Below are 143,249 nucleotides of genomic sequence, written 5' to 3'. Positions count from 1 at the left end.
AGTGCATTCTTTGTCTTCTTTATTACTGTTTGTGGTATTCTTTCACTGAGAAATGTATAATTACTGGTTCAACGGGCCACAGGTGTGATGATGTTTCTCTAAAACTACCACAAGGTGCCAGTAGTTAGCTGTTCTTGGTGAAGTGTATCAATCCAACTCTGGAGTTTTAATAATGTTTATTGTGAGTTTATTGGATTTAATCTGATGTTTAATGTTCTTGTAAAATAAGAATTAAGGTCTGCATTTCTGGTGTTTTCCTGATTAATCACAATTAGAATCTTCTTTGTGTAAATAGATGTATTTGGGTGGACAATAAATATATTTCTAATAAACTAACCTCTGTCGACAGGAATTGACAAAACAAATAAAAATATATATATATTTTAATATTTCTATAAATGTATTTAGATACAGATTATTTGATAAACTAAGAATTTGATAAATTAAAGAAAATGAAAATTAGTTACATATGTAATATGTTAACATGGATGACTTTTTTTTTTTTGCTTTTACGAGGAAGCAGGGATGTTTAAAACAATTAAACAATGAGCAACCAGAATCTTAAATTCCTGGTATTATTTTTAAATTATTTGTAAACTGCTGCTATAGCTGCTGCTGTAGAAATATTAAATTAAATCATATTTGTCTTGTGACAACATCTTTCTTGTTGTTGATATATGAATATAAGTATATATATATATATATACATCTTTTTATTTGGTTTCATCCAAAGTCCAGACAATATCCTTTCAGAATGGAAATTGAATTATTGCTTATGGTGTGCTATACTTATTCAGCATCTGTATAAACCCAGTCTTGATGCCTTGATACTTTCATCTTTTAATTATTATTTTCAAATGGAACACTGCAGCCTATTTAGTTTAGCATGTGCTCATTATTATTATTATTTTTTTTGCCAGCTTGAACTAATTCTCATATTTGTTCATGGTTGAAAGCGAAATTTGAATATGCATGCCAATATTAATAGAAACATAAAAACGAGGCTGAAATAAAGAGTGAAAGACGATCTTATTAAAGACTTCCTGTTAGACTAACTGTGATTACCAGCTGTGATTCCCTTGTTCAATTTATTTTAACCTTTTCAGACGTACAGAGGCTAATTTCATTTTGATCAAAATTGATGAGATGCCATGGAATCAATTAAATTGCCTTTTGTCGCCAGCTACAACAGTTTGGATTCTTCCCCACCCACAGTGCCCGATCTCCTCTCTTTCTCCGACGCCACTCCATCCTGCCTCTTTTACAATGGTTGTATATTGCTGTATCCATTTCAGCCCTGCCCGGAGGGTGATCCTGTCGGAGTAGATTGTGGGAGATATGTGTTGGTAATTTGATTTGGTCTCCTCAGGATCTGAGTGAATGAGCAGCTTGTGTTTGTGAACACAAACACACAACTATATGGGGACACAAGTCCCCATTTGGTTGGGGGAATCACTGTGTCAACCTGTAAGAAGAAAAGGTCAGAAACAACGGCCCTGATCATTAAACTGATCTGCCACAATTTGGTGCATCAATTTCAACCAAAGCTCTCTGCCTTTTTCTGCAAAATACGTACAAGAAATGACAGTTTTATATATGACATTTAACTAAAAAGTCTGTTCAAGGCAAATTACCTAAAGGCTAGATGTATGATTGTAACTTTCTAGAAAATGTAATGCTTTACATTATTGCATAGATAAAATAAAAAGCCCTTAAACTCTTTAACATTTTGTCATGTTACTAACAGTGAGCAGACCGAGCTGATGTATTCATTTCTACTCATACTTATACAAATTTTAAAGTGCTTTATCACTAGAAACACAACATTTTAGCTAGGTATTTCTTCCCAAATAGGAATTGAACAAATAAAAGTCAACATTCATATTCAACTATGCCTCAGAAAAATAACAAAATAAACTCATGAAACAGGCCTGAACAAAAATTATGGTACCCTTTAATTGATTTTTTTTTCTTTCATAACCTTTGGAGGCTACCACTGCAATTAATTGATTCCTGTTACTGTCAATGAGACAACCTCTCAGCAGGTATTTTGTCACCCAATCTTGTCCCATTGTCTGGGGTTTGAAGGTTGCCTTTCCTGATGGAATGATTCAGCTCTTTTCAAAGATGCACAATAGGCTTTAGGCCATGGCTCAGAGATGGCCACTTCAGAATTGTCCAGTGTTTTACTCTTAGCCATTCCCTTTTAGCTGTGCATTTAGGGTCATTATCCTGTTGCAAGACCAATGACTGTGACTGAGACCAAGCTTTCTGACTGGGCAACACTGGATGGTTCGACTGTGAACAGAGAGCTGTCGTGCCTTTAAAAAACATTAAATTGTTGTCTCATCTGTCCATGGGACAATCTCGAAGATGCAGGGCAGCATAAACCCACTTCTCTCATTAAGCCCTAATAAAAGAAAGAGAAACAAACAAAACAAACGGTCAGTTTAGCTGTTTTATAAAGAATGTGAATCAGGAAATTGTCTTTAAACTAAACTCAACAATTATTGTTCTCTACATCAAAAAACACTCCAGATTTTAAATGGAAAAATGTTCAAATTTTTTTTTGAATATATCTTTATTTAAAAATTCAATGTATAACATGGATGCATACAAATCTCATTTTATGTCAGTGTTAAATTCTGTTTAAAGTAACGGATTATGATTACAAATTTTCTCCGGACCTTTACTGGCTGTTGATTTTCTTTATTCTGACCCCTCTGATTTTCAATTGGTTACCCCTGATGTAATCTAATAGGAATGAGTTGAGTTGAAGGTCATCTTTAATCTCTTTAGAAGTTTATCTGGGCTCCTCTGTTACCATTCATATAATCTATCTCTTCGATTTGTCATCTATTTTTCTTCTGCAGAGGGAAGTTGGCCATAGTCCTATCACTCTAAGATTTTTTAATACACGCAACTGCAGTCACAGGAACATCAAACTTTGTTGAGATAGTTTTATACTCTATCTTTAACATCCTTGTCTATCTTCTTTTTTTCTTTTACCCTGAGACAACTTGTTCCTTTGCTTCCTCTGGTCCATGTTGAGTGTGGTACACACCATGTTATAAAACAGAACAGTGACTACTTGCAGCCATATATATATATATATATATATATATATATATATATATATATATATATATATATATATATATATATATATATATATATATATATATATATATATATATATATATATATACACGCTGACTGACTGTATATAAGATTGTAAACAGTGATGCTGGGATTCTGATTAGTGGAAGGGGATTCCTTCATTTAAAATCCCTTTGGTCACATTATTTTCAGTCTTCTGGACATATGCCCAGGCCTTTTTCATCAGTGTATTTTTTAAATACATTCTATTCAAGCATGCTTGAAAAGCCATGTACATGTATCCATATCATTTGTTTATTTTCACAGACTTATTTGTTATTGCTTTTGTCAGATTCAAGTTATTTCTCTGTCGATTGTTAGATTCTCTTTCATCAAACGGGGGGTACCAACAATTTTGTGCATGCATGTATTCTATTCCCAAAGTCAGAACTTGGCAGGACAACCCTTTAATGGAGTTACATAGCATTTTTTTTAATCTAGAATAAAAATTTGAATCCCTTACTTTATATATTACAACACAGTGTAATATTTAGCCACAAGGAGCAATATACCTGTCATTTCCAGGTTTTAATAAAGTGCCTGATGGCAATGAAGCTGATTCAAAGCACTGCCAACCGAACCGAACCCAGCCACCACAGAACCACTCCGAATCCCGTGATTTCCTCCTTAAACAAAAGGTTAGACTCTGGTTTAGACTAATTAAAACACAGACCCATATGGAAAATGCTCTGAAACATAATGAACTTCAACTGGCTTTGAATAAGATCAAAGAAGATTTAGCTGTGGTGATTCAACCAATGAGCATTAATAAAACCACTAAGACTCTGAATGCTTCGTATTTATACTCTTTAAAGGATAAAAAATCTATCATAAAGGTAAATAAATATGGACTCGCTATGTAAAATGACTACTTCCTGACTAAACTGACGTCACGTCATCCCTCAGTGGGTCATGTGACCAAATGAGGAATTTTGTGATGATAAGGCCACATTCCCCTTTATACAATAAATCGTACATCAGTAAACCAAAAATATGCCTGCTCAGGCAATGGATCATATAATAATAGATCATGTCTTTTTTGTTTCCAAACAACAACGTCGTAGAGCGGCATTCTAGGTCAGATAACACATTGAGTGACAGATCTGAACCAGAGTTTTTCAGAGGGGTTGCCCTCATGCAACATCTGTGCCAAGTGCTGTGTATTGACCTGAAAAGCCATTCCCTATATATCTTAAAATAAGGAACTATTTAGGTCTGAATTTACAGAAATAAAGTACCTTTTTTCAAGGCCAATCTATTGAAGCAGTAACTGTATGTTTAGGGTTTTTGACAGTCTCAGATGAAACTCAGCCTCAGTCTTTTGTCTCCTGCCACAGGCTTTATTCTAAGGTTATCCGGTATTTAATTCCATCTATTGTTTTTCTATCGAGTTAACCAGTATCCCTGTTTTTGCTGGCAGGATATCCAGACAAACATCCAGAAAAAATGATGCTGCCACCATGTTATTGCATAGTGTTAATGGTGTGTTTTGTGTATTGTAGTATGCTGTGTTATTGATTTGTTTTTTTTGTTTGTTTTTTTTTGTTTTTACCTCTAATAGCTATATATAAAGTTTTTCATCTTGGTATCTTGGTATCACCTAAGCAGAGCAACTTCTTTCAAATATTTAATTTATTCCCTTCATGGATTGTAAGAAAGTTAAAATTTGACTTTTTTTTTCTTTTTAATGATGGCTTACCACTAACCTTACTTCAGAGTAGAGTTATTTTAACTCATAATTTCTATGACAAAGGCTTCTCCTTGTCATACAAAGATAAAGTTAATTCATATTACATTTGAAAAACATTAAAAAGCTATTTTTTTTCTATTCACAATTATGTTCTGAATATTTATTAGAACCACACTTACAATACATTCAAGTTTGTACCATAACAAAAGTTTTTAATATTTCATGTTTACAAGACACTGCATTTCCAGTGTGTGAAGAATTACCTAATATAACCTAACTGACAGCTTGAACAGACTATTGTAGTGGCCAAGTATCATGCTGTACCTTATGCAATATTCCAAGAATATTGCATAAGAGAACAAAATCAAAGTTACTTGAGCCCCGTGCTCCTATAGAATGGACTTTCCAGTCTATAACAACAGGATACCTGGGTGTGTATACACACTCCTTTGACCTTGCCTTCATCCTGCTTGACGAACATGGATGCAGGGATTCGAAAGGTCAGCACACTGTACACAAACACTGACCTACAGGTTAGAGAGGACCAAAAATATTCCTGGCTGCAGATTCAGCACACTACAAGTTATAGTACTTACTGGAAATTATATGCCAAATAATTAAAAACAGCAAAATTGTGCACCCTTACATAAACCATATAAACTCTAATAATAATAGGATGGTCAAACCCTCATAATATTTGTTTGCACATTTTCATTTTAACCAGAGGTGCTTTTACCTGTTCTATCAACCTTGCCAGGGATATACTGTAACTTTACACAGCTGTAAAAGATTTAAGCATTTGGATCCTTAACAGCATCCTTGGCCTGATATCTGCTGTTACAATCGATTGTCCAGCTGCTCTGTTAGAACTACACGTGTACTTATGATTGATGTTTATTTTGCAGGCTTTTGTGCTGACCTAATATGCATTCAACTCCACACCCCGCATCTTGCACCACCCTTGACTCCTGGAGGCCTGAGCCTGGCAGCTGTTCTGCTTCAGCTCCTCAGGGAGTTCCTCAAAACCTCATTGTTAGGTTTCCTCACCATACCAGATGACACCTTGTTGATTTTCTCTCTCCTATTATTGTCTCAGGAAAGTGATTGTTCCTAATTTCCCATGTGATGGTTTATAGGAACTGTGAAGGTCCTAAAGGGGGCAAAGTTTGAGATACTGTTTGAAATATGGGTTGTCTGACAGGAATATCAGCACTACTATCTGCAGCGTTTTTTTTTTTCTTGCTCACTGTTTGGGGTGTTTAACTTCTCTGCATTTAATTCTTTTCCAGAAGGTCTCTCTGGGGCATGGGCAAAGACACTACCTACGTAATAGCTGAGGATGGGCCGGCCTAAGATTTAAAAAAAAATATTTTTTTCTTTTACTTGCCAAATTAGGTGTGGAAGGGTTTATAATTTTTTTTTAAACAAACTGAAGTTCACCTCTTTGCACTTTGTGGTGCAAGGAAAAAACATGTCCAGGGAATGTGCCTAGTGTTTGTCCAAGTACTTCTTAAAATAAAGCACGGAATCCTAGGTTTTTAAAGACTAAAGTTACAAGAAATTATGGAACACTAAAGAAAAAAACTGTACAAATTTGAGGTTTAGGGGATAAGATTTTTTTTATCAAAGTAGTGACTGTGCTTTGTGTGAATCTTACTCTTTTGTGCCAATCTTATATGTATCCCATATTGTATAAAACATTATAATATATCATCACCTCTTTACACTGATAAAAGGCTAACATTACAGTTACCCTGCTTTGATATCTTATTACTCAAATGTTCCAATAAAAAAATTTGAAATAAATTTTGCTCTTCCTATTAAATGTATACAATACTCAGGGTAAAGAACTCTGCAATTCTGGAATGCTGGTTGCAGGTTACCTCTTATAAAACTTTTTACACTCTAAGGAGAGAAAAACAAGATTGTGATCAAATTTCCCAAGAAATAGAGATATATGAATCTTTGAAATTTGTAAAAAAACAAGGTCAAAGTAGGGCTGCACAGTGCGAAGCACTGCTGTCTTGCAGCTAGAAGGTTCTGGGTTCGATTCCTGGCCCGGAGTCTTTCTGCATGTAGTTTGCATTTTCTCCCTGTGCATGCGTGGGTTCTCTCCGGGTACTCCAGCTTTTTCCCACACTCTGAAAACATGACAGGTTAAATGGGTTAAATGGCTTCTCTAAATTCTCCTTTGGTGTGAGTGTGTGCTCGAATGGTTGTTTGTCCTCTTCTTCTCTGTGTTGCCCTGTGATGGACTTGAGACCTGTCCAGAGTGTACCTCACCTCTCGCCCATTGGCTGCTGGAGATAGGCACCAGCATCCCTTGCGACCCCAGCCGGGAAAAGCCTGACAGAAAATGGATGGAACAAAGTCCAAAGTTCTATTTTGTCTGTTACAGCAGCTCAAAAACTGTTGTAATGTTCGAAGTTTAGCAGTGTGGGGTGTGATTAAAATGACCAGTGCAAATGCATTTGTCTGATGTGTCTGTAGACTGGCAACAACAGATGGGATGGCATCACATTGAGTGTCAGCAGGTTTTTGTAAATTAAGCAAAAAAAAACAAACTGTATTAATGTTGAAGAATATTTCAATTATTATCAATTTAAAATTAAGTAGTTGCTAAAACAAAACTGGTGTACTCTCTAAATTATATGGATAAATCTATCAATTATAACAATATCTGGACTGCATGCATACATACATTTGTGTCAGGTGTCTAACCAGGTAGACAGCAGCCCCAGAACATATTTTTACAATAGACAAGGGGCTGAAAGGACAAGGGAGCTGATAGACTGTTTGTTGTATGATTTAGAATAAGATATGATTCTATTTTCTGTGAAAATAATGAGGAAGATGAAGGTATATATATATTAGAAGAAACAGCAACACATCAAAGACTATCATTATCATGGGAGAAGAAGTGTCCTGGGTGCTTAAGTACCACAATTTTTACCTGGACAACAGACTCAACTGGAGATATAAGTAAAGTTGTCAACAAGAAGGGAAAGAGCTCACTTTACATTTTGAGGAAGCTTAGGTCTGTATGTGTTTGAATCAAGATGTTGCCTTTACTCTATAAATTCTGTTTGCTGGGAGTGTGGACTCCCCTACCATCATTTGTTGGTGTAGCAACATCAGAGCAAATATCTTTGAAGATAGTTTTACAAAAAGGATTTTTTCATAAAATCAAGTGTATTATGGATAACCCAGAGGATCCTCAAATAAAAGCTGTGTTTTCACTCAAAGGCTTCTCTTGATTCATTGCAAGGCAGACTGCTACGGGTCCATCCTGCTTACACGTAGGCATTTATATTAACATCTGTCAGATAATGGTCAGGTGACCACGGGGTTTGGAATGCCAACCATCCAAATTGTCTACATCTAGTGCCAGGGTAGCCATGGTAAAATCTTTAATAACTGGCTGTGCCCAGGAACCACCCTGTATGATTCCAAATCACCAGCCTGCAATGGCTACCAGCAAATTTTAGAGCAGTGAAAGAAAACCATTGTTCCTTCCAGTACTGAAGTAGATGTACAAACTCAGCTAATCCATTTATGTTGGGTAATCAACCTGTTTGCCATTTTGCTTCTAAATTCCGTTCCATAGCTGCCAAATTAAATTCGTGGGATGCGGCTCTCCTCTCTTTTTTCATGGAGGGACTAGGAGACTACACCAGGGATGAGTTGACTTGTAGTGAAGCTCCTAAGAATTTGGACGAGACTACTGACAATCAAGTGGGCCCTAGAGGAATAGTGGCACTTAGTCCTTTGTACAGCCGAACTGTTCCTCTTTTGGACCGATCATCCAAACCTCATCCACATCGAGATGTCCAAACAATTAAGCAATAGGCAGACACGTTGGGCTCTTTTTTTGATAACTTCGACATGTCTTATCATCCCAGTTCTAAAAATGTCAATGCCCTCTCCAGGCACTTTTCTCATTCTGCTCCCACCAAGGACCCTGATCCCATTCTTCAACCTCATTGTATCATACCCCTCTTCCCTTGCCTTTGAAGGACTCTATCCACACTGCTCTACCCACAATGGTGTAACGACACAACAATTGGCTATTTTAGTCTATTCTGCTATAAAATGAGTCTTAAGCAGCCACTTTGAGTTTGACAGCCCCCCTCCTCACCCACGCTCTGTCCATTCATCTCGTGGTCTCAATCTTTACTTACTGCAGCAGCGACATCCTCCTCTGTCTCTTCGGTTCTTTCAAAGAACATGTTTATTTTAGGACATTTCTTTCGTTCTTCCAGCAGCTCTTCTTTGCTTTTTCTACTTCTTTTTGGTATCCATCGTCGCCATTACGTACATTGTACTAATGGTTATGTTTTTAATCGACCCTCTGGATTATCCATATTTCCAAGTCGTAATTAAAAAAATAAAATACTGAAATACATTATTCTTTTAAGATCTTTATCTCGGTTTGAAACATATTATAGGAGTGTATTTTTTACCAACCGTCTAATGAACTACAGTATACACAGTTATTAACATTGTAATTAAAAGTACCATTGTCTGCTTTGCTATTGGTGTCATGTTTAAATGGCTCACCATCATCACTGCATGAAAAGTGAGATTTTCGTCCCCGTAAACCCCCGTAAACTCCCGCAGATCTGCCTGATTTTCGTCAGTTTCCGACAATTTGCAACCCGTGCTTGTCCGCGTTTGTCGTGCCACAAATTGTCGGAAACGTACCGTGACGTATGTGGAGAGCGATCAGCTGTACTAATGGCCCTAATTAGCATATGAATACAGCAAACCCGCGCGGCTGGCCAAGTCTGGCTTGAATAACCTTCTCAGTATTGGCTGAAACCACTATTCTCAAACACGTAAAATCGCTCGTGATTGGCAGCAAAACCACACGTGGCCACGCCAGGCTTTAATTTTCTTACTGAGTATTGGACGGAACCACTTCTTTTTAAACAAGTAAAGTCGCTCGTGATTGGTTGGCATATATATATATTTACATATAAATTTACATATATATATATTTATTCATATATATATATATATATTTATTCATTCATATATTTATTCATTCATATGGTGTGTATTTATGTTATCCTACACTACTACACAATTATTATGCTACCATCAAGGACATGAATGAATTTATACAGGAAATGAAGATTTGCCAGGAAGCTGTTTATGCAAAGAAAGAGCTTTATTGAAACACAACTATATACAACGCGTATCCAAACACATGCGTTTCTAAAAATTAAAACTCCGTGAACGGTCCGTTTGCTTCCTCGGGGTTGGAGGTAACTGGCAGCATTCCCTCCGAGGCAGGTCCGATGTGCAGACGCCTAGTGTGCGTGGCCCTGTACTTCGGCATCGCTTCTAACCGGGACTGCAGCTTAACACAGAGTTCAGTGAGATCCGGCCTACGAAATGGCGGCGACCGTACAATCCATCCAGAGACACCGCCGAGGAAGGCGGACTTCCAGAGTTCCACTTCCTCATCTGCTAGCACACTCTGCCTCGCTTTCAGCAGCTGAAAAAAAAAACAATGAATCAGCGCACTGCGTATGGACACAACACATCTATTAATGCACCTGAAAAATAGTCACCAAATAAAGTCTTACCCTCTTTCTTCTGGCCCGACTCCGAGCAGATAGCCTCCGCACGCAGCGTGTGGCTGGCTGCGTATATCTGAAGCTCCTGCGTACCGTCTGAAAATACGTCTTACAGGCAGCTGGAAAACAATTAAATGAGAGTGGTATAAATAAAAAATGAAACGCAAGTCACAGTAACAAGGAAGGAGAAAACATTAAAACAAGTCACTTACACACAATGTCGTCTTTATCAACATCGTGCAAATCTGGACTTGCCGAGATGGGAGGTCTGTGAAAACAAAATGTAAAAGCTATGATCGGTATCCATCCGTATCCATTGCCTTTTACCGCAGAATGAAAGCATATTCTTTAAATCTTACCCTTGCTCCGGTTCATAGCGCCTGCAATTAGTCTCCGAGTTGTGAAGACGGCGTACTGCTTCCTGTAAATCACAAAAAATACACTTTAATAAAGCTTGTTCTAGCAAGGCTACTATTAGCCGCTATTAGCCGGTAGCTTAGGCTAGGCTGCTTTTAGCTTAGCAGGCAGTAATCGAACATATATTTACCGCTAGCATCTCTTCTTTGAGTTCGTCTTGTTCGATGCAGAGTCGCCATCCTGTCCAAGAGGAGTTTTACCCCGAAATCCAGAAGCTCCAGACCGCTGCACAAAGCAAAGCATACATCCTCCACTGTGGCTGCACACCGCCGTTCTGAGTTTCTTGGAGATCGTAGGGAGCATGCGCGAGATGAACCAGGGTGTCCGCGGATCAATAAAAATAATAAAAAAATCATTCTTTTTTTTTTTTTTAATCAAGGCCTTAATTGGCACTAAAATTATTTAAATATGTTTATCGAAGTATTTATAATTCTTTAATAAAAAATGCTTATAAAAACAATTTCGTCAGATATATTATATCGCTCCAGGCGGAGAAAAAGCTAGAGGATATATATATACGTATATATGTGTGTGTGTGTGTTTACATACATACAGGAGTCATGGAACTCTGCTTGCAGCTCCTTCATATTTCATGTACACTAATAACTTGTGTACATGGTTCTTGATGATGGCATTAAAATCATCTCAAATAGCATTAAAATAGCATTAAATTAGAGTCACTCATTCCTGTATGAACCCTGTGAGTGCTTAATTTAATATGACATATTAAAAAAATCCCACCATCATCCAGCATATGTTCAGTTTCTGCCCAAATATATATGTAGATTTTTGTAACGGGGATAAGGATAATTCAAAACTGCTTTTTTTTTAATGAACTTGTTCACTACTTCCAAACTCAGCATCTCTTTTCATTCCTGTAATAAGAAGTTTCTTTTGAATGGATTTGATTAAAGTTTAAGTCCCTCGGTATAAAATAAATATTTTGATGGAGATGAGAAATCTGCTTCCTCGTTGGTGAATAACCAATAGTTTGGATCCAATCATTTAAATAAACGGTGTTAGTTTTTATATATATATATATATATATATATATATATATATATATATATATATATAAGAATTGTGCTATAATTTCTAGTCACCGATCTGTTGCTGCTATATTTTAATTTGACGAACTGGAATTTGTCGATGTTCTTTTTCCTGTTTGGTGCGATTGCAATTGCGGATCTTGACCTGGCCGGACCTTATGACCACAGTGTACCAATCTTCTCATGGCTACTTCCAACAGGATAATGCGCCATGTTATAAAGTAAATCGTCTCAGACTCATTTCTTGAAACTTTTCCACTTAAGTAATTGTGAATTGAGCATATTGACAGACAACATTTTATTTTTTATCTTAAATGCAATTTTTTTTTTATAATTACTGCTCTAAATGTATTGCTCTGTCAGCTAAAGATCTGTTTTGGTCTCTATACTTTAATTAAATAAATCAATTCAAGCTAAAATGTAAGAGGCTATACTAAGCCTGATCTCTTTGTATCAGAGAATTTCTTACCCAGAAAGATGTCACTTGGGGTAAAACCCCCCCTGCAACCCTGGTTTGCATTTGTATAGCTCACAGCATGTTCATTTACATGTTAAAGCCTCCCCTAGAATTCCATGGGGGGGAGGCATGGGGGGAACACTGCCTAAGAGAGTCCACGTCAATTTCTGAAAATTTACGGGAGTTTTCGGCGAAGCCTGCAAATTGTCGTAAACTGCCGCTAACCTGAAGTTCCACGACAATCTACAGTGCCGCATATTGACGAAAATCCCACTTTTCATGCAGTGCATGGTGAAATCTGCCATGTGTTGGGGTATACAGTAAATAAGGTCCGGTCAGTCAATCTAAACCCTCAGGTGGGTTTAAGACGATTTTTTCACACCATCACATTTGCAAAGAGACGTCCTAGCCCACAATTGCGTGGGGGCCTACCAGATGTCAGTGATGGGGCCCCTAAGAGGTTGAGGGCCCCTAAGCAACTGCATACTCTGCTTACTGAGTTACATAATTGTCTACTCACAGAACACGCTCCTTCTGAGACCTTGGTCAAGTGCCTCTATGTACCTTCCCAGAAACAATGGTCCCGCAACCGGCTCAGCTTTGTCTCAGCTTTGTCATCTGTGGCCAGTCTAGATGACTTCTTGGCATTTGTGGATTGTTTCTCCAGGGAGGTACATTTGGTGGCACTTCAGGGTCTTCCCGCACATAAACGCTACATCTCCTTGAGCATGTCTTTCACCTACATGGATTCCAAAGGGAGATTGTCTCAGATAGAGGCTCGCACATTGACTCCAAAACTCTCGACGGCTTTCTGTTGGCTGACTGGAGCCTCCTCCAGCCTTTCTGTGGGCCAGTCTTGCTCTGAGTTTAAAGTGTTACAAGATCAATTGCCGTCCCTGGTTCATTGCCTGCTCCTGCCATGGCCGGTCATTACATTGCATTAAATTTTTTTAGGCTAGTTAGAACTTTAGCTGGTCAAGCTGTTTTTTTTTTTGTTTTTTTTTTAGCAGGGTCACTTATTAAATAAATCAATATTAGATCAACCACTAAGTCAATGCTGCAGGTTATTTTATGTTAACTGTTAAAATTTTAAAAGAATATGGCAAAGTGGACTGTTACTAAGGCAGCACATTGCCCCAGGCTCAGTTTCACAGAACCTGCAGCTTGTTTGGCTTTCTTACCTTGCCTTTTTACATGTCATAGATCAGAACTAACATAGTACTTGGAGAAAGTAGAGTCTTCTAGGTCGCACCCATTTGTGCTGCTGCTTGCAAATAGATTTCTTTGCTCTCAAGCCTTTGTTGTGATCCTGTACAAGGCTTTTGAAGCTGAGATAGCAATTGCTGGACTTAATATGTGCTTCAAAAGGTTTTTATTTTTGACTTTCAATATCCAAAGGAGTTGAAACCTACATAGCAATTTTATGGAAATTTTGTATTTTTTAGTGTGTTCTGTAACTTTCGTTTTTTAATATTTATTCTGACATTAATGTTGTGAGAATATATCAATCAAGAAAGTAATAAACATATATAATAGTAATAATAAAAATAAGTCATAGTTCTAATATAATCAAATAATCATATTATATGATATAATAATTATAATATGTTAAATGATAAAGATATAAATATATAAAAACCTATCGCTGTATTAAGGGAACCAAGCCAAATTAACGCAATGTGTGTTTTGTCCAATATTTAAGCAGCTCTGGGTTGGGAAACTGTCCAAATAGCGTTGTGTTGGTTTTATTCAAACAAAGGGCATGAAAGGTGATATAATTCTAATGAAGATGGGATCTTTGATGGATATTTTGACATGAGCCGGAGAATACAGGTATGTACAGTAAATCCTTGTCGTTTCACAAACCTTTAGCGGCTATCTTAATCTTTAGGTAGCTATACAGATTCTTTTTCAGAGTCAAGTTGAGCCTAAAGCAAAGCGTCTGCAAACAAACCCCTAACAAAACATTATTAATATCAGAACAAAAATTAGTAATATTAACACTTTCATTCAACCCAAAACTACTGGGGATGTATATCCTCTTGGGCTTACGGTACATCTTAACCAAATGACCCCTATTACCTATTCCATTTTCGTCAAATGTCTGACATATACGAGATCACTCTTTTTGATATATCTCAACTTCTTTTCCCCATCCTTTTGCCATCTTTGATAGCTTCCCGACATTGCTAGAACCACATCAGCAAGATCTTCTTTCTTCGTCTATCTGAAAAGTTGGCCGTTTTTTCACTAGCACAGAACCCACAGAAAGTAGATTTTCTGTAGCTGACAATTGCTTCCACAAAAAAATCAGTGTGGTGAACTATCCATATTACCTTTTAAGTATTTTGTACCATTTCAAATACCTTGAAACAACACCAAAATGTAATATTACATACTGAAGCACAACAATAAAGGGAGAGAGAATCTTTAAAAGTGACCCCAAGAAAATGCTCAGGTTAGATTCTTGGAGGAACGTCATGTGGCTGTGTCATCTTTCATTAAAGTCTCATTTTAAGGTCAATATTGTAAAGTTCAAACCTTAACAGAGAAGCAAAAACATCATCCTGAGAAGTGCTCAGCAGATCAAGGGATAAAACATTATCAAGGCAAAAGGTGAGTTATGCCATGATTTTCTTTTGTGCAGCACTCCCTTTGGATATAGTGAGGCAAAGGTAAAGAGTCATCTGTCCTTTTTCTGTCTGCTGGGGTTAGCTCTGTGTGTACCATTTGTAGTATGAATGTTGGTAGTTTAATATCTGTGAAGATGTAACTAAAGCGTCCAGAGTACAGACTGTTTATCAAAAAACAAAAAAATTAACACAAGTAGCTGGGAGCCTAAAATATCACTTTGAGTTTATAAAACAAAAACAAAATTAAGAGAAAACACTTTCAATACCAAATTTTTCTGTCTTGACACCTGGTGTTGTGCTTGCACAGTGTTCAAGCTGTGGCCGTAAGTCTCCACAAACATAACACCAAAAAACCCTCGCCCTATTAGGGCTTTATAAAACAAGCACTGGAAAGCAAAGAGGACATTCATTGACTTTAAAGGGATCTACTGATCAACCATATCTAATAGAAATCATTGCCCCTGGCCAAAGCTGCTGTGGGATTAAATTACACGTGGAACACAAAGCTTTTACGGCTTCTTAGAAAACAGTAATTCAATCTCTTTAGAGAAGAGAAGAAACAGATGAAAACATTAAAAAGTTTTCTTTTATGTTAAATTCAACTACTCATTTCTAACATAAACATACACTATATTGCCAAAAGTATTTGCTCACCCATCCAAATTATTGGAATCAGGTGTTCCAATCACTTCCATGGCCACAGGTGTATAAATTCAAGCACCTAGGCATGCAGACTGTTTTTACAAACATTTGTGAAAGAATGGGTCGCTCTCAGGAGCTCAGTGAATTCCAGCGTGGAACTGTGATAGGATGCCACCTGTGCAACAAATCCAGTCGTGAAATTTCCTCGCTCCTAAATATTCCACAGTCAACTGTCAGCTGTATTATAAGAAAATGGAAGTGTTTGGGAACGACAGCAACTCAGCCACGAAGTGGTAGGCCACGTAAACTGACGGAGCGGGGTCAGCGGATGCTGAAGCGCATAGTGCGAAGAGGTCGCCAACTTTCTGCAGAGTCAATCACTACAGACCTCCAAACTTCATGTGGCCTTCAGATTAGCTCAAGAACAGTGCGCAGAGAGCTTCATGGAATGGGTTTCCATGGTCGAGCAGCTGCATCCAAGCCATACATCACCAAGTGCAATGCAAAGCGTCGGATGCGGTGGTGTAAAGCACGCCGCCACTGGACTCTAGAGCAGTGGAGACGCGTTCTCTGGAGTGACGAATCGCGCTTCTCCATCTGGCAATCTGATGGACGGGTCTGGGTTTGGCGGTTGCCAGGAGAACGGTACTTGTCTGACTGCATTGTGCCAAGTGTAAAGTTTGGTGAAGGGGGGATTATGGTGTGGGGTTGTTTTTCAGGAGCTGGGCTTGGCCCCTTAGTTCCAAGGAAAGGAACTCTGAATGCTTCAGCATACCAAGACATTTTGGACAATTCCATGCTCCCAACTTTGTGGGAACAGTTTGGAGCTGGCCCCTTCCTCTTCCAACATGACTGTGCACCAGTGCACAAAGCAAGGTCCATAAAGACATGGATGACAGAGTCTGGTGTGGATGAACTTGACTGGCCTGCACAGAGTCCTGACCTCAACCCGATAGAACACCTTTGGGATGAATTAGAGCGGAGACTGAGAGCCAGGCCTTCTCGTCCAACATCAGTGTGCGACCTCACAAATGCGCTTCTGGAAGAATGGTCAAAAATTCCCATAAACACACTCCTAAACCTTGTGGACAGCCTTCCCAGAAGAGTTGAAGCTGTTCTAGCTGCAAAGGGTGGACCGACGTCATATTGAACCCTATGGATTAGGAACGGGATGTCACTTAAGCTCATATGTGAGTCAAGGCAGGTGAGCAAATACTTTTGGCAATATAGTGTATATATATATATATATATACACTCACCGGCCACTTTATTAGGTACCCCATGCTAGTAACGGGTTGGACCCCCTTTTGCCTTCAGAACTGCCTCAATTCTTCGTGGCATAGATTCAACAAGGTGCTGGAAGCATTCCTCAGGGAGTTTGGTCCATATTGACATGATGGCATCACACAGTTGCCGCAGATTTGTCGGCTGCACATCCATGATGCGAATCTCCCGTTCCACCACATCCCAAAGATGCTCTATTGGATTGAGATCTGGTGACTGTGGAGGCCATTTGAGTACAGTGAACTCATTGTGATGTTCAAGAAACCAGTCTGAGATGATTCCAGCTTTATGACATGGCGCATTATCCTGCTGAAAGTAGCCATCAGAAGTTGGGTACATTGTGGTCATAAAGGGATGGACATGGTCAGCAACAATACTCAGGTAGGCTGTGACGTTGCAGCGATGCTCAATTGGTACCAAGGGGCCCAAAGAGTGCCAAGAAAATATTCCCCACACCATGACACCACCACCACCAGCCTGAACCGTTGATACAAGGCAGGATGGATCCATGCTTTCATGTTGTAGATGCCAAATTCTGTCCCTACCATCCGAATGTTGCAGCAGAAATCGAGACTCATCAGACCATGCAACGTTTTTCCAATCTTCTATTGTCCAATTTCGATGAGCTTGTGCAAATTGTAGCCTCAGTTTCCTGTTCTTAGCTGAAAGGAGTGGCACCCGGTGTGGTCTTCTGCTGCTGTAGCCCATCTTCCTCAAAGTTCGATGTACTGTGCGTTCAGAGATGCTCTTCTGCCCACCTTGGTTGTAACGGGTGGTTATTTGAGTCACTGTTGCCCTTCTATCAGCTCGAACCAGTCTGGCCATTCTCCTCTGACCTCTGGCATCAGCAAGGCATTTCCGCCCACAGAACTACCGCTCACTGGATGTTTTTTCTTTTTCGGACCATTCTCTGTGAACCCTAGAGATGGTTGTGCGTGAAAATCCCAGTAGATCAGCAGTTTCTGAAATACTCAGACCAGCCCTTCTGGCACCAACAATCATGCCACGTTAAAAGTCACTCAAATCACCTTTCTTCCCCATACTGATGCTCGGTTTGAACTGCAGGAGATTGTCTTGACCATGTCTACATGCCTAAATGCACTGAGTTGCTGCCATGTGATTGGCTGCTTAGAAATTAAGTGTTAACGAGCAGTTGGACAGGTGTACCTAATAAAGTGGCCGGTGAGTGTGTGTGTGTGTATATATATATATATATATATATTTCTCTCTTCCTCTCTGTATACACACACGTATATATATATATATATATATATATATATACGTGTGTGTATACAGAGAGGAAGAGAGAAAGAGAGGGAAAGAAAGAAAAAACAAACAAACAAGCAAAATAAAATCCAACTCAGTATCAAAACCGCAAACAGCTGAATAACATACAGAACTGATTTGATATATATTTATATTTGATCATATTGGATACTGGATTATCATACATTTTCAGAAGCTGAAAGTTTAGAACTTGCCGATCATGCCAAAATGACATTAAACATAGGAAACGAAAATGTTCAATTATAAAATACCACGTGGAAGAGAGAGAGGAAACGGATTTCAAAGCTAGGACTTTTTTTATCGTCTCTGCTTGAGAAGGCAAGTCTCAAAGTTCCTTCAGAAAGGGCTGTCTTCCTTCAGATGCATCCACAGCGCAACAGCATCGGGTCATGGAGACGCGTCAGTAGCTTTCTGAAGTACGGGAGAGCAGCCTTAAACTAAAGAGCTTTCTACTGCTTTAGTAACTCACTCATATTCTATTCATACCTTTTTATCTTTAACTGCTTCCAGTTAATATGTCCTGAATCTTGGTTCTTTGCTCGGCACTTTTGGTGACGCACTGGATTAGATTTCTTTTGGCACTTTCTGTTGCTGTAAATTAGAGATCATGTTCCGTTTTAATACTGTTCTTGTAGCAGAAGCACATGGGCATCAGGTCGGTCTCCTATAGACAAAGTTCTGTCGCTTATTACCCAGTTGAGGCTAAACAGTGATTTCCTTAGTGCGTAAACTTTACGCGCGAACACCAAACCTTTCCCAACAATTTTTTTTTCATCTTCTCTTGTCTAGCTGATGTACAAAGAGCTGTCACCTGTAGTTAAGCTGGAGAACAATCTTTTGTCACTGTTTTTGTCAGCGAGACTTTTATCCCCAGTCCAGCGCATTAACTTAGATAGACAGCCCTACCAGAACCCGCAGGGGGCTGTGAGAGCATCGCGCCGGTGCGTGCGCTACTCCTTGCAGAGAAGATGAACATCCAGATTCTACCAGAACACAAACTTTCATCGGTCGCACCGCTGAAACAGTGCGATGTGGAGAAGAAAGAGGTAGAATTGATACTGGTCAAGGACCAGAACGGAGTCCAGTACACCAGCTCCTGCATTATTTCCAATCCTGTGAACCACGCAGGTTTGCCCGGAGCGCCTCCAGAGAGCGACCGAGAAACTTGGGGCAAGAAAATAGACTTTCTCTTGTCCGTTATTGGTTTTGCAGTGGATTTGGCTAATGTTTGGAGATTTCCATACTTATGCTACAAAAACGGAGGAGGTGAGTGAGTTTTGTGTTTCATTACTAATGCGCGTAAATTATTAATAAAAATACTAATAATAACAACAATATGGTCTTCTAATAACAACAAGAATTTATTTATTTATTTTACAACAAGTAAAACTAAATGTATTATTTACTTTTTACCTAAGGCTGAGAATTTGTGAAATTTAAATGGTGAAATTGAGTTTAAATAGTGAAGCGTGAATTTTCATTCATGATTGAGTAAATAACCCATTTTATATTTCTTTTGTCTTATTGTCAACTGTAGATTATGATTTGACTTTTACCTTATTTATATGAACTTTCCAGATCTATAAGCAAACGCTTTTCCAGTTTGGATCTCATTAAGATTTTTTTGGTCATTTTATTTTTGTAAACATTTATAATATTTATGGATAAATTTTCAATAAATTTTCAGACAACAGTGTTAAGCTGAATATTTTTGTGTTTTCTGAAATTGAAGAAATGCCTTAGTAAGTTATGCCCTGACATTTCAACCTCTTATAATATTTTTTTCTGTTTGAGTGCTGTTTGGGTTTATGTTTATGTCTGACAGCTGATTCAAGAACAATTGAATGCTGAACCCACATTGTGGTGAAAGGGAAAATAATACGTTTGTGTAGCTAAACCGACAAAGATAGCTTAAAATAGGGTTGTTTTTTTAACCTCCCACATCAATGACAACTGAGTGCTGACTGGAAGCTGTGCCCTGTCCTCTGTTTGTTTTTGTATCCCATTCAAATGTAAATAATAAAAAAAAGATCTACATGTTTTTCTCTGCAACTTCTGTGCTTCTTATCAGTGCTGAACTTGCCTTTAAATAAGCCTTTAGTGAATACGTATTCATTACTGAAGATAATGCTAAACCTGTGATGGACAGTGTCAATAGCAATTCCATTATCTGAGCTTCCACTGGTGTGGATGTGCCTCTGAAGCACAGCATGAAAATAGCTTTGAGCCTTCCCACCATTTTTCTAAGAATATCGAACCCCCTTAACCCTTCTGGTTCCCTTTTTTTATCCTCAGCGCTGACAATCTTGTTAGCAGCAAGAAGAAGTGTAACAGTTTTTTTTAACCTATAATCTAAACTGAAAGTAAATATGCTAAAGAAAAAAAAAGAAAACTTGACTCCCATTATTTCTGTTTTTCAGGTGCCTTTTTGATCCCATATACTCTTTTCCTGTTCATTGCTGGGATGCCACTGTTCTACATGGAACTTGCCTTGGGCCAGTACAACCGGGAGGGGGCAGCTACAGTTTGGAAAATATGCCCTATCTTTAAAGGTAGATTTTTTTCACAAATACAGATTTGCAAGACTCAGATTAAGAGTTAGTTACAATAAAAAGAAAACGTTATATCTATTGACTTCAGTCTCTTTGTTACATTTTAATCTTGTAGATCAGCATGTTCTTTCTTCATTGGCTTCTCAAGTGTCTTTGCCCTTTGCTTTCATCCCTTTGTTCTTCTCCTGTACCCCCCTCAGAGGTCCAAAAGAGCCCCTTGTAACTAAAACCTGCCACAGCGGGTCACCCATTCTTTCTAATTGTACTTGCAACATTCTGTTCCCCTTGCAACATTTTGTTTCACTTTAGTGAGGGAAATTGATGTTGTCATACATGCCAGCATTAAAGACACGAGGGAAAAAATACAGAAAAACAGCCACTTTTTATAATTTCTCTGGTTGAGATCATCTGTACAGTCTAAATCATGCATGAAATCCAACGGTGTTAAAATTAATTTAGTATTTTATGCACTTAGTAGATTTGCAATAAACATATTTCAATTTTTTCGTAAACTTTATAAGATCTAAGAAGATGTTGAGTTGCTATCAGATGAGTATCTTTTAAAACAGCCCCAGTCTGTGCTTTTGTTGGCTTCAGCACCAAGGCAGGCGGGTTTGTTATTTTCCTGCGCAGAACGAGAAGGTGAAGGGTTTATGAGGCTTCTCTGTTTCATGTAAAGAAATCACATTCCAGTAGAGATGGAATAACACAACACAGGCTACATGTTCTACCCTAAAAGAGATCAGAATGATGAACGGTTAGAGCTTATGCTTTGTAGATAGCAATACTTCAGGTTTTGAGATGTTTACAGATAACAGTGGTATTACATGCACCTGCTTCTATAACTTTGATGAAAACTGAGAATACGTCATGAACCAAGTCAAGAAAAACCCCAATTAAAAACAACACAATAAATGGTTGTATCTAATAACAAGATTAATTGGAGGAATTAGCATATTTTCACAAGAATCAACATAGGTCCTATACACATCTCTGCTTTCTGACAATGAAAAACAAAACAAAAACAGACTTATGATTTTAAGAGTATTCATTATTTCATATAATATTTTTCACTTTTCATAATCAGTTATTTTCTATCATTCATGTTTTTTCCCCTTAGGTGTGGGCTACACAGTGATTGTCATAGCCCTCTATGTTGGCTTTTACTACAATGTCATCATTGCCTGGTCGCTCCACTACCTGTTCTCCTCCATGAGACGTGAGCTTCCATGGCTGAAATGCGGCAACATCTGGAACAGCATAAACTGCACTGACCCTGAACACATCAATGGGTCTGTCCTTGGCAATGGTACTTATGCCAAGTACAAGATCACCCCAGCAGCAGAATACTATGAGTAAGTAAAATCTGATGACTTTATAGTAACTTTCTGTGCTTATTCGCATTGCTTCTCAAGATGTTTAACAAATTCTAAATTAATTTCCTTTTTTATCACAGCAGTAAAAAGACACAGGAGGCAGTAGAGAATGTTTGTTACTCCACATTCTGAATTACTAAAAAGGCATCATTAATCCTGATTAGCAGCTATGCGGCAATGACATCAAAATCCCAGTCGTCTCTTTTACTGACTTGCTTATCTTTACAGTCTGGGGCATTTGCTCCTGCTTAAGTCTAGCAGTCAGCATGCAGGAGAAGAAGTAGATAGGTTACCAAAAGGACAGACAGCCATGCACATACATAATTACATCTAAGGGCAATTTAAAGAACCCAGTTAAGGTAAGCTGGATTTGTTTTTAATGTGAGTAAAAAACATTGGTATTAGACAAGAAAGAGAGCCCACACATGCAGGACCAGGACTTTCAGATGCAAGGTAACACTGCTAACAACTGTACAGACCATAGAGCCCATCCTAATGATTCAAATGAATTAACTTAAGAAGTGATTGTGGTCTGAAACTGCTCGTTAGTAGTCTAGTAGTCATCATCTACCACCTGTAAGAGAATGATATGACAATGGGACCTATTTCTAACAATTCTTTAAAATGTTATAGAAGAAAGAGCATGTAACATAAGTTTGGTACATGTGTTTCAGTTATTATAGGTCATGAAATGCCTACAATAAAATGCTCATCTAACACTGGGCTTGTCTACTACTAAAGCATATAAATAAAAATAAAAATAATGGAACTGAACCAAACAAGGTTGGGTGAGGAACTCTGCATATTTTGTCATGATGTGTAGAAGAGAGGATGGTAAAAGCTGTATAAAAGAAAACAAAAAACTCCCCAAAATGTCTAAGCTCACTGCTGCTAAGTAATCAATTATGCACAACAGATGATTTGTGGATAATTGGGCAAAATATATTTTTAATGCAATAAATACCAGTTTATTTAAATGTAACCCTGGTAAAATACATTTCATCTCCATCTTTCTAACAGGAGTAAAGAGTGAGTTGTTGATTTAATAAATTATAAACATTTTGTCCAAAGTTGGTATTTTCAGCTTATCTTGGAAATATGATGGGGTTTTTTATTGGTGTAATCTTTGAAATTATCCCGTCATCTACTATCATTAATTCCTTGCATATAATGATTTTCATGAAAATGTAGCTGAGTTAGTATTTAATTAGTTATCAGAGCATAGGGGTTCCTTTTTTATAAATGTGTTCATTAATTCAACTTTTATTTTGGTTAGCTCCTCTCTGTAGAAATAGGGCAACCAGCGACTGAAATTCAAGTATAGAAACCTAAAATTGTCCAACTATAAGTGTTTGCACTACAAAAAGTGTATACATAAAAAGTTCAAATGCACTCTTTGAAGTACTTGAAAAGAGTTCCATCTGTTTATACTTCAAAGACAGCCAGCTCTTCCTCAGCTTCTGTGAAGACTGTGTAGCCCAGAGGAAGTCTGTGGGATGACTTAGACAATACAATGGACACATGTAAGGCTTGAAGTGCAGAATACGTTGAACACCATCAGCACCAATAACTGATATTAATAAAGACCTGATCCCATTCTTTTAAGCAACACTACAGCTTTCAGTGTTTATTTAAACAGTATCCCTGGGTTATATTCAATTTTCCATGAAATACCAAACCTGATATGTTGAAGGTATGTAAACACTTTTATTAACCAAGTAGCTACAGCACTCACATAAAAGCTTCAATGCTGAATTACGACACACATTATAGACAAAGACTAATAAAAGCAGGAGGGAAAATATAACTTTTCATCCTGTTTTCAAATATTATTTACATAAAAGAATAGGAACATATGCAGCCCGAAAACAATAAGACACTTTGAGACAAATCTTCCATTTGGTTTGCCACTGTAGGGGATAATAAATCCTCCTGCTTACAGCTTTAGGAACAGGAGCAAAGCCAAGGCACAGCATGAGGGAGGACAACTGAGTCAACAATTCAGTTGCTTCACATCTCACACTCCTCTGCATCCACCAACATTCATGAGTTTTGTTTGTAGGAAAGCGGTCATTTGGAGAAATTTTTAACGCTAAAGCAAACTCTCAAATGGAACATTCCTTCATGCTGACGTCAGGACTGACCTGAGCACTTTTTCTAACGGGGAGTTTAAGCTTTCAAACTGGGTTGCTTAAAGCTACAGTGTGTAATAATTACAGGCATATAAAGTCAGAAATTTAATATATTATACATAACTATGTTATTTATCATCACCTATGAGCTCAGCCTTTTAACCATAATATTTGCGTTGCCTTAGAATTCGTTATTTATAATTACATAGGAGCGGGTCTCGCAGCCATGGAGGCAGACATCTTTGCGCTACGGCAGCGCAGAGGCAACAAACTAGCGATTGCGAGATCTCCCATGACGCTCGAAAATAACTACGGCAAGTTGAGAGAGATGAACTGAGACGGTACTGAACAGTAGATGGCAGTATTATGCCTGAGAAGCGTTTAGTCTGCCTGAAACCAAAGAAGAAGAAGAAGCAGGTATACTGCGCCTCGGTAACAAGAAAGGTAAACAAGGCGGCAGGCGTGAGTGACTTTGCAAACTGTTTGGCACTGTGTGGCCAAACATCAGACGAATGGAGGATCATGCCTACTCTGTATCACAACGAAAAGCGGCGGACACCGAACCCCCGTCATCTAAGAAACGGAAACACGACGAGAATAAACGCAAGAGTGACAAGAAACGACAAAAAACACGGATCAACATTGGCACGGCATTTACACGATGGAAGTCACTGATGGAGGAAAAAGGTTTTCAAAGTGACGCTCAAGTTGCCAGTTTTCTCTTGGACAGGTAATTAATCCTACACACACAATTGTCTAATATCACTGCAGTTTTTGGAGTACAGGATGCTCAGACCTGTCTAAAACAATAACATGCTGCGTGATGATGCTGTTACTCTCCAGTATACTTATTCAGCAACGTCCCTGACGTTTCACAGGTAATGATTCAGTAATTTTCTGTAAAATAATTTTCTGGATATATACCTCGGTTACTTCTCTCCAGCTCCTTTGGAGATCTTCAAGCCTTTCCTCCTCTGCTCTCACCCCGCTGGCTCCCCTCTCTCGCCTGGCCCCAGCTGCACGCTCACCCCGGCCTCTCTGCCCTCTTCCTTTCCCTCTTCCTTGCCTTGTAACCCCCGTGCCACAAACAAGACTTGGACTCTGTAAACGGGGAATATATATTCTTCCAGCGAACACAATCTCGCTGTTAAACTAATGACTACAATTACTTCGTCTGTTTATATCACCATGCAAAGCAGCTCACCAAAACGTCACAACGACGTAGAAAAAATAACGGGTATATTTATTATCTTAAGTCTACATGAAATCTATACCCTAAACAGACTAATGAAATACTATCTGTAAAATTATCTATGTAAACAAACCTCATCACTTGAGAAGGTAGGTGATGCGGACGTCGTGGAAGACATTTTGTCCTGTAACGCTCGCCGTACTGTTGGGAGGGAGAAGCGGTGGGGGGGAGACGTTCATGTTGCTGCAGTCTGCAGTCTGACCGCTAGATGTCGCTGAAAATTACACACTGTAGCTTTAATACATCAAAAACACCTAAAATGTTAATGGTTTAGCTGACTTATTACTTAAGACGAAAGCACATAAATAGGATATAAACATCAACCCCCTCAAACAGAAAAAAGAAGAACCATTGGAAACTATAAATGTATTTTAACCTTTTAACCACTGATTGCTCTCCGGTAGGCCCTACAGGCTTAATGTGCCAATAGGTTTTAGCTAAGACAGACTCTCAGGGATTAATTTCTATATGGTCTAAGTACAGGTGGAGGAGCAAGGGATGTTTAAAACTTGAAATATAAAAAAATAAGAACATTTAGGTTGCTCTGTACCCCAAGCATATATTTCACTGACAAACGAAGCAAACGGTTTTTCAATTAAAAATAATTCTATGTACACAACACATCATGCATACAGCTTTGACAATGCTCTGAACTGAATATATACCATTTTAGAAACCTCTGAAACCTAAACAGAACTCTGAAGTCCCTCATTACTGTTGCTTGTGCAATGTCAGGAAAAGAGTCAAGTCCAGGATTAGGTTGCATGCACAAACCTGGCAGTTTGTAGGTGCTAATATGCATATGGGTTCCCCACAATGCCAAAATGGGACAGCTTTGAATTTTCCCTCTCTAGAAGCATGTTTCAGACATTGACACCCTGGACAGGGCGCCAGTCCATCCCAGTGCAACCCAGAGACAAACAGGACTAATATTAATACTCACATTATGTAATTTATTTATCTTACTTTATTATTGTTTTAGGTGAAAAATAAATAGCTATGAGATTTATAGGAAAAAAAAAGCTTTGGAAACATTTATCTTTCTTCAGTAGCCAAATGTCATATTAATACAATTCAGAAAATCCAACATAAAAAAAAAATACTGCATTAATTGTCTTATGTAAAAAAATATAGATGGCAGAATTACTTGACCGCAAGTTACAATTAATTTCAATGCATCTATTCCTGAATCATTTGTCTCCCTATCCTGGTGTCAGGTTTTACAGAGATGCAATAACATGACTATCTCATACAGGTGTTTTGAGACAGAAACTCATCTAAAAGTTGCAGGTCACAGGCACTCTAGGATTAAAGTGTGAGACCTTTTGTCTGAGAACGGTCCAAGACAGAGCCTTTCTTTGTCCTACCCTCTCAAACGTAATCTTGTGGAATTTGACAAGCACCACTAGGACTTTTCACATGGCACTAACATTGAGCTTCTTGGCACCAAACACTGCAAGTGGATTTTAAGTAAAACAGTGGATAAATATTTGGACAAGTACTTTTTATTCCCTGTTAAATATTTGGGAAGATCTGTGACAGGCTTACCAATAAACTGGCACAGGTTCTTCAGGAAGCAGTGCCTTGGATGTTTTAATTGTTCCCTGCCTCCACACACCTGACTTATATACATTGATGTTTACCAGGCCTATGTAGCCCTTAATGATGGGTGACTGCAATCATTTGAATCAAGTCTTTTGGAGCTGAGAAAGAACTAAATCATTCAGGACAGTAGGCCTTGTGGAGCAGGATTAAACAACCCTGCTTAAGGTTTTTCTTTGAAATGTCTTCCAATAGAAATCTCTGGACAGCTGCAAAATTGTTGGTTCAAAATGATGAAGCATGGGCTCCACAGACTGAAAAAAGGCAGCTAAAATAAACAACCTCCTCTCGTTCATCAAGCAGAAGTGGGAAAACAGCAGTACTAATTTCACATTCACCACATTAAAATCTATATATTAAAGAAGGATAACAGTATCGGATCAGTGTCTGTAAATACTCCTGTTATTTCAACTGTTAAAAGAATTCTCAGCTGCACATCCACCCAATTTAGGCAACAGATAAACATAACAAATGTTACATACCTTTAGGCTTGAGAAGTGCCACGTGTCAGGGAGGTTTTTTTCTTCTTGTAAAAGCAATTGAAAAGCAATTTCCCTTGAAAACCATGCTCCAAGAACTTCTTATCAGGGACAGATGAGTGCTCATAATGGTTTCTAAAGTACTTTTACCTTGTCTAAATTCTCATCGTCACTAAGAGAAATATACCAGATAGCTAAGTGTATTCTTATTAGCATAGACACTTTGCAGCAGGCATTCCATTAAGAGCTTGCAGAAGGAAGCAATATTTAGACAGGAAAGGAGCTGCCATTTGTCTTCCCTTGTTTATTTGCATTATGAAGTAGTTCAGACCATGTAGACCTGCTTTAGCATTGGCTAAACAAAATGTTTGATATTACCAATGGAATATTGATGATTTTACTTCAAAAATCAGGTAAAACCATCAATATTCCACAGCTAATATAAAACATTTTACTTAATTTATGAATCTGTTTGGTCACGTAAATCAGGGAACATATATGTGACTTCCTGTACAGTCTCAGCAAACTTTACCTGAATTTTAGCATTGAAATATATTTTTTTAAAGCCCTCCCCTTCAGCTCTGATATCTATCTAAAGAATACTGCTTTAAAGTAAAATCCCAGTGTTTTACCTATATGGCTCTGTTTGATACAAAATATACATATGCATTAAAGCATGTGGATAAGTCTTGTTCCAAAGCTGTTTAAATCAAATACAATTATCAGTCTAATTAGTAGATCAGTAACACTCATGGCATAAACCTTATCTTTTATATTTGTTTCTCTCAATTATTTATTAAATGCTGTCAAATGGTTTATGCCCTGTACTTGTGTAGCCAAGGCAATTTTATTTATGTAGCACATTTTAGTGGCAAGACAATTCAAAGTGCTACACGAAAAAGCACTTTCATTAATTCGGAGGACTTAAAAGTTACTCTACAATTAATCATCCACACCCACATTCTCACTAAAGGTTGTAAAGTACACTTTAGCCACAGCTGCCCTGGGACAGACTGACAGAAGCGGAGCTGCTTTACACGTGCCACCAGGCCTTCTAACTAACAATAACATTTAAGAAAGACGGAGCGACGGAAAACCACAGGTTATAGGCAAACCCCTTTTTGAGCTGAGCCACTGTCAACCCACAGTTAGACTGCTTTTTAATTTTACTTATCGGTTGCTCTAAGAACTATGTTCAGAAAATGTAAAACCCATGAGTCAAACAGAAAATAGAAAATTAAAAAGTTCCTTTTTTGTTTTGTTTTTTCGGCACTTTAATTTAGTAAAATATTTTCTATCCCTCTGACTGAATACCATTGTAGGCCAGTAAAACATTTATAGTATTTCAAATATTTTATTTGATATACATAATTTTTCTGTTCAGCTTATACTCTAAAACATGACATTTCAGAGCAGAGTTCTATGATAATAAAGCATAAGGAAATGTACATTTTTAGTCCTGTCTACATCATTAAAAAAAAGAAAAAAACAAACAAACAATAGGCTGAAGAGGATTTTTCTCTCCAATGCAGACGGGGTGTGTTGCATCTCCATGAAAGTAGAGGTATCCAGGACCTGGGATTGCCTCGCTGGGATTTAACTCTGTGCTTAGTTGTGGTTGTCTTCATCCTCTACTTCAGCTTATGGAAAGGTGTCAAGTCTTCAGGCAAGGTATGGGCCGTTTGCATCATCTGGAATTGTTTTAATAACTCTTAGAAGCATTTGTATCTAGTTGTATTAAGCATAACTTTCATTGTAGTTTAGAGGAAGTGTTAAACAGTGATTGCTATGGCTAAACAGGACTTTGAAACCAAATTAAATTGTTACTATCTATTATCCTGTAGGATTTGTCGACAAAGTATTTTATTACAAAGTCTTCGGGCTCTGACTGTTGGGAGTAATTGTTTCTGGTATGATCATTAGTATTTATAGTTTGTCTTCATTAACACAGGAATAAAAACCACAAAAAGCAAGATGATTAGTAAAATGTACATCATTAACACCAAAGCAGCAGAGTGACCTGCTGAACCACATAGCGTGACATCTAGGCCAGATCTGTCCACCAATAACTATGTGTTACATTGGCCTATAGGTAAAAGTGGTCTTCACAGCCTTTATTATTACACTAAGTCTCAAGTCAGATCCAGTATTCACTGCAGCATTAGACCCACTGCTTCATCTGAATAGAAGACTGCTGGTATTGCTGTAATTATTCCATTACAATAATTAATATAATCTCAAGTGTTGTCCTCTATACATTTTTAAAGGGCATTTTTTTGTGTGCAATTTAAAAACTTAAATAAAACTTCCTATTGATGTAGAAAGTGACATATAAAAAGTTTTCTTAGGGCAAGAGAGCCTATATAGTTATTGGGGGTAAAATGTATTTAACAGACGCTTAGTTAAGAATATACAAACAGTGTTATCACTATAATGTATGTTATATAGCAATGTGCTTATGTAATTTTCAATGTTTAGAGGTTGAGCACAGGAAAGAGACTATTCATGGGTTTTTTGATCATGTAGGCTGACCCGTATTGTTTATTTGTCATGTGAATATTTTAGGTTGTCTACATCACAGCGACTATGCCGTATATCGTACTGTTTGTGTTGCTCATCAGAGGCATAACTCTACCAGGGTCCACAGAAGGGATCAAGGCATACCTTAATATTGATTTCAACCGACTCAACAACCTAGAGGTCAGAAAGAGTGGTTTAAAAACTTCCCCACAGTTTTTGAAAACTAATATTTCAAACTGTATATCTATTTCATATTTTCTCGATGGAAAAACAAACAAAAAAATGTGTTATTTAACCTGTAGGTATGGATCGATGCTGCTACCCAAATATTCTACTCTCTGGGAGCAGGTTTTGGTGTCCTTATTGCGTTTTCCAGCTATAACAAGTTTAACAACAACTGCTACAGGTAAGGCAGTTCACAGTAAATTGTTGATAATCAAGCCCAGAGGAATATCCTACATCTAAGCAGTGTGTCCAAAACATTTTCACAACACATTGGTGATGCTAATCTGTCTAGTTTACGTTATTGTCCTAGCATTTAAGGACAGATAAAGTACAGACCAGGAAGGGTTTCAACCCTTATCTGGTATACCTGTTATCTTTATTCTGTGTGTGTGTGTGTGTTTTTGTTTTGTTTTTGTCTCACAGAGCCACTGTTTTTCTAAACACAGCAGACACAAGGTTGTGAGCTTATCTTTTCCAAAAATTGATTTGCTGTAGGGGTGCTGCTTAGGACAAATGCTGTTACCTGAGGAAGTCTAGCTTGAGGTTGAAAACAATTAAACTAAATTTAATTAACAAGGTTAAACAAGTTGAAAAGAAACAGACAAAACAAAAACAACAAACAGTGTAGATAGGTAGTTCATTTATGGCAAAAAAAAAAAAAGTGATCAATTTACTCTGGATTTTAGAGGTAGAGCAATTTCAGTTGAAATACACATGAATTGTATAATACAACAAGACTATGATATAAACAGCGGACAATGCAGTAAAATATGTTTTGATAATTTTTGACTTAGCCAGACATTTTTTTTTATCTGTCATTACGGCTACTGTAACTCATAATGGCAATGTAGTAGGGATTTTCAGCCGTGGAAATAATGCAGTTTATGCCAATGCTAACAATAAGAACCTATGTAAATGAGGGAAATTTGGCAAGGCTCTAACTGAGGTGACAGTGTGTGAATAGATATAAAAATGTTTTATGTTGTGCTGCATCAATGTCTGTGCCAAGAATTCAAGCTGTTCTAATAAGTTTAAATATATTATATTTGAGATTACAATCATAGTTTTGGCTCTTATTGCAAAATTAGCAGGGAATTGTGCTTCAGTAAATCAGCTGTTTACTCTGTAAAACATATGCTTGTTGAAATGACCTATGAACTTTGGTTATTTTCTCTACACCTGATTTACAGTGAAAATTAATCCAGGTTGTGCAAGACATCTGAAAAACTGCCACAACGTGAGACTCAAACATGAGTTCATAGATTAGGTTTAAGGTTAGGAAACTAATTTTGAGTTGCTGTTATTGGCATGACTGGCTATTGACATTAGTATAAAATGTCAAAATATGTCAGTGTGTTGCCCTTGCTGTTTAAAATACTATTTATTAATATGGCTACCAAACACTAAACTACTAATGCTTCCAAATAGAAAAACTTGGTTTAGAAAGCTAAATTAGAAGACATGATTAAAACAATGCATCTTTATAGAAGCATAGAACTGCAAGAAACAATATAAACAACAGATGATAACTGGGGATTCAGGATATATCAGCATTCACATCGTCAATGTCGGTAATTTTTAAACATGTTGATATTGTTCTTTCTAGTAAAACTGGGCTGATATTAACAAATTGTGGGTGCTTATTTGAAGTAGAGAAGTAATGGTGGCTTTTTCATAATGTCAAAAGGGTAGAGATGTGTATAATTTAAAAAATTGGTGAATATTGGGTATCGGCCGTAATGACAATATTATCATCGGCTATCAATATATGCCTAAAATTCCATATTGGAGCATCCCTAATGATAATACACTTTGGCTGATCACCAACATGCTTAAATGTTTTTTTTCAGACATTTTGTAACATATTGTTGAGAATCTAATGAACTACTTAGTTGTCATTTTTTTTTTCTTTCTCTGCTAAAGATTTGTCTTAATTCATTTTATATACCTGACTTATGATCAGAATAAGTGGACAGGACAGCGGGGTTCAGTAAAAACATCTATAAATTGTTCACAGCCCATACAACTAGGAAGACAAGGAAAGTGGAAGGGAAGTCAAATGGAAGGAAATTGCTCATTCAGAGGCTTTTGCTCCTTAAACCCAGGAGGTGGCTGAGGTCATTGTGACCTTATTTATTTTGTCAGTGGTCACGGAAGAGCTTTCTAATTATACATTGAACCACTAAACCCGGAGCTTTGTAGGTTCCAGTTGATATGGAGTATGTCAAGTAAACAAAGCTAAGTTTAAAGGCGTATTGTATATAAAATGTAATTGAACAATCATTCACAGAGTAAGTCAAAGGACGTTAGTTGAAGTAGAGCCACAAATATTCAACTTAGTCTTTATGACCCCTTAAGCCAGACTTCAGAACTGTAGAAAGCAAGAAAGTAAAATAGAAAATATATTTCTGTCTAACTTTTCATGGCCAAAGACCATTTTTACTTTTCTGCAATTTTTCAACCCAGGGATGCTCTCTTGACCAGCACAGTGAATTGCATCACCAGTTTCTTCTCAGGATTTGCAATATTCTCTGTGCTCGGATATATGGCTAAAAAACATAACGTCAGTGTGCAAGATGTCGCAACAGAAGGTAAGTAAGACTATAGTGATGAAATTATATTATTTCTAAAGACCCATTAGAATCTTAATAATTTCTTTTTGTTCTTACAGGGGCAGGTTTGGTATTTATCATCTATCCAGAGGCAATTGCAACACTACCAGGCTCAACATTTTGGGCTATTGTGTTTTTCATCATGTTGCTAACTTTGGGCATTGATAGTTCGGTGAGTCCTTTTAACCACTCCACAGGTATAAATAATCTAACAGAATAGGCATGTTTTCAGGATTTGTATTAGTGACTTTTGGAAGAAAATGAGAGCCAGCCAATTAAAGTCAATTACCGGAGCTGAGAACTTATTATTTGCATTCCAAAAGCTTGGTTGGAGGAATGGCAATTACCAGCATGGCTATCTGTTTGGTAACTTGTGTAACCAACACTACAACTCAATCAGTGACGTGCATTTTATAATAAATGTCTTCTGATCAGTTTGACTGTTTAGTTTGTTAAGTGCAACTTAATGTGAAGTTTAAAAGTCTAGCAGAGCATGGAAGAGTAGATTTGCACTGAAGAATTAGGATTTCATTTGGCATATTTTTTATACATTATTTCGACAATGGATTGGCCAAATTTCAACCAATCCCAAGAACACTCACACTGTAGAACCCCAGAGATGGTCACCATTAATAGGAAAAGCCAAACCTGAAATATATTTTTCTAAAGCACTTTTGGAGAAATTTGTGGATGATAGTTGTTATGTCATTAAATATAGAATATTTAATGAGTGTAACATAATGTTAAAACCTCAATGATTTACATATTCTGATGAATAAAGAGTAGAGACAAGTGTAACTTTTGACATATGCCCATTCTTTATACAAGCAAGTTGTTGTCTAGTAAAACAAATCATCCCAAACATTAGTTGTTTATCAACTTTTGAGAAAAATATAGCTATTTAATAGATGCTTAAAAAAACATTCCAGCAACTTAACATGCAGCAACATAACATGCAATTGAGCTAACCGGACCGGACCAATGCACACTCAGGGATAGCCGACAACTGATAGGTTCCGCAACTATTCAATGCTTGGGCTATACTGTACCAACAGGAAAATGAACACACATCATAGCTTCACATCTTCATATTCAAGTTAAATCTTTGAACAATTAACAGATTTTCATAAAGCTCTCGCTAATAAATCTACATGCATATTTAAACCTCAAATCTGTTTAAATGAATTATTTGGAAATCTGTATAACATAATACGTAATGGGTTAACCAATTATTAATTGTTAAATTGTCGTTCTTTTCATGACTTCCACACTCCTGGATGACTTGCAGATACAAAGCTTTCTCTCCTGTCATTGTACCCAAAAACTTGTCCTGAAAAGAGCAGGCTTTCTGTATTTGCCATCATTGACATTAGTACATTGATTCGAACAATTAATCAGTTTAAGGTTAAGATGCTTACTATTAAGTTGTCACATTTTTTAAAGGACATTCCAGTTGCTGATGAATGGAATGACATTACAATTGAAAGTACCACTGCTGCCACCCTCTGCTTTAGAGGAGAATTGCTTGTTCCAGAAGTTATTGTTGGGAGCTGGAGAAGTTCCATCTTTCTCCAGCAGAGTCCGCCATGGATCCTCCTGAGCTGAGCCTTCGACACACCTGAGGCGCATCTCATCATCAGAGGATCCACAGTATATAACCTGCCTTCAGACCTTGCCTCGACGCCACAGTGTTAAATCCAGTTTGGTTAGCACCTGAGCCTAGCATCTTTTGAGAACCTTTGTTGCCCTTGAATCCAGATTGGATTCTAATCCTTTTGTCTCTGCTTTCAGGAATCCTGTTTTTCTCCTGTGAGCTCTGGAAGAGCTTAACCCGCCGAGCCTGCCCTCTGAGCCAAACCTGAAGACTCATCTCTGGGTTGCAGCTCTGGACTAAGAGCTGGAAACCCAAAGCCAAGGTCAGCCTTCAAGCTAGATGTAAGACGCTGAAGCAGTTACCGGACTCTGCTGAACTAAACAATCTCTGGACCCAACAGTTCCTCTCTCAAAGCCTAAACCGGACTTCTCAAGGTACAAGCCTGAAAATGTCAAACTCAACTGATCCCAAGCTAACTGAACTGTCTCCCACACAGACTCCAGTGAACCAGCCCCCCAGGCCTGAACCAGTACCTGTGTTATTTCCATGTGCTTGTGAACAATAAACTTGTTAAACTTTTCTTCAGTCTCCGTGGTGTTCTGCATCTTGGGCTTTTCAGTAACCCATCATGACAGAACACTGCGGCCAAACACAAGGCCCAGCAGATCACCTCCGTCGTCAATTGGAGGAGCAAGAGGCTCAAATCCATGGACACGCTCTGGCTCTTCGTGAGTTAAACACCCATATTGAAATGCAGAATCAAATGCTTCAAAGCTATGCTAACTACATGAACAGTGCTAATGCCACCCCGGCAGCGCAATCATTTCCGGGTCCAGTTCCGCCTTCGAGGTCACCGGCAGTGACGTCATCACCTGAGTTTCGCCCAAGTCTACCTGAGAACTTTTCTGGTAATATGAAGGACTGCAAAGGATTTTTGTTTCAATGTCGTTTAATTTTTCAAAACTCTCCTGGCAGTTTCCCCACTGATCATAAGAAGATAACATTTATTCTGTCCCAATTCACTGGAAGAGCCCTGGAATGGGCTCAGGCAAGGTTTGCCTCTGACGAAAGCCTCAGTTGTCGATACACAAATTTTGTCTCTGAATTTTCTCAAGTATTTAACCAAGAAACTGATCAAACCATTGACTCTCGTGCTCTTTTCAACCTAAAACAGGGAAATTCTTCAGTAGCGGATTTCTCCATTAACTTCCGGGTTAAAGCGGCAGCTTCCGGATGGAATCAAAGCGCTTTAAAGGGCGCTTATTTCATGGCTTTGAACGAAAGCATCAAGGATGAACTAGCAACCCTCGACGAACCTGCAACACTCAAAGAATTAATCCGCCTGACAATTAGGCTGGATAACAGGATCCGAGCTAGAAACAGCTCCAAATCTAAGAATCGGGGTTCTTTTGCCCCTGCCCCTGCTTCTAATAACGTGACTGTTTTTTCTGCTCCCACAGAACATTTGTCCAAACCGAGACCAAAAACCCAGTCTCTCTCCTTGCCTGTTCAGGCTTCTCATACTGGAGAAACGGAAATCGAACCCATGCAGGTTGGACATACTAGGCTGACTCCAGAGGAAAGACAAAGACGTTTTTTGAGCAAACTGTGTATCTACTGTGGTGAGAGTGGTCACTTCATCGCTTCATGCCCATCCAAATCAAAAGCCGGGGCCCGTCAGAGGTTCTGAGGAGTCTGGCGGGCCATGTAAACTCTGAAAAATCTTCTCGTCTCATGCTCCCTGCCACTTTATTTTTCTCAGATCAGAACCTCACTTTTTCTGCTTTCATTGATTCAGGCTGTGAACGGAATTTAATTGACTCCAATCTTTTCCAGCAGCTTCAAATAGAAACCATACCTCTAACCCAGCCTCTTTGTGTCTCTACTATTGATGGAAAGAAACTCCACCAGGTCACCCATCAGACGCAACCTCTCGAGCTGCTAATCTCAGGTAATCATCGAGAAACCTTAACATTTTTTGTTTTTCCCTCCGCATGTTCCCCTCTGGTGCTTGGATTCGAATGGCTGGAAAGACATAATCCCCATATAAACTGGTCTGATCGTCATGTTGAATCCTGGTCAACTTTATGTCATGAAACATGCCTCCGTTCGGCAGCTCCCGCTGTGAGGTCTCCTAGAGGTGGGGGGGAGATGGACTCTCCTGATCTTACTTCTGTCCCTTCCGAGTACCATGATTTGGCTCCTGTATTCAGTAAGGTCAGTGCTACGTCCCTTCCACCACACAGACCATATGACTGTGCGATTGAGCTATTACCTGGAGCACCTCTACCCAGCAGCAGACTTTATAATTATATATATTTCCAAACCTGAACGAGAAACTATGGAAAAATATATCAATGAGTCTTTAGCTGCTGGAATAATTCGCCCATCTTCTTCTCCGTTGGGTGCAGGGTTCTTTTTCGTCGGCAAGAAAGACGGTTCACTAAGACCCTGTATCGATTACAGAGGCCTGAACCAAATAACTATTAAAAATAAGTACCCTCTCCCATTACTCGCTTCAGCTTTTGAACCTGTGCAGGGGGCTACTGTATTCACCAAGCTCGACTTAAGGAACGCTTATCACCTTCTCAGGATTCGAGATGGAGATGAGTGGAAAACAGCCTTTAAGACTCCCTTGGGCCAGTTTGAATATTTGGTCATGCCTTTTGGTCTAACTAACGCCCCTTCATGTTTTCAAGCCTTGGTAAACGACGTTCTCAGAGACTTTTTGAATGTGTTCGTGTTCGTCTACATTGATGACATACTCATTTATTCTAAGAACCTTTCTGAGCATAAAAGACATGTCCGCCTGGTGTTAAAAAGATTACTGGAGAACAAACTGTTTGTCAAAGCCGAAAAATGCGAGTTTCATCAGTCTTCAGTCACCTTTTTGGGGTTTGTGCTCGAGGGCGGGCAGGTTAAGCCTTCAGAAGATAAAATAAAGGCAGTTTTGGAGTGGCCGGTTCCTGAAAACCGTAAGCAGCTGCAGAGATTCCTGGGTTTCGCCAATTTTTATCGAAGATTCATCAGAAATTACAGTCAGACAGCTCTTCCACTAACTTCTCTAACTTCAGTCAAAAGAACCTTCCAATGGACCCCCGAGGCACAAGCCGCATTTGATAAACTTAAGACTTTTTTTTCCAGAGCTCCTGTGCTGATCCAGCCGATCCTTCACAGCAGTTCATCCTCAAAGTTGACGCTTCCGACTCTGGTGTGGGGGCTGTCTTATCTCAAAGACTCGACACGGATCAAAGAGTTCACCCGTGTGCCTTTTTCTCTCGTAGACTTTCGCCCGCAGAGCAAAACTACGACGTTGGAGACCGTGAACTCTTGGCCATCAAGCTGGCATTGGAGGAATGGAGACACTGGCTGGAGGGAGCTGAGCACCCGGTTCTTGTTTGGACAGATCACAAGAACCTAGCTTACATCCAGTCTGCTAAACAAGCCAATCCTCGTCAGTCAAGGTGGTCCCTATTTTTCTCTCGCTTCAACCTCATTATTTCTTACAGACCCGGATCCAAGAACGTCAAACCCGATTCTCTCTCTCGTCTTTACTCCGTTGATCAATCCGAGACGCCTGAACCTGTCCTTCCCGCATCCTGCACTGTTGGAGTGGTTACCTGGGAGATCACCGATCTTATTAACACTGCCCTGGCTTCTGAACCTGACCCAGGTAACGGTCCTCCAAACCGAACTTATGTCCCTTCTTCTGTTAGATCTCGCCTGATACAGTGGATGCATACTGCCAAGTTTTCCGCTCATCCGGGGGTGAGCAGAACCATCGCCTTAATCTCTAGACGTTTCTGGTGGCCTACCCTTCACAAGGATATCAAAGAATATGTTTTGGCTTGCTCTACCTGCGCCAGAAATAAGGCGTCACACCAACCACCCTCTGGTCTGTTGCATCCTCTCCCAGTCCCCATGCGTCCATGGTCTCACATCGCTATCGACTTCGTCACTGGTCTTCCCATCTCCCGAGGTATGTCCACAATCTTTACCATCGTCGATCGATTTTCAAAGTCCTGTCATCTGATCCCCCTCGGGAAACTTCCTACGGCCTTTCAAACTGCTCAGCTCTTGATCAAACACGTTTTTCGTCTACATGGAATCCCACAAGAAATACTCTCAGATCGTGGGCCCCAGTTCATTTCCCAAGTCTGGAAGGCGTTCTGTTCTGCTCTCAACTGTAAGTCTTCTCTAACCTCCGGTTATCATCCACAGTCCAACGGTCAAACCGAAAGGATGAATCAGCAGCTCGAGTCTACCCTTCGTTGTTTAACTTCTAATAATCCCACCGACTGGAGCCAATACATCACATGGATCGAATACGCCCACAACTCTCTCAAGTCAGCTTCCACCGGTCAGTCACCATTTCAGGTCAGTCTTGGTTATCAACCTCCACTTTTTCCTGCAGACGAGAGAGAGATTTCGGTCCAGTCAGTCAATCAGCACATCCGTCGATGCCAACGCATCTGGAGAGACACCATCGCCACTCTCAATCGCTCCTCAGAAACAACCAAACGCTTTGCCGACTCAAAGAGACGTCCTGCCCCAGAGTACTCGGTTGGACAAGAGGTATGGCTTTCCACTCGAGACATCCCCCTCAAGGGAATGTCTCGCAAACTTTCACCGAGATACATTGGTCCATACAAGATTGTCCAGGTTATCAATCCATCAGCCATACGCCTGCAACTTCCCCCGACTCTTCGCATCCACCCCACGTTCCACGTCTCTCAGGTCAAACCTGTCATCTCGAGTCCTTTGTGCCCTCCATCCGACTCCCCTCCACCCGCCCTGGAAGTCGATGGACATCCTGCCTTCACCGTCCGCCGGATCTTGGACTCCCGTCGGCGAGGTCGCGGTTGGCAGTACCTCGTCGATTGGGAGGGCTACGATCCGGAGGATCGCCAGTGGGTTCCTGGTTCCTACATCCTCGACCCATCGTTGACCGAGGAGTATGAGTACTCCCTCCCATCAACATCTTCCGGACCGCCAAGAGGCGGTCGTTGAGGGGGGGGTACTGTTGGGAGCTGGAGAAGTTCCATCTTTCTCCAGCCGAGTCCGCCATGGATCCTCCTGAGCTGAGCCTTCGACACACCTGAGGCGCATCTCATCATCAGAGGATCCACAGTATATAACCTGCCTTCAGACCTTGCCTCGACGCCGCAGTGTTAAATCCAGTTTGGTTAGCACCTGAGCCTAGCATCTTCTGAGAACCTTTGTTGCCCTTGAATCCAGATTGGATTCTAATCCTTTTGTCTCTGCTTTCAGGAATCCTGTTTTTCTCCTGTGAGCTCTGGAAGAGCTTAACCCGCCGAGCCTGCCCTCTGAGCCAAACCTGAAGACTCATCTCTGGGGTCCTATGCAGCTCTGGACTAAGAGCTGGAAACCCAAAGCCAAGGTCAGCCTTCAAGCTAGATGTAAGACGCTGAAGCAGTTACCGGACTCTGCTGAACTAAACAATCTCTGGACCCAACAGTTCCTCTCTCAAAGCCTAAACCGGACTTCTCAAGGTACAAGCCTGAAAATGTCAAACTCAAACTCAACTGATCCCAAGCTAACTGAACTGTCTCCCACACAGACTCCAGTGAACCAGCCCCCCAGGCCTGAACCAGTACCTGTGTTATTTCCATGTGCTTGTGAACAATAAACTTGTTAAACTTTTCTTCAGTCTCCGTGGTGTTCTGCATCTTGGGCTTTTCAGTAACCCATCATGACAGTTATGAGTTATCCCCATGTGTAAACAACAAACTTTGTACTAAAACAAATATCTACAGAAAATATCCAAATGTTTACCATCATAAAATGTTCATTGTGTAGTTTTTACATTCAGAAAATAGCAATCCATAAACAATAATTCACATTAACATTTAACAAAGCCATATAAAATATCGGATATCCTGCATGTAGACGATATAAACAGAAATATCTGTTCACGACAAATAGAACTGACCTTGTTAAAGGACCTACTGTATCTAAGTCTACACCTTGAAGCTTTCTCTTTCTGGTTCAGTTTACTAAAAGAGATCACTTGGGACAAACTCTTTAAAGAACACTTCATATGGTATATGTATTAAATAACCATGACGCATGACAACAGATTTTGATGGAAATTGTAATCTTACTCGGATCAGAGAAGTTACTTAGGATTACAGAAGGAAGCTGCTTACCAACAGGGGTCACTTTGTGGGAAGTGGCTGCGACAAACAGGAAGCGAAGCATTTTATACTCCAGTCTGCCACATCATCACATCATTACATCATACACGTTTTCAGATGAGGATCCATGGCTCCAGCCCCATCAAGATATTACATTTTGTTCTTAGCTGAAGGACACCACTCTCATTGCATTCGCAAATCTTTGCCACGTACAGAATGAATATTATAACTGTATATAGCCAGACCGAGGAACTACCCTAATTAGATAAACTACTGGGGAAAACATCAGTTCTGACACGCAACAGGCAGCTAATGAACTCACACATAATCAGTGATAATTACCCTAACAATTTAAAAAATAACATAGTGTTGGGGCATTTTCTTTATATTTAAATCGAAAACTGATTTTGTTCTGGTTCAAAATGTCTCAAATATAATTCAGACAATGATAGCAGAAATGTTATCATTAATGTTATTATAAAACAGTTACCTTTATTTACCAAAGGAGTACAAGTTTCAATCTATTTTAGCTCCACTGGTTTAGAGAAACCTCTGACTATCAGGTCTGTGTCTGTTTTCCTCAGATGGGCGGCATGGAGGCGGTTATTACAGGTCTGTCAGATGACTTCAAGATCCTCAAGAGAAACAGAAAGCTCTTCACGTTTGCCACAGTTTTTGGAACCTTCCTCTTTGCACTGTTATGCATTACTAATGTCAGTATCAATATTTATGATGCTTCTTAAAACTACATTTATTACCTTAGTTTACTAAACAGGTGTGGTAAACATGCTGTGAAATTATTTAAAATAACAGTTCAAGTTTTTTTGTTCCATTATGAAACCGTGTATCCGGAATACACTTGACTTAAGTATTATGATTTTATATCTTCATGAGAAAACAGTCAGAGGAACCTCAGTCTCTGATTCAATTAAACTGCATCAATTCTAATTTGCTGCCAGAAAAAAAAACAGTACAGTTTTTGTCAAGCAAAGCTTTGATATCAAAATATGTTAAATGATTTCATAAGGGATTCCTGTGGTTTTGTATTAATTTAAGAAAGAAAAATCTAATTGGAACAAGAACATTTTCCACATATGGCCAATATCTGATATGGACTAAATGTACCTCTCGCTTAAGAGGAGAGAACATGTTGTAAACCCTCATCCTTGTTCCTCATAAATTATTACAATTTTTGCCAACTGACAGCCATAAATGAGCTGTTGACCTTTTTCAGATACATCTCAGTTAACATTAAAAAGGCAATTTTTAGTGAGAAAAAAAAATCAATTTATCATCCAAAAGGCTCCAATTTTTTTCATTTTTTTTATTGTTCTGACTTCATTGGTTTTGTATTTTTCAGTGTCTTTATGTTGTTTTTAGCCATTACAGTAAAGCAAAATTTCCTTTACAGTTAATAAAGTTCTGGACTGAACTTAAACTCCAAATTCAGTTAGAATACTACAGAAAATAATGATTAATTAAAGAGCTATTATGCCATAGCTGTCATGGTTTGTAGAGCAATAGGAATAACTGCTGAATAACAGTTGTCCAATAGCCAAAGTAAGGTCAAAATATGCTGTACTGAAGAAGTTGGTGGCTCACAAAGGGCAGTTTCCAAGTATAGTCTAAAAAAAGATCTATGGAAAACTCCAATAACCTAAATCATAAAAGGGTTTTGAGAATTTTCAATGATTTGAGGAGACCTATAACATTAGATGCTACTGTATGAGTCTGTGCTTCAAGAAACAATATCATAGGCATCACACATAAGCTACCATGGACCATATAGATAGATTTTTGTGAAGATCTAGTAAAGTAATAGAAAAAAAAAATCTACATCTAGATAAGTCTTTTTTTCTTCAAAAAAGTGAATTTGTTCTTGAATTTAGGAGGTAAATGCAACACTCAACAAGACAGTTTACAATTAAAATAGGGAAAAAAACAATTGCATTGTTTTATTTAAAGTGCCTATTATCTAATTATCTATTTCTAGAGTAAAAATTGGATCCCACTCATTCCATTGGCAAATCATTCCATTGACACTTCATCTTATTGATCTACTCAAATCAAGGGTAAATGCATTTAATTTAAGAAATGTCGACTTATTTTTAGATCGCTTGTGCATTGAGTTAGGTCATTGTAGGGTCCTTGATCTATTTTATCAGTTGAAATAATTTATAAAGATTCCATTTTTGAGGAGGACTTGGCATCGCCCAGAGTACCAAAAGCACTAGTACTGTACATCCTTTAATGACCATGGTACCATGCTTGATCAAGCAGAAAACTCACCTGATATGGAAGTGTTGTCAGTAGAAAGGAAAGAGGCACCAACCATCAATTTGAGGAGGCCTAGGATAAAGTTTGGGCTTTTTTCCCATCTCATTAGAGCCACAGGCTGATCAGTTCCTCAGCAAAAAAAGACTGAAGATGTTATTCTTGCAAAAGAAGCGTTAACCATTACAAGGTGCATATACATTGCAGTACATGGACGTTTAAACGAATTGATATTAGTTTGTTATAAAAACAATACTTACTGGTCTTTGGCCAAATACTAATATTCAGAACTGAATTTTGAGCATATATCTCCTGTAATTCTTTAATGAGCAATTTGAATTATGGTACCCTGTACAGTATGTAATTGTTCTACCCTGCGTGCGTAAATCCATTTTAAATTGTATAAAAGCAAAAATAAAATCTAAGTTTTTGATAATAACTTCTTTTCTGTCTTTCTCTGCAGGGTGGGATCTATATTCTGACATTGTTAGATAAGTACGCAGCAGGGACCTCTATCCTTTTTGGTGTGCTGATTGAGGCAATTGGAGTTGCATGGTTTTATGGTAAGATTTTAGAGAAAATAGAACATTATGAGTAAACACTTTGTTGGTTTTGTAAATGTAAGAGACAAAAGCAATAACTTAGGAAATAAGGATCACATTGAAAGCAGAAAAAAGTGCAATATTTGGGTGACATCACTGTAATTATGATGAAATGAGTGAGCACATGGATCAGCAGGTCATCACTTTATGTCTCAAGTTAAAATAAGAAATGCATTCCCTTGAAACAAAACACATGCTGCAATTTTGTTGCAACAACATAATCCTTGTTCTCCAACTTCCCCATCTGCTGTAGCCATTTAACCTTTCATGCTCTCTGCAGGTGTCGACCGCTTCAGTGAAGATATTGAGAGAATGATGGGCTTCAAGCCAGGTCTTTACTGGAGGCTGTGCTGGAAATTTGTCAGTCCAGCTTTTCTTCTGGTAAGAGAAATAGGAATAAATTCAACTGCTTTCCTCTGGTATTATCCACACCAAAAGTCACTCAAGAAAGTGTGACATAAATTGATAACTTTTACTAACTAAAGTTACTTTAAGTAGTAATTTCACTTATCATATCAGAATAAGAATAAGTAGATGGAATTAATGTAACAAGATGGAGTACACGTGTGTAAAAAATACAAAAAACTTACTTAAAATCAATCATCAGTAACCAAACTTGAGACATGTTGAGAAAAAAGGGAGGTGTTTTGACCTTTGGTACTCATTCACTTGAGTTCTTTGCTGACAAGTGAATTTAAATGTTTGAGACCCTGTGAGCCCTTGAGGAAACACATTTCTCTGTCTGCAATAATCCAGCTGTGGGTGCAGACAGCCATGTCCTTCCTTTAATACAACTGATTTCTATACCCTCTACTGGATATATGAACACGTGCTAATATATTTGAACAAAAAATGTTAAAAAAGAAATACAGGGTTGACAAAAAAGCTTTAAATCTGTAAAAATACACATTGTTATTTTGTACTTTTTGTTTTCTTTCATTGCGAAGAAAAAAGGTCTAAAAATGAACCTTCCTTAGTGGAACATTTTATTCATATTGAGAAGCCATGCTATTTTCATTACAGTCGGGTCAATGAACAAGGGAAAGATGGGCTCATTCCATAAATAAAATATGTTGAAAAACACATTATTAGCATATTAGTTATTTTAAGTCAAAACAACCCAATGCATCTACATATTGTAGCTGTCTCCTGACTGACTTAAAATATGGCTGGATAGTCATACATGGATGGTCTGTGTGAACTCCAGACACTCCAGAACCAAAAACTCTTACATGTTTGTAACATTTTAATCTGCTTGCTGGAATTTTACCTGCATGCCAATAATTGCTAAAAGGAAAGAAAGAAAAACTGTACTGCTGCTTTTACTGTAGATTATTTACTTCACAATCTCTCCAACTCTTAATATGTACAAGATTTGTTTATATGTTTGTATTGAGATAGAAAACCAACTTTACATAAATCAAAGCATCAGGCTTGAGGCAAAGGTTTTCAAAAAATGTTGAAAATGTGAAGACAACATCACAAAGGCTAAAAAAAAAAAAAAAAATCAAAATTGCTTGTATAAGGATATCTATCTATCCATCCATCCATAAAAGGGGTTCCCAAAATTGGGATTAGAATGTTTTTTATGATCATTGTGATGTGATCCCTGATGTAAATGGTGGTCCAAAATATACCATGAATTATAAAAAAAAATGTAAGTATCTCATGAAATAAATGAATATACTATTAAATAAGTAGACATTGATATTTATTGAAATATATATATATTTTTTTTTCTAAAAAGATAGAGAGCCCCACACATGTATTTTTAGGGCGTCAACAGTCATTTGCACTGTTATTTTGACGTTACAGGCTGAAAAGTTTTGATCCTTGCTCTATGCAAGCTTCTGGTGATATAGAACAAAAAATGAAAGTCAGTTATTCCACACGTGTGATGTCTTTAGTTGGGTTGACACTGATGGCAAAATACTTTGCTATTTTCACTCGCTGATGATTTTCTCCAGCACCTTCTGTCCCATCAGCTGGATAAATAGCTCACACACAGTAAGGGAAAGACTGGATATAGTCTCTCTACCAGGCTTTCCAAATTTATCAGCATGAGCCTTTGAAAAAGGATTAAATTGACAAATCAGCTCCATGCAGCCAAGATAATTTTCCGTTGTTAGACTATTCAAGTTTTTGGCTATCTCCCCAGATAGTAAGTCCCCTCTTACTGCCAAATACCTTGTTAAAGTCACAACGCTCTCCATGACCTCTGTCCATACTGAAACTCTCATTTAATGCCATTTCACACTCTCTCCTCCTCCAATGGCTTTGTTCCTTTGGTATTCTGTTGGTCCGGTTTATATTTTAACTTGCTGCACCATGTACATTTAAATGAAAGCTTTTCATTTCACTCAATCTCCTGTTACTTCTGGTGTCTCCCAGGGCCCTTTCCTTTGTCCGCTCTTTTTTTTTTCTCCTTCCCCTCGGCTCTATCCGTCACTACTTCAATATTAAACTTCACTGCTATGCTGATGACACCGAGGTATACCTTTTCTGTCAACCAATCACCACATTATTCCCTTCTTAACTCCAGTCTTCAGTCCCCACTTCACCTCTGTCCTCCATCATAGCCTAGTCACCTTCCATCTTGACTATTGTAACTTTCACCTCTATAGTCTCCCAAAGAAAACACTCAATAAACTTAATTTGGACCAGAATTCTGCTCCCCTTATCATCACCCTAACCTCCTATTTTCATCACATTACCCCTATTCTAAAACAGCTACATTGGCTTGCCATCCAATTCAGGATTCAATTTAAGTTACTCCTCCTAATTTTATAGGCCAGCCATAACCTTGCCCCTCCCGATTTTTCCAAACCTCTCCATATTTACACCCCCTCAAGCTCTAGAAAGTCTTTCTCTTCCATTTGTCTCTCTGACCCCTCCTTCCGCCTTACAACCATGCGTGATAAAGCTTTTCCTAATCCAGCTCCAAAATCAACTGCCTCCGTAACGTTGACTTCTTGACATATTTTGATGAACATGTTTTCTTTCATGAGCAACTGTGAAATTTCTATGCTGACGTGTTAACATCCGTTACTCAGTCACTTTGGGAGTTTTGAGGCATCGGCACAAAACAGTCAAAAGCTAACTGTTCACATTCTGAAGGATCAATGTATGGGCAATAAATTATCTAGTCAATGTGGCTTTATTTTACTTGGGGCAAACAGATACAGGAGATCTGAATCCTAATTGGTTGACAGAGAACCTAACCATTTGCAAAACATATATCTTAAGATCAGCATGTTACCTCAAAACCATAGGCTGCTCAAAGCAGTAGCCATGGATAGTCACAACACTTTGAAAGCATAAAAAGATAAACACTATGAAAAGACACTTTCACTCCTTTCGTATACTCCCTTTTTACCATATTAATGAATTTGAGCAAGAGTGTCACGTAAGGCATCACTGTAAATTTGACACTGAAAAGATATTGTCATGGTTTTGCTTCGACCCCTGAAGACTACTGTAGTCTTTTGTTTTGTTCATTCAAGACGAGTTAACACACAAGAGAAACATTTTGCAGTCAATGGTAGCCAATTGTTTGGTTTTGATAAACAACTTGCTTAATTTTCTTTATGGTACAAAAAAAATTTGCTTATCATGAATTTGGGTTTATCGTGTGGATACATAGGCCAATATTAAAAGATGAATAAAAATGCTAGATGAATTTTCAAAGCACTGTGTGCAATTCTTCTGACAAAAGAGGTTGTGTAGGAGAACTACTGTATGTGTTTGTATGTTTTACAGAATTCGTAATATCTTAATATTACCCCCAATTTTATAAGTACCATGTTTTTGGAAATGCACAACAATTAATTTGTCTTTATTATTCTTTTTTCTTTATTCACTTTTACAGTTTGTTGTAATAGCCAGTACACTGACCTCAGGAGGACTGAAGTATGATGACTACACTTTTCCTTATTGGGCCAACCTTGTGGGCTGGGGAGTAGCAATGTCCTCAATGCTGTGTGTTCCCTTATATGCCTTCTATAAATTCTTCAGTGTTCCTGGAACTTTCAAACAGGTCTGTATGTAAGGGTATATATAAAACTACAAAGAGTAGCATATTTTATTAGGTTTCCCAATGAGTAATCATGTACTTCATCAGATATAAATGTAACTTTTTTTGAAAAAGGTCTAAGGATAAAAATAGATCTTAGAAAATATGTTTTGCCTGGCTCAAGAACATGGAAATAACTTGTAGCATGTTCCTCATTATCAAAGCAAAGTCTTTGCAATCATCAAACAAGAGAAGGGCTGTATTTTTAACTGTTGGCAACCTACTTGTATTGTCTTTACTGCACTGGGGGGATTACAAGATCCAATTAATAGTTCTTTTTGAGCATTTAATGTTTCTTATGTTTTCAGAATAAAATAAATATTTATTTGATCCAAAAGGCAGGGCCTAAACATTTCTTGTAAGTTTTTGTAAGAAAAAAATCTCTAAACATTTCCCATGTTTTATTTCATCTTTACTTATCTAATACACAGAGAAATTAACATTTAAAAGCTTATATTATGTGTGGTGTTAAAGTTTAATACATTTTAAAAGGTAAAGCATATTTTCTGAGTTTCTGAGATTCTTTAGAAATCGAAATGTTGTTTTTCTATCACTTTTTGTTTTGCAGAAAATAGCCTACTGTATCACTCCAGAACATGAGCATCATTTGGTGGCCGAAGGAAATGTGCGGCAATTCAAAGTAAGGGCAACATATTCTCATCCATTTATAGATGGAAAGTTGAAAAACCGTACAAGGAAGTTTGTATTTAAACAATTTGAGTATTTCTGAGTTGAGGTCTGATAAAGTTTGATTGTTGTAAAAGTTGATTAAGCAAGTTAATGCCTCCTTAGAATGGCATTAAAAGTAAGCCAAAGAAATCTTGGAGATACCTCCTGGGATTCTATGATACAGTACATGTTACAGTAGAAAACACAGTTGTTTCTGATATGTTTGATACCTCTTTATGTGACAGTAATTTCTATCAAAAATCTGTACACAGTCTGTTGATTTTGGAGACATGTATGGAAAGAAAAATCATAAGATCTTCATACAATGTTATATTGAGAACCCTCGGCAGTAGGAGCTGTTGATATTCTGCTATGTTTTTCTGTGTGGAACTGTGTTTTAGTAAGGCAGTGCTGAAAAATCAGACCACAGAAAGAGGCTAGAATTACATAATTGGGCAACGTATTGCAGGACCTTGCTGACACATCAAGCATAAACTGAAAAAACCGAAGGGAAAATAAAAAAGCTAACCACACCAACATTTAAATGGCTGTACCTCAAATATCTTAGTTTCTGGACTCTTAGGCTCTGCAAAAACAAGACTATCAAAAAGAAGTCTTGATGAATAGTCTAAACTCAACATTAAAAAATTTATATTAAATTAACAAAAACCTTACAAAGCTTATAATCTCCTGCTGCTTGCAAATAGATATCAGCATGTACAATACTACCATCTTTTTAGACAGAGGAAGATGTGTACACCTCTCAAAATTATGCACAACTTTAGAGCTGGAAAACTTCAGGAACGTTTGTTCCTATACAAAAAAATGTCATCAAATAAAGCTTCAATATTTACAAAAAAAAAAAAAAAACTGTACATTTCTGTTTGTATGTAATACCAGATGTAATGTGTACTATTGTGCTAGATGTCCAATAGTCAGCAGGAAAAACATATGTAAACTCTATAAAGAGTGCTGTAGGGGGTGTTTGCCTAAAATTATGAATAACCCAGTTATGTTTGAACTGTCTTCCAAATTCCAGAGACCATAGGAGAGTCCTGATCTAGTGTGAAAGGGCCTCAATAACTCAAAAATAGAAAGGGCAACATTCGGAAGTACAAAATACTACATGTATTTACAGTAGTTTGCATTTAAACAAGAAACAAAACATTATGTTAGGTTGCATGCAAACAAAAAAAAAAGCTACTGAAAAGAAAACAACATGTCTAAATCTAATAAAATCTGTCTTCTGTTTTCTAGCTCAGACACTGGCTGGCCATTTGATCACAAATACCCAGAACTCTGTCATCCATCATTTGGATTTCCTGTGTGCCACCAATGGTTGGATAAAAAAGGAGAGCAGTCGACTCCAGTTTCTCCCAGCAGCTGATTTCCTCTCCCCAAGCATTAACTACACAATCCCTTTGATTGCTTCAGGCACTTTCATTTCAGGGTTAAAGCTATTAGCATCTGAAAGAATTCCACCACTGCAAGTTTAAAATAATAACTGTCAGTCCTTCAAGGAAAATCATATGGATTTCTATAGCCCTCATTAATGATAGCTTTTACCATGGTTATGTACAGATGTCTCTATTACTTGATGGAAGAGTCACAAATCAGACTGTGATCTCATCGCCTTGTACTACTATACAGTACATAAAACCAAAATGTTCTGGTGATGAAGATTCTGGCTATTTAATTAATTACAGTATTGAGAAACCTGTTGTTCTTTCCCTTCTGTTAGCACAGAGGCTTATCTCTGTCAGTGCCTTATTAAGCGAGACACTCCATGTTTTCCACCATCCATCACCAAAAAGAGTCAACTGTGTTAACTCAGGAACCAACAGAGATTATAACAGTTTTAGTAACTTCTTATTTTTGACTTAGCCGTTTGACAATAACACCATGAAGCTGCATAAAATCACCTAATTAGCAAGAGTAAAGAAAAACAGGGCCAATAGAATAGTTGTGTTACACTGCAGAATATAAAAGGGAATATTAGATGCATGAGACCAAAGACTTTAAAGAGCCGTTTGAGACCATAAGGATTATTAAGACCTGAAACAGTCTTAGTACCCAGCCTTTGTCTCAAAGACTAAGCTGGGACTTGGTCAGTGCCTACAGTAGCTTATAACTTCAATTCACCAAAACAGATGGCATTGTTTTTATTGATAGTTTTATATTATGCAACTTTTGCTTATTATTATTAGTATTATTATTATTATTATTTTGTGCAGAACGAATATGTGTGGCTTATTCTGCTAATGAACAATGAGAAAAAGTAATGATAGAAAGTAAGAGACAAAGAGAGTGGATGTGTATAATGTGTTGATACTTTTTTACCCTCTAACCTTTTGCTTATGAAAAATATATATATCAGAGGACTGAAAGCTTATAAACACCTCTTTCAATATATTGTATATCAGATTTTATGGTAACTGCATAGCAGGGACTTTTATGTTTTCATTTTAAACATATAACTTTTGTATTCATTACAATTAAAATAGCCTATATTTCTTTTAGAAGTGATGTTCTTTTACTGATTTTTTTCTTCTCTTTTTTTACTAAGGGGAAAAAAGTTGAGTATAACCTTTAAAAAAATACTCTTGCTGAAATAGAATTAAGTCATACAAAAAAAAGCAAATATATGTGAAGTATATAGGAATACATGATATATAAATATATTCTTTTGTTACATCTAATCTTGTATTTAACAGATTGTTTAAATTGTGAAAGTAAAGTATTTTAAATGTAACTGTCCATAGTCCTAAAATGTTTAATGTTTACCTGAGAGCAACTATTTAGAAAAAAAAAGATATTCTTCAGTGTACCCTGGGCTACTTTGTCTATTGAATGTGATCAATTACACCCTGCCTGGATCTTCTGGACCATGTTTACAGAACTGTTGTGTACAAAACCAATGTCCAGTTGAACGTGAGTGACAACTGTCTATACAGAAGTCTAAAGTATTCATAATATAGAAATAAAAGAAATATTCTAAACACACTTGAATTAAACGCCTTTTGTTGTTATTAAACATTCCGAGAGAAAATTATCAATATTTAGAACCAGAGAGGAATGGTGGTTGTTTGAAGCAGTCTACAAATTGAGGCAGGAGATGGTGTAGAGCCTCTACCAGGTACTGGTAATGTACTGGCTTATGGTCAACATTATTGCAACCATCCATGCACACACCCATATATAAAGGGATCTTAGTCTCTACATTTCTTTAATTTGCCATTATTTGACCACCTTATTTTAGTTTATGAATCACGAAAGCTAACAATATGTGCATTTGTGAAGCACAAAAACAAATATAAAGTTTTGCAGTTATTTACAAAACTGTCCAAATGGCTCCTGTAAATACATGAATTTTACATGCATCTGTAGATAGGCACCATTAATTTTTTTTTTTATTAATATAACTATTAATAAAAAGATAATACAATTAAATTGAGACTTCCCCTATGAAAAATGAAGGTACAGCTATGATTCAGTTGTTACTTACATACTGGGTAGTAAACTTTACTTAATCATATTTACTTGAGTAACTTTGAGAAAAAGTAAATGCTTTAAGTAATAATGCACAACATTGTCTATTTTTACTTGACTGATATCATGAAGTATCCCTATTCTCTGAGTAGAATTTTTACACACTGCCAGTAACTTCTAACATATTACCTATTGTAGTTATTGTTTTTTTTTTAAGTTTTACATAAAAAAGAAAGATTTGTTATGCCTTTAAATCTCTCTTAATTTGCTGTTACTCAGAAGTGATAATATTTATTTATATGTTTTTCATGTTTGTTTTGAAAGGTTATTTATTATACTTTTTAAAGCCTTCCAACTTGTTATATACAGTAGGAATAAATATGAAATACTGCCTCAGGGACTACAGACTATATGCTTGTTATGCAATATTAGGCTGTTTATATTCTGATGCTATTTTAAAACTAGAAGAAAAACACTTGTCCTTAGTTTGATGCCACCAATTTCATCTTGCAGCATGGTATTACATCACTTCTCGTGATTAGGCTTCTCTTTAGGAAGGCTGGTTCGGGACCTCTTGCACAAAAACACATTTTTGCGACTTAGACACTGATTAGACAATAGGTTAAAAACTAATTTTATCATCATTGCAGATTAGGTGCTAAAAGAGCCACTTTATCTCAACTTGGAGCAGAAATTATTGTGTTCTGCATCATTTGACCAGTGGCTAACTGACAGGTGGCGTGTTGTTTCCTGGCGAGGCACAGCTTGGTAAATGTAGCTGCTTCTTGGTGTGGGATGGTAATCGCTGTTCTACATACAATGGTGATGCCCAATCTTTTACAAGGTAAGGGAGGCGGGAACCAGAATTTAAAAGGATTTCACTGACATACAAAAATCAACCGAGAGACCACTTTGGTTATGGTTATGATGAAGGAAGTCTAAAAGTTGATTCTGCATGATATTGGCCTTTTACGTTACCAGAGCTGGCACCCAACCTTTTATTGCTGCATGTGTAATGAGAACATGTTTAAATATTGAATTTTGTCATGCTACCATCAGTTACTCACTACTTAATTAACATTACCAAATAGTTTTCTTCTTCTATTTAAGCAATCCTCTCATGGCTAATTTGTCCTTGACTAAAAATATGTTTGAAGTAGTGCTATTTTCCCTTCAGTAGGAATTGTAGGTACCTGATCGCTGGTCCTGTTAAAGGTGTAAAAATGTTTTGATCTTAAAAGATTTTGCTAATATTTACAAACTTTATTCACTCAAAGAAACATGTTTATACAATTACAATGTGATCTAAACGCAGAATTATTTTTATTTTTTCATATAAATATATAAGCATTCTTAAAATAAAATAATAATAATAATAATAATAAAGAGATTATATTTAAACCAATATCTTTCTTAGGTGAACAGTTAATGTGGTTGTTTAGTTTTTTGTTGCATAATTATTTTCAATGGTACTTGAATTTTATTCATTCTTCTTTTTTTTATTATTTTAGGCTCCTCTGGCCTTTAATTTTTCATTTCTTTGAAAATAGGCAGACAGGAAATGGGAGTATAGAGAGTTGGAAGACATTCAGCAAAGGTCACCAGGCCAGGACTCTAAACTGTGACAGACGTGTTGAGGACCAAGGCCTCTGTTCATGGGTCAGCACCACCGCGCCCTAGTAATTATTCTTGTGATAAATCTACATATTTTTTTTAAGCTTTCATTTTAGGCATTTTAGATATAAGTAGGGGAGTAACAAGGATGATCAGAGCTGTGAGAACCACAGAATTCCTTTCATAGCTGTAGGCAGTGCCTCAGTGTCCCCCAGGCAATGCCTTAAGCACTCATATGTCCTTCAAATTAAGTTTTTTGTGGTTCCTTATTTAAATCTTTTGTTGTTCTCTTCATATTTGTCCCCAAATGAACATGGTTATTAGTAACTTTTAATAACCATTTTTTGCTCAAGCACCTATTGTTTTTTTGGGGGGGCTTGATTACAATTTTATGTGTTTTTTTCTGTAGAATACCATGCAGTCTTACAAGCAGAAAGAAGTTGCATTTATTTTCATTCTTCAACATAGTTATTGTACATCCAGTGGCTATCTGACTGAACCTTTTTTAAATACTGGAAACCTTACTAGACAGAGAAAGAACATTTTAAATGTAGGAATGATTACAGTTTTTAACTCTTTTTCTTTTTTCTTTGTACAGGTAGATATGGATGATTATCTAATAATATATAAGATAAATACAAAATTAAACCTCCATTTTATTTTATTTTTTTGTTTTTTTGCAAAGGCCAAAGGTTGGAAAACTGCCACAAACATTATTTTTCACAAAGTTGCACTCTAAGGAAGGATTTATGTTTGGAATGATTTTGGATAATAAATACAATCTATGCAAGTCATTTAAAATCATCATTAAAAAATAACCTGTAAACATTAAGTAACAAATTAACTATATTATATCATGCTTTCTTGAAAACAGTAGCTAATAATAAGCATTTCTAATAACATTTACCAAAAGATTTTGGACAGTACATCTCATTGTGCACATGTGCCAGGAAACAACCACACTACTGCACCGTCAGAAGAAGAGTGCAACGCAAAAAGAAAACAGAACAATGTTTAAAATAAGTTTTAATTCATTAAATAAATGTTTAAATGATCAAAGGTCTAGGTTTCTGTTTTAAAACGTTTGCAGTGATACTGAATATTCTGCTATTTAGATTTTTCTAAACTTTAGTAATTCACATTAGCAGGACCAATAATAATGGATGAAATCTGGGTGAATGGTGAATTGGAGGTTGCAACAACTAATTGTTTCTTATAACTGTAGACACTTTTTCAGAATTTGCTACAAGCACTTGATGTAATAATGATCCAGGGAGTTTCCTTGACATGGATTTAGAATTGCAGTTTCTATCCTTCAGCCACTTCTTATCTCCTGGATCACTGACAAATTGCTCTCAGGGAAAGTTTATAAACTATTCATATCCATTGCAGTTTTCATCCAGGCAAAATTTAGTTCTCAGACAAGAGGAAATCCAACAAATTAAATAGTTTAGAATATACGTAACACACCTTACACAGAACTAAAACTAGCATTTAGTTTGATTTTTCTGGACAATCCTCTATCCAGATAGGCCACACAGTTTAAATGGTGTGTAACATTATGCAATGCATAACATTTTTACCTTTTTGTTATCTCCTCAGGACACTAGACTGACATTTCCAATGCCATTTTGGAGATAATATTTTGTTACAGTAAGGAACACAGTTTAGGCCTTGAATTGATAAAGATCACATTATAAAGAACAGTTAGTCTTTACCAACAGAGAGGTCTGTTTGTCTCTCATTGTTTCTAAATGTGAAATCTAGAGTTAAATCACTTTATCTTGTTTTGCAACTTGGATAATAAATACTAACTGTGTAACATGTTTATATATAAAACTGTTTGATAATGATTATTCAATAGAAATGTATGTTTTTGGATGTGTATTTTGAAAAAGAAAGAACCAAAGAAGATTAGATTTCATTTGAGTGGCCCTTAGATCTAGTTAACTCCTAGAGCTTAATCCATTATATAACAAAGGGGCAAAAACATTCATTCATTACTTCAAATTACTTTCCTCCCTATGAGTAGAATTGTCTTTATTGATTTCCTTTATTAAGAGTGGAGAAAATTTCACTTCAATAAGGAACACTATTAGATGTTGAGAAAAGCTTTGGATACTTTAAATACTACATGCAAAGGAAAACTACGAATACACCACAAACAAAGCAGCCACAATGAAATAAGTAAAAGCCAAATACCTGCAGCAAGTAAGGAAGATTCTAAGAGGTTAGCTCACTGACAAAAACAAAGTAAATCAATCAGCTTGTGTAATGTGAGAAGCACAGCAGGCATACACGTTTTTGCATTTTGTGCCCTCATGCTTATGCAATTCACATTCTAATGACCGAACTGTCCAAAAATACTAAGTTAGGACATGCAAATGTGAATACTTGCAACCCACAAAGCCATTAATCAAACCTGAAATAAATTGTGGACATAGTTTGCATCTTTATTTGTCACATTTAAAAGTCAAATGTAAACCTGTTCGCCAAAATTTACTGTTTTGACAAAAACAGTAAATTGAGATAATGACTGCATTTAAACATACCTGGACTATCAGAAACATAATATATTGTCAAAAGAAAAAGCACATCTGGAGCAGTTAGCATCTTTATTACTTATCTTTCTTTAATGACCACTTCAAAACTGCCAGTATCACAAGTACTTTGACCAAACCATTTTTGCAAGCATTATTCTTTGTGGATACAATATATGTAAATCACCAGCAACATGGCCAATTATGCACATGCTTTTTCTTTCAGGAGTCCACAGTCATTTTCACAGTCTTCATTGGATTAGGCTCCATGTGGTTCTGGTGACACCGGTGGTCCAGCTTTTCTTCTCCCTGTCTACATGCAGAGTTATCACTGTCTGGTATCAAAAAGATGAAAGTGTCATTTAAAACCTTTAGGAGTTTAACAGATGTTTCCACTGAGGTGTAGTCAGTTGTGTGCGGGGAAAAGAAGCCTAAAGAGAGACTCCTGGGACTAGAATGATAGTGGAGCATTTCATGCAAGAGGGAACCTTACACAACTCCAGGAACTTGATAAAGATCTGAGTGATGTTAAAGGCAAGTTGGAAAATGCAGGATTTCAGGCAGAAGCGGGAAATATCATCAGGTCCTGGATCCTTCCTGATGTTTTAATGTCAGAGGACCCTTTGACATCTCTCTCAGTGGGCTTTAGAGCAGGTACGGGGTCATTGGTCTCCGTGTGTGGGTGTGTGCTTGTGTGTGTGATTAACTCAAATTGTAAATAAATCATGTTTATTTAAAATAGAATAAACTCATGCTATTTAACGGATTACAGTAATTTACCATTCAAAAAGAAACAAATGTTATATTGTTGGACGGTATATTGTACTAACTGCACATTATAGCAATAACAATTTAAATGGAAATGGTCACTATCTATATCTGTTACATGGATTTTAGTTAAGGATATATTTTGATAGCAGTTTTTTACGGGCAAAGCTGCTGCTGTCCACCGAATGAAGGTCCCTTATATTTTTCTTGTGGAGAAATAAAGCAGCAAGTCTCAATTTATTACCTTAATTAAATATTCATCAGGAGAAAGTCCTATAAGTTGCTAATTATCTTGGGTACCAGAAAAATACCCTTACAGCTAATGAACCCATTTCTTAGGCAGCCTGGATGCAAGTTCAAGTGCTATCAATCAAGTAGGGATTTCTATTCCCTTTAGCTTATTTTGATAACAAAAAAAGAAAAAAATACTTCCTTTGATAGCAGACATTCTGCTCCTCTGATACATTGAGAATGACAGAGCTGTATTAACCTTTCTGTCCTAATTAACGCTCTCTCCTAAGCTATCCAAGTGCTGCAGTTGGGATGTGCTCCACAGCCTAAGCTCCTACCCTATACAATGAGAACAGCTAAAAATAAGAATAGGAAGAATAGGAAGAGAGGGCCTTTTTCCCATAAAATAAATTAGTCTTGCAATATTATAAGAGCTATATTGAGTCAAATAAATCTTTTCTCTATTATGATTAATAATAAAACTTAATTGTTTATTTCAAGCTGGAGTAGTCTGACTTTACATTATTTCCTGTTTCTCAGACCTCTTTCTATTTTTAATGCAGCAAAAAGGTCAGACCCCCAAAGTTTCATTAGATTTGTTTAGCCAATAAAAGTCAAGCCAGATCCCCACAGACTGATTTGTAATAGCTTGTCAATGGTGCAAAAATTGTAGTTGGATTAAGTAAGATTATTTCAATGTACTCCTTTATATTGGTAGACTTTGTACTGCATTTGCAGATTACACATCATATATTGTATAGAAATAACTATAAAAACATTGAAAAAAATCTGTATGTTACCTCACTTAGCAAACAAAGCCACTGGGACAGGATCTTCTATCTTTGAGAGATGAAGGTATCCTATATGTTTTTGCAGATGTTATCCAACTAAAATAACCCTAACCCTGATATTGAGCCTGAAAGATTCCTTCTGATTATTCACACTAACCTCTCTTAGTTCAGACTTGGGGTCAGTTTTAAGAAAAACACCAGCATTTACCTCATTGCAAAAAAAAAAAAAAGGTATTTGTAAGAGGTTTATATTTTACACATGTATTGGAAGTTCGGAGTCTAACTCACAGTCAATATCAAAATATTTTTTATATTGCTTACCTTAAGTAGTATGATTTTAAGAAACCTTTTATTACGTGTTTTGGTTTTACTGGATGATCTTGGTCCATATTTCAGAAAACGAAATGCAGCAGAAATCCTCTGGCTTGAAAAGAAAGAAAATGGAGCCACATGATGACTAAAAGCACAGCAAAATAGGAACAAAAAATGCTACAATTTCCATTCTGGGGTTATGGTTAACACCATTCAATGACAGGGATATTTTACCAGAGTTTGTTATCTGAACTTGGACAGCAGAAAACTTACAAATTGAAGAATTTACAATAGGAATAATTTGGCAATAAGCAAGTGGATGTTAATAGATTGTTTGTAACTTCCTTTTGTAAAGTTATTTTGGAGAAGAATCCCTAAGCCTCCCATTATATAATGTCTAAAGCTCCTCAATTTCCCCTCCCCTTGTTGAACAGAACTGTATGTTACTCTCAACAGCTTTCTAATAGATTTTTTTAATGTAATTAAACTTGAGCCTACAAATCCCCTCGTCATTTTTAAGTAACATAATTACTTCTAAAATTTGGAGGTGTATGCGTTTTTACAGACGAAAGCCATAATCCCCCTCTGACATTAGCATTTGCTAAACTATAAACAACATACAGTAACAGTGGCATGAGCCTGTGTGCATGCCACAATTCTTAAAACAATTTAACTGCTTGTAATGCTTTCAGCCAAGTGTGGGTGTATTAAAGACTGCAGAGTTATTGTGAGCACAGCTTGACAGCTCTTCTTGATTTATTTATTAACCAAGTCATGCAGATGAATCTTGACACTCAGTACGAGTGTTGCTAATACTGTTGCTACCACCAAATTGTTACACGCAGCCTACAGGATCCAGATCTACAACAGACACTAGCAAGGCAGTACTATCAGTACACAATAAGCCAACATTATCTTACCATTAGAGTTTTTGCATGCTCAACAATTGGCATACACTCATTCTTAATGATGTGGTTTAAGAATTGCACTGCAATCCTGAGGCCCTAGAAGACCTTTCTAACCTCTGTATTGTCAGTTGCGTTTTAATGTTGTGGCTCAGTTTTAGTCTGATATGAACAGGGCTTAAGCTAGTGATTTTTAAAATGTATTTATGTTTAATAAATGTGGGAATTCCTTTGGTATTTGTTTGTTTTCTTTACCTAGTACCACAAATGAAACAGGGTCAAAATCCGTTCAGTATCCTTTCAGGAAATGTACATTTTCTCTTCTGTTTTGATAATTTTTTTTAGACTCTTTTCCATCTTCTTGTACCAATTTTGAGTTTGAGAGTAAATCTAAGAGGTAAGTAAAACATTTTAACAATTCTGCATTTATTAGTTTGATATAGTTGTAGAAATATCACAGAAAGTTGACACCCTGGATATTTTCCTTCAAGAATGTCATGAAAAATAGATTCTATGGCTGCAATTAAAGCTTTTTTAAAGTGTTTTTCTTCTTTACCTTACTTAAAGCCAAAGCACAATAGTACAAGCTGTGACAGAGTGGGTTTATTTTGCTACATTATAATACAAGTTGGCACATGTGTAGGCTCTCACAGTCAGCGTGATCTCATTAGAAAATACCTTTTGGTTTGTTGCTCTTGTTTTGGTCATATGTATTGCTTTTGACATGTTCAATTTTTAAAAGACTGTTTAAAAGACAATTCTACAAGAGCCCTTGTGGCTTTACATGATTTTTAGGATTCTTCAGAGGCAGGAAACTCCTCCCATGGGCACATTCAGATGATATATTTCCTGTTGATTTTGGGGCCACCCCTGCAACTGTGAATACCATTAAGATACTGGATAAAGTCCAAATAGTTTTCCCGAAAGGAGATAACTCTAAAGACTATATGACCCCCTTCTTTTTATGTCTGTGGTTGAAGTACATTCTCTGTGTTCATAGTGGCAACATTTTCCATTAAGAAGAACAGCCTGTTTCCTGTGTTTCAAGCCAAAATAGACATAAATCTAATAAATACCAAACTCAGATTTCAACTAAAGATATGTTCACAACTGTGAATGCTCAGAACTACTACTATGCTTTGGTGATTTACTCTAGTGCCACATGGAAACAGAAACTTTGATGGGTTGTTTGAGCTGTAATATGGGTTTTGTAATAAATATTGCCAAAAACATACGTTATAAATCTTCCCAAAGCATATATGGTTGCCATGGTGTATTTCAACTTTAAAAACCTTTGTGAAAAAAATTGTCTTATATTGACAATTCTAATATCTTCGATAATACTACACACCAGTGAGACATTTTTCCTTAAGAGTCTGTCTAGGAAAAAACTCACTGTTTACTACGGTGGCTGAGAAGTGCAAAACACATTTACAATTCAAAAACACATTTGAAGAAACAAAATTATATTTTATGAAACAAATGTATTTTTGGAAAAAAAGTTACAATTTTTAAAAACACATTTACAATTCAAAAACACATCAACAAATAAAAAACAAAATAACATTTGAAGAAACAAAATTATATTTTATGAAACAATTTATTTTTGAAAAAAAAAAATTTTTATTTTTAAAAACACATTTACATTTAAGGAAACAAATTTACATTTTAAATAAGTTAGATTTTAGGTGAGAGAAAGTTTCATTTTAGAGAAAAAAAAATACATTATAGGGAAACAAATTTACATCTAAAAAAAAATTGACCGTTCGGAAACACTTGTACAAGTGCAAAGACAAAACTGCAAGTGGCAAAACACATTTACATAGCCAAAAACAAATTAACAAAAGACGGCTACACGGAAAGGGAATGTCCCAGTGGCCGGATGTGACGTCACGATTACCCTGACTTGTAGTACAAACAGCTCAATCTGTAGTCCTCCTGCTTCACGTGAAAAGTCAGCGGCGATTTTAGATGGAAAGAATTGCACTGAAGCTGTTTTTCTTAAGTTTACGCTAACCGAACAATGTTTTCAGCCAATTTACACCATTTTGTTCTTCATGCGGATGGTCTCTGGAACTTTTACGGGACACGGACCAGGTGGCAGGACCAAGCAGCAGGGCCGGGCGTATTACTGGCCGGAGCCACTATTATTTTGTCATGTAGTTTTTTTATTACTTTTCTTTGGTATTTAATTATTTTTTGGGTATTTTTCCTGCCGTTTTTCGGCAAATGCCTTATTTATAGTTCTTCTAACTAGATTGTTTTATATAGATATATATATATAGGCTATATATTGTGATGTTATCGCTTAATAACCTGTATTAAAATGTATTCTTTATGGGTTTCTTTTTATTGTGATGTTATTGCTTAATAAACTGCATTAAAACTTTTATAATGTCACATTTACTTGATGGAACTTTATCTGCGAATAAGTGGCCTCGGCCGGCAGCAGCCACCATCGGCCTCTCCGATGGCAAGCTCTGCCGGCAGCGGCCACCATCGGCCTCTCCGATGGCAGTCTCTGCCGGCAGCGGCCACCATCGGCCTCTCCGATGGCAAGCTCTGCCGGCAGCGGCCACCATCGGCCTCTCCGATGGCAAGCTCTGCCGGCAGCGGCCACCATCGGCCTCTCCGATGGCAAGCTCTGCCGGCAGCGGCCACCATCGGCCTCTCCGATGGCAGTCTCTGCCGGCAGCGGGCAACAACGGCCACTCCGATGGCAGGCTCTGCCGCAGCCACTTCCACGAATTGAGCTCGGCCCTGCTGCTTGGTCCTGCCACCTTGTACCGTGTCCCGTAAAAGTTCCAGAGACCGTCCGCACGAAGAACAAAATGGTGTAAATTGGCTGAAACTTGCTCCACAATATAGGCAAAACATTGTTCGGTTAGCGTAAACTTAAGAAAAACAGCTTCAGTGCAATTCTTTCCATCTAAAATCGCAGCTGACTTTTCACGTGAAGCAGGAGGACTACAGATTGAGCTGTTTGTACTACAAGTCAGGGTAATCGTGACGTCACATCCGGCCACTGGGACATTCCCTTTCCGTGTAGCCGTCTTTTGTTAATTTGTTTTTGGCTATGTAAATGTGTTTTGCCACTTGCAGTTTTGTCTTTGCACTTGTACAAGTGTTTCCGAACGGTCAATTTTTTTTTAGATGTAAATTTGTTTCCCTATAATGTATTTTTTTTCCTCTAAAATGAAACTTTCTCTCACCTAAAATCTAACTTATTTAAAATGTGAATTTGTTTCCTAAAATGTAAATTTGTTTTTAAAAATTTAAACTTTTTTTTCAAAAATACATTTGTTTCATAAAATATAATTTTGTTTCTTTAAATGTTATTTTGTTTTTTATTTGTTAATGTGTTTTTGAATTGTAAATGTGTTTTTAAAAATTTAAATAAAAAAAAAAAATACATTTGTTTCATAAAATATAATTTTGTTTCTTCAAATGTTATTTTGTTTATTTGTTAATGTAAATTTGTTTGCTAAAATGTAAATGTGTTTTTAAAAATGTAAACTTTTTTTTCAAAAATACATTTGTTTCATAAAATATAATTTTGTTTCTTCAAATGTTATTTTGTTTTTTATTTGTTAATGTGTTTTTGAATTGTAAATGTGTTCTTGCACTTCTCAGCCACCGTAGTTTACAGGGTCAATAAAGAAATATCATTTTGGTTATATTGTAAGCAAGGCAAACACAAGCTTACATTTGATATGGCAAAACAGGGAAGAAAATGTTTCAGGCAAAGAAACTTAAAACAACGCAGTGGCAGGTTTTAAAAAAGGAAATCCACTCAGACACATACACTCTCTACAGAAATAAGGTGAGGATAAACACAACAAACTGAGGTATCAATCAACAGATCAAAAGTGAAATCAGGTATAAAATATTAAATTACCAACATTTAATTACAGTGTGTTGAATCTTAGTCTCACAAGAATGGATTTGTTTTATAAAAAGGACCCATACATCTCTAAAGTAAGACCTCCTCTTGGGAAATCAGATCATAATCTTTTTTTCCTTGCTGAGAGTATAAGCTACTTTACAAGCAACAACCTGCATTAAAAAGAACTTAAATTAAAAAGAAGTCCTGCAAGGTTGTTTTGAGGCTACAGACTGAGGCCCCGTCCACACGAAGTCAAAATGAACACGAAACGCTAATATTTTCCAGAACGTTTGTCGTAAAGACGGAGACGTAAAATAAATGTGATCGTCCACACGAATGCATGAAAACGCTGCAAAATGTATGCCAGGCCTATAAGTGGCGCTGTGGTGCCAAAGCAAAAATAGGCGACGAAATGTTGGGCATGCGCACTAATATTTATACATGGTTGCCCTGCGGGTCCATTTTCGTGGTTCAGTCAGATTCAGGTGCTGAACTATGTCGTCGATATTGCTCTGTTCTTCCTGGAGATATTCCAGAAGAAGAAGATTCTGTTGTAAGCCCGACAGCAGGGTGAGTAGCATTAGCAGCAACCATTCAACACAGTACGGCGCCATTGTTGTTGTGATACTGTGTCGACCATGCGTGTTTAGAGGCGACGCTATGGCGCATGCGTGTAAAAAAAAAAATGCGTTTAGAGCTTAAAGATGGAAACGCGAAAACGGCATTTCAAAATCTTCCCACTCTGAAGGCTGAATAAAAAAAAGATCGTTTACAGACCCCCGAAACACCAGCTTCGTGTGGATGAGAGACTGGTTTGGTGAAAAATTTGTGCGTTTAGGCCAGGGTTTGGCTTCGTGTGGACGGGGCCTGAGATGCACTGTATCAGCCACATGGAGAGGACATCAATAGGTTGTATGACTGACTATATTAACTGCTGTGTAGATAACGTCAACCGTACTAGAACAGAGAAATGTTTTCAAATAATAATAAAAGTAATAATAAACCACTGATCATAAGCAGTGTTGTTTTCGTCAACAATGATAATGACTAAATAATTTTTACGAAAATGAAAACTGACGAGCTAAACATGAATTTTTGACTACGAAAACATGACGACTCATGGGTGTGAGTTTTTGTTGTGTGAGTTTAGGGGTGGGAGTTTAGCGGGTGGTCCATCAGACGTTTAAAATGCATCATTGTGCTGTATGTGCGGTGCACATTCTGTATTAACCACAGATGGACTATGGCAGCAGCAGCGAGAGTAAAAAAGTTATCCAGAAAGCTAAGCTTGTGTGTCTTTGTGTGCTCTTAGCTCTGAGGTTGCACTTAATAAACTTATTTTTCTAATCACATTTTGTCTAATTATCAAGATTTTATTTTATTCAGCTCACAAGAGGTGATAACCTTCTTTAATTAATGCCAAAAAGAATCCCTGAATTATATCCAAATTATATAACTAACAGCTTACTCATTCTTTTTGGACATAGACCCAGATTAAAAGGCACATAGATCTTTGAATATTTGAATATTGAATAATTCTTGTTTCTATCCATGAGAATATTTCAACATTTTAGTTAATATATTGAAATTTTGGTCCGGATTGCCATAGCATTATAAAGCAATTACTGTATGTAGGTTCTCTGTGTGTGTGTTTTTTTTTTATATCAGACCCCTTTGAATTTAAATCTACTTTGACCCCTGAGCAGCAGTGGCCAAGAGGTAATTTTTTACAAATAAAGCAAAAATTGCCGAAGTAGAAAGAGGAATTTTTTTGTTCTTTGCTTTTTTTGAGTAATGAAGATGGATTGATCTGTGTGTATTGCATAATTTACAGTAGATCAGGAAGTATTTGGTTGTGGATAGAAACCTTGAATGTTAAAAACCATTCCTTTATTGTAAATTTTTTCAGCTTGTCCATCTGTGATATTAACCAATATGATGTGAACTAGATCTGTTATTTTAACAACTTTTGTGAGACACTTTTATATAAAGTAGGGCATTAATTCATAAAAAAATGTTTATTTGAATTCTAGAAATCAGTTTTCTGCCCAACAGCAATTATCAACTGCACAACAGCGCTGTATCTCTAGCAATTGTAGTATCTATGCAAGAGCTATGAGTCTGGAAAAGAATCTGGACTAGACTAAAAGCCTTTTTAAGTTTTAGTCAACTAAGACTAAAACTATCACATATCATAATGACTAAATGGGACTAAAACTAATAACAGATTTTGTCATGAAGACTAAAACAACAGTGATTTGAAGCAACTGCTCAACAAGAAAAAACAACTATAAAAAAAGGGAGACAGGGAATAAATGAGGAGTATACTGAAGCATTCAAGGTCAAGATAAGAGAAAGCAAGGAGGCATACAGGAAGAGGCTGGAAAGTCAACCCCAGCAGAACAATATCAGTGATGTGTGGCTAGGGCTGCAAAAGATCACAGGCTTTAAGCAGAAGGATGATCAGATAGTTCAGGAACAAGCTTAGTGCTCATATGTCTTTCATATTTTCATATGAAAAAAAAAAGAGAGAAGATGACTAAGGTGGAAGCATCAACTATCACCAGGATCAAAGACTACCTGACAAATAGACCACAGTTATTCAGACTGAAGGGTCAACTGTCTAATCAAGTAGTTAGCAGCAGAGGATCACCACAGGGAATAGAAGTCTCACTTATTATTTTTTATTTTCATACACCTCTGACTTCTAGTACCAGAGAGAGTTCTGTAATCTGCAGAAATACTCAGATGACTCTGCAATCATTGGGTGGATCAAAAATGGACAAAGAGCTGGTGGACCACTTTGTGGCATGGTAGGAAAATAATCATCTGCTCCTCAATGTCAACAAAACAAGGGAGAGGATTGTAGATTTTAGAAGAAACACCAACATACTGAATCTTGTTCACATCATGGTAATAGAATTTGAGGTGGTGGAGGAGTATAAAAATCTTGACAACAAACTACACTGGTGATGCAACTGTGAAGCCAAATACAAGAATGGAGAAAACAGAGTGTAGTGTCTTCAGTACGAGGCTTCTCCAGATCCAGTCAAAGACAGACTGATACAGAAGATCTTTTCTGCCTACAGGTACAAACCACTACAACTACTTGGGGGAAAATAAACAAACACAGAAAAACAACACCCTTATGATTTACAACAACATTTAATTTCCTTTTGGGATTATTAAAGTATTTTTCAATTTAATTGAATATCAATTGAATCGAATCACCTGTTAAGAAGAGCATTTATTTGGAGAGCAAGCCAAGAGGTCCATGACAACTTGGCAGGAGCTGTGCAAATCCACAGCTCAAGAGACTGTCCTGTAAACATCTCAGTCTCCTGAGTTGTAGATTTGTACTATTGACAGTACAATTATTAACTCTGTACTTCAAAATGAAAGCAATTGCTGAGCAAGAAGCATAAGATGTCCCTGTAAAAGTTTGACAAAAACCATAAAGGAGACAAATGAAAACATAGAAAAATATTTTTTCAGATATGAGAAAAAAGCACCTACATGCAAAAATAATATTTACAGCATGCATGAAAAGGGTTGTCACCTTTTATTATTAAAAACAAGGGGATGGAGGTTGTAGTGGAAGGTTATATTTAAGCAGCTGTTTTTTTTGTGAAAAGGTGAAGGACTGACGCTGGCTGACAGCTTGACACATTCATAGTATTCCTTGTCCTCATCACCACTGAAGCTGTTCGGTCAGGGAATTGCTTCTTTCTGCATACATCTGTGTTTTTTGCTAGCATTTGCTTCTGAGAGGGTGGCGGAGTATCAGGTAGGCAGATATCAATAATATTGATACTAAAATGGTATTGATCCACACTGTCATAGTGAGATTGATACTTTGGTTTCAGGTTTCATGCACTGTTGCTATTATTTTCAAAAATGCAACTGCTACTGTAGGTTCCCACTCTTTCATCAGAAAGAAGAAAAAGGCACTATCCCACCATTGTTTCCATTTGTTATTTTAATAAAGTGGGCACCAATAAAAATTGTCCAAATGCTGGAGAAAGGAGAAACCGCAAAAAAAACATTAAATATCAGAAGTTGGATAATTAAACTTAAATATTATGAAGTATCTATATTGGCTTTGATACAGTATATGGTGTTACTTGCTCTGGATTAACCTGGCATTGGATTAACACCAAAATCAGCAGTGTCAAACACTTCTTGTGTCAGGTATAAAACGTGCGACAGAGAGCAGTGTGCGTTAGTGGTGTCCGACTCAAAGCAACAGTAACAGCAGCACACATGGAATTAAGGAGATCCTGCTTTGATCCTGCCACAACAGTATAGCTGGCCTTAGTATTATCTGTGTTTTACACTTAATTTTTGTCTTAGATTTAGTGAGACAGATGCCAAATAAAGGATGAATCCTGATAGCATATGTATTATCTTTGTAACAATGACCCATTGTTACCTGTATATTGGCCAAAATAGCAGCTAAACACAGTATCTGGTTTTCTACATTGGTTTATTTTTGTTGTTTTGGGTGAAGTGAATTTGTTTGGGTTGTGGTTCTTTGGTTGGCCACATCTTGTTTTAATTTTTGTAAAAAGGTAAATTGATTTCACTTTACAATATTTTGTTTTTGTTTAACTCTTCATAAAAGGGAAATGCATGGGTTAAAGAGTTAAAATATTGTGAAATACTCACCTCTGCTGTTTCACTCTCCAAGCAGGTGCGTATAGGACTGCACCATTGGATAACTGAAGGGGGGGAGGTTGATCTGATGTATGGTGTTTCTATATATTAGGTTTGATTATTTGGTTGGGTTGAATTGAAATATTTGTTTTCTGTATTTATTGGTAAAAGTATTTCTTGATTAGCTGTTCGTTTAAAACAAAATTTCCTTTTCTTCTTGTTATTGTGAAGCTGAACATCCTTTTAAAAATGGTTTCTTCCAATTTAGTTCCTCCTCTATATAAGAAACATGTCTGTGATTGTTGTGGTTTGGTTGATGTCCTGCACCAGAAAAAATTTTTAAGTTTTGTTAGCTGAAACCTCTTCCCCCCAGGGGGATCAAATAAAAGGCATTAAGCACTTTTCAGGTGTTTGTTGTTAGAGTAAATTTTAAAGCTACAGTACGGTAACCTTTCCACATTTTGTCACATTACAGCCATAAACAAATATAATTAATTTGAATATTATGTGAGAGACTACCACAAACTGTGATATAGTTGTTTAGTAGAACAAAAAGTAAACATGATTTAAACATTTTTTGACAAATAAAAAAGCTGAAGACTGTGGTATAGTTCTGTTAATACAGAACTATAGCTGCTCTGTGACAGACTCATATGTTGGTTAAGAGAATACTAGGGGGAAAACAGCTTAATATAGTCCAAGGAAAGCACCAGACAAGTCAGGGATAAGGTTGTGGAAAAGTTTAAAGCGGACTTAAGCTATTAAAAGGTTTAGTTAACTTTTAACATTTTACAGAGCACTGTTCAATCAATCATCTGGGAAGCTGAAAGAGTATGGCTCAGCTGTAAATCCACCAATACAAGGCTGTCCACCTTAGGTTAGTGGCTGAACTGGGAGAGAACTGATCAGAAATGCAGCCATGAGGCCCCTGGTCACTCTGGGTAAACTGCAGAGATCCACTTCTCAAGGGGACTCTTGTCTACAGGACAACACATTCACATGCACTGCACTAATCTGGTCTATATGAGAGAAATACACAAACAAAGCCATTGTAAAAAAAAAAAAAGTGATTATAGAAGTCCCATTTGCAGTTTTAAAGGAAGTCATGTTGAGGTAACTTCATCCACAGCAAACCTGTGGATAAAGGTACTTTGGTCAGAGAAGAACAGGATTTAGCTTTTTGGCAAAAAATGCAAAATGCTATGTGTGGAGGCAAACCAATACCACACTTCAGCCTAAACACACCATAATCCAGTCAAAATCTCAAAAGACAACGTGTTGGATTCTACAAAAGACTTGTAACTGGGTTGGAGGTTTACCTCTAGGAAGAATCAGCTCTGAGGAAGTCAGAGCTGATTTTTTTTTTTGCTTACATAATTGAAACTTAGACTTGGACCGATTTATTTTGTCATTTTGTATACACGAGTGTATACAAAAGGACATTTAGATTAAAACAGCTCTAGACAATTTCACTTTTTGAAGTACAGCCTTGAAAACAGTAATAGATAAAAAAAAAAAAAGTAATTGGAAGTTGAGATGAAGGAGCATGACTATCTGTTGACAACCTGCAAAGAGATGGGGCTTTGCTTCCTTTTCATGGTAAATCAAATTGTTTCAAAAACTAATATAATGATAATTCTACAGGGGTTTATTGTTTTTTTTCGCTTACTTTTTCAAAGCCTGTAGACGTTTGTTGAGGACCATTACTAAAATAACTAAAAGACCAAAATACACACCAGTCGGTTCATAAATAAGGTTGTGAGGTTTTACGTTCTTTTAGGATAGATGATAACCACAACTCTGAACATCTCACAAAACTGAAAAAAGTAGGGCCAAAGGGCAAACTGTGAAGATAATAATATGAGAAGCATCTTACAGGCTCATACCACATCTAGATGAGTTCCAGAGAACTGGAACTAGAGTAAAAGTATCTGATCTAAGGAATAACTTTAGTACTCCATAGTAAGACTCGTTTAAAGTTTACCACAATCCATGCACAAGACACCGCAAATATGGAATTAGATGCCTTGGTCAGATGAAACAAAAACCAAGCCTTTTAGTCTACATGTAAATGGCCGTGTGTTTCAGATAACTAATACTGCACCCAAAACATGACACCCAGTAGCTTGCTCTTGGTATAGTTTTCTTCAGCTCTCAGTGGGACCTTTTGAAGACTATCAAAATATCTAATGCTATCTATAGGGTAATGTTTTAATAATACGTGAAAAAGAAAATTAAAGATATGTATGTTGTTGTGAATTGCATTCTTTCTGATACATAATTTAGGTCTTTTTTTTTTATAAGATTCTTTTAATAAAACTCAAGGAATGTTCTATATATACACAAGACAGACATCTCCTCCTTAAGCTAAGTCACTATCTCATCAAGCCTGCCTGTGCCAGTGCGTGACTTTGCAATCTTACAACATTAAATAACAGGAAGCTGAGTAAATGAGTGGTTTGTGTAAAATAGACAAACACCATTTACAGTCTAAACCAGCATGCTTTTGGATAAAACATACTTTGAGGGCAATAAACATCAGGAAATAAAACAGATCACAGAAAATTCACCTCAGGGTTACAAACTCTTTAGTGATGAAAGTCCTCTTAGTTTAGGCTACACTAACATGTAGGACTACAAAATTAAAGCTAATTTGATTTTTCTTTCTTCTTTATTTACTAAACATTTAAGTTTACAACAGTATAAGGCTGTTTCTCATATGAATTCTTTTTTATGTTATTGAATAAAACTATTCACATACATTGTTACTAAATTAGAGGTCCTTTAGACACAATTCTATAATGCATCTTTAAACAATTTTACATAAACATATGTCATTTTTAAGATGTTAGTATTTGCTTCTTATGGAGAGGCTATTTGTCTGAGGTTTTTGAGCTTAAATATGTTTCTGTTTGTAACCCCTCAGCAAAGGGCAAAAGGAGCTTAAACTTGTGCGGGACAGTTAGGGTGCGATACAGGCTAGAAATAGTAAGACTTACCTCAGTGGTATTTTATTATTAGACTTTTATGTAAGTCATGAATAGTCCATAATGAACACCATGTTCAAACATGAGGGTGCAAATCGGCGTCCTTGGTAGCGGGACACCCAAGACTAGAGATTGATGATCAACTTTGTAATTGCATCGTCTGATCTTCCACCAAATGTCTTGGACACTCGGTTGAAGAGAGAGGCAGAGATGACCATTAATAGCTACCTGAATGGGGACCTAAAGCTGCATTTCAGCTTTAAGGGGATCACATTTCTCAGCCCCCTTTACATCTGGTCTCTGAAAACCTTTTATGTACATCTTTAAGGACAGGATTTCTAGGTGCAGCCAAGCCGGCTTGTTTTGGTTCCCGGTTGATTTTTGTCCCTGCTTTTTGTGGATGATGTATTTCTGCTGACTTCCTCCTTCCAAGACCTACAGCATGTACTGGGAATGAGAACCGGCTGGGATGAGAATCAGGTCCTCCAAGTCCTAGGCCATGATTCCCAAACAGAAAAAGGTGGCTTTTCTACTTCAGGTTGGAGGAGAGTTCCATCCTCAAGCAGAGGGGTTTATGTATTTTAGGGTCCTGTGAATGTGAGTGAGGGCAGAGCGGAGCAGGAGGTCATTACATGGATTGGTGTGGCTGTAGGTATAGTGCAGACACTACACTGGTCTGCTGAGGTAAATGCACATCCTATGTTCTTACCGTCACCTTTGGTCATTAAATTTAGATAATTTATCATCTGTCAAAAATGGGATAATGGGGGGTAGCAAGCTACAGGGGTGGTAAATGAGTTTTCTATTTAAAATGCACCCTGTGCTGATAGGATTTTCTTGATGGCAAATACATTTGTCCAGATTCTATGAAAGGAGAGCTGCACCATCAAAATGGATGCCATCTTTCTGAATCAAACCAGGTTTTCCTCAAACCCTTTCCTGGTTATCAACATAACCCACAGAGGTTTATGTCACCAATGGACAACCCGTCCAGAGATTGCTTTGGTGGAACACTTGCACACCATAGCAACTTAGTGACCTCAGGCAGTGTATGACATGTTGTTTATTTTTCACATTTTAAACAATTTTCTTTAAATTCCTTAAAGCTACAGTGTGTAACTTTTAGCGACATCTAGCGGTCAGACTGTAGACTGCAGCAACATGAACATCTCCCCCCCCACCGCTTCTCCCCCCCAATAGTACGGCGAGCGTTACGGGACAAAATGTCTTCCACGACGTCCGCATCACCTACCTTCTCAAGTGATGAGGTTTGTTTACATAGATAATTTTACAGATAGTATTTCATTAGTCTGTGTAGGGTATAGATTTCATGTAGACTTAAGATAATAAATATACCCGTTATTTTTTCTACATTGTTGTGACGTTTTGGCGATCTCGCAATCGCTAGTTTGTTGGCTCTGCGCTGCCGTAGCGCAAAGATGTCTGCCTCCATGGCTGCGAGAGCCGCTCCTATGTAATTATGAATAACGAATTCTAAGGCAACGCAAATATTAAGGTTAAGAGGCTGAGCTCATAGATGATGATAAAATAACATAGTTATGTATAATATATTACATTTCTGAATGTATATCCCTGTAATTATTACACACTGTAGCTTTATTACCTGTGGTCTAGTTTACAAGGATTTCTTTGTAATCAGATTTGTCTTAAAGGTTTTCTGTTAAGAAATATACTATCAGTTTGAATTTATTTAGTATCTATATTCTGTTCTAAATTCTGGTTATATAAACTCAATTTATGGAAATGTTCTCTGTGACTGATATTGACTAATTATATGGTAAATATTTAATTACACCTAACAAGTACTTGTCAACGTGAAAGGTGAGGTTAGTTGAGGACCCAAATGCTGAGCTGAGAGAGGCAGAGATTAGTTCTTGTAGGTTTACTGAAGTAACTGAGGCAAACATCCAAAAATACAAAAATACTGAGAACCAAAACCAGAAAACATCAGAGCAAACTCACGTGAGGAGCCAGAGATGAGGAAGCAACTAAACAACAAGGAACCAGCACTGAAGAACTGCACAGGGACACTATATATGGGAGACAGAACAAAAACTAGGTTAATCAACTGATACAGAGCAGGTGTGGACAGAAGAGACTAGAAGGGAGCTAGGGGAAAGAAGACAGGCACAAGGGGGGGAAGCAGAGAGTAATTAAAGACTGCTTAAATATAATAAAAAATGGGGGGGGAAAACAAAGATCAACAAAACAGGATTACTGATAACTGAAAACTAAAAACGCAAGGTCCCAAAAGGGGGATGGGTTTAAAGCATGCAGCACAAACACTTAACCAAATCAAAAATAACCCCACCAAGTGCACAGTTAAAGTTAATATTTGTTTCTATCAATTTACAGTAAATATAATTTTTATAATTTTCATATACCGTAATTCATATGACGTTGAACCTCATCTTATTTTATGGCTGCTCTTTTAACTGCCAGTAGAACATTAGATCTGCTTGTTTTCAAGGCTAGAAGTGAATTGGTTTTAACATCTTTACATTTTTTTCTTTGTAGATCATCCACAGCACACCTACTTATTGCATGTATAGAGAAAAAGAAAAAAAAGTAGTAAGTGCAGTTTAAGCCCCTTATATTTGGTATCTGAAAAGATCTGGCTGTATGTGTTTTGTGTGTTAACTGTATACAGAGATGATCTTCATTTAGGTATTCAAAGATTAACATCTCATTTCTCAGGTTGTCTGTGATAGAGGCTAAATATGAAATATTTTACAAGAATATGAAAAAAAAACTAAAAAGGAAAACATTGACAAACTAACAAGTATCTTCTTTATCATCTAAGTTACATGGCGTGCAATGGGTACCTACAGACACAAAGCAGAGCAGAACAGAGCAGTCATTAATGTCCTGGCATGAGACAGAGCAGAATGTTTGTTTGTTTTCTCTTAACCCCGGGTTAATGTCTATATCTCTCCGGATATCTGGGCCATGATTTTCTCGCAGTCCACTTTCTCTCTTCCACACTCCTGTTTCCCCTGTTTTTTTTTTCCTTGCTTTTTACTCCCATTTGAAATCCTGTTTTCACTGGCTCTGTCAAGAAAAGAGTATAGTCCTGATGTTATCACCCCATATGCAGTAGACATCCTCAGAAGATATTTTGGCAGACATTTTTGGGTGTGCATCTAACTGGGTCTGTTTTCAACATAACAGTTTGCTGTTTTAAGTTCTTGGTGTTATACAACACCAAAACTTTCCAAAATGTTCAGTTTACAAGAAAAAAAAAAGTCTACTCTCAATTGACCCTGTTAAACAGTCTAATAATGAACATTCAAGTTAAAAAAAATTACTGATTTGAATGGAATCTGATTATATTATTATTGTTATTATTATATTTGGCAAGGATTCTCCTTTGCAAATATAATATGCCATCTATACTGAATTATTGTAACATATTCTGGTTTGAGAGTGTATCCCTGAGACATGACAGATGATGTAAATTTAGGTGTGTGAGAGGAGACAATGTGCTATGCTATCTGAGCTGTTTTCTTATCTGAGAGATTTATAGCTGGTCACAGCATCTGGTCTTTGAGATTTTATCCACAGATGTTTTTTTCGAGGCACTGAGTGGCACACAGAGGGACATACAGATAACTTGGTTGGTGGATAAGCATATTTGGTAAGATAATTCCTAAGAACAAGGCAACAACATTATTACTCTGTTTTTTTAGAGATGCTGTCAGTCATGTTTGATCTACTGTGCCAGTAGATTCAGTATTAGTGAAGGATAACTTTCTTTGTTATGAAACTAAATTATATCCTCTCATTACTACATACATTTGCCTATTTAAACTTTCTACTGTTTAACTGTTCACTTTTCTTTTTCACTTTTATGTTTTAATACTATTTTTGTACTATTATTGGCCTCCGTATTTGAATTGTGTGTTTGGTTTATACTGTAACATATGATTTGTGTTTTAGATGTTGTATTCTTTTGGGCTTTATTTATTTATGGTATTCTATTTTTTTCCTTTAGGGTAAATTTCATAATTTCTTCTCAGTCTGTGTCCTTTAGTTGTTTGGAGCTCTTTTTTCTTTCCAAAAGTTGCCACTAGTAAATTTGTGTCATCTGGCCCTCGTTCAGTGAGCTGCCTGATAAAAAAAATGTACCTTTCAGTTTCGACAGATACACCTATACAGGTTAACCCTTTTGTAACACGTAATTCCAAATAGATAAACCAACTACCATGTCAATCCAAAGGTAAGCATGAGCTTGAGTATATAATAAACTCATCAATAAAGATAAAACAGTCCACCATAGTAACAGGATATAAATCCTTGAAGTCTCTCCAGTGGAGCTTCAAATATTATTGACAGCATATGGAGATGGTCAACAAATAATTTAATATAAAAAATTATACTGTGTCTGATGTTGCTGCAAAGAAAATACAATTTTAGCACGGCAGTGACCAAGTCAATGTTTCGACAGATACACTTCATTTTCGCTTTTGCTGCATGCATGTACAGTGTGAGGGATTGATGAAGAGTCAATGACAAAATGTAAGCAAAAATCATCACTACAAACTCATTCAGTTTGTAAGTCAATCACTGGATCCAATGAACTGATTTTCCTTGACAGAAGATTTTTAATGAATCTGACTGCATTGTCTCAGTAAAGTGCCTTGCAATTACATGTGTTTTGAATTGGTTCTTTATAACTTAATTTAATTGAATTGAATCAATAGTAATATTGTTAATAAATATTTTAAACTTCACATTTGTGTCTCAGAACTCTTGAGACCTCAGTCTATCTGGTTGTTACAGAATGTGTACACTGTGTTTTTTAAATCATTTCCAAAGCAAACTTGAGTCATCCTGGAAATTCAGTTTGCTTTTAGGGTTTTTTTGACAGTGTTGCACATGTCTTAACAAATGTTAATTACTACGGTAGTTGGTTTAAGTTTAAGTACCAACCACTGACTAATATTGTTTGGTACTTTATACTGTAAAATCCAATGCTAAAGCATTTATATTTAAAATCTATATCTGCACAACAGTGTATATTCAGAATATATTCATAGAAACTTTTAGGAGTCTAAACATTTTTTAGACTCAGCTATTAGGAGTTAAATATTGTATTACAAAGAAGATAAAGTAGATACCAATATGTCTCTTTATAGTATATTACCCAATAGTGAGATAAGTCAAAGAAAATAGAAGCTGCCCTCTGAGATCAGAAAAACATACTGTAGTAAGGTGGACCTGTGTCAGGAATCCAAGAATAATAATCTGGATTTGTGGAAGTTTCCTGGACCAAAGGTTGAAGCTCCACCAAATTGCTGTAAATCATTTAAAAGGCTTGGCTTGAATACCTTAAAGGACATGAAGGTTAACGAAAAGAAATCAAAGGCTGAGTCGGATTCTCATGAAGACTACTGGTCTCAGTTGGGGTTATTTCCTGGAGGTATGATGTTTGACCAAACTCTGAACCCTTACTGTTGAAAAATAACATCAGCTAATGCATTCAATTAAATGAAAGGTACGCATTTAAAGAAAGAGTACAACACATACTATTTAAAGTGAGGAAATTATCAAATGGTTTAATTCTAAAGGTTTTCTTAAAGGTTGAGAGACACACATATATTACACAATTTCTTTCATTTTCCTAGAGCAGTTCTTTTCATCAGGTATGTATTTATTTTGACAATGCCTTTTCTAACCAGATTTATGACAAACTCAAAACTGAAAAAGTTATTTTTAGAACATGGGTAAGTATACAGTTTAAGGCATAGATATGAACAAAAGCTTACTAAGGTTATTCCTACACAAACCCGAATTCATTATAAATAATAATTGAAATCCCATCTAAAAAAAAGTCTAAAAAAGCGAATTCATTAAAATATCAACCAATTCTTAACAGTATTTCCTTTATAAAAAAATGAGCTAAAAGTATTTATTTACTACCAATAACTTATACCATAAATAGTTGATTTCATTAAAGAAATAAGAAGCCAAACAGAAAAGTTATTTATGTGCCTAAAGAAAAAAATACTTTTCCTCTTTAAGACTCCTTTTTGACCTTTACCCTCTAGATCAGGCATCCCCAAAGTCGGTCCTTGATTGCTGCTGTCCTGCAGGTTTTAGAGGTTTCCCTGCTCCAGCACAGCTGATTTACATTGATAGTTGATTAACAGGCTTTTGCTGAACTGCAATCATCAGAATCAGCTGTGCTAAAGCAGAGAAACCTAATTTTCTATGTAAAATCTGCAGTAACTTGGATCAGCCTGGTAACTCTTGAGAACTGATTCATTTAATTCAATCAATCACATTTTTTCCACCGTTGCCCGCCATTGCTGACCCCACTTCACCAATCCGCTGTGACCTGAATTAATCAGGAACAGGTGCACCAAAATGGCCCCACAAACAACATTTATTCTTCCCCCTCATTTTATTATTAGAGAACAGGAAAAAAATGAGTTAAAAAATTAAAGTCCTGGAAATTCTCAAATAACGTTAGGGTAGGTTAAAATACGAAAAAATAAACACCACTATGAAATAAGAAAAATAAATAAATAAATCTTGAAATAAATATAGAAAAAAATTACTAAGTAAATATTTTATTTGTTATATTTTTTGGGGTCAATTTCATAGGGACAGATTTGATTTTTTAAATGGATATTTATTAATACAATTTTTTTATTCAATTTGAAATTAAATGGTTTGCCGTGGGTAATGTACAAGCCTCATTCTCAAAACAATGCTTTTGAAAGAATGATGGATATGACATTCAAATTTATTAACGAGCAAATGTTTAAACACATGTTTTGCTTGAGCAGGTTCATGATGCTAGTAAATTTTAACTATCTATGTTTTTTTTTTTTCTTGTGCAATATCTCTTAGTGTTGGATTGCAGTGTCATTATTAAGGAGCATCAGAAAAGCACTAGGTTGTCATTAAGAACAGAAGTTGCTCAACTATTAGCTTTAAGAGGATAAGTCTGACAACCTCAAATAGAGTTAAATAGAAGAGAAATGCAGAACACTGTAAAAGCATTGTAAATTGTGTATGGTTCATGTTAGAATAATCAACTTCTGTAAAAGTTCTGAACTGCAAATTCAAGCAGTGGAAGAGCATTTGAAAATGATCTCTTAAAAAGTACGTTTTTTGTATGGAATTCAGTAAAATTTAGCTAAAGTTTCTCATTATCACTAGGTTAAAGTTTTCTGAACTTTTTCTTATTTGTTTATAATTCATACTTCATCAAACACAAACCAGTAGTAGAAATGCATTGAAGACAACATATGAAGAAAAAAAAAGTAAGAAATACCTTCTTACCCATTACTTGTATCCTATTATTATTTAGATTTATTTGAATAGGGAAAAGTATATTTCATGAGCTCAGGTTACAAACTACAACAATTTAGCAAAAGCTAATTCTCAATGTCTGTGCCTGGATTGGTATTTAAACACATACTGCAGACTTTGTGACCTATTGATGCATATGAGATATTTTAAATGATTCCTTAGGCCAACATACAGAGCTTGACACAATCAATGCTACGAGCGGAACTCCGCAATTGAAATACAGACTGTGTAAGTTGGGAGATGATACACCGTGTTTGGCTAGTTCCTGTGACCTGGAAGAACGTATCCCACAGGCCTTATGGTGCTAAGGCTTTAGCTCTATTATTTTTCCACCTGCTTGACTACTGGTCGTGGCTGAGACAAGGAAAATGTTTAAATCTTCTAAGGAGGCTAAAAAGATTAAACGTGAAAGGGATTGTGTGCGAGCGATTACAAGAGTCGATATTGGAAAAGAGTTTATTTGTCGCTACAGGCTGAAAGAAGCAGGATATAAAACCGATTCTTAACTTTATCATTAGACTTGTAAGTTAAAACTTTGCTACCAGTATCCAGTCATACTTTGCTACTAGTATCCAGTCATATATCTTTATTATTTTGTTGTTTAGTGGAAGCAAAATACGGGCCGTTACAGGTATAGCACACATAGTGGCCAAAAGTTACACGTTGTGCCTTTAGATAAAACAAAATATACAATACAACACACAATAAAACACACAACATGAAAATCAACAGGTTATCACTGATCTCATGTCTGACTTCTGAATAAAAATTCTTTGAATTTATGTGCAAAAAGGAACCAGTTAGTCTCTTGCTTCAGTTCATTAGGCTACAGTAAGAGTTCCAGGCTTTAGCACCCTGGACGGAGAAAGTTCCCGCTCCGAGCTCCTCTGGTTCTGGAGCCCATAAATCTGAGAGGAACTACATACTCAGTGAGGACTTGATGGTGCACACTTTCAAACAGCTTTAATTACATTTAATTCACATTTCATTTACATCTATACTGTTTTTCATTTAACATTTTCGACTTTTCCGCAAAAATGTAAAGCCTATTAAGCACAAAGAAACACACTATATAACAGGGTACAGAATTGATTGTACAGAACTTTTAGTTCTGTAGACTGCACATGTACAACTGTGTATCATAATGAAATTACATGATCAATTTAATGTCATTTTGATAGACAGAATGCAATCGCCTAGCAATCATCTTTGTCATTGTCATGCTTTTGCTTTTTTCACATTTGCCCCTGAAACATTCAAACTTAAACTCATACTTGGAAAAAAGTTAACATCTGGACTCTTTAGTAAAGTGGTTATAGAGTTAGGAATGGGGCTCATTCCTGTAAGCAACAAAAATGGCTTAATTCATCTTGAAGGGCAACTAAACATCATGAATCCAAGTTAATGGCATATATTTTATGTATTATTTGTTAGCAGTTTAACCTCTTTATTTACCTCTTGTATTTTTCTAAACGTGCAAATTAATTTATTCAATGATGCATTCAGTGATGTTTATGTATGAATGAAAAGCTTCCATAATAACTGGTATACCAGTGTTATTCCTTCTCAATAAAAGTTTTTACAAAAATTGCAATATGAACAGTTAGTTATTCATATCCTTGGCAGTTTGATGTTTTTACATTGTTTTATTTTAAGTTTGTTTTTTATGGAAAATAAAAGTGTTTCAATGAAATGTCTTTCATTATAATATTACATTTATGTTTGCTAAACATCTGTTTTCAGATTTCTATGGATTCTAATGATATTTGATGAATTGATTTATCTTTGATGAAGAACTTTAGGTATGATGTTGGAAGGTTTTGCCCTTGTCTTAACCGTTAGATTCCTTTGCAAATGTTCTATTGAATTCAAGTCCACTTATGTGGTCTGTATGATTTAAACTGGGTTTAAACCTGTGTAGGAATTCACTATGCATCTAAAAAAATATTTATACTTTATCTAGATAAACAATTCGTTTTTACAATCTATACAGGTGTTTGAGTTACATAAAATAGATGATCATAACACTTTGTTCTGCTAACTTTCCCTAGAGTTTAATAAAATGGGAATGTATCCGTCATCCCCATAAAAATATAAAAAAATAAGACAAATACCCTCCTGTGGACGCTAAGCATTATATTACTTTTAAAAATAATAGTTAAATATGTTATAACTGTAGAGGTTAATTGTATAACTGGGGTTTTTCTAAACCGCTATTAAAAATGCATGCAGTTTAGTTAGTAAATCATGTATTGAACTAAACAGGGTCTGTTTAAATGAAGTCAACTCATCTTTAATGCTGTGGAAAAATACTTTAAGAATGTTTATTGAAATACATTAGGCGTTTTATTAATTATGATGTTTAAAAAGCAGTTGCTGAGGCAATCGAGTGAAAAGGAATTCAAATTAAGGGCCCTAAAAGGAGTGGACAAAGATTGAATTCCGTTATTTTAAATTCAATTCATTACTGCTGGGCTTTTTCATAGCAAAAGATCTCAGTGCTCCGGAGAACCTAATTGAAGGAAACTAACTTCACATGGCTTCCCTGTAACTGCACAATGCAATCTTTCACCAAAAAAGGGACAAAGTTGCAAAGGGCAAGCCATAGATTGATCCATACAAAAAGTAGCATGGCTTCTTAACAGCACTGTAGCACGCATCCATCAACATCGACATAGCATCTGACACTGGCTTTCAGAGAATTGCTAATGCAGAAGGTCAGTTTGTGGTCCATCTCAAATTGAGTGAACAAACACTCCTAATTTTCACTAAGACAAGGAAAAACCCAGCATTTACTCACTCAATCATTTTGCAGGATCACGGACATTTCATTTAGGTTTAAACAGAATTATGTTACTTATGTTATTATGTTACTATGATGGATGTTAAAAGAATTGCAAAAAGTAGAATTGTCTGAAAAAATGTTTATTTATTTTTTTTAAGTCTTAAGAACAGGTTGAATATAGAAATGTTTAAGTAGCAACCTCTCAGAAGATTTTACTATAGTAGGCTTTCAAAAAAGAGCAGGGATATATTTTTTTTGTTGTCATTTGTTGTGCTTTTGTTTAAAAAAGAAAGGAAAAGAAATATTATCTTCCTTTGCCACTTCATTTATAGACAAATAAATTCTAAGGCTGACATATTTAGGTCCTAAGGTCAACATTGACAGATGTACTTTTTTGATAAATGTGATGGCTGCAGTAATCACTTATTCTATACAGTTTGCATCTCATCTATCTTTTCCTTACCTTCCTCTTTCTTCACATTGAACTACCCTGGGTTGCTAACAGCTTTACCTTGTCATCGACTACCACATTTGACAACTCCTACTCCCTTTCATGAATTGCAAATCATCCCAAAGTTTTATCGAAGTCAGTAAAAGAAATACAGTTAGTTGTACTTGTACTCCTGGTTTACAACCATGAGTACGAAACTTTATTCTTCCTTTCTTAGAAAAATGTGGCACTCATGACAGAGACCCCGGTTACTACCTGCCTTTAAACATTTTCGATAGTTTTACTTTAGTTATTGCTCTTATATAACATCAAACAAACATAATAATACAAAAATGTTGAGGCTTACATGTAGCTGAGGGGGTTAATGTTTTGTTTTGCTCTTTGTTTAGTTTTGCTTTTCGTATTGTTTCTGACAAAGAGGTACCATTGCCAATGTTTTGCCAGTCTAATCAGCCTTCATGGCATTTATTGTCTACAAATCCAAATCTGTAGTGCTGGAAACAAACTGAAAGGGCTCTTGGGTTTACGTCCAGCTAATCATGGTAGCCAAAGGTAATTGGATTTACTTAAATCCCCAAAGGCGGAGTATTAGAAAATCCTAATAAGTGTCAGGGTAGAAAGATAAAGGGGCTATGGCTTTCACATACAATTAGAGTTTGCAGTCCCACTAAGAAGCATTCACTCAAAATTCAGGGATGTAACCCACTTCAGACAGTAGCATTTATACTTCATAACAAAACATTCAGGAGACATTGTGGAATGTTTGGAAGTAATCATGTAAGTGAGTTCTTTTCAAGAACCACAATGTAAAAAATGTCCCCATTTTTAAGCTGTAAGTGAAAAAAGCCAGTGCAGACATAAGGAGATTGTTCATACCGTAGAGAACCCCAAAAGCTTCACACTATCTTGGTACTATCTTGGAAAAAACAAAGTTTAGCATACAAACTATCACATTCTAAAATATTTCAATTATAGAACCCTTTTTCAATTAATGTAATGAAGAAATTAATTGCTGTGCTCATATTTGCCAGGCTCTCCACAAATCAAAGAAAGGTGCACAAAGATTACCTGAATGTCTATCTCTATAGTTTACTCTTTACACATGTCTATAATATAAAAAGCACATTTTGTACAGTTTTCAATAAATCCTACTTTGTTTTACATTTCATTTGATCTGTGTTACACATTTTGATAACTGCACATTTTGTTCTCTGCTTTTAAAAAAGAATAAACATTTTACATCCCCTGCTACTAAAAACTCATAAATTCCCCACTGTCAGAAAAGTGAATATTATCTTTCTATAAGATAGTCATCATCACAAATAAGGAAATATGTGTGCTGTCAAAGCTATGAATAATTGTTTGCATAAATTCCTACTTTCTAACATACAGTTCCCCTGATTGTTTTACTTTTTAAGTAAATTCAGAAATATGAGATGAAAAACTCCAGCCTGCAGTATAACATCGAGCCGCAAGAGGGAGATCTGCATATCATTGTGCTTTAAAAGACATGACTGAAGAGTTGCTACACACTCAAACGCTGCCATCTAGTGGTTAATATTTATTATTGCATGTCTGAAGAGCGCATGGCAGCTGGCTGCATTGAACCTCAATTCGAGATTAGGTCATATCATACAGGTAAAACGCCCTGACATTTTTTTTCATACTGGTATAGTGATAAAGGGGATAAAAACAGACATTAGGAAGTCTGCCATTGGAAACAAGTCGTTTATACTCTAAGTTTTTATACATTATACACTAAGTCTTTTTTTGACATCCTTATAACATTGGGAATAAGAAGTTTGAATGAAGCTGAAGCTTTCACTGTGAGTTTTGGTTCCCTAAAATGAACATCCTTTATGTTCTTTTGGGCCTCCCCCTCCTGCTTATGCATTTTTTTCGCAAGACTTGAGTAATCATGATGGAAGCTTTGACCCAGACAGTCTCTGACTGCCTGCTGCTCCTAAATAGGCACAAAGAACCACAGGAGCTCAGAAGTGACCTTACTAACTAAATCCTGTTTGCGCTGACATTTTAAAATCAATTAATTCATTGTTTAAACTTTTTTTTTTTCAACAGGACAGCTAGTGAGGAGTCCTGCTTTTGTTTGTAATGATTTTATTTATTTTTGTAAGGAATGTTTTCTATGTACAAGCAGACTAACAGAAGAACTTAAAAAAAAATTGCATTTTTAAAGGTTTGTTGTGTTATCTCATGTATGAAAAATAACATTTTCTTAAGCATTGGCTGATTGGTACAATCAAACAATAATTTAAATGTAACACTTTCAGTTAAGATTTACAGGATTCAAATTTGAACGTATGGATCTTCTGAAACTGGCCTTAGTAGTAAGAGATAAATAACAGAAACTACAGAAAATGTTTTTGTTGACATGCTTTGATAATGTACATGTGCACATTTTAAGGAAATACGTGGAATTATTATGAAAGGAATACACAGAATTAGCCTATTTTGCTAATAGTTAAAAAAAAGATTTTCTGAGAGTAAAGAGATGTGTGGTCCTTTAATTTGTATCTCGTTTGAGACAAAACAAGTGAATGTGTCACATATCAGCTAACTGCTACTGGAGCTTATCCTATTTATAGACCTTTAAAAAAAAACACACACACACACAATCAATAAATGTATGAGCATACTGATTCATAATGAGTTTAACATATATCTGTATACCTGTATTGGAAACGGGCATGGATGATAGACATCAAAACTGGTAGAAAAGAACGACTGTACAAGAAAATTTAAGGTAAAAAAAATTAAGAAGTTGTATAACACACATGAAGAAATACTGCAATTTCGTCAAATTCTGCGAGGTGGGCTGTCCCTGTATGTCACACAAAGGACTGTACAGTAAGAATCTGTTTAGCTTCTAAGCACCAGATAGAAACAATGGGAGATTAGACCCCTGTGCTCCTTCACGACTGCCTAACATGGCATCTATTAAAAGAACAATCTGCTCAAAGCAGCTATTTGTACACAGACATTAGAGACTGACATTTTTTCGGGAATCCCACGGGTCACGGGATTCCCGTGGGATTCCCGTGGGATGGGAGTCAGTATTAGTAACGATCACGTGATTGGGACGGTACAGGATTAAACATTAACGGGAGCAGACGGGAGCGGGAGCAAACCAATAGTAACTTCCGCTCTGAGTTTTTCACCCGCGCTCAAAAACAACAAGAATGGGAGTGGTGCAGGAGCGGGAGTCATTCTGAATGGGAGCGGGATGGGAGTGGGAGTAATTTCACCAGGAGTGGGATGGGACAGGATTTAGATTTCTTCTCTGGGCCAGGATCGGGACGGGACACCATTTTTTTCTGTGGGAGTGGGACGGGACAGGAGTGAAAATCCACTCCCGTGTCAGTCTCTAACAGACATAAAAAAATATATTTTGCATTTCGGATGAAAAACTGTCTTTGTCTATAAATAAACTCTTGTAACTTTTTTCTATACATTTCTGTTTTAATATCTCCGAAGTCCTTGTTGATACCTCCAGCAGAACCAGGCAGACTTAAACTTAGGCTAGTTTTATTGTCATTTTTTATACAAAGAGTGTACACAAAAAGAAATATAATTTAGTACAGCGTCTTAGACATTAAATCAACATTTCCATTCAATAAAGTGCAGCAGTGATCAAATGTAAACAGCTTGGGAGGAAAAACAAAAACAAAACAAAACATGGAAACCTCCAGCAGAGCCAAGCAAAATATAAAAGATGCAATTAGAAAGATGTTATTGACATTAGTTAAACAAGCTCCTTTGGCTGTCGGACCCTGGCAGAACACTTTGATGCTGTAGGATGACATGCACTTAGAAATACATAACATACTCTTTCCCCTGGGCCCAGACAATAAACCAGATGATGAATATGGTTGAGACAGTCTTAGAAGTGAGGGGGGAGATGGGGAGGAGGTGAGTAAAAGTTTGGCTGCTGCACAGAACAGAAGGCAGAATGGGAGCTTAATGAGGGGCATCTTGGTGACGATTGGCTTTGGAGGGGTCATGGTCCCAACATTGATTGGCTGGAGCTTGGGTGAGGCTCGTCAACAGTTGTTCCAGGTAAAGCTGATAAGAGTCTTCCAGTTTGAATTTTTGCTTAAGCTTCTGATTATTTTGATACCGGTAATTTATATTGTGTGTCATTTTAACCGGTCCTGCAGAAGACCGCCATGTTGAGACTGGTTCTGCCAGAGGTTACTTCCCAACGGGGAGTTTTTCCTCTCCACTGATGCTCCATGTTTGCTCATCAAGGACAGGTTCTCTCAACCTGTGTTATCCAACTGGACTTCAAGCTTCCAGGTCCCTGAGTAAAGCTCTAGTATCAGCTCACGCAGTCCTCTGGATCTCTCCATAAAGCTCAGCATACCGTCTCGCTAACCTGCAGTCTACAGACTGACCAACTTCATTTATCTCCGCTCCACCACCAGTTTCAGGCCTGGGGGGGAAACCGGCAAGTTCTTTGCTCCTGTACATGCATATCTATCAAAATTAAGCGCTATCACTGCAAAAACAATCTAGAAATAAGTAAAAAATGGCTTAAATTAAGTATATTTAGCCTTAATTTGAGTAGATAAATAAGATGATTTGCCAATGGAATGAGTATTTTTACTCTTAAAATAAGATAGTTAGATAATATTTACTTGAAATAAGAGGATAAAATAGTTTTTTCTTATTTTAAAAGGAAATTGTCTTGTTCCATTGGCAAAGTGTCTTACTTACCTCCTCAAATCAAGGAAAAACACACTTATTTTAAGAAAAAATAGCTTATTGAGATTTCTATTTTTTGCAGTTTTTTTTGCATTGTTCTTCATCTTCGTAATATCTCCAAAATTTGTCCGTTTCTTTCTTTTTCTGATGCTGAGACTCTCGTTCATGCATTTGTCTCCTCCAGGTTAGACTACTGCAACTCTCTGTTTGTTGGAATCCATAAAAAACATCTTCAGAAGCTCCAATACATTCAAAACAGCGCAGCCAGGATTCTCTTGAGGGCCCGCAAATCTGCCCATATTACACCTATTCTGCATGACCTTCACTGGCTTCCCATCACCTGCAGAATTCAATACAAAATCGCGCTCATCACCCATCAGTGTTTAAACGGATCCTCACCGGAATATCTGAAGGACCTTCTCACTCCACATTCATCCACCAGATCTCTTCGATCACAAGACTGCAACTTCCTTCTCCTTCCTCGCTCCAGATTAAGGTCCATGGGAGATCGGGCCTTTGCTGTCGCTGCCCCCCGTCTCTGGAACTCTCCCCCAGATCATCTGAGAGCTCCACAACCACTGAATGATTTTAAAAGAGGCTTGAAGACTTTTTTATTAAAGCAAGCCTATTCTGCCTCCACATGATTTTTATGTTGTTGATTTTTATCTTTGATTTTATTTGCACTGTGTAGCACTTTGAGATTTTTGTTAATGACCACATGATTTTTATGGTTGATTTTTATCTTTGATTTTATTTGCACTGTGTAGCACTTTGTGATTTTTCTTAATGAAAAGTGCGGTACAAATTGGATTTATTATTATTTTTCCTGCCGAGGTCTGAGCGCCAAAGACAAAGTAAATGTATAAAAAAATTTCTCCTAATTGTCTTTTCTCTTCACTTGATTTTTTCAGATTGAAGTATACATACTGCAGTTTAAAAGCACTCAGGTAAAAGTTGAAGTATCAACTTGGCCTCTTTACTCAAGTAAAAGTGAAAAAGTATTTGCTCCAAAAACTACTTAAAGTATAAAAGTATAAAGTAACCTTTAAAAAAAAAACAGCCAGATATGAATTGAAAGCTCAATTTGTTCGACTATTTTGAAAAAATTTCTGAGATAGGGCCAAGAATGAGGGAGGTCTTGCAGGTCTCCATCTCCATCTCCCGATACGTTCTCGCCTGTGTCCGACCTTTCAGACATTTTAACATCTTTTTCTGAATCCGACAATGTAGCATGGCATAGACAATTCACGTTTGCAGTTTGAAGAACACCTGCTTGATTTCCTTTTAGCTAACCAATGAGTGTTTGCGTTATATGACCCATCCAATTACACTAGTTTTCACTAGATGTGGATGAAGCCAATGATCTGCATTGGATGGAGCACATGACAGGAAATAAATATTTAGAAACATTAAAGCGAAGCCAAGAGTAACGACTAATGTTTGTTTTAAAAATGTAAGGAATAGATAGTACAGATACTTGCATGCAAATGTTATGAGTAGAAGTCAGAAGTAGGAAGAAAAATAATTAATCGAGTAAAGTATAGATACCTACTTAAGTACAGTAACAAAGTATTTGTACTTTGTTACTTGACACCTCTGGTTATTTTGATGGAGTAATTTTCAGTGAGTACCATTAGGATGAGGACTGTGATTAATTAGAGACCAAGAGCATTTATATTATCATGATCAATAAGTCTCTATTTGTTTAAGAAGACTAGATTAACCCTGCTGACTATTTAAAAATATGAAAGCGTTAAATGCAAAAGTAGAGCACAAACATCTCTTTTTAAAAGAGTCTTTTTAAACTGAAGTCATTATTACAGAAATGTTTAGATAGAAAGACTTTTTAACCAAAGACCACAGAAGCAAGATTGGTAGCTGTTGGCTTACTAATGACAGCTTTTCCAAAGAATGCTTTTGATTTGCTCTTTTATTGTTTACCGACAAGCTACTATTTTGGGAAAGGTTGTATTTTATCCTCAGTCACTGAAGTCATTATGCTTTATTGCTGACCTTTGAAATCATAGTTCCAATAGCCTTCGGCTAAAAAGAACGTAACATTAAACAGCATACAACTCACATACAGCTTGTCTCATTTCGTTTACTGTTTGTAAAATTTGTGTGAAGAAACTGAATAGCCCTGGGTTAAGGGGCTGCAGTGACGTCCAATTGTTTACCTATCAAACATGTGGGCCAGGAGCCATTGTTTGTTACCTCTTATACAAAGAAGCTTTCCGGGAGTTCCTTTTTGTTACCTTTTGAAAGTTTGACCATCATTCCTACAGTAGCTGCCACATTTTGTCTGTCTGTGTTTTGGGTAAAGGTTCTCATACATAGAAAAAGATCAATATAAACTTTTGAGCAAACAGAGTCCACTCTGTTTGCCGTGAATGTGTCATTATGACACAGAAACAGCCGAAGGAGGTTACCCTACCCCTTTCACTTACGTGTCCACAGTCCTGCATTACTCAGGAGCGAAAATCCATGCATTACTTTTCAGTTCAATGCTGAATGTCATTCCACTCCTTCTGGTTGAAAGAGTGTGAGTTTCATTCAATATGTATCCCTCCCCAGACCTTCAAACCCCCTCAGTGCAAAAAAGAAAAAAACTATCAGAGGCTGGACTGGGGGCGGGGAGTATGGAAATGCTCTTCTGGGGAAGTGAGCACAGTGTAGTGGAATGTTGTTAGTGGGAGTTGAACTGTGGCAGGCTAACAGCTAGCCTTCTAAGCTGAGTTTGGCCAGGGATTCAAAGAAGAGGGATCAAAAATGCCTCACTTCACAGTAGTGCCAGTAAAGGATCAGGCTGAGCCCAACTATGATAGTTTAGAAGGGATAAACTGGGTTGATTACAGGGACACTGGACAGGACTGTCCTGACCATCAAGATGGTGCTGATGGTAAGTCTAGGAACTTTTACTGCTTGTTTTTGACCTAGATGGAAAATTAGCTACGGGATAAGGGCACTTTACAGCTTTTGATATTTTCTTACTTGCCTAAATAACTGCAAAAAGCAAGTTAGGTCTTGTGTGGGTGCTTTGTGAACATCTGGTTGAATGGTTACCATGGCAATAGTTTATGACGATACAGTGCATTTCTAAAACAAGCAGATGTTCTCACAGCTTAATTTAGGCAAACTTACATACGTTTTCCTCTTGGATTTTTAAATATAATTGTAAATCGGTTTAGAAACTAAGGGAAAACAATAAAAGTGGTGAGAGCTTTTAGGGGAAAAACACACAGCGGGGTTGGGCCTCAAGTAGCCTAGATCTTTGCACAAAAGATGGGTCTTTCTTTGTGCCAGCACTTTCACAATAAAAGACTGACTGCTTTCTCCCTTCTTGCGTCCCTACCTCGTCATGTTTTAGCTGTCATTCACTTGAGTTGACACACAAAGACCAGGGCCATAATGCAGGGTTACAACAACAGAAAGAAGACAATGAAATTTGAATGGAGAAGATAGTTTCTGGGCATGTTTTTTTTTTTTTTTTGGAAAAGCAGCGTCTGTTTATGTGGGCCCGCAAAGAGAAACCACACTTTGTTTTTGCTCCCTCTCCCTGATAAAAGACTCACAAAGGCGTGGCTTTTAAATAAGGATCCCAGTTACCCCAAGGATGGGCTGACGGTTTAAGTAACATTGTGTATGTGGTTTAACACAGAAAACATGAAAAGGACCAGAGCTAACAAGAGACACAAAACTAGTCTGTTTCTTAATCTGTTGGTTTTTAAACATGTGAATAGGTCAGTTTTAAAGAAAACTTAAGTTTTGTTTGTAATCAAAACCTGGCTTTAACTGGAACTTTAATAGTAAGAACAAAGTATTCCAGGTCTTGTTGCTTCAGCTGTTGGCTTGTGTATTCCTGGAATGCACAAACCAAAGCCACCCAACACAGCAAAATCACCCTCTAGTAGTACAGAGATAGACAAGTGTCTATCTGTCTGTGCAGAACCCTGTAACACACCACACCTATGTAGGCAAACCTGATATGATGGATCTTTTGCCCCAATGAAAGGCAACGTTTTTAGAAACTACTAATACCCAAAAGCATAACGTATCTATAGCGAGTAAAGTCTGAAAATAGAGAAGAAGGATCAAAGAATCTGAATAATGGGCAGGAGAAAAGAGCACTTATTTTGTATCTTTAAATATTAAAAACAGTTGGAATAATGGATATTTTTAAAGCATGTTTTTCTATTGTTTGAATTAAGCATTCTATAAGATGTCTATATAGATGTCAACATAAATAAAACTAGTGTTTGGGAAGTGCATGTAGAGCAGTTGTAGGCAATTACATACTTACTTATTTACTTCTTAATTTTTCCAAAATGTGTGGAAGAGATAAGGGTGGGAACAATATCAGATTGTTAAAAATAACTTACAGCATCGGAACATACTGCTCAAACCCCTAATGGGGATAGTTGGCCTGACCAGATCAGATGCTATGAGTCGCTGTTTGGGGTGTGATGCATGGAGCAAGTGACACAGTCCCTAGTCTGTTGCAGTCTCTGAACTCAGCTCTGTGAGCACAGGGCAGGACCAACATTGTGGTTATTCCACTGCTGAACTGCATGCACTGAAATAGTATTGAAACTGTTTGCTTTTCTTCTAGTTTTTCCTGCTGCCATGTCATATGCAGAAAGTAGAGCACACAGAGGCATAAAGATTTACAGAGCTTGTCTTTTTCAGCTATATAAACATTTTTCCACATACAGTGTAAATTAAGAGCATTTCTGTTTAATAATGTTGCATTTTAGTAGTTTTAGAATTTTTAAATTAATCTAGAAGGAAGTTTGGACTCAAAGCATACAATATCTTATCCAAGAAATTAAAATATTTAAATATTTAAAAATATTATAATTTGAATAAATATTATTAGGATATCCTTATATGTATAACATAAATAACATACATTTTAGGCACCATGTTTTGGGGCTAAAATATATGAAAGAATTCCAATTTTGAAACAGAATAATGAATCAGTCAAGCTACATTTGGAGATAAATATCTCCCTTTCATTAAAAATCTGAAATGACCCAAACAGCACAGCTTCTGCAACATTGTGGTAGTAAATTAAATCTAATGGTTAGATATGATTCAGAAGTGGTAGATGAGGGTTTACAGTAACTGACTTAACTAAAAGACTTTTCTTGATATAATCCTAAGCAGCTCGTATATTTAAAGCAGAAAAAACATCAAAATAAATACAGCTTATTTTAAGAACATGCGCAAATTGTTTATCTGCAGATGTAAGCTTAGATCAGAATCAGAATCAGAATCGGGTTTATTGCCATTGTTAGTGAAGAGGTTCACAACTAGGAAATTTCTGTGGTACAGTCGTGCAACATGAAACATATATGAAATAGTAAATAAAATTATAAAAATCTCTAAAAACACTAGGGTATAAGGCATGCAAAAAATATACTAATATATACACTTAAGATAAAAATATGGATAAATATAAAAAGTAAAATGTACAAGATAGTGCAAATAGAGCAGTGTGCAATACAGCAGTGTGAATGGCATGGGCAGGTTATGGAGTCTGACATATAGTGTTCATGAGTCTTATGGCAGAGGGGAAGAAGCTGTTTTTATGGCGGGAGGTTCTGGTCCGTATGGACCGTAGCCTCCTCCCTGAGGGGAGAGGTTCAAACAGTCTGTGTCCAGGGTGAGAAGGGTCGGCTGTGATGCGACCTGCACGTCTCCTGGTCCTGGAGACATACAGGTCCTGGAGTGATGGCAGCTTACAGCCGATCACCTTCTCAGCGGAGCGCACAATGCGCTGCAGTTGGTATCTGTCCCTGGCGGTGGCGCCAGTGTACCACACGGTGATGGAGGATGTGAGGATGGACTCAATGATGGAGGTGTAAAACTGCACCAACATCCGGGTTGGCAGCTTAAGTTTCCTCAGCTGCCGCAGAAAGAACATCCTCTGCTGGGCCTTCTTGACGAGGGAGCTGATGGTCGGCTCCCACTTGAGGTCCTGGGTGATGGTGGTGCCCAGGAAGCGGAAGGACTCCACGTTGGAGATGGGGGTGGGGCTGTCTGTGAGGGCAAGGGGGGACGGTGGGGCTGTGACCTTTCTAAAGTCCACAATCATCTCCACTGTCTTTTGGGTGTTCAGATCCAGGTTGTTGCTGCTGCACCAGGACACCAGCCGGTCCACCTCCCTCCTGTAGGCAGACTCATCACCGTCGGAGATGAGCCCGATGAGGGTGGTGTCGTCCGCAAACTTGATCAGTTTCACGGACTGATGGCTAGAGGTGCAGCAGTTGGTGTACAGGGAGAAAAGCCAGGGGGAAAGGACACAGCCCTGGGGGGATCCGATGTTGATGGTCCGTGTGTCAGAGACAGTTGTTCCCAGCCTCACGTGCTGTCTCCGGTCCGTCAGGAAGTCAGTAATCCACCTGCAGAGGGAGCTGGGCACGTTGAGCTGGTACAGCTTGTCCTGGAGCAGACCCGGGAGGATGGAGTTGAAGGCAGAGCTGAAGTCCACGAACAGGATCCTGGCGTAGGTTCCTGGGGAGTCCAGATGCTGCAGGATGAAGTGGAGGGCCAGGTTGACTGCGTCGTCTACGGACCTGTTGGCTCTGTAGGCGAACTGCAGCGGGTCCAGGAGGGGGGCGGTGATGGATTTTAGGTGTTGCAGAACCAATCGCTCAAAGGACTTCATGACCACAGACGTCAGCGCCACCGGCCTGTAGTCATTTAGTCCTGTGATCCTTGGTTTCTTCGGGACAGGAACAATGGTGGAGGATTTGAAGCAGCCCGGCACATGGCATGACTCCAAGGAGATGTTAAAAATGTCCGTGAAGACAGGAGACAGTTCGCTGGCACAGTGTTTCAGGGTGGAGGGAGAAACGCCGTCAGGGCCAGCAGCTTTACGGGTGTTCAGCTTCAGAAACTGTCTGTGCACGTCCTGCTCCAGGATGCAGAGGGCAGGGGGGGACAAGGGGTGGATTGAGGGGGCCTTTGATGGAGTGGCCTCAGTTGTGTTGGGGGAGGAGGGGGTGGCTGGAGAGACCAGAGAGGTGCTAACGGCTCTGGGACAGTCGAAACGGCAGTAGTGTGTATTCAGTCTTTCACACAGTGCCCGGTCATTCAGAGCTCGGGGGGCTTTGGGCTTGTAGTTGGTAATAGCCCTGAGGCCCCTCCACACTGTGGCAGAGTCGTTGGCAGAGAACTGCTGCTGGAGGCGATTTGCATACACAGATTTAGCCTTCCTCATCTCCCTGCTAAACCTGTATTTCACCTCTTTGTAGCTGTCTCTGTCCCCGCTCTTGCGGATTGCAGAGTTCTGAAGCATAAAGTGACACCAAGACAAAAGAGGGGGGGTGGTATAACTTAACCATACTGTTTATGAACGTTGTGATAACTCATACACCTACAGTGTAAGAAAATGGACTATAACTTCATGTCAGTGCAGGGATTAATCAACATTAATCAAAAGGTACAGTACTGCATGTATGCAGCTCACACTACGCCTCACATTGCTCACCTTAAACAATGTCTAAACAAAGTATATCATCCTGCTGGAGAAAAATCTGCTGGCATCCAAAGAGCAACCAGTGGCACTAAATCACTCCAAATTGTGTGTATTGTATGAAAGGTGAATCAGGTGATTCAAAGTTGATGAGAGCATATTTTTCCTAGAAGTATTTTCTTGTGCTTGCATCATTCGGGCACTTGGTTTGTAAATAATATTCAGAAACAACTTTAAAGTGATTAAAATGCTTTATTTTTGTTTGTTTTTTATTGTGAATACATACTATTATTTAAATATTTCTAAGCATTAACATGTTTTCGAACTCTAATATTGCATATGATGCAAAAATCGAGCTAATTCCTAATTTAAATAATACTTTTCATTTACTAGTAACTGAAGTGAAAAATGTCCAGTTTTTATGTGATTTTCTTGATGGAGCTGTGGCAGAAATTAAAGGGAAATTAGAAGATGGGTTGAGGTAGACAGAGGGATAAGACATATTAAATTTGTACGACGATCCAAATGACCTTAGATTGGAGTGTTTGCGGTTATCTTTAACATAGTTTTTACTCAAAAAGGCTAAATATAAATCTGGGTCACTTGTATTTTTTAAGGCAATAAGTTTGGCAATAGTTTATGTTTGTCACATCCATTTATTGCCTAAACCTATCCATGCAAGCAGGGTCCAGTGGGGCTGCTGCATATCTCCATCAGGAACTGGGTGAGAGACAAGTTATACCTTCACAGTTCCCCAGACACACTTAATAAACAACCATGCACATCACATACTAACAAATATTGGTAATTTAGTCAAAAAGAGTACAAAAAGTATGTACTCAATTTAAAGTGCATTTTCTTTAAAGAACATATGTATTTTCCAACACAACTAGAGTACAAGTTTAAGATTTTACTTAAATTAAAGCAGAAAGTCTGTCACAATTCTAGCAAAACAGAAACTTACAGTAGGTACTTTCTCATGAGCACAAGAAAATCTCTTTTGGGCATTTTAAGAGGAAGAAAAATTATATTGTTCTCAAACCATTTTAATTAAAAGAGCATCTCCATAAATTAAAATTCCCCCAAATACATATATTTTCTCAAATAACTTAATACCAAGCTATTAAATGTAGACAACTTTACCTCTAAAGAAAATGTAGTTTACATTGCATTATAAAGCTTTTTCCTCTTTGTGCTCTAAGCTAAACTGGTCCTTTCAGAATGACAAATTGTTTCATTATTTTCTTTATTTCACTTGGTGATCAAGTGATGTTGGGTTTCTAGTCCCTGTAACATCTGATTGCTATACCTCTATAATATTGGCAATACTGTGAAACCCAGCCAGCCGACATATCGCTGCCATTTCTTCCAAGGTTTACTTATTTTATCTATATCTTTATATGTTTTCACCCCAGTAATGAATGTGGTTTCATATTTAACTAAGTAAAATACCTAAATCATCATAATCTAAGTAAAAGTGAAAGTGCAGCTTTTATAAACTTCTTAAAAAGAAAACCTAAGACAATGGTTTCTTAGAAACATGTAAATTATTATTTTCCACCGCTGTCTACTAAGACCAATTTATTTAACTAAAGTTTTTGGATTGTTGTAGAAAGTGATGCACAAGAAGTGAACCCCTGCATCCATAAAGTCTATTCAGAGCCCAGCGCTAAACTAACTTCTAACTACTGTGGCACCTTTCAAGCTTCTATCACCTACTGATCCCGAAAAGATAAATGATAATGTGTGATTGGAGTGATGCTGATGTCAGGATCCAGAACAGATGACCCAGTATTCAAGGCCAGACAGACAGTGGGATAACTCAAAAAGCTTTTTTTTTTTTTTTTACGGATTGGAGTAGCAGCGGCTAGGACATACTAATGCTAAAACCTTTGGTTTTTGAGTTCAGTCTACGCCCAGAGAACAAGGTAGGATCCAGCCGGTGGGCTGCTACCAAGATCCAACGGGCACTGGCCACAGTGTCCAAAATGCCGCAGCCCTGGAAACATTCAGGAGTTCCAACCTAAGTTAGGCAACCAGATTAGAAGAGGAACAGTTTGAGAGGCAGAACAGATCAGGATCAGGTAATCAAAAACCCTAAGGAAGACTAAAAACACTCTCACCACTGACTAGAGAGAACAAATCTAATGGCCTTGATGATTGGGAGCAAGCCCCTTAAATAGAGGCATGAGCAGGTGGATCAGATGAGCAGTGATTGGAAACCGAGCAGAGTTAGACAAGGGAATGAAATAAATAATTAAGCCAGTCATCAGCTCTAAGATCATGACAGTTGATACTAATGCAAGGCAGTCTACTCCAACTTCCTACAACAGTCTAAATAAAATCCATGCATGGCTAGCTGAAAATTATGAACAGATTTATTACAGTTAGGATGCATTCTTCTTATGTCCCTGTACTATGATAGAGGAGATATTTTCATAACTCTATCCACATACCTTGGGAGAAATTAAAAAATCTACTTACACAGTAAAGCTCAGTAGAGCATGAGTTAACCTGTACTTCTTTTCATCTGGATACAGCTGATTCGAGAATGATGTTTATTGATTTCTCCCATGCTTTTAACACAATTATTCTTGCTTTTCAAGAAACATAAGGTGACACAGGCCCCCACTAATGCATGAATTATTGACTGCCTGAAAAATAGACAACTTTCTGTGAGACTAAAGAAGGGGGTTTGCAGCAGCAAAGCACCTCAGGGTACTTATAGTTCCTTTTCACAATGTGCACCTCAAACTCAAGTACAAGTCACAGTCATGTCATCTGCAGAAATATTGGAATATCTGTTCTTGGGTGTTTTAGGAGGTCGATAATAGACAGGCAGAGAGCTTGTGGTATGATCTGAAAAAAAAAACTCAGTTGAAAGGTGATGATTGTTGCTGATCTTACAAGAAGCAGGAATATGTGAAGAACTTGGACATGGAAAAATAGAGATGGTGAAATTGTATTGAAGCACCTTCTGGGTGCTTCAATGGATAATATCCTTTAATCTATAATCTATAGCTATGATCAGAAATTTATTTTATTGAGGTTATTATTCTAAAACATATTTTTTTCTTTCACCACCATTTAATCTTTCAAAACCAGATTTTTTAAAGATTTCTGCCACTGTAGTTGTATTTTCAATAACGTTTGGATGAGATTTCGAACTTGCTAAGGGTTATTTTCTAGAATCAGATTTCTGCCTAATTTCTGCTCAGATCATTTAGCCTAATCGGACGCTGCATCACACTTGTAAACATCATATTTGCACTACCAATATCGCTGATTTTATTTTTCACTGCATATTGTTCTACTGCATTTCACACCATATTTATTTATTAGCACTACACTGAACCTTTCCTTATCAATGCCTTTTGCACCATGACCTTAAACTGTTTTTTTCTTTTCTCCTACACTGTTTAAATTTGATCACTGCTGCACTTTATACAGGTGCTGGTCATAAAATTAGAATATCATGAAAAAGTAGATTGATTTCAGTAATTCCATTTAAAAAGTGAAACTTGTATATTATATTCATACATTACATACAAACTCATATATTTCAGATGTTTATTTTGTTTAATTTTGATGATTACAAATGACAACAAATGAAAATCTCAAATTCATCATATCAGAAAATTTGAATATTACTGAAGACCAATAAAAACAAAGGATTTATAGAAATGTTGGCCAACTGAAAAGTATGAACATGAAAAGTATGAGCATGTACAGCACTCAGTATTTAGTTGGGCCTCCTTTGGCCTGTATTACTGCAGCAATGCGGCGTGGCATGGAGTCGATCAGTCTGTGGCACTGCTCAGGTGTTATGATAGCCCAGGTTGCTCTAATAGTGGCTTTTAGCTCTTCTGAATTGTTGGGTCTGGTGTATTGCATCTTCTTCTTCACAATACCCCATAGATTTTCTATGGGGTTAAGGTCAGGAGAGTTTGCTGGCCAATTAAGAACAGGGATACCATGGTCCTTCAACCAGGTACTGGTAGCTTTGGCACTGTGTGCAGGTGCCAAGTCCTGTTGGAAAATGAAATCTGCATCTCCAAAAAGTTGGTCAGCTGCAGGAAGCATGAAGTGCTCTAAAACTTCCTGGTATGTGGCTGCATTGACCCTGGACCTCAGAAAACACAATGGACCAACACCAGCAGATGACATGGCACCCCAAACCATCACTGACTGTGGAAACTTTACACTGGACTTCAAGCAACGTGGATGAAGTGCCTCTCTTCTTTTCCTCCAGACTCTGGGACCTTGATTTCCAAAGGAAATGCAAAATTTACTTTCATCAGAGAACATGACTTTGGACCACTCACCAGCAGTCCAGTCCTGTTTCTCTTTAGCCCAGGCAAGACGCTTCTGACGCTGTCTGTGGTTCAAGAGTGGCTTGACACAAGGAATGCGACAGCAGAAACCCATGTCTTTCATACGTCTGTGTGTGGTGGTTCTTGAAGCACTCACTCCAGCTGCAGTCCACTCTTTGTGAATCTCCCCCACATTTTTGAATGGGTTTTGTTTCACAATCCTCTCCAGGGTGCGGTTATCTCTCTTGCTTGTACACTTTTTTCGACCACATCTTTTCCTTCCCTTCGCCTCTCTATTAATGTGCTTGGACACTGAGCTCTGTGAACAGCCAGCCTCTTTAGCGATGACCTTTTGTGTCTTGCCCTCCTTGTGCAAGGTGTCGATGGTCGTCTTTTGGACAACTGTCAAGTCAGCAGTCTTCCCCATGATTGTGTAGCCTATAGAACTAGACTGAAAGACCATTTAAAGGCTTTTGCAGGTGGTTTGAGTTAATTAGCTGATTAGAGTGTGGCACCAGGGGCCATCAATTTTGAACCTTTTCACAATATTCTAATTTTCTGATATGATGAATTTGAGATTTTCATTTGTTGTCATTTGTAATCATCAAAATTAAACAAAATAAACATCTGAAATATATGAGTTTGTATGTAATGTATGAATATAATATACAAGTTTCACTTTTTAAATGGAATTACTGAAATCAATCTACTTTTTCATGATATTCTAATTTTATGACCAGCACCTGTAAATGGCAACGTTCATTTCACTCTTGAAAGCTGTATGCATCAAAATTTCGTTTTGTATACACTCTATGTATACAAGATGGCAATAAAGTTTGTCTAAGTCTAAAAAAGTTCATATAAACAAAGGCACATTTAAGGTGGGGCATAGTAACATTGACAAATAGAGTTTAAATCAAGCTAAATATTTTAAATCACAAACAACTTCCTAAGTTTGCATCTTAGTGAACAGGCTACAGTTTGTTTTTTCTGTTAGATTTACAGAGATTGACATCCGTATTTGGTTAATTTAGTCTTTTTAGAAGTCTATGCTAGAGTGCCATGCTTCCTGCCTACCTTCACCGCCTGAGGTGGTAAGATGGAGCTGCCATTCCTTTATCATCATTAGAGCACATCAAAGCTGATATGATTTGCTTGGCCCAGCGGGTTAATGTTCCTCTGTTCAGCTTAGGTTTTACACTGCATGAAACTGATTACAGCTAATACCAGTGCACTGTTAAAACCTTTTTCTTTTTTTGCTACAGGGTAAGAAAGCAAAAATCAACTCAAGAGCAAAGCAAGACGGGTTTATAATAGTAATGTGCTCAAACAACTTTTTCCTTTGCAGGGCATTTCTATCTAAGTTGTGTGTTGTTTTTTTCATGATTATTATGAGGAGAATTGATTTCATTAATTGGACAAGTTTTCCCTTAACAGGCAATACAGAACCAACATTTCTTAGCCTTTAGGCACAGCCCTGAAGCTTAATGGGACTTTATAGTGAATTCAAGCTCAAATGTGGCAATACCTATTTCTTTGTTAATTATAATTCACATAATGGTCAATCTGTCTTATCCCTTATCATTAACCAACTATAGCCATCATTCAGATACTAATTTTAGCAAATGAATAAAACATTTGTTCACATAAAAGCAGTCTAAAGAAAATTTGCATCAGCAACCCTTAGATGAAGTAAAAAATGTCAGCTTATGTGTAACACGGGGGAATTACCCGGATTGTGACCGAGGACGTGGCCCTAAACCAACTAGTAGACCACTAAAAGTATCATCAAGTAGCCTAGGGTCTCCCAATTAAATGTACCTAGGTAAGTCTGGCTTAAAATGAGGAAACAGATTTAGTATACAAATTATATATTTTATTTATGGATTATTTTACAATTGGAAGACAACTTTATTATTCTATTTTAAAATCCAATAAGGCACAAGAACCCGTGACAGAAGAAGCAATCTGAGACTCTAGAAAACCACTGCAAACCACGTTAGTAGCACACAAGATCAAACAAGATTATGTTAATTTAGAAGAACACGAATCTCACGTTGCGTCCTATAGAGCTGCGCCCAATCAGCTTATTTATAAAATAAATAAATGGTTCTGGTTCTGTAGTGCCCGTGCTACAACTAACTCCAGAGAAAACCTTTTACCAAGAGCATAACAAAAAAAGGGGTCTCAATGGTGAAAGCATAATAAGCAACAGCAGCAATCTTCATAGTAGTCATCAGCCTCAGACAGGGATATATGCAGACACTTCCATGAAAACTTTTCCAGCAGCGCAAATACCAAGATCCAAATTCTGTGTAGCAGCACGGCTCCCAACGCTCAAAAGAATCTACTGCACACCAAACTAAGCCGACTCTCATAGCTTGCTTGCACACCTGGTGCCTATATACGCTAATGAGCCTGTCAATTCTGTAAAGCAGACGTGAAGGTAAAGAAACGGAGCTGTGATGTGTTCAAGAACCCAAAACGGGTGGGAATTTACACCCAATAGACCACCCGGTTACCTATGTATTTGCAGACCCTATTTAATAATGGTGGGTTAGCTTTGTCCTTCCACACACTGTTCTGGGCTTTTGCATTTTATCCATTTTTGTTAAAAAGAAATAAATGCTCCATAGTAAGAAAGTTTAGCAAAGATTTTCTCTAAGATGAATTTAGATAGTTGTTTGTATATTCTTGTTTTTTTTTTTTTTTGTTCGTTTTACCTTTTTAAAGAAATGCTTAACTAGATGTAACTTAATATCTGTACTTGGTATTAATATCTTTGTATGGAGGACTGATTATTACCAAAAGCAGCAAGAGAAATATGTTGAACCTGTTAAAACCCCAAACTTTTCTCATAGTTTATAAGCACACCCAAATGGTTGGAGTGACATTTTTGTAATGCTTTTAAGGCTAATATTATTTTCTTTTATCCTTAAAGCACTGATAGTAAATGGCTTTCGATGCTTTCAACTGGTGAACAAGTATTTTTTTTATGAGATTTTGAAATCCTCACCTAAGAAACCAGTATACGTGCAAACTTAAAACTAAATAGCGATTAGGTCCTACCTTTGGAAAGACCATTCTGCAAATGTGCTACTGTCTGATCTCTTTGAATGGGTTGTTAAATGTTTTGTGCACATGTTGAAAAACATGTAGGCACACGTTGAGTAGAACTGACTGCTCTGTGCACACAGCATGACTCTTATGCTCTTTACAGGCAATTTCATATTTCCAATTAGACCAGTAATGTGTGTCATTAGCTTGAGAACCCCGCTCTCTCCTTAGCCCCTACAAGATAATGCTAGTCACATACCATGTTTTTCAGTATTGGACAGAACCAGTTTTTTAAGAAAAATTGGCTGGACAGAATGCAGAGCTAGAGAGGATCTGAAATATATTATCCATTGGTTATTTTTTCTATAATTTATGTTTTATTCATTTGCACGTGTTTCTGAACAGGAGGGTTATGCTCCTTTTCTGATATGAAATACATTAAATTTACACAAGATGGCAGTATAACCGTGTGTTTTGTAGACAGTGGATCTTGAGAAACTCTAAGAGATAAATATGAGTATTTTCTTTATGTTATAGCCTTCTCAAGCCCTTTCAATTTGTGGATTCTAGATTTTAGTAAATGTATAGATTTTGTGCATAATAGCAGTAAAATATTATACACTACAAGTAGGTCCTAGATTCCTAATGAAAATAAACCAGTCCTTAAAAGACAGGACTAAGGAAGTCCTGAAATGTGACTCACAACTATGATGATGTTTTAAAATAAGACCAAAACATACTCTACAAAGTAAAAGTCCTATTTTTTCTATCTTACTTCTATGCTGAAGTAAGATATTCAGTACCTCTGGAACTCAACCTGTGATGAAAATGTTTGATGCGTCCTTAAACCTTCCTGGTATTATGAGAATGAATGATATAAATAAGTATTTGCATTTTAGTCCTACATTAAACATTGACATTGCGTACTTTTATATTTACTGTGCAATTTTGCACTTGCGCTTAGTGCAACATTGTAACTGGTCAAATGACAGAATTTGGACTTTTTGTCCTTCACAAGTAGGCAGTTTATTTCACTACCTTTTGTTCAGTACCTTTCATTTGACCTATTTTTCAGACGTGCTGTGTGTTCTTCCATTTTAGATTTTACTTGAACAGGCTATGGCGCTTAATTATTATTTTTTTGGACAAAATTCTTTACTTTCTTTCTTCCAAAATGTATTTTGGGAGACCACATGAGCAGGATCCAAGTTATTGAAGCACTGACATCACATCTGATGAAGAAACTCGAGAGGTTTGTCCTCAGCCATCCTCAGTTTGCCTGCCAGCCTTGCATCAGTGAGAATATCTCCCCCCTGCAGAATTCTAGAAGCAATGTGAGAAGGATGCTCCTTAAGTTTTCCTGTGTTTCTTACACCACCATTTTTTGGTCTGGAGTTATCAAAAGAAGTCAGTTAAACTTCTGAAATGTTGTTGTGGTCAGTAAAGCAGTAGATGTTAATCAATGCCAGATTTCAGGTGTTAATGAATTAAACAATAAGGGAACCAATGGGACAACACTTAAATCACCCCCAAATCAGGTGTGGTTAAACAGAAGGAGGCTACAGCATTTTTTTTTTGTAAAAAGGATCCGAAGGGCCTGGGGTAGGCTCTTCATTCACTGCCTGGCAAAATGGAGCTTGACTTGGATAGGCCAGAAAATCTGGTTAGTTCTCACAGATAAGAGTGGGTCTACTTTGATTTCATTTGACAGACATTAGATTCTGAAGAAACTGCCTGATAGATTATGCTGATGCAATATTGTTTAGCCTGATCTCGTTGGTGGTTGGTCAGTGCATGTCTGAGAATGTGTTTTTATAGACTCTAGGTCACAGGAGCAAGGACCATAACCCGACATTTGGGGTTACTGCAATGACATTTTAACAGTCCCTATGTCTGTGTACCTGCTACTGTCTGCATGCATATGTTAAGAGTATAATCAGAAATTTAGTAATGTGTTGTAAGGAGAAAAATCTACTTTATTTAAATCTATCTTTATTTTATGCAAACAAAAAGTACCTTATCTTTACATAGAATTGCCATTCTTTTAGATATATATATATATATTTGTCTCAGTGTGGGGACATTTTTTTAAGCTAACAACAAATCAATTAAAAAGCCCACAGGTATACATCCAAAGCTACTATGAAAAATAACAAAAATTAATAAAGTAACTAACTTTTTAAGCAAAGTACAGTCTATGCCAGTCTATGCCAGTAACACAGCATAGAGGGACACAGCTGTTTTTTAAAACTGCCTACACACACACACACACACACACACAAACGACAGACAAACATTTGGAAGAAATCTTTCAGTCATGGTGTAAAGAACAAAGTAATAATACACTAATAATTAAGTGTTTCTGTGCCTGGCCATTAATGTGAATCAGACTGCATCTCTAACCCCCCTTGTCTGTACACCATGTGTTATATCAGGCCCATGAATGAGTTTATATCATGGGTGACCGGGTGTCCTGGATAGGAATCGACTACTCCACTGGCTAGAGCACAGGGTGCTCTCTTACACTCTACTCACAGCACCTAACTATGCTTACCAACAGCATTACTGGCAGCAGTGAGATTCAGAGCTCAGGTGAGTGAGGACCTACCTTGAAGGTCATGCAGCTCAGTAGAGAATACTTTTTCTGTTTTATGTCCCCATGGTAAGTGGGCCAGCTTTCAGTCGCAGAATTATTTTAGGCTTCAAGACACAGCCTGTTAAAGTTTACATGCTCTAATAACTCGGGGTTAGGTAATTTCTTGGTAATGAGGTTCGTGCATGCTTGAGAGTGTGACTGTGTGAGGTTCAAGTTTGTCGTACTGCTTTGTGTACAATAATTGGCCCAGCAGTGGTGCTTATCTCTGTTTGATTCTTTCCTCAGAAAGAAAAATAAATGAAAGTCAAATCTAATTAGTTGACTGTTTATCACCTGGACTTTGCTTGTTGGCGTGTAATGCTATTGGTCTTTTTTCCCATTTCACCATGTGAATTATGTTTCTGCTTAATGGACATTGTTAAGATCTTTCAATTACATTCGCCAGTGACAGTTAAAAGCTGGAAAAAATGAACGTAAAAAAAGTTGCGTTCCATTTTAATTACTAACCAAGCATAATGTTTTTTTCAGTTTATTCTTTCTCTTTGAATTTATCATAGTAATGCCATTGTTTTCTAAATACATCTTTTACCAGTAACAGACTATTATGTGAATATTCACTGTCTTTTGCAATTCTTTTAGATTAAGAAACAAAGTAGCTAAGTCTTTCTTTTTTGTTCCCCAACTCATCTTTTCAAAGCAAAATTGCAAAATTTATTTTCTTTTAATTGGTTGTCTACTTTAGGATAAAAACAAAGAAGACAATTTAAAGACATATGTCTTTTAGCATGCAAGGCAAAAATACATAGTACAACTGTGGTTAAAATGTGAAACTTTTGGTTTTAACAAATGCAGAAGTGGTAAATATGTAAATGTTTTGATTTATTTAATTTTTGTAGACCCATAACAGGCGATTCTCTCCTTTGGCTTGAAATGTCAAAGTATCGTTTCTTCTATGTAGTACGCCAACCTATGACTACTTATGCTGCTTTTAAAATACTGATTAACTTTTGTTCAGTTTTACTTGTTGCACACTAGATGCCAAAATTGATCTCAATTGCATTTTTGTTTTCTTTAGAGACATTATTTTTTCTACTCCAAATGTTCAATTCAACTCAGTTTATTTATATAGCTCCAATTTACATAATCGTAATCCAATTAACATTTACGTAATCTCAAGGCACTTTACGGGGCAATTCAACCAGATCATACATTCAAATTGATTCAAAGTTTTCTATCTAAGGTAAATCAGTTGATTGCATCGAGTCATTAACTCAAAGAAAATCCTTCACACCAAGCATGCTTGTAGAGACAGTGGAGAGGAAAAATTCCTTTTGACAGGAAGAAACCTCCAGCACAACCAGGTTCGGTGTAAGCGACCATCTGCCAAGTCTGACTGGGGTTCAAGGAGATAGAGGCAGACATAGAAAAAAAAGCAGAGATACAAAAGACAACCTTCAACCAGCTACACAGGCGGCCCCGTCCAGGAAACACACAGCCAGGCATACAGGCTCTCCGCCAGCTACCATGTCAGAGGAGCACATACAGTTTGTCACAGTCAGAGAAACAGGACTACACTGAAAAACAGACCAAGCTCCATCATCTATAAACAAATGCTTTGATGGTAGCAGCACAGCTGATCTTTCTCTCCATGAAGGTGTTACAGCCAAACAGGAACAGACCAGATAAAGCTACTTTGAGCAAAAAGCAGAGAGATCATAACTTTAGACATTGAACTAAAAAATTCTGCATAACCTTTATCATATCCTCTAACAGGACATGGAAATCATAAAGAAGACAGCCCTTTCCTTAGCAGCGCTGATTCCACTGGCAGAAAGAATGACTACTATGATAGAAACCTGGCTCTATTTGAGGTCAGCTCATTTTACTGTATTTCATTCTTTATGTGATAAACTCAAATCTACTTCAGATAATTTCCTTTTTCAGGAGGAGCTTGACATCCGGCCGAAGGTTTCCTCTCTGCTTAGCCGACTGGTCAACTACACCAGTATCACGCAGGGTGCAAAGGAGCATGAGGAAGAAGAAAGTGCTGAGGCCTCACTCAGAAAAACCCCCAAGGTCAGTTAGAAAGTCAGTTTTAGTTTTGCATTGTGTGTACAGGCAGTCCTTTTTGGCTAGGAAACACTATACCGTGCTGTTGGCTTATTCTGTGCTTTCTAATCTTAGTTATTAAGGCTTGTTGATAGACTGCTTTTGAAACAGGGCAGCCTGTTGTTAGACTAGGTCCATGTAAGACCTAAAAACATGGTAAGTGCTGATAACATGATTGAATGACCTTTAAAAAGTACATCAATCAATATTAATGATCACCGCTTGTTTCCTGAAATGTCATGCTCAACACTCCATCACACCCTACCCTCCCTCTGTCTCCCTGCTAGTCTCCCAACATGGGTACTCTGATGGGCGTCTACCTGCCGTGCCTCCAGAACATCTTTGGGGTCATTCTCTTCCTTCGACTAACCTGGATTGTGGGGATGGCCGGCATCATACAGTCCATTCTGATTGTCCTCATGTGCTGCTCATGTGTTAGTATAAACATGCATTATGTCCACATGGTAGTAGTAATAAAAGTTGTCTTTTACTCTAAAACTATTGAATAAAAATCATAATATTAAATAAAGTATAGCAATTATTCAGAAAGAGAATTATCTTTAATGCCTAAGAAACATGCCGTTGGTTCCATTTTGCTGGCAGGCAGCTTAGACACAATATGAATTTTTTGGGAAATAAAAGCTTGCTTTTAAATAAATATTAATTTATATGTACAGTGTTGTTACAAAAGGGAAAGACAATAATAAATTGGTGCAAACATGACTATTATCGACTGGTTAGGCCCTATGATTGTTAAGTGCTCATCAGAGACATGGCCTAGGGGAACAATTTTTTTCAGTGGTCTTTATTATATAATATTTAGCGCTGCCTGATCAAAGGTAATAACTTATAATAAAGTGTGTTTTATTGCCCTTGATGTTTAATTAGGTTTACTAGTTTGCAACATTAAATATGCCTCCTTACAGTGCATGTCATGCTAAGTTATTTAAATAGCTCCATTATTTCACTTTTTTTTTATTTTAAACATAGGTTAAAATACAAAGGGTCATGGAATCAGTGTCATGAAAAAAAACTATCCAGTTATTTTAACAGAATCAAAGAAGCAATAAGCAAAAATTCACCTCTAGGCAGGCCGTTAAGCACTGTTTATAAACCAAAACAAGATTATTTTCAAGCGACGCCTCTTTGTAACTCCACTCCAGCTGTAACCCCACTCCCTTCCCCTTTTCAGCCTTTGGGGTAAAGGGTACAGCAAATCAGATTTACCTTTTGGAGGAACAGGTTTAGTGAAGGATTAAGTAACTCATTTTATAGTGGTGTTGGCAAGAAAATGTCTTGCGCTCTCAGCCATTTTTCTCCTATAATACAGTGCTCTCTCTGAACAGGGAGGGTTTAAACCATGAGTGACAGCTAATTACATGGCTGTATATGCACTTGGGGTGGGGCCTGGTTTGGAAAAATAAGGCAAAAAAACAACTCAGAGAAATACTGGATGACATCCCATCATAGCTTTAGTTTTTCACATCACTATTTTTTCTATCTAAAATAAAGAGTTATTGCTTATTGCCCCTATAAAGAACTAGTGGTATAATGAACAAATTGTTTTTATCACATCATCAGATATCATAACATCACAGATATGAGAGTATTTTAAACTAGTAAGCATGCAAAGAAAAACAGAGTCCTAAAATTATGCATCTGCTTTAGAAAACTATTGTGAATTGTAATTGCAACAAAGTATGTAAAAAATATGCTCTAATATAATAATTTCTCCTTTCCTTTACAGACGATGCTAACAGCCATATCAATGAGTGCTATAGCAACTAACGGTGTTGTTCCAGGTAAAACACTGAAGGCAGCCATTCTCAATCTATTTCCTTTATGGTGGGAGTACAGCATATCTTGTGCCCTAACTAATAAGCAACATTTGAAAACTTCAAACTATGTTTAATGTGTGACAGCTGTTCTTCTCTTTCTTAGCTGGAGGAGCGTATTTCATGATCTCCCGCTCACTTGGCCCTGAATTTGGAGGAGCTGTGGGGCTGTGCTTCTACTTGGGCACCACCTTTGCCTCTGCTATGTACATCCTTGGAGCCATTGAAATCTTCTTGGTTAGTTGGTTAAAATATCATTCATTCCTATAATTTTTTTTTACAAATTTTTCATTCGAAGATATGATTAAAACATTCTGTTATTGTTTCTTCAAGATTACACTACATAAAGATGACCATATGTGGTATTATATTTTAGACATACATTTTCGGTAGCATTATTTCTGATAGAGAATGTTCAGAATGTATTCTCATGAATAAAAACATACTTTATTGTATCAGTAAAATAAAATTAAGATCAAAGGACAACATGGCAGCTAAGTTCCCTAATAGCATTTAGAGAACAAGAAAAATGGTAATATGAAGAAAAAACTATTAAAATAATATGTGTAGATGGCAAAGTATCTTAGTCAACAACAAGATAAAGGGAATGGCTTAGAACCGGGGGTTATTTTGATCAAATTTCCCTTAAAGAAGCCCTTTACCAGATGGGTATTTGTTCGAAGCATATCCAAAATGGAAATTGCTTCCGTTTCTACTTTTGAAAACTCTCCACAAAATTGAATATGTGGCTAGAGAGTTGTTTACTGCCATCATCTATAACTACATGATATACAGTATAAGATACAAGTGGTTTTGGTCACTAAGAGCTTTTTCATAAGGAGATAAATACATTCTTGGATTTTCTGCAAGTTACTGCCAATAAGTTACATTGGAAAAAAATGATTTCTTCTGCTAAATGCTATCAGATTTCTGGATAAAAAAAAAAAATAATAATAATATAGAATGGGTAAGAATAAGGCCTAGACGAAATGCATGTATAGACTAGCCTTTCTGTATTACTTTTGAATGTGATGTTAAAAGATTTGCTGATTCAAGATGAAAGATTTTGATAAAAAATAATTGCTTCAACCTGATTAGATTATTTTTCATTGTAATTCTTAGGGATAATGTGGTCCAGAGTAGTTAAAATGAGTCTAACACTGCATCTGTATCTCTGTCTGTTTAATTTGGGAAAATATATAGTCGCTGTCTTAATTTATTAATAGCTTTGACTAAGTAATTGATTTAATCTGGCTTTAACAACAAACAGGTGTGCAAACGAACAACAGTGGAAAGATGAGGAACGTGTGCCAATAAAAACATATGGAAATCTAAAAGGATTTTTGCGATAACATATTGAAAAACCTTGTTTTTTTTATTTTTGTCTTCAGAAATATCTGGTCCCTCAAGCGGCTATTTTTCACTCTGCTGATCACCTTGGTCGTGACAGTGCCCTGCTGAACAACATGCGGGTGTACGGCACTCTCTGCCTCAGCCTGATGGCTGTGGTGGTCTTCGTGGGAGTCAAATATGTCAACAAGTTGGCTTCCCTTTTCCTGGCCTGTGTTATTATCTCAATTGTTTCCATCTATGCTGGGGGAATCAAATCTTTGACTCATCCGCCGGAATTTCCGTAAGTGTTCCAAAAATAAACATGTCTCTGAGGAGGAGGCTTGGGAAATTGATGTAGAACTGATTTGTAATGAGAAAAGTTATGCATGCATTTTTGTCCTCCTTTAGCTTAACACCATGCATTAGTAAGAACATTTAGGTATTTTTGCATCAATGTTTTTTTGTTTTTTCTTTCTTCTTTTAGCCTTTCACATCTGTAACTGATTACCCTTTATGTGTTTTATTGCTGCAGGATATGCATGTTGGGCAACAGGACTTTGGTGAGCGATGGCTTAGATGCATGTGCTAAATCTGTGATACAGGGGAACACCACAGTGCCAAGTCAGCTGTGGAATCGGTTCTGTGGTGGTGGGAACCTGAGCAGTGCTCAATGTGATGAATACTTTGTCCAGAATAATGTTACAGAGATACAGGGTATTCCTGGACTGGGCAGTGGAATTATCAGAGGTAAATCACATTACATTTTCACTGTTGCCTAAGTTCACTGATGATATGCAGCTACATGTATAAACTAATAAAGAGTCCCCGGAGAGAACCCACACATAAACAGGAGAACATGCAAACTCCATGTAGAAAGACCCTGGGCTGGGAACCAAACCAAGGATCTTCCTTCAAGGCAACATGCAGCTCTGTACTAAGGATGTCAAGATCTTAATTACTGAGATAATTTTCTGGTCCAAAACTTGTGGCAAAGCCTTTAGTTTTCTGCGAGTCACCCAAAATTTTGCCGTTTAAGGTTTTTCTAAAACTAAAGTTAAATTCTACCTTTTTGTTAAAGCCTTACTTTTCCTTGTTCGATATTCTAATAAATGTCACCTTTAAAATGTTTAATGTATTAGTTTTGACATGCCTTTCATTTTTTATTAGTTTTTTATTATTTCTTACCAATTTGCAAGCTTTTACACCATTTTCTTATTAGTTTTTGATTTTTTTGTGTTGTAAATCATGTTTACAGAAAATTTATATACTTAAAACTACAATATAATTATAACTAAATTAAGTGTTTATATTAATGTATTGTTGAATTATAACATATCACTTTCATCTATTTGTTATTTAATTCTTCTTGTATGAAAGCACCTATAAATTTATCTAATGTTGATCTCATATGAGCCTATTTTAATGTATATTTTTGTTGTGATAGAAAACCTTTGGAGCACCTACCTACAGAAAGGCGAGATCTTAGAAAAAGCAGGGTTGCAGTCAGTGGATGCCCACAGTCCCGTAGAGAACTTCATCAACTATGTCTCAGCAGACATTGCTACATCCTTTACGCTTTTGGTGGGCATCTTCTTGCCATCTGCCACAGGTTAGAAACAATTATGGTGTTTAGACTACATCACATATGTTATAACTGGAAAAAAATGGCTAGAGATGATTTATTATGAAATCCTTTATTATGTTTTTCAGTGAGTAGAAACATGAGTGTTGGAATCAGCCAGTAGGGGGCATAATGTGACATCAATAACAGCAAAAAAAAAAAAAAAAATGGGTTATGTTCTCTTTTGACAGGTATCATGGCAGGATCTAACAGATCTGGTGATCTCAAGGATGCTCAGAAGTCCATTCCTGTTGGAACAATTTTAGCCATAACAACTACTTCCCTTGTTTGTATCCTTTCTTTTTGATAGATAATCAATTTTGTACCTTAAAGATACTATAAAAAGGCACTTTCTATTATAGCTCTTTCAGTACATGTACAGTATTTGCCACCTTATGAGAAACCTCCTTGACCACACTTTCTAGATTTAAGTTCTGTGGTCCTGTTTGGGTCCTGCATAGAGGGTGTAGTCCTGAGAGACAAGTAAGCTTATTTCCTTGAATAACTTCTTACAATTAAGGATGTAGCCATTTGTGTGAATGGTTACTTGATCAATATTGCTAATCATGTGCAACGGCAACTTTATTGCAGATTTGGAATTGCTGTTCAACAGAACCTTGTTGTTGGTACTCTCTCCTGGCCATCTCCATGGGTTATAGTCATTGGCTCCTTCTTCTCTACTGTTGGTGCAGGCCTGCAGTCCCTAACTGGAGCTCCACGGCTTTTACAAGCTATTGCCAAGGACAACATTATTCCCTTTCTAAGGGTAAGGAAATTAGTTACTTCCTATTTGACTTTCTGCTTAAAACACCCAAAGACTTTATTTTCTGAATAGTCTGCCAATGTCTTCCGAGTGTTGTGTACACATATTTGCATTGGGAAAAGGTTATCTGAAAGTGTATTTAAATATGGTAAAGAAGCAAGCGGGAAATCATTTGCATTGCTGCACAACATATTGTGGATTTTTTTCCCCAGGTATTCGGTCATGGAAAGGCTAATGGAGAGCCAACATGGGCTCTGCTGCTAACTGGCCTCATAGCTGAGCTCGGGATACTTATTGCCTCACTAGATATGGTTGCTCCTATTTTGTCAATGTAAGGACATATCATACACAACATATCATATTACATATTGACATTTAGAAAAAAAAAAAAGGCCAGTCATGAACTATATTTTTCTGTTAACCTTAAACATCTTAATAAATAAGAACATCATCAAATGTTTTATTTAATTTTGATAATTTGATCAAAATGAACAATAATAGAAAATTCTAATATTACAATGCTGTCATGTTATATTTTTGTTGTGACATATGTATGCGAGCATAAAGTAGACTGTTGTCTTGACACTTGTCTTGAAAGCAATGATGATTTAAGGGTTGACCCCATATGGTCATTGCTAAATACCTTCCAGATGTTTTCTAATTTATTAAGAATCACCATTTACATGTACATTTCCTACTCTAGATGTTTCATTTTGATTATATTTTATTTTTCAACAGGTTCTTCTTGATGTGCTACCTCTTTGTAAACTTAGCTTGCGCTGTACAAACCCTCCTACGGACACCCAACTGGAGGCCGAGGTTTATATATTACCATTGGTTAGTAGATTTGATCATGTTTTTCTCTTTGTGACACATATTTCCTTCTGTCAATGAAACCCATGAGGAACTATAACTTTGGGTTAATACCATTGTGTTGCTGTTTTCTTCCCTCTGGTGTTCTTACTAAATTTGTAACCAAATATGCATCACACTGGCAGGGCTTTATCATTCCTTGGCATGAGTATGTGTCTCGCTCTGATGTTCATATCCTCTTGGTACTATGCCATAGCGGCCATGGGTATTGCAGGAATGATCTACAAATACATTGAATACCAAGGGTATGTATTAACTTTTCAGCTTTGTTTTTTGTTAGGACATGTGTTTCTTTCTGTTTGACTGTATAACTCAAGTATGCTCATCAAAAAAAAATAATGACCCTTTCTGTATTTTTATAATTTCTTTAATTAGGGCAGAAAAGGAATGGGGAGATGGAATAAGAGGACTGTCTCTAAGTGCTGCACGTTATGCCTTATTGAGGCTAGAAGCTGGACCTCCTCACACCAAGAACTGGAGGTATAACAATAAACAGCATTAATGCATATTTATTTCTTTGTCTATGTTTTAAAATGAAAAAGGTGGCTCAGCCTGTTTTCCCTTTTAGGGGGAACATGAGTATCAGGTAATTCTCATGACTAACCTCTTACACAAGCTATATTGTAGTTTTGTTTTGCTTGTCTATATTTATTAAAAATGTGAATAAGTGTTATTGAGAATTGAGAGGCACATTTGAATAACATCTGACTTTTAAAACACATTGGACACATCCTGCACTTAAAATAACCTGATGAACCTCCTACCACATGTTGATGTACTGGCATCAACATGTAATAGTATCAGAGCAAGCAATTATTCACAGTTGCTTACTGATGTTTTTCAATGTATGAATGCATGAGTGTTTGAGTGCAGGTAGGGGAATGTGGTTCTGGTGCAGATGTACCTTGAGCAGGTATAGATGAATAGTAAGTGCGAGTTTAGTGAAATTAACTTACTGGAACCACACAGAGCTCGAGTCATTCTCTATGCAAAATATATGGGGCATGCTGTAAAAAAAAATATTTTTACAAAACTGTTTCAGTGAGTAAACATGGCATGTGCCCGACACCTCACAGAGTCAGTTTTCCTCAACCAGTAACATAACTGGCTTGCTTTTTGCGTGCTTGAAAGCTGGGAAAAGTAAAAAGTCTATAAACTGGTAAGTCTTAAGGATTTGCTAAACCAAATAGACAGGGGACAATCACCAAGTTAAGTGAATGGAGAAAGAAAAACTATGCAGGCTTTTTTTTCCTCTCTGAACCTCGATTGTTTACATCTACAGTAGTAGTGGTTTAAAAGTTCCCCTTCAGGCCCAAAGCTAGCCAAATGGCCTTCCCTCATAATTCCAGCCCCGTTGAGTGGAGGGATTCAAGTATTTTGGTACCCTGAATAAATACACAATTGAGCAGAGATTAGACATTCTTTAACTTTGCTATTGGGCGAGATTACTTTCATCTGTTCAAGTTAAGAAAGAGATGAACAAATGAGCCCAGGCCTATAATACTTTCCGACTGAAAGTCGGCACTAGAGTAATCATTTGTAATTGTTTTTTTCTGGGAATTGTGGTTGTAAGTTGTATCATCGGTAGTTGGAAAAAAACCCTGTCTTTCATTAGATCTAACTATTTGTCATTTCTACTTTCCAGGCCTCAGTTGTTGGTGCTGTTAAAGCTAGATGAAGACCTTCATGTGAAATATCCACGAATGCTCACCTTTGCCTCACAACTTAAGGCGGGTAAGGGACTGACCATTGTTGGCTCGGTGATCCAGGGCAACTTCCTGGACAGCTATGGTGAAATGCAAGCGGCTGAACAGGTACAGTTAAAGCAGAAGAAACATGTTTGTCATTGTAGTTTACAGTCTACTTTTATATGATATTTATTTCATATAGTTTTTTCTTTTTTGTTTTGCCTATAGCAATTATTTTGCAGCCTGCATATATTAGACCATTTGTTCTTTATTAAGCCATTTTACTTAGGATAAGGTATATAGATTAATGTAAATCATAAGCGACCTTAAATTATTTTTTGTGATAGTTTCTGCAAGTTTTAATATGTATACATTACAAAATTTGCAATATTAGAAACGATCTTGAGCTATCAATTATAATGTGTAAGATAAGTAAATATTTTATCTGGGTGCAACACTCTTTCTAGGCCATAAAGAACATGATGGAGATTGAGCGCGTCAAAGGTTTCTGCCAAGTTGTTGTGGCATCTAAAGTACGGGAAGGCGTTGCTCATCTGATTCAGTCCTGCGGTCTGGGTGGGATGAAACACAACACTGTTGTAATGGGATGGCCCTATGGCTGGAGGCAAAGTGAAGACCCTCGAGCCTGGAAGACTTTTATCAGTAAGAGTTTTCCCACAATTTGACAATTAAAACTGGAGTTCACTGTTTTTCCTTTATCAGTTGCTATACCTGCTGTTCATTTACGTTGTGGTCTACTGAGGTCTTATGATGCAAACAATGTATTATCAAATCTTGGGAACGTAAAAGACTATAAACAAAGAAAAAAAATATTTGCTCTAATTCCTCCTCATGGGTCCTCTAGGCTATAATAGATGCTGTTATAAATTCCCAGTTGAGTTTTTTCCAGTTGTTATACAGAATTTTATGGGGTGTTTAGCTGGAGCTTGTTTAGGTTTGGCAGGGTCAACAATGGGAAGGAACACTTTATTTATGAATACAGTAATGTGTATTTTTTTATAGGAAGTCATCAGAAACAATTAAATTTTTTTATTCTTATATTATCATAAAGATTGGTCAACTAAGAGTAAAATAAATACATGTGTTCACCACAAAACCAATGAAAACATGATTGAATATAATCGAAAACATGTCTAGGGCAGATTCCCACGGTTTCCAGCCAGTAAACCATTCCTGATTTCTGCAACACCAACTATGATGCATCTTTGCCATTTAATGATAAACTTCTCTATGGGGTAGGACATGGCAGAGAATATGCTGCCCTGTATGCAGTAATGGTAATGACATATTTAAATTGCACATCCAGTTTGTTGTCTTCTCTGCTCCAGACACAGTCCGCTGCACAACAGCTGCCCACCTGGCCCTGATGGTCCCCAAAAATGTATCATTTTATCCAAGCAACCACGAACGCTTCACAGATGGGAACATTGATGTGTGGTGGATTGTCCACGATGGAGGAATGCTGATGCTGCTTCCTTTCTTGCTCAAACAGCACAAGGTCAATAAACAGAGATTACTACTTGCATTGATTTCCTATTTTACTAGTTATTTATGTGCATAAAACACTTATTCAATGCACTGATAAGACACTGTGCTGATATGGCATTTGATTTTAGGTGTGGAGAAAATGTAAGATGCGCATCTTCACTGTCGCCCAGATGGATGACAACAGCATTCAGATGAAGAAAGATCTGGCCACATTCTTATATCAGCTGCGAATAGAGGCGGAGGTTGAGGTGGTGGAGATGGTGAGGGCTCTTCACACCAACTCATTTGTGGTCAAATGCAGCCAAATTAAAACATTTACTGATAAGGAAAACAGCACTTTAGACATTCTTGGCATAGTAACTGAAATGAAACAGAACAGCATATGCATGATACGAGAACTATAGTAGTTTTTTTCAGCAAGATTAAAAAAGGAGCACATCAATAAAGTAAGATTACTAAAATATGCAAATGTCATCCTGCTGGGTACATGTTGCAATATATCTGAAAGCAGTTGTAGAAAACAGACGGGGCCCATCTACATCTTGAATCTATCAATGTAAGAGGCAATGCCTTGAAAATGCCTTGTTCATACAGATTCATAAATTTTTTTTCATATCACAATAAGCAATCTATATTTATTTTATTTTATGTGATAGACAACAACAGAATGGCATACAGATGTTAGGTGTATACATAGAAAACTGACTTTAGAAATTATCGTTAAATACAAATCTGACCAGTCTGAAGCTCAGATTGTAATTGTTAAATTATTTTCTATTTATGGCTGAGAGTCTTTTGAAGGATGTTTACCACATACTGTACAGAAACTGAAGGTTTGATCATTCTTCTTAATTAAGGCTTTGTCAGACTGAAAACAGATCTAAAGACAAACCAGATAGTTTTCTTTGGATTTAGGTCTAGACTTTAACTGAGGGGTCCAAACAGAATATTTGAGTGCACAATGCATTCTTCCAACTGAACACTGGATATGTGAAGATCCCTAGAAGTTTCTTTTCCAAGCGATTCTCTCATCTCTTCACCAGATCTGCATGTTTACAGCTGTTACATTTTTCCTCCATTTTTGTTGATGGATTGATTTTTTTTACATTATTCAGCCCTGCTTTAGATTTTTCTGAAGTTTGTTGTTTGTCGTGCGAGCTAGTTCAGCAATTATAAAAAAAAGTATAAAACTTTGAATCGCTTCACTTCCATTTCAGTTACTTCAGAAAAAAAACAAAACATTAAAAACGCTATAAGAAATAATATGAAAGAAATTCAAGGCATATAAAAGTTTTGCTACATATAATTCTATATAATTCTAATTATATATAATTGTTTCTAATATAATTATTACAATCTTATGTTTTTAAAATGGGATTTCAGCATGACAGTGACATCTCAGCTTACACTTATGAGAGAACACTAATGATGGAGCAGAGATCCCAGATGTTACGGCAAATGAGGCTATCCAGTGCAGAAAGACAAAGAGAGGTATGTTGGGAGAAGATCTGAAAGAGGAAGAGATAGACTTCTACAATTTAGTTCAAATTTATATTTATAATGTTCCCATGGCACTTCCAGGCCCAGCTGGTTAAAGACAGACATTCATTGGTGCGTATGGGCAGTCTGTACTCAGACGAGGAGGAGGATGTGATGGAGCTTCCTCCAGAGAAGGTCCAGATGACGTGGACTAAAGAGAAGTGCGAGGCTGAAAGGCGAAACAGAAACAATGCTCCTGAGAACTTCCGAGAACTCATGAGCCTCAAACCGTAAGCAATTTCTATTTACAAACATCTCAGGCATTTACTGACAACTCATTGCACTTTTTTCTTTTTTATGGTGTTGTTTTTTTTCCCTGAATTTAATTATCTCACCAGTTTTATTGTTGCACTAATAAATCTCCCCCTCGCTGCTTCTCAGGGATCAGTCCAATGTACGCCGAATGCATACAGCTGTGAAGCTTAACGAAGTAATAGTTAACAGGTCTCACGATGCTCGATTAGTGCTGCTTAACATGCCAGGCCCACCACGCAATACAGATGGAGATGAAAACTGTATCCTTTGTGATTTCAATCAGCAAAACCACCTGAGGCTTCAATAAGAACAAAACGTGTGGAAATCCTATCCTTTTGGTTTAAACTCCTTAATTTGTTGCTCAGATATGGAGTTTCTGGAAGTGCTGACAGAAGGTTTGGAAAGAGTGATGTTGGTTAGAGGAGGAGGGCGAGAGGTTATCACAATCTACTCATGACCAGCTTTGAGTTGTCAGAGGCAATGACCACATAAGAATACATGCCACCATGAGAATGGAAGCAACACATGCTTTACTTTTTTTTTTTTTTTTTTTTTTTTTACTTTTGGGTGCAAAAGAGACTGATTCTATTCTTATAGAATATTGATAATGGTGGAAAAATGCCATTATGTTGTTTCCTGACTAATGAAAGCAGACAATATTTCCCTTAGAATCCAGCAGTGTAAAAAACTCATCATTTTTAATGTTAGCTGCAGATAAACAACAAGCTTTCTTAAACTTGTAGGTTGCAGTTTGCTCAAAAAGTAAAACAGGAAAAAAACACCCCAGATAAGGAGGGAAACCTTATCTAAATAGTATTGTACACCCTATGATGCTGCCTACATATAAACAAGTGATTTAGCTTTGAGCAAATACCAATGAAAAACATATGGGAACATCAGTTTTACACCTTAAAAGGGCTAATTTAATAATTTCAGTATACCCTTCTTCCAAAATGCTTGCAGTTATTTATATTTGCATATATAGTTACCTTGCTAAGGCATGAACAACCAAAACTGTTTTAAGCTGTGTCATTACTTGCAGTAATAAGGTTGGTTTTGCATTTTTGAAGAAAGCCAAGAAATACGTAATTTGCTGAAAGCAGCTTGTGAGTTGTGCAAACCCTCAAACCACACATCAGATTGGGTTTCATTTCACTGTCAGGAGAAATACAGATGGCTGGCTGCTCCTGTGTTTTAGGACCTGGGTAATGTTGCAGTCATGTAATATGATATTACCTAAAGACATATTTAGGGTTGAACAGTATCAGGTAATTATGACACTTTGCTAAATATGGTTGTGAAAATATTGAATGCAGTTGCTTCTTTTTCTTCATTAAGCACAATACCCCACTTTGTTTTTTATATTTTGCATTACTGCCAGAAAGTTAAAAAGTAAGTCTTCTTGCATATTAGCTTTTTTATGTAATTCCAAAATTTACTAAACTCTGGTAAATTGCAGATTAAAGCTAAAGCTTTATACCAGCCATAAAGGGTTCTACATAATTTAAACTTTTCCTGAATCTAAAATGATAGCTGATGTTCTTTTCCAAGAGGATGACTATTACATGATAATTATACCAAAATATCCTTCCATTATTAACATGAACAGAAAAAAAATGTCTAAACTGCAAACCAGTTCCTTTGATCCACTGCCAAAAAAACCTGCTTTACTGAAACCTTTGGCATCTTGACATGCTATTCCCAGAACCCATCCTACAGCAACACAACCGGGAATAAGGCGAATGACACAAATATGAAATTATATTGACAGAGGATCTATTTTGCTAATTTTCTGAGGGCAAAATCCAATCTGGATAATCTAATCAGAATAAGGTTACTTAATGAAAAATGCACAAAAGCTGTTTTACCAAACAAGTTGAGGCTTTAAAAGACTTAAAAAGCCTAAGATTAATGTTTAAAATCCATTTATTAGCCTTTATATCTGCTTCAGCTACACTTCACGATCGGAATCAGTGCAACTAGCAGCACAAGAACTAAAAATATTATTTGCTAGAACCTTTTGATCATAAAAGTATTCTTTTTAAAGGATATTTTAATTTATTCCTTATAAGAAAAAAATATTTATATTATTTATTTTCTGACCATTCCCTTCTATTGTTAAAGTTACAGTAACTAGAAAATATTACTGCATCTTTTGATTCTGCTTGTAAACATGTTTTAAAGATTTATGATTAATATTTTTGCAGATATATTTCAACTTTAAACAAGGATAAAACAATTTCCCAGTAGTCTTACTTGCTTACTTATAAGCTTTTGTTTACCATGTTGGGGACCTGAAGTATGGCTTAACTTAAAGCCATACTTTTGCAACTTTTATAGTATTACATTTTTTTTCCGCTAAAGTCACTTGGATCAATTTGCTTTTTATAAATACCTGCATGTTTTCTTTTGTTGTACATTTAAGTTCTAGAATTGTTCCATTTCATACAGAGACTCAAAAAAGTAGGCGTTAAGCCAATCATCTAGTTATAACATTGTTGAAACCGATAGAAACATGAAATTGGATATTTTTGAGATATTAAGCAAGTACCTGATAAATATTTTTGCTTATTTGCGAGTCTCAATAATAATAAGTATTTCTTTACCCAACATGTGAAAAAAACAGAACAGCTACAGTATTTTCAATCACTGTAAAATGTTTGTATAAAAATGAATGGTGATTTGATTCTTCTTTTGCAACTGTCATAGAATTGTAAAAATATATTTCATTAAGCAAACAGAGAGCTTGTTGTATTTTTATTTAGATTTGATATATATCTATATATAGATATATATCTATATATATTCATACATATTTTGCAAAGCAAAGTCACTTCCTAGTACACATCACATGGAAAACTGTGCAGCTAGTAAGCTATTCTTCATGAAAAGATTTTTGATTATCAATAATGATGTGTTTTTTAAGAATCTGCAGTCCTACTTTGCTGGTTTGATTTGGTTATTTTAGTCTACAAATAGTACATAGATTTGCAAAATTGAGCATCCAAAGTGTTGCAAATGCCTGCTGTAATTCCCGCCACCACCTATTGTCCCCTCTACCCCAACCTCAACACAACACGGTTATCACCACTACAACACAATATAAAGTAAAACATAAATTTTAATGTTTTTTCTACATTTATTTGAATCAATTAACTGAAATTAGAACAGCAATACAATGTTATTTTTTAATCAATACATTAATAAAAGTGCTTGTCATATAATATTTTAACTAACATTCTTCATCTTAAAAATAACCATTTAATCACAGGGCAGGCATAAATCAGAAGCAACTAGACTTTTGCTTAGTTTTTCTGGAAGCGTTTTGACACCTGTCCAGGAGTTCTGGCAGCTCGCACTAGAGCAACATGTAGTGGCAATGCGGCTGTTCTTTAGCATATGTAGGCTCATCATCTGAGGCTCATTCCTTTCCCTCTGTTTAGTATTGGCTTTTCTTTCAAAGTTGTCTTTCTTCACTTTCCTTTCAAACCACTTGTCCTCTCTGTCCAAAAACTGAATATAAAAGGAGACCTTGCTGCACCTGACTGCTTACACAGCACTTCTCAGCTTTGGTTCGGGAGTTCTGTATTTGGGATAAACCAGTGTTTGCACAGAGCATTGTTAAAGGAATAGTACACCCAAAACATGATTAGCCTTCATTTTCTACTCACCCCCATGCTGAACAACACTCTGGAGTACTTTTTTGATATCTCAAATGCATCTGGAGATCTGGGAGGCTTCTTGCTGTCTGCTTACATTTAAATAATGGAGGTCTATGGCGCCCGAGGCAGAAAGGTCCATAAAAGTCCACAAAAAACGTGTAAATATTCCTCCATACTGCTCGTCCAATGTATTCCAAGTGTCCTGAGTGGATAGCGTCCATAATTTACTCGAAACGAAGTCATTTAGAATGTTTTTAGAGCATAAACAGTAGTGTATAGGATTTCCTAAAAGCGTGTTCACGAGTCTACGGAAACCGCGGCAGACCAAACCAGATGAAAGTGCGCATTCAGCGTCTGCTCTGCCGATAATGCAAGCGTAGAAAAAGAAATGTGCTGTTTACCTGTGCAAAGAAAGAAACAACGAAAGAAAAATGTCTGAGGACTTCAATGTTGAGGAAGAGCATGAGTTCTTTGCCGAGCTGAATGCGCACTTTCATCTGGTTTGGTCTGCTGCGGTTTCCGTAGACTCGTGAACGCGCTTTTAGGAAATCCTATACACTACTGTTTATGCTCTAAAAACATTCTAAATGACTTCGTTTCGAGGAAATTATGGACTCTACCCACTCAGGACACTTGGAATACATTGGACGAGCAGTATGGAGGAATATTGACACGTTTTTTGTGGACTTTTATGGACCTTTCTGCCTCGGGCACCATAGACCTCCATTATTTAAATGTCAGCAGACATCAAGAAGCCTCCCAGATCTCCAGATGCATTTTAGATATCAAAAAAGTACTCCAGAGTGTTGTTCAGCATGGGGGTGAGTAGAAAATGAAGGCTAATCATGTTTTGGGTGTACTATTCCTGTAAGAGTGCAACAACAACACTGAATAGAGGGAGGAGGAGGGGGATGTGCCTTGCAGGATGGGGCTTCTTGCACATATAAAAAACAGTGCTCGAACTACAGGTTGAAGTAGTGACAGTACACAGAACAACCAACAAAGACCCCGAGGTAAGTGTGAAAACATTTTCAGCAAAGTCTGGTTGCCTTCGATTTCAGCCTGCTTTGTGACTGCTATGGCCTGGTTGACTAAGAGTTTGTACTGGAGGTAAGTATTTGAATTGGGGTGTGCAAAAGAAAACAGAGTATAAGTCGGGCATATCTTCTTAAAGTTACTATGATGGACTAAGGCCCTTATCCTTCATATAGATAATAAAAGCTGAAGTAAAGAAGAGATGAGCATTAAGTCAATACATAGAAGAAGAAGAAAAAAAGCAGAACTGAGCTCAGGTATAACAAATTCAATGATCCCACTGCTCTAAAAGATGGGCTCTGATTGGAGAACACTTTTTTCACGACAGGCATTTGGAGAACCAATCTGCAGGGGTTCTCCACCTCCTGTAGCGGGATCTCTTCTTCACTAGGTTGCTTCCAGCTTAACTGATCACGGACCTAAAAGGCAAAGGGAAAAAACAAATAACATATATTTTCAATAAAAATATATAACAGTTTAGTTCCCTGGCTGATAAACATTCAAATGATAATTTGATTTGGCCATGGTCCTTCTGACTGGAAGAAACACTTTGGAGTAGACCAGCCAGTGGGATTCTGGCTTACCAGTGAAATCATTTGAAACAAGTTTGTAGTAATAAAAAGCATTTCACTTGTGCCAGTAAGGGTTTCTACTCATAATTATGAAGGATAAATTGAAAACAGTTGGAAACACTGTTTTGCCGTCTTTTGTAAATTGGTGATGTTGCCTGTGTTCTTTCCTCTCAAAATCGGCATATTAGTTTGCCTGTGCAAATTCTCGGATCACATAACAGGCTTAAATCAGAAGAGCTAGAATTGACAAAAACTCCTGGACAGGTATCGAAAACTTCAGAAAAATAGGGTGAAAGTCAGATTCCCTTTATTTAAGCCCTTTGGTGTGATACTTTATCGCCCTCCCTCCTGCATAGGGTGATTCCTTAGCCAGAAAGATCATTTGAGCTTACCTTTTCAACTTCCTCAAACACTCTAAGGAAATTCCTCCGAAGCACATCTGCTAACTCCTCCTCTGTCCACTTCCTCTTTAGGAGCTCCTGGATTATTACAGGGTACTTTGAGACATCCTCTAATCCCTCAGGATAGCTATTATGGAAACACAAAATAATTAATTTTCTGTTTTATGTATTCTTCTGTGTGATGTATCTTTAGCATTAAAATGATTTAAAAATATAGGTTACATAAATGTCAATCCATCAAATGGCTAGACTGGTCAATAGACAGCAATACAGTAAACACATGTAAAGTTGTCTCTGCATACAGTTAATGTCTCACTTTTTAGCACCATCAAAGTCTCCTCCAATTCCTATAGATTTAGCTCCAATGACTTTCTTGATGTGATCAAAATGGTCTGTTAAAAATAGATGAAACCATCCATTAACATAGGTATCAGCAGTTTTAATGCCATGCTTAAAAACATATCAATCCAATAAGGATGATTTACCAGCCAGATTAGAAACATTTGCCTTGTCCTTGCAGGAAACAAAAGGGGTGTAAAAATTCACCATTATCAACCCTCCGTTCTCCTTCTGAAAAAACAAAACAAAGCGATATTCCTAAGTAGTATAAAGAAGTATTGCAAACCTGAGACTTTCCTGGAAATGTATGAATGTTGCATCAGCCTTTGCCTTGGCCAACTGAGGCATGGTAGTATAATGAGAAACATGCCAGGTCAAGATGTGTACAAGCAGCAGTAAAGATGGTAAGAAAGTAAGAATAAAGAGAGAGTTACTCTTTCTCCTATCATCAGCATTCCATGTATACAGTTTCGAAAAGCAAGGAGAAGATTTGGCTACAAAGTTTTAATTAATTTGCTATAAGTCATTGTGCCACGCTTTAAATGCAATATTAAGAATGATGCAAAGGTCAAAAGTCAGAGTTCTGCAGAAGCATGTAATAACTCAAAAACTGAAACCAGGTGTTCCGATGCTGAAAAAAACATCCAATGACTGGAGGTTTACCCTGGGGACCAGGATTGGGAAACACTGGAATATAAAATAGGACTGCTGTAAATTAGGGTGTGTATGGAAAAGGGCCAAGAGCACAAAACCTTACTTGCTGACAATTAATATAAAACTAAGACGCATTAAAATGTGAGTGACTTACCACAAGTCATAAGCTCCTACAAGTTTGAGTTTATGATGACAGACAATTCAGACACGGCAGCGCTGCTCATTGGCACAGTGGGTAGCATTTTTGCCTTGCAGCAAAAGGTTCTGGGTTCAATTCCCAGACTAGGGGTCTTGGCTTGGTCTGTGGATTCCTCCCACAATCCAGAAACAAGAATGTTAGGTTAATTGGCTTCTCTAAATTCCCCTTAGGTGTGCATGTGAATGGTTGTTGGTCCTGTTTGTCTCTGTGATGGACTGGCGACCTGTTCACGGTGTACCCTGTCTCTCGCCCATAGACAGCTGGAGATGGGTAAAAGCACCCCTGGTGATCCCAAGAGGGATAAAGCGTGATGGAAAATGGATGGATGACAGACAGACATGAAACAAGTTTCCCAATAACTTTATAAAACCACTTTTAATCTTATAATCTTGCTTACTTACTCTGTAATCTTGCTTCTTAAGATTAAAAAGCTTTCTAAACCATATTCAAAAAGGTTTGACTTGAAATAAAAAAAACACTCTGTGCCAAATTTCTGGGTCCAGGGGACCAAAATACTGAAATTGAACATTCTGGTGAATAATAGGAAAAAGTGATCAATAATTACCAGCACAAAACTTTTCTTTACCTTCCTTCATTCGTTTATCATGTAAATAAAGGAAAAAACAGGTCAATGCTTAGCTAGATGATAAAGATATAAATTATGTTTATGCAATAATATGAAAACTTTCCCTGGTTTTAGCTATAGATTACTATGGTTTTGTTTAGTGCACATTGACATCTATGGTTTGAAACTCTTCATATTGTCAAAAAGAGGCAATGCTTAAATCTGCAAAATAATCTGCTCACAGTACGTTAGTACAAAGACAACAAACCACAGATGATTCAGTCAGTAGCTTTTCTCACCAGTTTGTAAAGCAGCCAGTCAGGTACGTTGCGGCTGTGGTTACAGACTGCAAAAGAGGACGAATGACTGAAAATGACAGGAGCCTTGGAATGCATCAGAACAGCTGAAGCTGTGCCCCAAGATGTGTGGGAAAGATCCACAATCATCCCCAGTCTGTTCATCTCATCCACCACAGCCTGAATAAAAAAGAAAGAAAAAAAACAATATTGCACAAGGAAAAGGAAGGAAATGAAAGCAAAAAACAGTATCAGCAGACGGTTTTGCGTACACATGTAAATACCCATGTATTGATAGCTATCAAGGAAGTGCAACATTCTGTAGTTTAGGCCAACTAAATAAAAATAAAAAATCCTTTAGTACAAAGAAATCTACTAATCACGTGTATTTTTAGTTTTTAAACAGTAAAAAAACACAGCAAATTTTAAAAATACAGCTTAATTTAGAGAAGCTTCTATATGATTTCTTAAATGAATCATAAATGAAAAGCTGCTACTTTTACTCTGAGGCTTAACATTACCTTTCCAAATGTCGTCAAGCTGTTATTGCGTCTTTTAAAGACATCATAGATTTCTGAAGATGTTTCAGCCCTGCATCAAAAAGAAAACATAGATTAATTTAAAAAATGCGAAACAAAGGGCCAATTATTATCTTTTTTCAGAATACGTGTGAGATTAAATGTGTTTTTTAAAATGGAATTTACATTCTTAACACAATCGTTATTAACTGCACATAGTGCACTGTTTGCTTTATATATTACCAGGGAGTATTGCAGGAATGAGTGAGGGTCATGGAGCGAACTCCAAGATGATAAAACATGCGCAGTGTTGGAAGACTGCTATCGATAGAGTGCCCCCCTTCAATACTTATCAGACATGCTATTTTATGCCTCATCATAGAAGCATTCAGTTCTGTAAAGACAGACACAATTAATTAAAATAATCGGTTGTCTGTTCTTTCAATAATTAAGAAAAGTAATGTTCTTTACAAGTCTAAAAAAACATAAATAAAGACAAACAATTCAACTGGGGATCTTGGATTCAGCAACAACAAAATTATAGAATTATAGAGATGTATTATACCCTGAGTGGAAGTGACCAGTTCAAACTCAGGGTTTTCAGTGCACATACGTCTGACTACATCTATTTGCTCCAAAGTCAGACGCACAGCATCCATCTGCTGGGCCCCACACAGAACATAGGCTGCAAACATCTGAAAAAGAGACAAGGATGTTAGACAAAAATGAAAAAAAAAAAAATAACTGATTACACTTAAACTATATCTAGCATACATTCATCAGCCAATTTATAACATAATTGCTAGTAAAATAATTGGAGAAGTTTTACCCATATAACTGTTTTATTGTTGCGAACATATTTATCAAATATTTGAGCTCTTATTCATAGCAAGACAGTTTTACGATGCAAATCTCCCTGTTCACCACATCCGAAAACAAATCTAGTGAATTAAGGATTGGTGATTGTTGAGGCCTTTGGGATACAGCAAACTCATTTTCATGTTCTATAACTTGAGCTTTGTTTATTATCCTGTTGTAAGTAGGCATCAGGAGAGGGGACAACTGGGGGTGCACATCATCAGCAATGATACTGAAGTAGTCTCAATCAATCTTTATTGTCAACTACAATTTACATTGCAATCACGATTTCCATTTCAGTACAAACCGTTCATCACAACACATCACATACATTGGGGTGGGGGGGCTGAGAGGGGTAGCGGATTTACTGAGGCCATGCATGCCGCAGAACGCTGCCTTTGGAGCGTTCTTATGGCTTGCCAGGTTACCACCGGTTACCTGGCTTCCCAGGTCTCAGGCGGTTACAGATAGCGCTGCCTTTACCTCTGTGGAAAGTTATGAGCCACACTGGGTAAGAGAGGGAAAAAAAGCATATTTCACACTTTTTCCTTGACAGGATACAGTTTGAGATATCAAGGGGGGTCAGTTCTTCTGTGTACTTTCACCATAACATCCAGGGGAGATTAGATAAAAGGGGGAGGCTGAGAGCAGGCTGCCCAGGAATTTTCCAGCCTGTGATGTTTAATGATGATAGATGGTACTAAACCAGGAAAACATTGCTCACCCATACAAGGATACATCCATTCAAACAGTGTGAACAATTTATTGAAGTAGGATTTATGCTTTTTAAGACAAATTTTAAATATGCCAAATTCTAGCATGCCGGTGCAAATCAGGGTTTCAACTTCCTACACTTATCTGATTAGACAAACATCCATTGTGGTCTTCTACTTTCGTAAGCTAACTTCTACGTTGGAGGAGGCTTTCTGCATTAACCAATTTGTAGTTGAAAGAAGACACAACGTGTTGTTTTTTTGCTGCAACCATTTTAACTAGGGATGTACGATATAATCAGCCCCCTATCGGTTTTGGCCCGTATCGGCCTTAAAACTGAATATCGGACATCGGCCACCCCACCGATATTTAACCCGATATTTGATCAGCTTCTGAGTTTCTAAAGTCAAAAAAAAAAATAAAAAAAATTATACTACTATTTCTTCCTCAAAAACTTCTAAAGATGAGGGAAAAAATATTGATACATCAAAATATCACAATATCTTCATATGCTGATATATTGCCATTTAAAAACACCATATCAATCTCTTTTACTAATTAAATATTGCTATATGTCATCGAAATTTGGCCATATTTTTATATGTTGATATATTGACGCAGTATCGATCAATTTTACTAACAAAATCTCACAAGAATTTGCAAAATATCGCAAGAGTTTGTAACAGAACGATGAAATTTCACGAGATTTTGAAAGTAAAATAGATTGATACCGCGTTTTAAAAAATCTATTTGATATCAGCATATGAAAATATATTTGAGTATATTATTTTTCAAAGTGTCAGAAATGGATAACAAAACTGCTATTTTCAATGACTACTTATTTTTGTCCAGCTTTAACATCGGTATCGGTTATCGGCTACATGAGTTTTAAAATATCGGCATATCGGATATCGGCCAGAATCCCAATATCGTACATCCCTAATTTTAACCATGAACATTTTTTTTCATTGTCCCATCTTATTGTTAAAAAATGTGTTATTGACATTGTGCCATTTATAATATTAACTGTTATGACAAGCTCTGTTAACACCTTGAAGCTTTCTCTCTCTGGTTATTTTCCTGAAAAGAAAACATACAGGGCCCTAACCCTGCTGAGATACACCCCTTGCTTCACAGGACCTCCCCCAAAGCGGAGCCTGCTGTAAACATTCACTATCTACATTCACTGGTAGAGAACATCAATGATATGCTTCCCAATGACGCTCAGCTGCAGAACAACAGCAATCTTAATTTTGAAGGGGGTATGTGATGTGTAAGGGAAGGGAAGGGTGTGGTAACAGGAGCAGAAACACGTACCTTGCAAGCAAGATGAATTGTTTTGAGATTTGTAAATTCACAGAGTCCTGAAAATACATCTTGCGAGGAACCAACAGAATGATATCAATGCACCAAACAGAAGAGGAAGAATGAATATAAAAATACACCACTGCACAAGGGGAATATCCTCTATTTCATTTTGAAAGACCAAGCATAATAATTTTTTTTCCTTTTTGGATGGAAAAATGGTTGCGCATTCCTCCCGACCAGCTTAGATTAGAGTTTGATTTATCAGTTAACTCCAACAAACAAATCAAGAATGTGAAACATCTCAGCAGCATCTGCGACTGTGATTGGCTAAAAATTTGACATGGGAGGCGGGTACCCAATCACTTTGAAGAATTGTTATTAATGTCCACATCCTTTATACTGGATGCTTCCCAGGTTGATAGGTGTAATTCAATTTGAATTCTACATGGTATCAATCTGGCTAATGCCCAATTACAGAAACTCAGCCATCGTACTAGAAGGTTACCCACATGTAAATAGCGTTCCGTTCCAGACACATGCTCATGTATACACATTCTTTTTGAACAGTTTTTAAACAAATGGACATAGATATTATTCTGTTGCTATGGGGCAATTTTCTTCTCAAATGTATCAAGTGTTTTAAATGTATTGGAAATAAATGTTATTAAATTTGTTATTATCAAAAATGATCATTCTTAAGCACAATTACACAAAAAGCACCAAATATATTAATACCCACAATGTCCATTTTTGATGCAATGGTGTTAGATCTTTTCAGCCATGCATTTTAAGATTAAAATCAGTTAATCTGCATTCCTTTGTTCAAAGGAGGCTAATAAAATGTCTACCAGTCTCCTAATGATCCTCCAACTTCTGTCCATTACACTGCTGCTGGTTAGATAGTAAGATTTTTCCACCATTGCTGGCTTTTCTTTACAATCACAGCAGATCAGCAGCTTCTAGACTAATCAGACTTCCCTCTTAGAGATAAACAATCATGCAGTGTTTCAAAGTAGCTTTCCCTATAAAGTGGCCGGAGAGTGCAAACAGGCTGTATGTACTAAACCAGTGCCATGGAGGCTGATTCACTCAGGCCCTTGAGTACCTGCGTCTGTACATGTCCTGCTCTGAGACGGGAGATGTCGGTGGCAACCTTGTGGATATGAGTCAGATTGATCTTGCTCAGGTGATTGTTGTGAAGGATCCTCAGCTGGAGTGCTATATCATTGTGACTACAGATAGCAGAAAAAGAGTGGGGAGGGGGGCACGTAAAGCATCTTAATCTGATTGTAGTCACACATTTCCTGGATTATATAAATGTAGATTTAAACAATATGCATTCATTACCCATCGATGAGCGGGTATTTAACCATCAAGTCTTTTGCCCTGTTTATGTCAGAGTTTCCAGATGTGAAGCAGCACAGAGAGAAAACCAGAAGAGCACTGAGAGTGTGCACACAAAGGCTGCATGAGCCACATGATGAATCTTTCCAAGAAAACATTTCTGAGAAGAGAAAACCAAACATGGGCATGACAGTTATTTGTAACCAAACTTAGTACAGCTGTATGATCAACTAATTGATAAAGAACTTAATATGAACTCATATGATTTAAAACACTGATTTAAATAACTTAAACCGAAATATTGTAATATTAATATGGCTAAAATATCAACAAACATCGCAGGGCAGCTTTATTTTGTTATATGCGTCCTGTTGTAATTAAAACTAAAGCCATACGAGTAAACAGGTATTTCTTAAAAAAGCTGTAACTAATAGTATCCCTAGGTTAAACATGGAAAAAGTACATATAAAGTATCTTACCAGAGTTGCAGGGATAAAACTTGTTGACTGTCTTGTTGAAAAATGCTCAAACTTTCTTATTCTCCGCCCTATATACATATGAGCGCACTGTGCAAAGTAGCAGCTGTTAGTGTGTTGAGTTCAAATGCAATCTGAAAAAGCACAATTACCTTAAATCCAACTTGGTCTTATTTTTGAAGAAGCCTCTAAGTTTGTTTACTGTTGTTGGACATTTAGTTTGTGTAAAAGGTTAAAAAGAATCTAGTAGAGAGTATCTACATCCCTAACTACACTACATAACGCACTACTGTTCAATTTTTACCAGCATTTCATGGGGAAAAAAATGAAAACCGATGGAAATCCACCTGACGTGTTTGGCAATTTAGCGCCACCTGCTGCTCGATAACAGAATAGCTATTTCTAACCAGGAAATCATAAAACGACTACATTAATAAAAAGAAAAATATGGGCAATATTTCAGATTTTTAGGTTCAAAAACCTGGTGTAAAGTAACACATTTTAAATAAATGGTAAGTTAATTGTAGGAACTATTTAAACAAGCCTACATTGGCAGCTGAAACAAGAAAAGCTAAATTATGAAGAAAATAAAAAAAGAATAACTGTTTTAGAGAGATTTTGTATTTAAAAGTAATGGGCATTTTTAAATGTGTGTCTACATGTGTAAAGAATATACCAAAATGCCAGGGGAATCAAAGTTTGCACCTAAATAAGAATACAATTTCAAAGACATTTTAAGTAATTACAAAAGTGAAAACCACAATTTATCTCCATTGATACTTAAAATAGGCTTATTTTAGTTTACTTTGAAAATTATAGCTTCCGTCTTGTACAAGCCACAAATTACGCTTGTCAGAAATGTCAAATAGTATTAGACAAATATAAATATTTTTAACTCACTGATGTTATGTATTGGCTGAGTTATAGCCTTTACAATCAAGGAGATTCATTTTGATTGTGAGAGTTTTGTTTCGATAAAAAAGACAGAAAGTGTCAGAAACATAATAATTTTAAAAAAATAAACCAGTTCACTAGTTTTGGAGAGACTATTGAGGTGTTAAGTTTAGCTACAGTCAGTGCTTCAAGACAAACTACGTTAAGCTGTATCCATTATGTGGACTGTAACCATTATGTTTCTTGTATTATTCATTTCCTTAACCAGCGATACTTCGGAAACAGTCTAACTGGTATAAGCACAAATAGAAATGCACGGTTACAAAAGTCAATATTTTGTGGATATTATGTAAAATTTAAGTATTCAGAGCAACAAAATTGGAGCAAAAAGACAACCACACAAATGATCAGAAAAGAAAACTAAACTCAATACTTAAAATAATTTATTTTATAAGAATATCTACAGAATATATGTTTCTTTTTTTATTACTAAAATATAAAACTGTTTTAATGATATTGTCATCTATTGTAATGTAAGGAATACATGTTTTTAACTTATGCAAAAATACATTAAAGCTTTTTATACAGTTCTCTCTGAAAAACAGGCATTGCCTCTGTTATTGGGATTTTCTTTAATTTCTTCAGGCCAATTTGATCCAACGTTGAGTGGGATTTTTCTGATAAACCTTGTGGCTATTGCTGTTGTGTGTTTATGCATGTGGTAGCAGAAAAAAAAAGGAAATGTTGCCAATAGTTGCCCTGTGACAGACTAGGGATCTGAAAGCTTTTTGCCATTGACTGTTAGAGATAGTCACCTGCCCCACATTAACCCTAAAAAAATAAGTGGAAGATGATGGATAGATGAATGGATTTTACCAATAGTGTGCTGCATGCTATTTTAAACATATCTGATACTGTAACATTTAATCAGCTATAATATCTGTAGATTCTAGTGTAACTCCAGCAGGTCATACTTAACAAAGCTTTATTTGCAATGCCTTTCTTTATACAGTAACTATAGGAATAACACATTCTGGGATATCACCATCCAGTCTTAATGGGGTCTTTAGGCCATTAATGTACACAAAGTAGGGCACAATTATAAGATGACAGAAAACGTAACATGGTTTTTAACAATCTGAAAATAGAAACCGGAAAAGTGTGAGAGAGGTATCAGTACAGGATCTGTTACTCCCACTACACAGTTCCAGAGAAGCAAAATAGAATAGATGATGGAAGACTTAAGGCTGAACCTGAGTACAGGAAATTATAGCCCCTAGCTCCTAGTGCTATTTGTTCAGCTTTTACCATTAAGGATACAATCATAAGTATCAAAGCAGAATCATGATAAAAGCAATGTCCGGATTGATGGACCAATTACAGGTAGCCATTAACTCTTCTGTCATTATGCACTGGAGAGCATATGGATTATGCTTGTCTAATCCAGAAACACAGCCCTCTGAAAAAGAACTATAAAAATTACATGTTACAAAATTGTATTGAACAGCTGAAGTTATCCATTAAAAGAAGATGTGAATCTGCATATATTTGCATGTCACACACAGAACACGTTGCAGTGATGTCATGATCTGGCCTGTTTGCTCTCCCCTAATTAGTAATTCCTATCACATGCCCTCTTCCTTCCCAGCCTCAATTATAATTTATTCCCCTCACCTGTTTCCTTGGGTTTATATTCAGTTCAGCCTGAGCATTCAGGGCCAGATCATTGCTTGTCTTTCTGTCAGTCTTTCTGTTCAGTTTTATTTGGTTCATGTCCTGGATCCTAGCTGCCACTGGAAAGAGGGTTTTAGTGTTTGTCTCGTCTCCTGATCGTCCACTGTTCCTCCCCCGCGGAGTCCTCTGGGTTTTTGGCTCATTATGGGGGGAGGTTCAGTTTTTATCAAAGTAAGCCTGGCTCCAGGGTGGAGACCAGTTTAAAGTCTGCTTCAAGTTCCGGTTCCTACGTCCTGTCTCGGCTATCCTCTTCCACTGTGCCTGCCTGTTCTGCACCTGATCCTGTCTGCTCCTGTGTGTGACCACCTGGTCATGCTTCTGGTCCCAGTAAGACTCTGAACCCTCCTGGAAGCCTGTGCATGCCTGGAAGTCTGGATTCTGCCACCTGTCTCTGTTCCTGTCTGATCTGGATCCTGCCTGTTCCTGTCTGTTCTGGATCCCTCACCAGGATCAGCTTCCAGCATGACCTCTGGGACTGCAGCACTGGGGACACTCGTGGTCTGGACTGTTAAACCAGGTAAGTGACCAACCCAGATAATCATACATCAGTTTATCGTGGTCACTTACCTGTGTTTCCTCCCTAGAGTGTCTGAGATCGGGCGGTGCCCCGCCCCCCCGCCTGCAGTGTCCGCGAGCCACAGCTCCGCTTTGTTTTTATTTTAATAAATCTTTTGAACTTTCCTACTGACTGTCTCTCCTGAATACTGGGTCCATCTGTCCTCGATTCATGACAAGTGATGTATATTTGTTAATTTCTGTGAGGGGGATTGCGTATATTTCACGTCATGCTAAGGATTGTAGGATTCCTAATAGCTCTTTTGCACCAGCAAGAGACATCACAAGCTCCCTAAGCTAAAGGAACAATGAAATGCATTAATTTAAATTCCATTTAGTTTAATTCAGTTCAGCAAAATTCAAATACTGTATTAATACCTATGGCAAGTTAACTGTTTCAATAAATCAAGAGCAGTGGTTCAACGAGTTGTTATAAATGCTGATAGCTGTAGCCAGGAAGGACCTTCTGTAGCAGTCTGTGTTGCACCAGATCTGGAGAAGCCTCTTACTGAAGACATGCTGTTGTTGTTTAACAAACTTCTAAAGATGGTTCTCACAGTTTTGCATACTTTTATTGATTTTGTGAAAAAATCTTCTTTATGAAATCATCTCCAGAGGACAGCACTTATGACGAACACTATTACACATCCAAATAAGCAAAGGATGAAAACAAATCAACTCTATATTTTTGTCAAGAATATAAATACAATGGCTCACTTTGTTTCCACCTTTCAATAAAGCACCATAATACGTCAGCTTCTCACATCCAATACAATAGACTTCAACGAAACACCTTTAGACTATATATATATAAAGGGGGGTAAGAATACATTTCAATTTTAATTTCAAGTTTTTCTATATTTAACCTTTAGATATTTTCTCTTGAGAGTGACAACACTTATCTGGAATATTTTAGCAATTCAAAATTAAGTGCTTTGCAAAAGTATTCCCCACAACTGAGCTTTTTACTGTACCTCTTTTTTTCTACTGAATTCAGTTCTGGTGCAAGAAATGAGCTTCAATACTCCCATAATTAGTGAAGTCTGTCTGTGTGGAGGAGTTTAAGTATCTTGGGGTCTTGTTCACGAATTAGGGGAAGATGGAGCGAAAGGTGGATTGGTGTGGCGTCTGCTGTGAAGCGTGCGCTGTACCGGTCTGTTTTGGTGAAGAGAGAGCTGAACTAAAAGGCAAAGCTCTCAATTTACTGGTTGATCTACGTTCCTACCCTCATCTATAGTCATGAGCTTTGGGTCATGACCAAAAGAATGAGATTCTGGAAACAAGCAGCCGAAATGAGTTTTCTCTGATGGATGGATGGATGGATGGATGGAAGGAAGGAATCAGAGTCACATGATGTGTCCTTATAATCACACCTTTTCTAAAAGGCCCCAATAGGTTGCAAACCTACAAAGAAGAGACTTTGTACAATGAAGACCAAGGAGCTTTCCCAAGAAATTCACAATTAACTTCCCAAAAGAGAACCACCCACCAAAACTATGGCAGGACAGCATTAATCAGACAGACTGCAGAGACAGAAGCTAACCTTGAGGACAACGCTAAGTTTCAAAGCTGAGACTGGAGGACAAGATTGGTCCACATACCGGTAGTAAGCTGCACACTACTGTACATAAAGGGGAGATTTATGAAAGAGCGCTCAGAAGTACTGATGGGTCCAGCAACACTGATGCATTTGTTGAGCTATTAGAGCAATACCCCGGCTGTGTCCGAACTTCTGCCCTAATAGGACACTATATAGTACATATATCAAAGGCAAGGACCGTGGGCCGGATCCGGCCTGCGAATAGTTTATCCATGGCCCCCTGGATGATATTTAATTACAATTAGAACCGGCCAACATGCCACAGCTGCTTCTGCTCACTGCTGTGAATTTGAGGCTGCATTGTTGGGTGCGGTTGTAATGTTGGTGCGGTTGTGTTGCACACATCGACACTACATTTCCAGGGGAAAACATGATTGTGTTTTTCTTTTCTTTTAATATTTTGTTGTGCTTTGCATATTCAGATTGTTTTGGTTTTTGATTTTCCCCCCCTTTAACAATCCAAGCTGGGCTGAAGTTGGTTGTCTAAGGAGGCAGAGTGCACTAACTGTGCTCCACACTGCTACGTGCAAGTGTCAGCAGAGGCTGATTGAAGCCAAAATAAAAGGAGCCTGGATGGAGGGAGGGAAGGCGCTGATCCTGCAGATGATAGAGACGGACCCGCTCCTGAGCAAGGGGCAGGTGGGATTCACACAATACCCTGATCGAGATGAAGCGCTACTTGAAGGCTCGGACCTCTGCCCTGACTGTGCAAGACTTGATTTTTCTTTGAAGGAAGTATTGTTTTATCTGCGTGCCATAGATTTTTTTTATTTTATTTCATTTATTCATATTTTTCAGTTAAATGGACTCAGTAAAAAAAACAGATAAGGGCCATGAAAGAGAATAAAACTGATTAGATTTTTTTTTCTTATTTTACTATTTGAAAGCAGTGAGCGATAGGATCATAGAGCAGCACAGTAATGCATTTCCGGTTTATAATGCATGCACATTCATTTATGTATTTATCTTAATAAGTTTATTAATATAATAAAAGTTTATTAATATTTTGTTAAAAAAAAAACAATGTGTTAGGTCTTGCTTGAATAGGTTATGTTCATTTCAATATGTTTTAATAAACATTTAATAAGTCCAGCCCTTGGCTTGTAGCAAATTAGTTTTTTGGCCCTCTGCTTATTTGACTTTGACATCCCTGCTATATAGGGTTTCCGCTATTTTATGAGAGTCCAAATGTCAAGTGAATAAAACAGTGGTTGGACCCAAAATTTCCCACGCTGCACCTTGAAAAGTAGCCTGCATCCATGGTCTCCAGACAAGCAGATAGAGTGTATCCCAGAATGTTTTGCATGGTGCATGCGCCGGTTTACTGGATTTACCATAAACCCCACGATATATTCCCCACTCTATAAAGTGATTAAGGGGTTGACTTTCGGACACACCTCTTTTGTTGGTGCGCGCATCATTTCAAGATAATGACGCGACTAACATAGGAGCTGTTTCAAACTGACTGATGCGCAAAACTGTGTCTACAGGCACATCTGTCAACACAATGCATCCGCTAAAACAACCACTGATCTTTTGAGGTTTATCATCAGATTAATCAAGAAATATGGAGTAGCTTTAAGGTAAAAGAAAGTTTTCAGCCATGAGGGAATATTTTGAACTCATATTTGTTTTAATTATTTATCAAGCCCATTCATGATAAAAGCTGTGTTCAGATTGCTGGACCGATTACAGATAGCCATTAACTCTTCTGTCATTATGCACTGGAAAGCACATGGGTTATGCTTGTCAAATCCAGAAACACAGCCTTCTGAAAAAGAACTATAAAAATGACCTGTTACACAATTTTAGTGAACAGCTAAAGAACATTTTGAACACATATTTGTTTTAATTTACTTTTTGTGTCATTCTTTTCGTATCAGTTATCACTCAAATTATCTGAATTGAAATATGTTGCAGACGTTTTGCTGCTGTCCAGTCTTAGTGGCGTCTTGAAGAGGAGAAACCAAATGTTACAGGTAGTTTAGCGAGGAGGAAATCCTTCCTATTTTAGGAGGCAGCTTGAAGGGTAAAATAGGAGGAATCCTGCTTTTGGCAGGTTTAAGTTAACAGAGTTGCAAGGATGTCTTTTAAAGAGGCAACTGATGTCTTTCAAAGAGGCAACTCCCCAGAGCACTGCTGGGGAGGGCAGGCAGAGCAGAATGAATGGGCACATGAGGTCTGGAGCTAATCTGGAGGCTGGGAACAGGCACTACACAAGGGAGAAACCTGGAGAGCTATTGGGCACAGAGGTAAGGATCTAAGTTTCAGCAAAAATCTCAGGAAATTTATGCTTGACTCTATCACATGGGTACATCACTGAGCAAAAATTGTTGTCTGGTTACTCCCTAAACCTTCAGCTACAACTAAAAACCTGGTTTCCAAACCAGATCCTACAAAGAAAGGAGTACTCACACACACACACACACACACACAAACACACACACACGCACACACACACACACACACACACACACACAAAGATCCACACATACAAAATCGGGACAATTTGCAAGGGTGAAAAGTTATGCATACTGAAGTTTTCCTTTTTTATTTGTTATCTTGTAGAATGAGTCATCTTTAAATTTGTAGGCATGCTCTGCTAATGCGAAGTTGTAAACTCCCAATCCATTTTAAATGCAGATTGGGAAGCAACAAAACATGAAAAAGGGCAAGGGGGTGAATATATTTGCAGGTTATTTTAATTTTTTGGTTAATTCCTGAGAAACAGAATTAGTCGAGTGTTTTTTGCATGCAGAAATCTAAGAAAGATGAATCATCATATACAGTAAATGATACATCATATGCTCATTTAAACCATTAGTACAGATGTACACAATTATTCATTCAATCATTTTGACCTATCCCCTTGGGGAGCAGTGGGCTGCCAATGTGTGGTGCCCGAGGAGCAGTGAGGGATTAAGGGTTTTGCTCAGAAAACCAGAGTGGAGGCTGTGGGGATCGAACCGGATACTTCCAACCTTCTCAGATCACAAGCGCATTGCTTTGACCACTAGACGATCACCCCAACCCCCCATATATTATTATTGTATTTCTATTTTTATTGTATTAATGTTTCCAAAGACATTTAGTATTTGTAACAAAAAACATGCCTTACAGTGGCATTATGTTTACTGTTCATGACAAGGTTAACACTTGCCATCTTTCCATTTACACCCGCTCGAACTTGAAAAGTAAATGCATGTCAGGTCATTTTGCAAATGTGAAAGTTTGTTGGTGATGGGCAAACATCAGGGTGCCAAAAATGAATTTCAATTATTTCAGAGTAGAAAATGTGAAGTCTTACTCAGTAGTCCACCCACTGAGATTTGGCCTTGTAGTCTGTAATGAGGAGAGTTATTGGGCTCTGATTGGAGCAACCCACTGTTTCAATGGAGTAATCACAACTGTGTTGATATTACTCGACCAATTCCCCCACTGTGCAGAGTGGAAACCCTGCTGAGACTGTTTGAATTCAAATTAACCAAATCATTTAGTAATATTGCCAGCCGTAGTGTGGATTTTAACCAGCAACACTAGAGACACAGCTTAATCCTTTTATCCCATGCTCTAGATGTTTGATTTCATACCTTATTATTTGCATTTGTTAAATTTAACAACTTTTAATATATGGCTTCTAACATAAGACTTAATGTAATTTTAAAGTGTAATTTAAAAAAATAAGCCTGAGTAATATAAATATTTATGTCATTTAATAAAAATAATTAGCTTTTCTAAGAAAAAATAGTGACTATCAACTTAAAACAACTTTACAGTTTTTTTATTTCAGTTGTATCCACATAAATTTCATCACATTATGACAGTCATTCAGCATAATTTGAGGTCTTTCTCTATTCTTGACACTGCTTGCTGGTGTTAACAACAACAAAAGGTTTAACATGCTTGAAAAATTAAAGCAGGTTCTCACTAAAGATATGAAGAAACAAATGTTTCTTCTTTTTTAAGCATGTACATGAAGAGGAATCTAGTGTAAACAAGTTTGAACCCTGTTTCATCCAGACCAATATTAGTCACCCCGAGAAATATCGGAGGAAAGCTGAAATAAATAAATAAAAGGAAATGGGAAAAGCATGACCTCAATATTAAACCATCAAGTCATTATACTTGCATCTTCCTTTATGTGTTTTTTTTGTTCCTCCTTTGCCAAAATGCACCCCAGTCTCTGATTTTCAGACAATTAAAAAATGTGTGAGCCATTATGTGAACAAAGAAGGACTCTAAAGGGTGAGAAACATGTTGTCATCACATGATGCCTTTTATAAATTCTTCTTTTTGAATAACTGCAATGGTGAACAACTAAAATAAAATCAATAAATTTGTTATAATTGATATTTTTTGCAAAATATACTCACAACGATTGTAACTAATGCATTATTTGACTATTTGTAGATGAACTGTATGCAGGTAATTCTCAGCATCTTTCTTCACTAGAGGGCAGCAAAACTCAGCTGCTTTGCGATCTAGATACTATAAGTTCTGTTTACTTAGTTTTCTTAACATATTATTTCTACGAGTATAACAAATATACCAAGTACTAATATTATGAACACGGTATTTGCTATATACTCTATTTCAGACAGACAAATTTGTCAAATTGTTTGTCTAAAATAGTCTGAAATAACTTCCTATTCATTCATTCACTATACATTCAGCTTCAAAATAAAAAAAACAATATCAGATATTTCAGAAGCATAGCATGAGCCCAGATGCATAGCATTTCCATCATTGTTCTTGAAATTCAAAAACCACAGAAAATGAGTCATAAAAGGCATTTTTAGATCCACTGAACCTCAAATATATATATATATATATATATATATATATATATATATATATATATATATATATATATATATATATATATATATATATATATATATATATATATATACATATATATATATATATATGCTCATCGTTTGTGCAAATACACTGAACCTTTATTTTCCATCTTTTCAAAAAGAATGATGAAGACATTTCGGTCTTCAAACTTGCCATATTCTATTTTTTTCTCCCTGGATTCTGGCAGCAGTGGAGTTAGTGTTCATTATCTGTCCTTACAGCTTTTACTTCAGCACAGCAATTACATCCTCAGCTGCACTGATTAATCCAACATGGAGACATTCCACAAAATGGTTTTGAAAAGACATTTCCAGACACTTACCAGGGAGTAGCTGTGGCACAGCTTGTTTATGCAGATAGACCACAGCCAGTCAAATGGCAATAAGATGTTTTCAATGGCTGCTTAAGGGTTCTCTTATCCTCTTGTGTATGCTGTGCAGCAAACAATAGAATTAAAATCTTTAATATATTTCGTTGTTTTCCTGACATTAAATGAAGGTGCCTGATGTCATGTTTGGATAGTCTACATTTCTCTATTATTCCCTATATTTCCTTTGTGGCCATTTGTAAATATGCCTCCCCAGTTCTCAGCTTAACTGTTTAACCTTCAATTCCCTACTATAGCAATCACGTAATCAATCACTGTCCTACTGCTTGACATAGCGGACAAAAGAAGTGTGTGAGTGAGAAAAACCTTTTGCCCTGTCTGAACAAGCAAAGGGAATGTCGACTTTTGAGGGCTAGCACAGGCAGAAAACACAGGACCAGTAAATATTCAATTTAAGGATTCCCAGATAAGGCGAGTTGAAAAATTGAGGCGGTACCCATTCTTCTAGATAAGAGAAGACGGAGCCATCTGGAGGCTGGGAGATAGCGAACTCCCACGCCATCCCAAAGACCTCACTCTCATCTGCTGCAGAGGCAGAGAGAGGAGAAATGGAGTGCCAACACTTTCTTTATGTTAACTTCACAACAAATGTATTCACATTCAGAGCACGCAGTTAGTTATTGACTTTGTTCAGCAAAATTTTATCAGTGTGTCCAACATAAAATAATTTTCTTTTATATCATTCTGATTAAAAAAAAAAGTTGAAAAAAAAGATTTATAAATCTGCTTTATAATTTGGTGCCACTTGAAGCCTGACATTATTTTACTGGAATTACACTCTTTGAGATAAACAAAAATAATGAAAGTAGCTGTCGTCTGATCTCCAATTGCAATTTTAGAAGAATTTTATTCAGAGTATTGATGCCATGCGACATGAATGTTATCTCAAGGCATTTTATAAACAGTGTGATTCTTGAACAACTATAAAATTAGGTTTAATTCCAACTAAGGTTTTATTCACATTCATTCCATTTTTCTTGAATATTTCTGTTTGAAAGTCAAAGCACATGACTTTTTACGTCTGTGTTGCCTTTGTTTTACACTCTAAATTGACCTTTAAAAACAAAAAGACACCGTGTCTGTGAATAACCTTGTCCACAATCCTATAATGCACCTATGTGACTCCTCCAACAACCTATTTCGCGGAAGCCACATTGGATTTAGATCTGGGATAATGTTTTGTCAGTATGTTTTATCTGTCCTCTCACTCAGGTAACGCTGTGCCGTTATCCCTAATTACCCGTCTGCATATCACACTTGGCCCTGAATCCTTAATGCATGATAACAAATGCAGGTTGATTTGAAATTTACTTCTAGGGATTATCTTTTGTATTTTTTTCTATCCCAGGCTGCAAACCAAGAGGCCCATTGGCTCCAGGGTGAAAGCTGTTAACTCTGTTATAAAGGCGACCTGAAATGATAACCTTCCGGCAGTCTTGAGGACACACAGTTTGCTACATGTAAGCTGTTTTGCAGCCGCAGCATTTCTTATTCAACCTTGGTTGTTCTGCTCTGCTCTGATTCATTTAATGGGAATTTTGTGGGAGGGAATCTTGTGATCAAGATCTTTTATTTCTGTGTAAAATAAATTTAACTGCGTTCTATAATTTAACTTAAATAATATTGCACTTCGCAAACCTTTTACAGTTATCCATGGCGTGTTTCCAGAATATAATTAGGTACAAATATTGTACAGGAAAAAAAAATATATATATATATGTATATATATATATATTTATATATTTAAATAAGCTTTTGTGCTCGGTTGTTATTCATTTACCCTATTTAAATTTAAACTCGTGCAAGACTTCATTTCTAAGAGTGATAAATTTTAAATGGTGCAAAAGCCGAAAGACAAATAAGAAAATGACGTGAAAAGTCAGCAGCCACTCCTCTTTCTTCTGTCTTTGCAGCTGCCTTGCACTGTTTAAAATGTGACACGGTGTACATCTGAGTTTAATGTGTGATAGGCAGAAGATCATTAAGAGAGGAAAAATGAAGACAAAAGATATGCAGCTATATGTGCATGCCTGCAGGGTGAAATGAAAAGGAGTGTACCTTATTGCCTTGGTTTTATATTTTGCAGCAACAGTTCAGTGTAAAGCTCTGTCAAGCCTAGTTTAAATCCTTTTTCTCCTCTATGCTGTGTGATGTTATATAGTTATCTTAATGATAATCTCTGCCTGTATTTCTCCCCCTGGCATTTCTGTCAGGCTGGGTTGGTTTACTCCTTATCAACAGCTTTGTCATTAAATCAGCTTTTCTACAGACAAATTTCACTGCTGGTACTCTTATCGAAATATCAGCACACTGTGATTTTTTTGTTCCATTAGAGCTTTGCATAGTGATGTATGGGTAAAAAGATAAAGCACAAAAGAAACTTAGTTCAGAAATAAAAATTTTATTTTCACGTGAAGATTGATAGTTAGACAAACTAAACTGGTACATATTGCATTTTTATACCATCAATAATTTGAGTTGTTCTTATTTATATAAAATCATTTATCTGTTTATCTGAACAGCTTAATTTAAGGCTATTTATTGACAGAATTTATTTTATACTGATGAATAGTTTTATCCCCAATTCATATATAGCTGACTTGTGCAATCAATGGCTTCATTTAGATGCAGTTGCTGTGAAGTATGATTTCAATATGTTGGTCATCAAACAACACAAGCACACATATTATGACAGTTGTGATGTCAAGGGCCATAAATCTGTACTGTAAGTGCAGAAGCAAGCTTTTCAGCCTCAGTCAAACTGACCTCCTGAAGCTTGAATTGGGATTCAGTTCTAATAAGAAAGCCCTGTTCTGACTGAGTGAACGTTCTGATTGTCTCAGCATTGTGCTAGAGTGGAGTGCAGCGCCAAATGAACTTTGCTGATTCAATCTTCTTCACTGTGACAGGGATTCAGATAGTCAGTTAGGTGGAAGAACTGAGTCTCCTTGCTCCAAACATGGCTTCTTACAGCGCGGGAAGCTGCTGTGTGGCAGCGGTCCAAAAGGTCTCTTGAATGTTGTTTGTGTTGCAGGATCAGTCCCTCCTCTGTCTTCCCACAATGAGCTAAAAGCCTCTGGTGGCTGATAGCCTGGCTCCTGAGGATCCAGAGGATCCTTAGAAAGAAGGATGCTGATCGAAGGTACAGTCCTGTGCACCGTCATCTCAGATGCAGCCCCCTGGTTGCTCTCCCAAACTTCTTTCACCACTTTGTACCTGAGCTTAGTCATTTGATGCAGACAGCCCACTTTTCGTTTCATAATCTCAGCACAGGTGATGGTCTTTGTGACGGCGCGACCTGACCCAGTGAATACAACCTGCCTGAGCCCACTGACGGTCCCACCTCCCGCACTTCCAGTCTTTTCTCCTTGCATCCGAGCCATAGCAAATCCCATTAGGTTGCGGATCTTGCTACCCTCTTTGACACGCATCTCCAGCACCCCAGAAGCCAGACCTGGAAAGGGACAGGGGCTGTCCTCCTCAGTACGGCAAACTTTT

The 143,249-nt window shown here is 37.1% G+C and overlaps 4 protein-coding genes and 1 long non-coding RNA gene across 6 annotated transcripts in view; 2 read left to right on the top strand and 3 right to left on the bottom strand.

Annotated features, from left to right (window-relative positions):
* Positions 1-18,529: 18,529 nt before the first annotated feature.
* On the top strand, positions 18,530-51,331 carry slc6a2 (solute carrier family 6 member 2). The gene is made up of 14 exons (XM_038302983.1): positions 18,530-19,469; positions 20,624-20,755; positions 21,876-22,110; positions 29,129-29,267; positions 30,162-30,296; positions 30,419-30,522; positions 32,808-32,932; positions 33,013-33,125; positions 41,290-41,418; positions 43,443-43,542; positions 43,862-43,962; positions 47,450-47,617; positions 48,222-48,293; positions 49,580-51,331. The coding sequence occupies exons 1-14, from the start codon at positions 19,172-19,174 to the stop codon at positions 49,601-49,603; spliced, it is 1,875 nt and encodes a 624-aa protein (XP_038158911.1). The 5' UTR covers positions 18,530-19,171; the 3' UTR covers positions 49,604-51,331.
* A 4,794-nt stretch (positions 51,332-56,125) lies between these two features.
* Positions 56,126-72,524, bottom strand: LOC119795124. Its single transcript, XR_005282289.1, has 3 exons — positions 72,485-72,524; positions 58,077-58,179; positions 56,126-56,278 (listed from the first exon to the last, which is right to left on the bottom strand). It is a non-coding gene; the product is annotated as an uncharacterized LOC119795124 (long non-coding RNA).
* A 15,942-nt stretch (positions 72,525-88,466) lies between these two features.
* Positions 88,467-119,518, top strand: slc12a4 (solute carrier family 12 member 4). Its single transcript, XM_038302964.1, has 24 exons — positions 88,467-88,705; positions 105,026-105,123; positions 105,197-105,328; positions 105,649-105,795; positions 107,109-107,163; positions 107,303-107,433; positions 108,588-108,829; positions 109,061-109,275; positions 109,973-110,137; positions 110,341-110,439; positions 110,575-110,632; positions 110,741-110,915; positions 111,125-111,243; positions 111,651-111,749; positions 111,911-112,030; positions 112,161-112,265; positions 113,431-113,599; positions 113,941-114,136; positions 114,823-114,992; positions 115,111-115,242; positions 116,366-116,473; positions 116,564-116,751; positions 116,903-117,036; positions 117,142-119,518. The coding sequence occupies exons 1-24, from the start codon at positions 88,576-88,578 to the stop codon at positions 117,231-117,233; spliced, it is 3,279 nt and encodes a 1,092-aa protein (XP_038158892.1). The 5' UTR covers positions 88,467-88,575; the 3' UTR covers positions 117,234-119,518.
* Positions 119,519-121,281: 1,763 nt separating this feature from the next.
* Positions 121,282-129,901, bottom strand: dpep2 (dipeptidase 2). Its single transcript, XM_038302946.1, has 11 exons — positions 129,721-129,901; positions 129,245-129,401; positions 129,003-129,129; positions 125,583-125,712; positions 125,261-125,411; positions 125,021-125,090; positions 124,503-124,679; positions 122,932-123,016; positions 122,763-122,838; positions 122,438-122,573; positions 121,282-121,892 (listed from the first exon to the last, which is right to left on the bottom strand). The coding sequence occupies exons 2-11, from the start codon at positions 129,397-129,399 to the stop codon at positions 121,683-121,685; spliced, it is 1,317 nt and encodes a 438-aa protein (XP_038158874.1). The 5' UTR covers positions 129,400-129,401; positions 129,721-129,901; the 3' UTR covers positions 121,282-121,682.
* A 12,235-nt stretch (positions 129,902-142,136) lies between these two features.
* Positions 142,137-143,249, bottom strand: part of LOC119795119 (ribonuclease P protein subunit p25-like) — a 2,246-nt gene continuing 1,133 nt past the window's right edge. For both annotated transcript variants that reach the window (XM_038302941.1, XM_038302940.1), the window contains exon 2: positions 142,137-143,249. This exon is cut by the window's right edge and continues 596 nt beyond it. In XM_038302941.1, coding sequence (XP_038158869.1) covers positions 142,673-143,249 — 577 coding nt within the window. In that variant the 3' untranslated portion in view covers positions 142,137-142,672.

The sequence above is a fragment of the Cyprinodon tularosa genome, unplaced genomic scaffold (assembly GCF_016077235.1).
Source record: "Cyprinodon tularosa strain WSP-4 unplaced genomic scaffold, ASM1607723v1 ctg50, whole genome shotgun sequence".
NCBI classification, from domain to species: Eukaryota; Metazoa; Chordata; class Actinopteri; order Cyprinodontiformes; family Cyprinodontidae; genus Cyprinodon; species Cyprinodon tularosa.
The sequence above is the reverse complement of the archived record's forward strand: the minus strand, read 5'-3'. Positions and strand labels throughout refer to the sequence as shown.

What these genes read in the sequence shown, in the direction of transcription:
- slc6a2 (XM_038302983.1), top strand. Translation starts at nt 19,172, where the DNA reads ATGAACATCCAGATTCTACCAGAACACAAACTTTCATCGGTCGCACCG. An exon ending in TGGAGTTGCATGGTTTTATG is followed by an intron (nt 43,543 to 43,861) that starts GTAAGATTTTAG and finishes TGCTCTCTGCAG; the next exon opens with GTGTCGACCGCTTCAGTGAA. An exon ending in TTCCTGGAACTTTCAAACAG is followed by an intron (nt 47,618 to 48,221) that starts GTCTGTATGTAA and finishes TTTGTTTTGCAG; the next exon opens with AAAATAGCCTACTGTATCAC.
- dpep2 (XM_038302946.1), bottom strand. Translation starts at nt 129,399, where the DNA reads ATGTTTTCTTGGAAAGATTCATCATGTGGCTCATGCAGCCTTTGTGTG. An exon ending in ACTGGCTGCTTTACAAACTG is followed by an intron (nt 123,017 to 124,502) that starts GTGAGAAAAGCT and finishes TTGTTTTTTCAG; the next exon opens with AAGGAGAACGGAGGGTTGAT. An exon ending in GACTTTGATGGTGCTAAAAA is followed by an intron (nt 122,574 to 122,762) that starts GTGAGACATTAA and finishes TTTCCATAATAG; the next exon opens with CTATCCTGAGGGATTAGAGG.
- slc12a4 (XM_038302964.1), top strand. Translation starts at nt 88,576, where the DNA reads ATGCCTCACTTCACAGTAGTGCCAGTAAAGGATCAGGCTGAGCCCAAC. An exon ending in AACTAACGGTGTTGTTCCAG is followed by an intron (nt 107,164 to 107,302) that starts GTAAAACACTGA and finishes TCTCTTTCTTAG; the next exon opens with CTGGAGGAGCGTATTTCATG. An exon ending in TCTTGCTCAAACAGCACAAG is followed by an intron (nt 114,993 to 115,110) that starts GTCAATAAACAG and finishes ATTTGATTTTAG; the next exon opens with GTGTGGAGAAAATGTAAGAT.